This window comes from Bubalus kerabau, chromosome 3 (assembly GCF_029407905.1).
Source record: "Bubalus kerabau isolate K-KA32 ecotype Philippines breed swamp buffalo chromosome 3, PCC_UOA_SB_1v2, whole genome shotgun sequence".
In the NCBI taxonomy this organism is placed as follows: domain Eukaryota; kingdom Metazoa; phylum Chordata; class Mammalia; order Artiodactyla; family Bovidae; genus Bubalus; species Bubalus kerabau.
Window position 1 is genome coordinate 182,777,961 of NC_073626.1, and position 144,179 is coordinate 182,922,139.

General features: G+C 43.8%; 2 protein-coding genes, 1 long non-coding RNA gene, 1 other non-coding gene and 1 pseudogene across 23 annotated transcripts; 2 read left to right on the top strand and 3 right to left on the bottom strand.

The window, feature by feature from the left end:
• Window positions 1-327: 327 nt before the first annotated feature.
• LOC129648022 (U6 spliceosomal RNA) lies at window positions 328-436 on the bottom strand. The gene has a single exon (XR_008712628.1). It is a non-coding gene; the product is annotated as a U6 spliceosomal RNA (small nuclear RNA).
• Window positions 437-14,608: 14,172 nt separating this feature from the next.
• LOC129647933 (uncharacterized) lies at window positions 14,609-24,463 on the bottom strand. Of its 2 annotated transcripts, XR_008712581.1 has the most exons (4): window positions 23,982-24,463; window positions 21,116-21,199; window positions 18,657-18,829; window positions 14,609-14,883 (listed from the first exon to the last, which is right to left on the bottom strand). It is a non-coding gene; the product is annotated as an uncharacterized LOC129647933 (long non-coding RNA). The 2 variants fall into 2 exon arrangements; XR_008712580.1 differs by lacking the exon at window positions 21,116-21,199 and having other exon boundaries at window positions 24,260-24,463.
• A 14,131-nt stretch (window positions 24,464-38,594) lies between these two features.
• LOC129647932 (RNA transcription, translation and transport factor protein-like) lies at window positions 38,595-41,391 on the top strand (annotated as a pseudogene).
• Window positions 41,392-59,511: 18,120 nt separating this feature from the next.
• SRSF10 (serine and arginine rich splicing factor 10) lies at window positions 59,512-87,796 on the top strand. 19 transcript variants are annotated; one of them, XM_055574133.1, is made up of 7 exons: window positions 59,512-59,667; window positions 59,763-59,898; window positions 61,340-61,444; window positions 65,034-65,137; window positions 66,635-66,797; window positions 67,017-67,070; window positions 67,202-69,235. In XM_055574133.1, the coding sequence occupies exons 2-7, from the start codon at window positions 59,834-59,836 to the stop codon at window positions 67,497-67,499; spliced, it is 789 nt and encodes a 262-aa protein (XP_055430108.1). In that variant the 5' UTR covers window positions 59,512-59,667; window positions 59,763-59,833; the 3' UTR covers window positions 67,500-69,235. The 19 variants fall into 19 exon arrangements, with proteins under 19 accessions (XP_055430108.1, XP_055430110.1, XP_055430119.1 ...); XM_055574135.1 differs by lacking the exon at window positions 59,763-59,898 and adding an exon at window positions 70,540-71,851 and having other exon boundaries at window positions 59,513-59,667; window positions 67,202-67,303; XM_055574136.1 differs by lacking the exon at window positions 59,512-59,667 and adding an exon at window positions 70,540-71,851 and having other exon boundaries at window positions 59,674-59,898; window positions 67,202-67,303.
• On the bottom strand, window positions 74,032-78,121 carry PNRC2 (proline rich nuclear receptor coactivator 2). Its single transcript, XM_055574149.1, has 3 exons — window positions 77,927-78,121; window positions 76,978-77,183; window positions 74,032-76,097 (listed from the first exon to the last, which is right to left on the bottom strand). Exon 3 carries the CDS (start codon window positions 76,077-76,079, stop codon window positions 75,660-75,662), a length of 420 nt encoding a protein of 139 aa, XP_055430124.1. The 5' UTR covers window positions 76,080-76,097; window positions 76,978-77,183; window positions 77,927-78,121; the 3' UTR covers window positions 74,032-75,659.
• Window positions 87,797-144,179: the final 56,383 nt, after the last annotated feature.

The window sequence follows — 144,179 nt, forward strand, 5'->3', positions numbered from 1 at the left end:
ATCTTTCAAAGAGTTTTCAGAGATCCAAACTAAAAATCTAGAGCTATCTACATGGTGACTGATGAACTAAAATTCTAGTATTAAAAAAAAAAAGTTACTTTATGAACCGTGACTTTCCGAGTCACCGGTGTCTCAAGATACCTTTGTGGGGTTTTCTGTTTTGTTTAGTTTTGCTTTGCTTGTTCTGGGCTTGAAGAACAAATATTCATTTCCTGCAGAAATGGAGGCTGGGAAGATCAAGATGCCTGCAGATGAGAATCTGCTTCCTGATCCCTAGAGGTTTGTCTCCTGCTGTGTCCTTGCACAAGGGAAAGAGTGAGGGAGCTCAATGTTGTGGAACACTTCACAAATTTTCATCTCATCCTTGGGCAGGGGCCATGCTAATCTTCTCAGTATTGTTCCAATTTTAGTTCTATGTGTGCTGCTGAAGGAGCACTTGGATCCTAATCACTCAGTGGTTCTCTGATCAAATGGAAAACCACCACATTAATTCCGTTTGGACAAGTTGCCACTGTGACTTCATTTGATCCTGTTGCTTCTTGCTGGAGAGATTGTTCTCTATTCCTGTCTCCATAACTCAGAATCTTCTACCAGCAATATTGCCCTGACTGTAAAACACTAGTTTCTTTAAAATTAAAAAAAAAAAAAAGAGTGCAAGGCTATTGGTTGGTCCAGAATGAGTTTGTCTCCAAACATGTTTTGTTAAATACGTTGATTTCCTGAGCTGACCACTGACCACAGGAATATGACTCTGTCCCTGTTGTTAGTAGTTTTATCCTGCTTTTTCTGTCTCCCAATCCAGGGATGTCCTCAAAACTTTACTAGGTGAACCTTAAGTCAAAACACTCAACTTCTAGGGACTGCATCTATCTCAAAAAAAGTATATGCCATTCTAATTTATTTAAACCTCATTTTACAGTTAATCTTGGCTCAGAATAACAAAAACTAAAATAGAAAATTCAGCCAAACAAGTAATTCACATGAAATCATAAATGAGCAACCATCCACCCATGTACCCACCCACTCAATCAGCCCACAAATATTATTGAGCAAAATGCCCAGGTGCAGCATTAATTGCTTGGAATAGCTCTGTGAGCCAAACAGACAATCCCTGCCCTTAAGAATAGTAGTGAGGATGGAAAGGGGTGGACGGGGGGAGCGGCTGCTTGGCTGGTGCTGGTGTCTCTGACGGGGGTACAGTGAAGCTGCTTCTGCAGATGTAAAAAACACTGCAAAGTGGATTCAGCTCCTGCTGCAGGAAGGAACCGCCATTGCCGGGGTGAAGATCTGTAGCTACAGAGATGCTCACAGGAACAGGAAGCAAAGTGGAAGGAGCAAGTCCCTTCTTCCTCCTCCATCCCTGCAACCTCCAGCAGGCATTGTCTATGCAGAGTCCCTGGTGGCTCAGACAGTAAAGAATCTTCCTGCCATGTGGGAGACTTGGGTTCAATCCCTGGAGGAGGAAATGGCAACCCACTCCACTATTCTTGCCTGGAGAATCCCATGGACAGAGGGCCTGGTGGTCTACAGTCCATGGGGTTGCAAAGAGCTGGATGCGACTGAGTGACTAACACTATGCAGAGTCGACAGGGACCAGCTGGCCAAGCTGAAATGTAGTTTGCAAAGTCCCAGTCCCAGCATCCCAGAGAGTATAGGAAGGTGGGTTGGAGCTAAAATAGCTTGTAACTGGCACAATAATAAACAGATAAATTAGGTTAGAAGATGATAAGGGCCATAGGGGAAAGAGAAGAGCAAGGTAAAGAGGATTAGGAGAGTGTTACATATTACATAGGGCAATCAGGGTGGGCCTCATTAAGAAGAGCGACTTCCCTGGTGGCTCGGATGGTAAAAGTGTCTGCCTACAGTGTGGGAGACCCGGGTTCGATCCCTGAGTCGGGAAGATCCCCTGGAGAAGGAAATGGCAACCCACTCCAGTACTCTTGCCTGGGAAATCCCATGGATGGAGAAACCTGGTAGGCTACAGTCAATGAGGTCATAAAGAGTCGGACACAACTGAATGACTTCACTTTCTTTCTTTCTTTTCTCATTGAGAAGGTGATAGACATACCACTAAGCTAACAGTTGCCCTATCCAAGTGTCCAAGACAGTTACTGCACTGCCAGTAATTGTCCAGGACCAGGAAAACTCACTCCTTTGGGCTTTTCTTACCCAACTTTATATTTAAGAGACAGGACTGCTCTAATTTCTCATATTTCCATTCCCAATCTTGTGTAAACAGATACTTTAAACTGACTTTCAGGGACAAAGTCCTTTCCTAAAACTGAAAAGATACCTGATCTGAGGAATTTACCACAGGTGAAGTCACCTGGCTGGCTTCCCAGCTGGCAGTAGTGGTAAAGAACCACCTGCAATGCAGGAGATAGACTCGGGTTCAATCTCTGGGTCAGGAAGAGCCCCTGGAGGAGAGCATGGTAACCCACTCCAGTATTCTTGCCTGGAGAATCCCATGGACAGAGGAACCTACAGTTCATAGGGCTGCAAAGAGTCAGCCATGATTAAATCAACTTAGCACACAAGGACCTGCAGCAAATGAAATGCTCATATCTTGCTGGCAGGAATATAAAATGGTGCAACCTCTTTAGAAAACTGTTTAGCAGATTTTTCTAAAGCTAAATATACAGCTACCTTCTCATTCAGCAATGCCAATCCTATGTATATGCCCAAGAGAAATGGTTGCACAAAAAGACATGTGGAAGATGTTCTTGATAGCTTGCCTTGTAATAGCCAATGACTATTGCAGTAGATGACATTCAGAGTCACCAGCTGAATGGATACATGAACTGCAGCAGAGGCATACAGTGGGTTGCTACACAACAGCAACAACGAAACAGACATCGGTACACTTGTAACCAAGTGGGACCCTGTGGGACCTTCCCGGGACAGACCTCCCTACGCCCTCCACCTGCCTCTTGTTTGTAGAAAAACTTTAGCCTCTTAGGCCTTCCCCAAGTTCCAAAGAATTAATTTAATCAGAGAAATAAGAAAATGCAGAAGTGAAGGAAACAGTCAAGCAAGACAAAATAATAATAGCTTAGCCAGTAAACGGAGTCAAAGACCTTTCGTTCCTCCTCAAGGGCTATAGATAATATTCTGAGCCATATCTTTTGAGCTGTTTTGCAGATACTGAAACCCCCACCAGATGGAAGAAGTACATAGACCCCAAAACAGTTGGCACCAGAAGGTTGATGATGTTGACTCCCAATTACCTCACTACCAACCAATCAGAAGAATGTTCACGAGTTAATCACACACCTTACAATCTTCCTCCCTTATCCTATCTTTAAACACCTTCCTCTGAAAGTCATTGAGGAGTTGGAGCCTTTTGAGCACTCGCCGCCTGGACTCCTTGCTTGGTGCCCATGGATAACACTGCACTTACCTTCGCCACAGCCTGGTGTCAGTAGATCAGCTTTACTGAGACATGGGCGAGCGGCCTCAAGTTTGGTTCTGTCATGCACTCAACAACTTCCATGAATCGCAAAAACAGAAATGTTGAGCAAAAGGAGCCACACACAAGAGCACATACCATATGTGCGAGAACAGGCAATACTGATGATAACAGAAGTCAGACTGTGGTTACCTACAGCAAGGCCCAGGGAAGCTAGTTGGATACTGAAAGCATTCTCCACCTTGACCTGGGTAATATTCATGTGGATAGGTACATATGTGAGAATCCATCAAGCATTTAGGATTAGCATAGCTGTGAATTTTGTAACATGTGTGTTAGCCCTCAATAGAAAAAAAAAAAAAGAGAAGAAAGGAGGGAGGTGAGCATCTTTTCTTAGGACGTGCGGTAAGAATCAAGTAGTCTAAGGACTTACCAGGTGGTCCTGTGGCTAAGAATCCACCCTCCAAAGCAGCAGATCCCTGGACGGAGAACAGAGATCCCACATGCCGAGGGGCAACTAAGTCATCACTGCGCAGCTGCCGAGCCCATGCTCTGGAGCCCACATTCCACAACCAGAGAGAAGCTCACACACCTCAACTAAGACCCAGTACAGCCACAATTAAATCAATAAAATTTTAAAAAACAGAAATCAAAAAGTCTATAGTCAACTGCTGACTGTCCAAAGAGAAGTATGTGCTCAGATCTTTCAAATATGATACAGCTTCATCAATCAATAGAAACACCTTTAGAACCAATGAGAAACAAAAGCCGCCCTCTGAAGGTTATTCTAGTCAGCGCCACAAACTGGACACGTGCCTTTGAGGAACACTAAGGGAAAAAAAAACAAACTTTAAAATACTAAATAATCTTGTGCTGTTAGTTTCATGCCCGTGTTCCCTCTTGTATGACAGAGATATCTTAACTCTTCCTATGGACAAATTAAAGCAAGTCTTCATCAAAAAGACAGTTAGCCAAAGACATACATCAATCAAAAAAGGAAACAAGTAGTTCTGATATAAGGCTTACCCAACTAGAACTTGACCATTATTCTTTAGAATAATAAAGGAGAGTGTAGGAGTTTGGCTGGCACTCAGTGTTCGAGCATACAGTTCAAAAACTATGCTTCTCTGTCTCTACAACAAAATACAAATATCTGAAACCACCTAACCAAGAGGATGACAAAAACCAGTTCATTAACTGCAAGATTTTTTCAGATAGCTGGTCAGCTACACAAGCCCTACCCCCAAAGGACATCTCAGGAGATATAAGAAAACATTTGATTTGTAAAGAAACAATTTCCAACATCAAGGGCTACCTGGGTAAGCTGTAATAAAGCCATATCTTGTAATATTGTGCAGTACTTAAAAATCATGAAGTAATAATTCAGTTATATATATATATACATATATATAGAAAAGTGATTCAGTTATATATATATATACATATATCCACATTATTTTTCATATTCTTTTCCATTATGGTTTCACAGGATATTGAATATTTATGTTATACAGTAGGACCTTATTGTTTATCCATTCTATATATAATGGTTTGCATCTGCTAATCCCAAACTGGGCTTCCCTGATGGCTCAGACAGTAAAAAAATCTGCCTGCAATGCAGGAGACCCAGGTTCGATCCCTGGGTTGGGAAGGTCCCCTGGAGGAGGGCATGGCAACCCACTCCAGTATTCTTGCCTGGAGAATCCCATGGACAGAGGAGCCTGGTGGGCTACAATCCACAGGGTCACAAAGAGTCAGACACGACTGAACAATTAAGATATATAATCCCCAAACTCCCAATCCATCCCTCCTCTACTCCTTTAGGATGAATTATTTTTAAATCCACAGATGAATATATATAGAGAAACTTTTCCACTTAAATTTCAGCGTCTATAGATTCACAGAAATAAGAACAGAAAAAAGAATGTCAACCCTTCCTCCACCAACAGATGGCACCGGGTATAGTGAAAGGTCATTTCAGACCTGCCTCTGCACAATGCAGTCCTTTACTCAGCTGTGTTGATATCTTTGTGCCCAAGTAATTTTTCACGCATTATCAGCCCCATCATACCCAATAAGCATAAAGCCTGTGGTAATCTTGAAAGCGCTAGTAAGAGGCAAAATTACAAAAGTAACAAATGTAGAGATAACATTTAGTTTGCAAGAGGTGAGAAAATGAGGAACAGAAAGTTACAGGAGTGTCTGGAAGGAATTGCCAAGGTGGGACTGATATTAAAGAACAAAAAAATAAAGCATGCAATAGAGGAAAAGAGCTGTGTCTATGCCATCCAAACTAATCAGAAATGAGATGAAGCAGGACTTCCCTGGTGGTCCAGTGGCTAAGACCCTGCACTTCCAGTGCAGGGGGCTGGAGTCTGAGAGTTCACCTGCTGCAACTAAAGATCCTGTGTGCCTAAACTAAGACTCAGTGCAGCCAAATAAATGAATAAACATTTAAATATATTTTTTAGAAAAAAGAAAAGTGAGACTGATGAAATGGAACCAAGTTTTAATCTGTGGCTAAATAATCAGAATCAAATTAGCTATGGATCAGCTAATTTGTCGGAGGTAAGAAGTACAAAGTTAAAGTCCAAATTACATCAACCTTTAAGAACCCATAAGAAGGAAGGGGATGAGCCCAGGTCCAGGAGCACCCCCACCCCAGGTATCCCCAGGTGACCAAGAGGGCTGCCTCGTGCCCAAGCCACCCCCATGCAGCTCACACTGCTCACACTTTCCCCTCAAACCCTCAGAAAGAAGAAACCTCGAGAGGAAGCCGTCTCCCTAAACTGATTGCCCAGCCCTGGGGACTGGAGAAAGCGAGAAGAGTAACTCATGTTTCCACTTGCATTCTAACCCTAGTAGGGCTTTTGTATGGCCAACATCACCCCACATGAGACAGGAGGGAAGGGGGGCAGGGCATAACCTTTAAGAGAATGACAGCCGTTGAGGACTGGATGAAAACCGGTTAGAACCTACGAGGTCCAAGATGGCAGAAGATGTGACTTCCAGTAGACCTCGAGCCTCATTATATGCTCACTGTAATACATTAGCACAATCTGTGACACACCCACAGGCGCCAAGACAGGTTGACCATAAAAGGTCGAAATTAGGTGGTGGCCCAAATTCTGGAAATTCCCATCTCTTCTCCAAAAATAGTTGGAATAGTCCTCCCATGCGTCAGTCTGTGAAATAACCCAGCTCATAAAAACTAACAACGGCATATTTTGGGGTGCTACCACGTTCCAAGATGACTCTGTACCCTGGGGCCACCTTCCCTTCTGAGACGGCCTGCATTTTGTCTATGGAATGTGTTTCTAAATAAATTTGTTTTCACCTTACTGTGACTCGATCTTCAACTCTTACTTTCAAGAAGCCAAGAACTCTCGCTTAGCAGCCTATCGCGTGGACTTGCCCAAGACCTGGGACAAGACCATCATCTTGTGCCCTATTTTCCCTGCAACAGGTACCTACCCTGGGATGGTGAAGATTCGTTCTAAGACACCGGAGGGTAAGGAGAAGCAAAGGAGACATATAAACCAAACCAAGTAAGTCTGGATCAAACAGGTAGTTGTCCAAATATACATACAGGTCTAAAAAAAAAAAAGCAAAACCATTTTCCTCCAGACTCACTCCCCCCCCCCCCACCTCTGCCGGCTTCCTCCATCTGTCGCAGCCTGCAGGCACCCACCTCCCACACTCAGGTTCATGGCAGCCTCCGTCTGGGGTGGGGGGAGAGGTGCAGAGAGAATTCATGGTTAATTTGGTGGCCTCATGGTTATTTTCCATTGATTCTGGAGTCTGTTTCCTTCCGGCTTCCATAGTTTCTCCAGGTTTGATTTCAAGGAAGGGAGCTAGTAATCCAAGCTAGTTCATCTAGAACTTGAAGGCTCACTGTACCTTTAAAAAAAACTTTTTAAATTATTGTTGTAATATAATTTGGATGCAGAAAGTACATAGGTCTTAAGTGTGTATTTTGTTGAGTTTTGAAAAAAATATAAAATAAGAATACCTATATTTAAAAGAAGATGAAAGACATTTTTATCAACCCAGTGAGTTTCTTCATGAACATTCATGAGCCCTTGACAGTCAAGCCCTTTCAGAGGTGACTGCTATTCTGATTTTTACAATCATATATTAGTTTCTACCTGTTCTTGAGCTTCATGTCAATGGAATTATACAGTATCACCTTTCTGAATCTTGCTTCTTTCATGCAACCCTAAATATATTTTGAAATTAAGAAAAAAGTTTTTGGACTTCCCTGATGGCCCAGTGGTTAAGACTCCATGCTCCCAATGCAGGGAACCCAAGTTCAATTCCTGGTCAGAAAACTAGATCCCGCAGGCTGCAACTAAGAGTCTGCATGCCTCAACTAAAGATCTTGCTTGTCCCAACTAAGACCCTGTGCAACCAAATAAATTTTTTTTTAATTTCTTTCAAAATAATAAATTAAAAAATAAATTTAAAAAAATTTTTTTACATTTACTTTTGAAGATAGGTTGTGAGATGGCTAAACTCATCCACCTGAAGCCCTGTGTCAGGTAAGTACTGTTTCCTCTTGGGGTACCCCCACTTCAGATAGCATGTGCTCCCCACAACTTAATCTGAGAAAAATATCTGGAAAAACAGTGATTCCTCTTAACACAAAACTAGAGGAGGAAACATGATTAACTGCAAATACTATGGCAAATCCATGGGGTCATAAAGAGTCGGACACGTCTGAGTGGCTGAACTGAACTGAGCTGAACTATAGCAAATATGAAGCCTGTATATAAAAATTGAATATCACTCCAAATTCAGGTTTGAAATTACAACCCTTAGTCCCCAAAAGGCAGGCAGGGAGCCTTCTGGTCCTGGGTTCTCGGTTTTGTCCCCTATTTCCAACTCTCTTCCCCCTCCCCTCCATGGAATCACTGCTGACAAGTGCTCAGTCATGTCTGACTCTTTTGCAATCCCATGGTTTGTAGCCTGCCAGGCTCCTCTCTCTGTCCATGGAATACTCCAGACAAGGATACTGGATACAAGGATACAGGGCAATTTCCTACTACAGGGGATCTTCCCAGCTTAGGGATCAAACCCGCATCTCTTGTGTCTTGGCAGGTGGATTCTTTACCACGACGCCACCTGGGAAGACCCCTGCCCTCAATGCTGCTGCTGCTGCTAAGTCGCTTCAGTCATGTCCGACTCTGTGCGACCCCATAGACGGCAGCCCACCAGGCTCCGCCGTCCCTGGGATTCTCCAGGCAAGAACACTGGAGTGGGTTGCCATTTCCTTCTCCAATGCATGAAAGTGGAAAGTGAATGTGAAGTTGCTCAGTCATGTCCAACTCTTAGCAACCCCATGGACTGCAGCCTACCAGGCTCCTCTGCCCATGGGATTTTCCAGGCAAGAGTACTGGAGTGGGGTGCCATTGCCTGCCCTCAGTAGGGCTTCCTTAATTTTCCAAAAGTCTGACCTCACTCTGAGAGCCCATTCATTTAGCTACCACATACAAGAAGGGCCTTCCATGTTACTTCCCACTTACTAGAATTTTCTTTTCACTGTTTTTTCCCCTCTAAAGGCAATGGCACCCCACTCCAGTACTCTTGCCTGGAAAATCCCATGGGCGGAGGAGCCTGGTAGGCTGCAGTCCATGGGGTCGCTAAGAGTTGGACATGACTGAGCGACTTCACATTCACTTTCCACTTTCATGCATTGGAGAAGGAAATGGCAACCCACTCCAGTGTTCTTGCCTGGAGAATCCCAGGGACGGCGGAGCCTGGTGGGCTGCCGTCTATGGGGTCGCACAGAGTCGGACATGACTGAAGCGACTTAGCAGCAGCAGCAGCAAAGGAACTTTTACCCTCCTGCTGGGAAAAAGAGGGAAAAAAAATCCTTTCAGTCAAGAGGTCAATGACTGTGACCTCTAGAAATGGTCTCCAGTAAAGAGATTCATGCGTGAACAGGAATCTCCAAGAACTGCCACAATAACACAGGGGTTTGCTTCTGCTGTTTGTGTGCCCAAATGTGGCCCCATCAACAGAGAGAAAGACTCTGATCCAACACCGACACCAGTGCGGAAGCAGAATGTCAGCTGCCTCCTTTCTGGGGTTCCTGGCCCCCTCTTGCCTCTCTCCGAGGGCTTCCAAGAGGTTGAATCTCCCATGTTCTCTGCCCACATCCATCCACTCCAGACTGCACATCTTGTTGCCCCTTCTGGACCAAAGCCCCCGTGCGCAGCCTCCATTGTGTCCTCAGACACTGCCCAGACCACTGCCGTCCGAGGCAGCGGTCCATCGGTCATCGTCACACTGGCCTGGACACCAGCACACCTCTGACTCGCCCCTCGTCTGTCCGTCTGTCCGTAGCTTTGAGCTCCCCAGGCCGTTGCCAACTCCTTAGCAACTGTCAAAGATAAACAAAGCTAGATCTAAGTTAAAACGATGAAAGTGAAAGTGAAGTCGCTCAGTCCTGTCTGACTCTTTGCGACCCCATAGACTGTAGGCTACCAGGTTCCTCTGTCCATGGGATTTTCCAGGCAATAGTACTGGAGTGGATTGCCATTTTCTTCTCCATGAAGCCAGATTTAATTCAGTAACTACCAACATTAGGGATACTGCTGAGCTCTGTGATATTTGTGCAGAGGTCGGGCATTTTTATCTATTTATTTTTTGGCTGGGCTGGGTCTCAGTTGTGGCTTGTGGGATCTAGTTCCCGGACCTGGAATCAAACCTAGGCCCCCTGCATTGGGAGCACGGAGTCTTAGCCACTGGACCACACAGGAAGTCCCTGATCAGGGCATTTTAAACAGAGAATGGAGGGAGCATGGAGGGAAGAGACTGGGAGACGGAGGTCCCATCCTTTCTGGTGATAGCCTGATGACTCTCAGGTCCTTGGGAAAGACACCACTGAGTTGTAAGAATTACATATACATCTCAAAGGGATAGAGGGAAAATAAATTCTCTAGGAATAAATTTGTTTGTAAATGCTCTAAGAAAGGGAGATGAGAGACTTCGGTCAGGTATTGGCTAAAACAAACAGTAAATTCTTTTGATGGCCCTGAGCTTTGGCAGACAGGAACTCAAAAGAGGGCCCCAAGGCCTCACGGACACAGCCTTAAAGTGCTAGAAGCCAAGCTAGGCTGGGTCAAGTCTCCTAGTGCAGGGGTTTGGACGGAGTCATCAAGAGTCAAGAGTTCTTGCATCTCTTCTTCCCTTTCACCAGATTCCCACCCCCGAGCTACTGACGTTGCTATGGCTACTTGCCTGCCTGCCACCCCCTTCAAGTCTTGTCCACAGGCTGCCGACAGCACCACCCGCAGTGGCCACTTATGCATTTGAGTCTGCTGCCTGCTTATCAGCTGCTGGCAGGGGAAGGAGTTAACTTTCTCTTTACTTGAGTTTCTGGTCCTACAACTCGCTCAGCGGTGACACCCGGAGCATCCTCCTGCCCCAGTGTAACCGAGAGCCACCAGCAGCAGCTCCAACTACCACCTCCCCTGGGCAGAGAACCACTGCCCACACTCGACCAAGGCCCTGTCACTGAGCTTGGCACAGCCAGATTCCTGCTTCCCTGTTGTCGCCCCTCCCTGCCTCACAATTCCGCCTACAGTTTAGCTGAAGTGGATCCACTAATACCACCACCCTCTCCACTCCCACCCCCACAGCAAATATGACCAGGTAAGTACAACACCTTTTCCAGTCCTGTGGCCACTGCTGAGTTTTCCAAAGTTGCTGGCATGTTGAGTGCAGCACTTTCACAGCATCATCTTTCAGGATTTGAAATAGCTCAACTGGAATTCCATCACCTCCACTAGCTTTGTTCGTAGTGATGCTTTCTAAGGCCCACTTGACTTCACATTCCAGGATGTCTGGCTCTAGGTCAGTGATCACACCATCGTGATTATCTGGGCCGTGAAGAACTTTTTTGTACAGTTCTTCTGTGTATTCTTGCCACCTCTTCTTAATATCTTCTGCTTCTGTTAGGTCCATACCATTTCTGTCCTTTATCAAGCCCATCTTTGCATGAAATGTTCCCTTGGTATCTCTAATTTTCTTGAAGAGATCTCTAGTCTTTCCCATTCTGTTGTTTTCCTCTATTTCTATGCATTGATCGCTGAGGAAGGCTTTCTTATCTCTCCTTGCTATTCTTTGGAACTCTGCATTCAGATGGTTATATCTTTCCTTTTCTCCTCTGCTTTTCACTTCTCTTCTTTTCACAGCTATTTGTAAGGCCTCCCCAGACAGCCATTTTGCTCTTTTGCATTTCTTTTCCATGGGGATGGTCTTGATCCCTGTCTCCTGTACAATGTCACGAACCTCCGTCCATAGTTCATCAGGCACTCTGTCTATCAGATCTAGTCCCTTAAATCTATTTCTCACTTCCACTGTATAATCATAAGGGATTTGATTTAGGTCATACCTGAATGGTCTAGAGGTTTTCCCTACTTTCTTCAATTTAAGTCTGAATTTGGCAATAAGGAGTTCATGATCTGAGCCACATCATCTTCCAGTCTTGTTTTTGCATACTGTATAGAGCTTCTCCATCTTTGGCTGCAAAGAATATAATCAATCTGATTTCTGTGTTGACCATCTGGTGATGTACATTATGACCAACCTAGATAGCATATTCTAAAGCAGAGACATTACTTTCCCAACAAAGGTCCATCTGGTCAAGGCTATGGTTTTTCCAGTGGTCATGTATGGATGTGAGAGTTGGACTGTGAAGAAAGATGAGCGCTGAAGAATTGATGCTTTTGAAGATCAATTTGAAGATCAAAAGATGCTTTTGTGGTGTTGGAGAAGACTCTTGAGAGTCCCTTGGACTGCAAGGAGGTCCAACCAGTCCATCCTAAAGGAGATCAGTCCTGGGTGTTCATTGGAAGGACTAATGCTAAAGCTGAAACTCCAGTACTTTGGCCACCTGATGTGAAGAGTTGACTCACTGGAAAAGACTGATGCAGGGAGGGATTGGGGGCAGGAGGAGAAGGGGATGACAGAGGATGAGATGGCTGGATGGCATCACCGACTCTATGGACATGAGTTGAGTAGACTCCCAGAGTTGGTTGATGGACAGGGAGGCTTGGTGTGCTGTGGTTCATGGGGTCACAAAGAGTCGGACACGAGTGAGTGACTGAACTGAACTGAAGTTCAACGCCGCAGTGATGCCAAAGTTCACATTATTTTCCCTGGTGCTCCTGTGTGTGCTCAGTCACTTCAGTCGTGTCCAACTCTTTGCAACCCCATGGGCTGTAGCCCACCAGGCTCCTCTGTCTGGGTGAGGATCTTCCTCACCCAGCGGCAGGTTCTCTCACCACACTCTCACCACACCTGGGGACTTGCCTGGGGCCTCAGACTGTAAGGAAATGGCCCGCAATGCAGGAGTCCCAGGTTCAATCCCTGGCTGGGGAAGATCGCCTGGAGAAGGAAATGGCAACCCACTCCAGTATTCTTGCCTGGAGAATCCCAAGGACAGAGGAGCCTGGCGAGCTACAGCCCGTGGGGTCACAAAGAGTCAGACACGACTGAGTGACTAACAAAAAGCACCACCTGGGAAGCCCTGGTGCTGTTGTAGATTTTGTCCCTGAATCCTTCCGCTCATCAAGAAGCAGCTAGGGGGAGGCAGAATCGGATGTGCACTTGCGCCTTCTTTAGGACAGTGTGGAGCCCCGAAGCAGGACTACCGCTCCCAGAGCTAGAGTCTGTACTGAGGTAGGACCTTCCTGTCGTCCAGATCTTCTCCAGGGCGTGTCAGTACAAGCCTGAACTGCCTGCTAACTATGAATTAGAAGGTTTTCTGTCTCCTGACCCCCAAATGGGAGGTGTATGCCTCCAGGCTTGGGGCAGGAATGAGACTCTACTCATTTTCCGTCTTGATCAGTGCACTGTAAACTTCTGGGGATCTGAAGGCTTTGAAAAGTTGATGAAAGGTATGGTGTGTGTATGCATGCACCATTTAATAGAGAGACCTGTAATCACATTCTAAAAATCTAGATGCATGGTATAATTATCTTGGAATTTTTTTAAAAATACAGATGCCCAGGTATTCTTTTTTCTCCAAAGCTCCAGATGTGATTCTAATAAGCAGCCATATTTAAAAACAACTGGCCTATACGAAGATCTTCTATCTAGTTTGTTTCACTGTTTCCACTTCATATTCACTGCTCCCATTTCATTTAGCTTATGTTTTCCAATAACTTGCTTGACTAAGTATGAATAGAATGCTAGATTTTTTATTTATATTCACTCAAAACTTTTGATATAGTTCCATTTATTCTGGCATCCAATATTTTGCTAAAAGTCTAGAAAGCTGATTATTTTAGTGATTTCTAAAAAAAAAAAAATTGAATGAGGCTTGAAACTTCTAATCCAATTCTAAAAATATAAAGAAATGCTATGTCATAAAAAAGGAAATTAACATGTGATACAGTATTATTAACTAAAATACAGATTTTGTTCAAATTTCACAAAATTTTAAGCTAGTATCCAGTATTTGTTTTCATACCTTAGTCAAGATTCCACATTGTACTTATCTGCATTGAGCAGCTTCAGCAGCATGCAACAGATTCTGATAAATTCTCTTTTCATTTTTATTCTGTTGCAAATATTTTCTAATTTTTCTTCTTACGGCTTCTTAGATACACCCATCATTTAAAAGTGGACATTTAATTTCCAAATTCATGGGGTTTTTAAAGTATCCTTGATGCTAATTTCTCATTTAAATACTTTTCTGCAATCATCTTCTGTTTTTTCAGTCTTTTGACTTTATTGAGGCTTTATTGAGGCTTTCAATGGCTAGGTCAAAGATCTCTTGGTAAATGTCACATTGAACTTGAAAATAAGAGGGTTATTTTCAAATATCTTTTGAAATTGATTTCTAACATAATTCCACAGTGATAAGAGAACAAACTCTGTGGGATTTCAATGCTTTTAAACCATGAAATTTTTGCACATTGTTTTATGTCCCTGGACATGTTCCAGTGTCTCTCAGTTTATAGTCTATGGGAACTTGAACAGAATTTGTATCCTGTTATTGTGTTAGAATTGTATAAATATTAATTATTTTGAATTGGTTCATAGTGCTTTTCAGGTCTACTGTATCCTTCTACTTTTCTGTCTATTCATTATATTAATTTTTGAGAGCTTGATATTGAAACTCCAACTAAAAATCTCAATTCATCTACTTTAAAAAATAACTAATATACAGTGGAACTGTATGTAACTTTGTTCTGTATTTTCCAAGTTTCCTGTAAATGTATTATCATACTTTCAAAACTTTAAAAAGTGTTTTAAAGACTTCAAATCAAACTCACACATAATCACCCTAAAACACACACAGACACACACACATGCAACCTCTGAAGGCAAAGATGAATAATGAGCATTTTTCCTAAAATTATAGTACACATCACATAGCAAAACTTCCCCACAATCTTGACTCTGTAGGGGAAGAAACAATTTTCCTTTTTACATTTATGAGTTCTTGGCTGAGATGCCTGTAATAAAAGAAAAAGAAAGGATAAAAGAAAAATAAACAAAAGCTTATTAACATGTATGGGTCATGTATACATGGGAGATACCCAGGAAAAAGGAGCACCCCAAAGAGGTGGTTTTAAAATTCAGGATTAAATGCTATGTTAATAGGGAAAGAAGAAAGGGAATGTAGGCCTCTTAAGGTACATGATGTTCAGGAAAGGTGAATGGGCCCTTAGAAGACTACGTGGGAGATAAGATAGTCCCTGACAGTTGTCTGGGTATCTGTTAACATCCAGTCTCCTCTTCTGTGATAATGAAATTCCCAGGGAGGGGATTTATGACATTTGAGTTCCTTTTGGAGAATTTATCTTTAGGCAGATAGGGGAGTTCAGAGAAAGTCTGTCCACGCCTTTGTTGTTTTTCAAGGACTTCCCTGGTGGCTCAGATGGTAAAGCGTCTGCCTACAGTGCAGGAGACCTGGGTTCGATCCCTGGGTCAGGAAGATCCTCTGGAGAAGGAAATGGGAACCCACTCCAGTATCCTTGCCTAGAAAATCCCATGGACAGAGGAGCGTAGTAGGCTATAGTCCATGGGGTCACAAAGAGTCAGACACAACTGAACAACTTCACTTCACTTCACTTCACAGTTCAAAATAATGGATATACAAAAGCAGAATCCTTTGGAATGTCGTTGGTGTTGTTCAGTTCTCCAGTTGTATCCTGCTCTTTGTGACCCCATGGACTGCAGCATGCCAGTCCTCCCTGTCCCTCACCATCCTCTGGAGTTTGCCCAAGTTCATGTCTGTTGCATTGGTGATGCCGTACAGCCATCCCATCCTCTGACGCCCTCTTCTCCTTCTGCCCTCAGTCTTTCCCAGCATCAGGAACTTTTCCAATGAGTTGTCTGTTCACATCAGATGACTAAAAAACTGAAGTTCCAGCTTCAGCATCAGTCCTTCCAGTGAATATTCAGGGTTGAGTTACTTTGGGATTGACTGGTTTGATCTCCTTGCTGTCCAAGGGACTCTCAAGAGTCTTCTCTAGCACCACAGTTCGAAGGCATCAATTCTTTGGCGCTCCACCTTCTTTATGGTCCAGCTCTCACAACCTTAAGTGACCGCTGGGAAGACCATAGCCTTGACTAGACAACGCTTTGTCGGCAGAGTAACGTCTGAGCTTTTCAACACACAGTCTAGGCTTGTCATCACTTTCCTGCCAAGAGGCAATCGTCTTCCGATTTCATGGCTGCAGTCACCATCCGCAGTGATCTTAGAGCCAAAGAAGAGGAAATCCGTCACTACTTCCACCTTTTCCCCTTCTATTTACCATGCAGTAATGGGGCCAGATGCCATGATCTTGGTTTTTTTAATATTTAGTCTTAAGCCAGCTCTTTCACTTTCCTCCTGCACCCTCATCAAGAGGCTCTTTAGTTCCTCTTCGATTTCTGCCATTTGAGTGGAACTTTGGTGGCATAGCACGTCCTAAATGCCTATGGTCATGTTCAAGGGTGGCATATTCTATAGCCTTTCAGCTCTTTCCTCAAATTCTTCTCCCTTCAGCAGCTGCCACAGTTGCTCCTCCCTCTGTCTCTGGCTGTCTCTCTGTCTCTGACCGTCTCTCCTTCTCTCTCACATCTTCCCCTTCTTAGCTGCTGATCCCCTGCTAGTCTGACCCCTCCACTCGCCCCAGTCCAGCTATCTCCTTCTTATGAAGAGCAGTGACTCTGCCTAATACCCTCCTTTGATGATTGTTTACATCTAATCACTAAAATTCTTTTAATCTCAAAGACTGGATGAAAAACACAGACGTTGCCAAGTATTCAGGAGGATTAAACAAGAAAAGTATGTCTAGTGCCGCGACACAGCAGACACAACAAATACATGTTCTTCCTTTTGCCTTCCTTTCTCCTGGATAGTAGGGGACACTCAGAAGTGGAAAACAGGACAGAAAAGCAAGCTGCCCTAAGGAGAACCGTCAGTGACCAAACACCAGACTTTGTACTGAGATTTCGGGGGTCTATAATTGAGTCCCCTCCCCACTACACACACATCTTTCTAAAGCCCCCACAGTCCCCTTCACGCATTCACCCTACCGCCTTCAAACATTCCTCCTTGCGGCCACTTCACTACCTGACTCTTCCCCCACGTGTTCTTAGCTACCTACCAATAGGTATTCACGGAAATTTCCCTAAATAGGCAGACAAGTTACTCATTGATAGAGGCCCCTGCTCTCCCTTCTTGCTACCTTGAAATCCCTGCTCTGCCCTTCTCACAAGGTACTGGTAGTGTTACCAAAGCGACATGGGTCTGCTCATCCAAAGTCAGTCTACTGACATCAGGTCGCAGTAAAGGAAAGTAGAGCTTTCACTGCAAGACCTAAAGCAAGGAGAACAGGCAACTCAGGCTCGAAAGACCTGAACCTTCAGATGGTGCTCGGGAGAAGGGTTTTCAAGGCAACATTTGCAGTGACTGGCAGCTCATAGACTTTCTTCGGATTGGTCTGTAGTGACGTTACATGCTGGTGTTTCAGGAATCTTAATCATCAACCTTCTGGCTCCAACCAGTCTAGAGTCTACATGATTGTGGTCAGCATGTTGTCACTGTCCTCCAACTGGGTGAGGATCTTAGTTTCTGCAGAACAACTCAAAAATACGCATCAGGTTATTACGTATCCATATATCCCTTGAGGAAGAACTAGGCCTCTATCTGTTGAAGTGTTTCTTTTCTTTTCTTAACTTGGCTTCACAGGTCTCAGTTGCAGCACACGAGGTCTTTGATCTTCGCTGCAGCATGTGGGATCCTTAGTTGCAGCATGGCAGTTCTTTCAGTTGCGGCATGCGGGATCTAGTTCCCTGACCAGGGACGGCGCCTGGGCCCCCTGCATTGGAAGCGGAGAGTTCTAACCACTGGATCGGCAGGGAAGTCCTCAACTCTTGTTTCCTGACGGCTTTTCCTTTGTTTCTGCATTCCCTCACCTCCCTAGTTAGTAACTGCTCAAGTCTGTTCTCTGAAACTCAGGGAAGGCCTAGGAGATTAAGATCTTTTCCTACAATCAAGAAACAGGAAACACAGAGGGGCTTTTGTACTTGGGAGGGTCCCACAGGATTCTGTTCAGTTTCAATGCCCCCTTTTCTTTCAATTCAGTTCGGTTCAGTCATTCAGTAATGTCCAAGTCTTTGCAACCCCATGGACGGCAGCATGTCAGGCCTCCCTGTCCATCACCAACTCCTGGAGCTTGCTCAAACTCATGTCCATTGAGTCGGTGATGCCATCCAACCATCTCTTTGATACTCCTCAATCCTGAGGAACAGGACAACAAAAGGGTACAGCTTTGGCTAGAGAGGTTAACCATGAACTCAGCAGGGGAACTCTGTTTTAAGGGAGCTTGGTTTCAATAGTTCTAGTCCCTGGAGCAAAACCCAGTTGCGCCCAGTCAGTGCTGCTGGCCAACATGTTATGTGGCAGTTTCTGCTAACGCTCCACAGTATTTATCACATGACCCAGCCTTCCCACTCCTGGTATTATCCAAGGGAAATGAAAGTGTGTATTCACACAAAGATTTATACACAAAAGTACATAGCGACTGTATTTGTAATAACTAAAGATGAAAAACAACCCAGATGCCTAACAATAAGAGAATGGACAAGCTGTGATCACGTTACCGAGTCCAAGCTTGTACTACCCACTACACAACAGACCAATAAATTAAGAGATTAGGCATTGGGGCAAGGAAGAGCAGCTTCATTCAGAAAGCCAGCAGGCTGGGAACACTAGTGTCCCGAAGAACCAGCTTACCTGAAGTAGAACTGCGGTTTCTTTGATACTAAAAGGGGAAGGGGGGCGGTTACGGCAAACTTCTTGGTGCTGGAATCCTTTGTTCTTGTAGCTGTCCGCATAGGTCAGGTCACAATGTTCCCAGAAACCTTCCACCAAACAAATATTGTTCTCTGTTCTGCAACTTTTCATCTCTATACAAAGGGGAAAGTGTTATACCTTTAAAGTTCAGAACCTTGAGAATGGGCTATTCTGTACATTTCCTCTACTGAGGAATAGCATCCACTAACTGCAAATAGCATCCAATGACTCCTGCTGCTAGAATCAAGATTGCTGGGGAAAATATCGATAACCTCAGATATGCAGGTGACACCACCCTTACAGCAGAAAGCAAAGAAGAACAAAAGAGCCTCTGATGAAAGTGAAAAAGTTGGCTTAAAACTCAACACTCAGAAAACTAAGATCATGGCATCTGGTCCCATCACCTTATGGCAAATAGATGGGGAAACAGTGGAAACAGTGAGAGACTTGATTTTGGGGGTCTCCAAAAATCACTGCAAATGGTAACTGCAGCCATGAAATTAAAAGACACTTGCCCCTTAGAAGAAAAGCTATGACCAACCTAGACAGCATATTAAAAATTACAGACATTACTTTGCCAACAAAGGTCTGTCTAGTCAAAGCTATAGTGTTTCTAGTAGTTGTGGATGGATGTGAGAGTTGGACTACAAAGAAAGCTGAGCGCTGAAGAATTGATGCTTTTGAACTGTGGTGTTGGAGAAGACTCTTGAGAGTCCCTTGGACTGCAAGGAGATCCAACCAGTCCATCCTAACGGAGATCAGTCCTGAATATTCATTGGAAGGACTCATGCTGAAGCTGAAACTCCAATACTTTGGCCACCTAATGTGAAGAACTGACTCACTGGAAAAGACCCTGATGCTGGGAAAGATTGAAGGCAGGAGAAGAGGATGATGGAGAAGAGGATGACAGAGGATGAGATGGTTGGATGGCATCACCAACTTTATGGACATGAGTTTGAGTAAACTCCAGGAGTTGGTGATGGACAGGGAGGCCTGGTGCGCTGCAGCCCATGGGGTGGCAAAGAGTCAGACATGACTGAGCAACTGAACTGACCTGACCTGAACTCCTGTTGCAAAGCAACAGGAAGAAACTTTGTGGCGGGGGCGGGGGTGGGGATAAGTTTTATATCTTAAATTGTGGTAGTTGTTACACGAGTGTATGCATTGTCAAATCTCATGGAACCCTGCACTTAAAATGAGTTCATTATATTGGATGCTCTTTCCTCAGCAGAGTCTTTAAAAAACTGTTCTGTTTCTGCAGGACTCTCAGAGACAGGCTCTGATTATGACACCACAATTCAGTTCAGTTCAGTCGCTCAGTTGTGTCCAACTCTGCGACTCCATGGACTGAAGCACTCCAGGCCTCCCAGTCCATCACCAACTCCCAGAGTTTACTCAGACTCATGTCCAATGAGTCAGTGGTGCCATCCAATTGCCTCATCCTCTGTCATTCCCTTCTCCTCCCGTCTTCAATCTTTCCCAGCATCAGGGTCTTTTCTAGTGAGTCAGTTTTTTGCATCAGGTGGCCAAAGTATTGGAGTTTCAGCTTCAGCATGAGTCCTTCCAATGAATATTCAGGACTGATTTCCTTTAGGATAGACTGGTTGGATCTCCTTGCAGTCCAAGGGAAAAACCATCCCTGATCCCAAATCTAGGGTGCCCTGGAGAACGACCCCCCAGAAGTCGTTCTCACCGAGGGTTCGGTTTGTGTGAGTTGAAACGCTGAGCAAGTGAGGTTCCCTATTTCAGCTTCTGCTGCAGCTGAGAGCAGGCCTGAACTATTTCAGGCCCAAGGGCAACATCCTTGAGAGGTTCTATCTGGAAGGAGTAGGAGATCACCATGGCAACCTGTCCCAGGCCCAGCCCTGGCCGGGCTCCAAGGCACACAAATAAAGCCATTGGAATGTGGTTGCAGGGCAAAGGGCGGGTAGAGAGAAAGTTGCCAAGTTTCCGTGAAAACCAATAATGTGAGGCCTCAGTCCCTGGGAGCTGTCAGGGAAGCTCAGGGGGACCCACAGGGATCAGCCCAGGGAAATGGAATACTTTCACAGATGGACAGACAGACAGAGAAACACACACCCCCACACATACGCTGTGCTTAGAGGAGAGCAGCACTGCTTCCTGAAAAAGAGGCCTGATGAAATGAAAGCCTTGGCTTTAGAGCCTGACACACAGTCATTCCAGTGCCCAGACACTTCCCAGTAACCTCGGGCAAGTTTCTGAACTAGTTATCCCTTTGGCCTACTCTGTCTCCTCTTTACCCGGAGGCCATATTCTTCCTGAGACCTTTCCCCACAACTTGACATCAAACTGCAGTCTCTCTTGCCCCAAAACTCCTGCTCAGTTTTATTTTTCTTCAGGGTACTTAGCACCACTTGACGTATGTTATATATACTTACTTATTCATCTTGTTTGTTGCCTTGCTCATGTCAGTTCCACAAGGGCAGGACTTTTCGTCTGTCTGTCCATGCTCTTCCCAATGCCTGGCACATAGTAGATGTACAAGGAACATGAAAGAGCATGGACTTCTCTGTGTGTCAGTTTTCTCATCAGCAGAATGGGGATAATTCTACCCCCATGAGGCTAAAGGGAAAGTGAAGTCGCTCAGTCGTGTCCGACTCTTTATGACCCCAGGGACTACAGCCTACCAGGCTCCTCCATCTATGGGATTTTCCAAGCAAGGGTACTGGGGTGGGGTGCCATTGCCTTCTCCACCCATGAGACTAAAGGAAGGGTTAAAGGAGTGGGTGTAGGGCTGTCAATTAGGTACCCAGACCTTAGTGGGGGCACTAGGGCAACTCACAGAGTCTTTGGTGCGGCTTAATCATGAGCAGGCTCCTCGTTACCACACTTCTGCACTTTGGTCCACATTTAAGAGCCACTTTCCTGGGCTCTTACCTGGCCACCCTGACCCCTGAGTTCAAGAACTTACCTGTGTCCTTCTCCTGCAAAATCACTACATCTTAAAGACAGTGGAATCAGAGAGTTGATCCACAGAGGCATTTTTCTCTCTCCGAATACTTGTTAGGAGAGTGAGCAAATGAACTCATTCATTCATAGAAAAACAGGTCTTAAAAAAAACGTACAAATGATTTGCACAGGCAGGAAATGTTTAACCTATCAAAGGAGAGAACAGGTATTTCTTGCCTCTTAGAATGTGCGAGGTGACCTGTTAGGTACCTGAGATTCTTACACTGGTTCATCCTGTGTCAACCTCACAAGGAACGTATCCAAGAATAAAGAAACTGAAGTCAAGACCCTGGCCTGAGGCTGCAGAGCAGTAAGTGCGACAAAAGGTGAACCCAGAATCGACAAGCCCCCTCGCCTGTGTTCCTCCTGCTACCCCCACTCCGCCTCCTTTGAAAATTCACTGGGTAAAAAACCTCTTTGCCAAGCTAGGGACTTTGGATACACTCTGTAGGCAATTCTAAAAATAAGAAAAAGCGACTGACTATAAATATATGGGAACTACTAAGAGAAGCAGGAATTATTTCTGCCTGAGGTAAGTCAGAAAAGCTACCAAGTGGAGGTGGACTGTTTGCGGACTTGTATTTCTATTTCACTAACTCATATTTGCAGAGGTTATCACTAGCTTTTGGTTCCAACCCATCACAATGAACAACAATTTTCTGTTCATTTGAGTTTTCCATCTTGTCATATTTTCAGCAGGTCATTCCTTAGGGATCCTTTACTTTTATTTATAGCGATTTACATCATTTCGTTGCCAGAATTTAACAAGTTCTGGCAACAGCCACTTTCAGAGGAGCTGAAGCCTCCAACGCTACAAACCTTGAAGAAAGCGTGGAATTTGGAGACTGCTGGAAGCAACTCTCATATTCAGTGACTTCACAGAGGTAGCTTGAAATTAGCCAGGGTGAAAGCATTTACATGGCAGAAACTGACAAATGCTGCAAATTGAGGCTGTTTTTTGTTTCCCATTGAGAGCCGGTTGTTAAACATTACACCAACACACAACTGGCTCAGCTGTTGTGAAAGAGCAGAAAGAATCCTGATAGAAGTTAGAAAACCTGAGTTTTAGCCTGGTGACTTTACTAACTCACTTCAACCTCAGGCAAATCATCTCATCTCCCGGGGGCCTCAGTTTCCTTGTCTATTAAATGGAGGGAGATTAACTAGATTGAAAAATCAGGATTGTTAGGTCCCCAAGTTATTCCTCAAAAGGAAAACGGTTTGAAAGCAATCTTCAACATGAAAGAAAGAAAAAGGGAAGGAAGGTAGGAAGAAAGAAAAGAAAGCTATGCATGAACCTCTGGATAAGACCAAATAGGTTAACTCAAATAATAAATTTGTTTAGTGGTTAAAATCTTTCAAAACCTGAAACTCAGGGGAAAGATAATAAAAGCAGTCAGCCCTCTGTTCCCATCAGTCCAATGTATTGAACACCTGAAATGGGGCGGTCACTGCTGGTCACCAATGCCATCTTGCCAGGGAAGACACAGTCCCTGATCCAGGAGCGTGCAGACTAAGGAGGAAGATAGACAAGCAGGCAAGCATCAAAACAAACAGGATTTGTGTTCTGATAGAGAAGTGAAGGCAATGGCACCCCACTCCAGTACTCTTGCCTGGAAAATCCCATGGACAGAGGAGCCTGGTGGGCTGCAGTCCATGGGGTTGCTAAGAGTCGGACACGACTGAGCGACTTCACTTTCACTTTTCACTTTCATGCATTGGAGGAGGAAATGGCAACCCACTCCAGTGTTCTTGCCTGGAGAATCCCAGGGACGGCGGGGCCTGGTGGGCTGCCGTCTATAGGGTCGCACAGAGTTGGACATGACTGAAGCGACTTAGCAGTAGCAGCAGAGAAGTGAAAGTGAAAGTGAAGTCGCTCAGTCGTGTCTGACTCTTTGTGACCCCATGGACACCAGGCTCCTCTGTCCATGGGGTTTTCTAGGCAAGAGTACTGGAGTGGGTTGCCATTTCCTTCTCCGGGGAATCTTCCCAACCCAGGGATCAAACCCAGGTCTCCCACATTGTAGACAGACGCTTTACCATCTGAGCCACCAGGGAAGTCCTGATAGAGAAGAGCCAGGCTTTAAGAGAGCACCCAGCAGGGGCGATATCAGTGTTGGGAGAGTCGAGGATGGCTTTTTGGGAGAAAAGACATCTAATGGGATTTAAAGCTAGGGGTCAAACTGGGTAGGAACACTGGGGGGATTTCACAGGCATCAAAAGGAACCGAACAGCATGAGACCAGTGGCCGCTGGAAAGGCACACAGGGCCTTTTGTATCAGGTAAGGGAGTTACCTGAATTTTATCTTTAGACTACTGAGAAGCCACTGAAACATGTGTAAACAAGAGAGTAACTTGAGCTTTGGAAAGCTCATCCAGGCTGTTATCTGGGGCAGGAATGGAAAGGAAGCAACACTGGAAACTGGGGGACCAGTTCAGAGACTTGCAGCAAAATGGGAATCTGGTGACTTGGTAGACAGTGAATGCACCAGGGAATGTTTAAGTACCCTGAGGCTGTTGTAACAAAGTACCACAGATACGGTGGCTTGAATAACAGAAATATATTCTCTCACAGTTCTGAAGGCTAGAAGTCCAAAATCGCAGTGTCAGCAGAGCTGTGTTCCCTCTGAGACTCTGGATAGAATATCCCTTCCTTCATCGTAGCTTCTGGGGGGCCATCAGTCCTCATGCCTCTTGGCTTGCAGCTGCATCTCCCCAGTTTCCGCCTCTGTGTTCTCCCTGTGGGTCTCTGTCTCTTCACGTCATCTTCCTGCACCAGTTGTATTGGACTAAGGATCCACCCCGCTTCGGCATAATCTCATCTTAACTAATTACACCAGCAACCACCTTATTTCCAAGTAAGGTCCCATTCTGAGATGCTGGGGACTAGGAGTTTAAGAGATCTTTTAGGGGGGACACAGTTCAACTTATGGGGCTTCCCAGGTGGCACTAGTGCTAAAGAACCTGCCTGTCAGTGCAGGAGACATTAGAGACACGGGTTCGATCCCTGAGTCAGGAAGATCCCCTGGAGGAGGGCATGGCAACCCACTCCAGCATTCTTGCCTGGGGAATCCCATGGGCAGAGGAGCCTGGTGAGCTACAGTCCATAGGGTCACAAAGAGTCGGACACAACTGAAATGACTTAGCACGTACACACGCAATTCAACTTAAAACAGGAAAAGATTTAAACATTGAATCTGTTGCCATAACTCAGGCTCTGTTCTCTGAATAAAAACATGGAGACAGCATTTGGGGTAACATAGAAAAGAGTAGCTTTTCGTGGTTTGCCAGGCAAAGGGGGCCACAGCGGGCTAATGCCCTCAAGACTGTGTGACCCACCCTGTAGGGGATAGTGAGGAGTTCAAAGAGCAAGGCATGATCAACTTGTGGGCAATTCTGGGACTGGATGGCATCAAGATGAAGTTTCAAGCATCATCAACCTTCTGGTTTCAACCAGTCTAGAGTCTATCTTCTTGTGGTCAGCAGTTTTCACCTGGAGGGAGGTCTGCTTCCTGTAAAAACAACTTAGGAACATGTGTCAGACCTTTAACTCTTTCAGGGAGCTATGAGTTTGGTGATTCTTCTATGTGGCAGAATTACAGTCTAAACTGTTACCGGTTCCCCAATCCAACAGCTATTTTTTTCTCTACATCTTCATATTTACCAATTATTAACTCTTGAGTCAGCATTTTACTTCTAAGGATAAGGACACAGGGGCTTGCACAGGATTTCAAATCAGTAAGACTAATAAATTGTTAGGTATTGAGGGAGGAGCAAATAAAAGATAGAAGTCAAGGGTTGCATGTTGATTTCTCAGTAGACGGTGTCAAGGGAACCAAGAAGGGAACATAGGAAGGGGAGTGGATTTCAGGGAGAAGGTGAAGAGTTTCATTTTGGATGTGTATCAATTTAAGAATGTGTTCAGCTGCAAAAACAAAATAAAAAACAAAATCCAAGGCTCTTCGGTTTCCTTTTCCCGTATAACAAGCCCAGAGGTATGCAATTCAGAGCTGGTAAGTTGCACTCCATTGTCATTAGGAAGCCATGTTCCTTCTGTCTTTCCAGTTGCCAACCTTACAGTGGAGAGCTTTACCCTCTTCTCTGTGTGTCCTGGTCACCTACAGGTCAGCACAATTCCAGCACCATGACCACATTCCAGACAAGCAGAAGAAGAAGAAGGTGAAAACAGGAATAAATTCAGTCAGAAAAGCAAAAACATCCTGGAAATCCTAAGTTTGTGTGTCATCTGGCCACCTCTGCCTACAAAGGGGGCTGAAGAGGACAGTACTTTCAGCCCTAAACAAAATAGGATTCTGTTAAAAAAAAATAAAGAGAGTATATTTGGGGTAGAACACTAGCAGTTTCTACCACAGTCCAGCATTTTGGCTAGCCAACATTCAAACACATCCTTCTTCCCATAAATAAAAGGAATTTACCCCTCCCCAAGAAATAGAGCTGCAAAGTTCACGCTAGCCAGTGATTCCAATGCAAAATCCAAGATCTTTAGAGGTTTAGAGTCAAGATATTGCTTCTCTTGAGTAAGGATCCATAAGCTTAAACTTAAAGACAAATTTCTCTTCCCAACAGGAAAAGTGAGACATACAGGTATAGACAGATATAACTTAAATGATCACTTCTGCAAGTGACTGATTAATGGATTAATGGATTGATGACTTTTTTACACCCTCTTTGGGAAGAGGGAAGCATGGTAAACACCCACAGAGCCCCTGGTCCATGGAGCACATAAAATCCCACTGGTCAGGAGCAGTGAGCACCCACGGTCCTGGCAGTGGAGCTCCTTGACTAGCCCCTTAGGTAGCCCCTGTTCTGACCCCTGGGGGGATTCTCCTTGTTTGCTATTCCCTGCTAAAACCAGATGGCACTTGAACCCAGCCAGAGCTCAGATTGGGACAAGAACCCACCAGCCCGGACTTAGGAGGGGACTCAAACAACTAACTGTCTTTTAACTAAAACCATTCACCTGATATCTGGAGTTTCTGAAGTTCAGGTTCTTATGTCTAAGAGCCAGGAAGAGTTCAGTGAGAGACCAAATGGCAAGCAAGTTTAGTTCAATTTCGTCGCTCAGTCGTGTCCGACTCTTTGCAACCCCGCACTGCAGCACGCCAGGCCTCCCTGTCCATCACCAACTCCCAGAGCTTGCTCAAACTCATGTCCACTGAGTCAGTGATGCCATCCAACCATCTCATCCTCTCTTGTCCCCTTCTCCTCCCGCCTTCGATCTTTCCCAACATTAGGGTCTTTTCAAATGAGTCAGCTCTTCACATCAGGTGGCCAAATTATTGGAGTTTCAGCTTCAACATCAGTCCTTCCAATGAACACCCAGGACTGATTTCCTTTAGGATGGACTGGTTGGATCTCCTTGCAGTCCAAGGGACTCTCAAGAGTCTTCTCCAACACCACAGTTCAAAAGCATCAGTTCTTCTGCGCTCAGCTTTCTTTATAGTCTAACTCTCACATCCATACATGACTACTGGAAAAACCATAGCCTTGACTAGAGGGACCTTTGTTGACAAAGTAATGTCTCTGGTTTTTAAAGAATGAGCTTATTAGCACAGGATGCTTGTGAGAGATAGTCTCTGCCCCAAGACTGGAGGACTTTATTTTTATAAGCAAAAGAAAAGTGGGGAAGGGAAGAAGACCACCTCCTTCCTCATGTTGTGGATAGCTGTCAAGGCTTACATCACTAGTTCCTGCTTTAACACTGTGTAGTCTAATTGGGACTGTCATGGCACCAATTAAATCATATGTTTGTTAGCAGAAGTGTGGTGACATACTAAAATCTGGTAATCTGGAATCAAGATTGCTGGGAGAAATATCAATAACCTCAGATATGCAGATGACACCACCCGTATGGCAGAAAGTGAAGAAAAACTAAAGAGCCTCTTGATGAAAGTGAAAGAGGAGAGTGAAAAAGTTGGCTTAAAGCTCAACATTCAGAAAACGAGATCATGGCATCTGGTCCCATCAGTTCATGGCAAATGGATGGGGAAACAGTGGCAACTGGCTGACTTTATTTTTCTGGGCTCCAAAATCACCGCAGATGGTGATTGCAGCCAGGAAATTAAAAGATGCTTACTCCTTGGAAGGAAAGTTATGAACAACCTAGACAGCATATTAAAAAGCAGACCAACCAGTCCATCCTAAAGGAAATCAGTCCTGAGTGTTCATTGGAAGGACTGATGTTGAAGCTGAAACTCCAATACTTTGGCCACCTGATGCGAAGAGCTAACTCATTTGAAAAGACCCTGATGCTGGGAAAGATTGAGGGCAGGAGGAGAAGGGGACGAGAGAGGATGAGATGGTTGGATGGCATCACGGACTCAATGGACATGGGTTTGGGTGGACTCCGGGAGTTGGTGATGGACAGAGAGGCCTGTCGTGCTGCGGTTCATGGGGTCGCAGAGTCGGACATGACTGAGCGACTGAACTGAACTGAACTGAATTCATCTCAGGTTTCAGTATAATGTTCCCTTTCATTTAGCTTCTTTCCCCTTTCACCTCTAGTACTATCTTGGCTGCAAGCAGAGATGCTACTGTTCAAGGACCATTAACTCCCTGATTTCATGAAGCAACATTCAGACCCCATATCTATTTTCTTGTGTTTCAGCTATCAGGGTTTGTAGCTTGAGTGTGCTTGGCACCGGATGTGTCTGGTCTTCCTTCAAGGTAGCCTAGATTGTTGCTAGGTTACTGGATTCTTTTTTTGAGTAGTCATTAGCTTGTAACAGTCTCCTAAACTCCCTTAAAATTCCCTCTCTGCTTTAATCTCCTAGTGGAATTTTTTAATTAAAATAACTATTTATCCTACTCTCTTTCCATCACTATAGCTGCACCTGAGTCAGGCACTGGGAAGAATGCCCTTTCTGGAAGCTGTCAAGCTTCAGCAGACACTCCTGCTCACGTATATCCGGTCCCATCAGTACCTTAGGGGCTTCACAGGCTGTACTGAACAGCCTAGGAGGTTCTTTGATAATCGAAACTTTTAAGATTTTAGCAGGCTTCCTCTATTTGCTTCAGTTCTATGAATAACCCTTATCAAAAGATCTTGTCCAGCCAGCTCTTTTCCAGAGCTAAAAATTGGCAGAATATGTCAACTTCAAATATGCTACTTTGACATAAGGATTATTTTAAGATAAAGACATTTGAAAAACAGAAGGTACAAGGACATTCTGACCACCTCTGCCCACCTCCCCACAGCCTGCACTATTCTTCCTGAAAGCAGGAGACAAAACTCCCTAGTGCAAGATGCCAGGAGGAAAGAAACATTCTTACCATCAGAGATGGGAGTGGGAGCAGGAGAAATCTATACAAACAGACCTTGTTAAAATAACTCATTTTACCTTAGTCTCCCCATGTGTTTTAGTTACTTTTCCGCTGTTGCCTCTCTTTGTTCAACCAAGTATATAAGCACTTAGGCCTCTACTCTTTGGGTTGGGGGCAGGGGGCAGGTCGGTCTTCATTTTCAAAATCCATGTGCTGGGACTTCCCTGGTGGCCCAGCAGTTAGGACTCAGAGTTTCCAAAGCAGTGGGTGTGAGTTCGATCCCTGGTCAGGGAACAAAGATCCCACATGCCACCTGCCATGGCAAAAAAAAAAAAAAAAAAATCCACATGCTTTTCTCCTGTTAATCTGTTTTAGTGAATTTAATTCTCAGGCCCAGCCAAAGACCCAGAAAGAATAGAGATAAAATTCTGCCTCCCCTGAAGAATCTTTCAGTCTAAAGACCTGATTTTTTACCTCTGTATTCCACCAACCTACTTCTCACTTAATTTAAAGGTCTTTGTTTCAAGACAATCCAAAGGGGGGAGGTGGTAGAATAGAAGAACATTCACTCATCTCCAGTGAGAGCACCAAAATCACAACTAGCTGTTGACCAGCCATCAACAGGAGGACACTGGAACCCACCAAAAAAAGATACCCCACGTCCAAAGATATAGAAGAAGCTGCAGCAGAATGGCAGGAGGGGCACAATCACGATAAAATCAAATCCCATACCCTCTGGGTAGGTGACCCACGAACTGGAGAATAATAATACCAAAGAAGTTCTCCACTGTTATGAAAGTTCAGAACCTCACATGAGGCTTCCCAGCCTGGGGACCCAACAAAGGGACTGGGAGTCTCCAGCAGAACCTTAAGCCCAATGGGATTTGATTACAAGACGTCCACAGGACTGGGGGAAACAGAGATTCCAGTCTTGGAGGGTACAAACAAAACCTCGCACATACCAAGATTCAGGGAAAAGGAGTTGTGACTCCAAAGGAAACTGAACCAAAACCACCTGCTAGTGTTGAGAGTTTGCTGTGGAGGCATGGGTGGGCAGGGGCCCACCGCAGGGTTGGGGGGGCTGGTAGCAGATGTCTGGGAAGGTCCCCTATGGTGTAAACCCTCTTGGAGGTCACCATTAACCTGACCATAGAGCCCATAAACCCAAGGGCTGAGTCGCCTTAGGCCAAAAAACTACCAGGGAGGGAGCACAACCCCATCCATCAGCAGATAATTGGATTAAAGCTTTACTGAGCAAGGCCCTGTCCACCAGAGCTAGACTCAGTTTTTCCCACCACCACACCCTCCCATCAGGAGGCTTACATAAGCCTCTTAGCCTCCTTCATCAGAGAGCAGATAGAAGAAGAAAGAAGGACCACAGTCCCACAGTGACTAAAACAAAACCACTTTACAGCAAGTTAATCAGCATGAAAAAGCAGAAAAATATATCCCAGATGAGCAAGATAAAATCCCAGAAACACAACTAAATGAAGTGGAAATAGGCAAACTTCCCAAAAGAGAATTCAAAATAATGACAGTGAATATGATCCAGGATCTCAGAAAAAGAATAGAGGCAAAGATTGAGAAGATGCAAGAAATGTTTACCAAAGACCTACAAGAATTAAAGTTAGTGGAGATGATGGAATTCCAGTTGAGCTATTTCAAATCCTAAAAGATGATGCTATGAAAGTGCTGCACTCAATATGCCAGCAAATTTGGAAAACTCAGCAGTGGCCACAGGACTGGAAAAGGTCAGTTTTCATTTCAATCCCAAAGAAAGGCAATGCCAAAGAATGCTCAAACTACCGCACAATTGCACTCATCTCACATGCTTGCAAAGTAATGCTCAAAATTCTCCAAGCCAGGCTTCAACAGTATGTGAACCATGAACTTCCAGATATTCAAGCTGGTTTTAGAAAAGTCAGAAGAACCAGAGATCAAACTGCCAACATCCATTGTATCATCAAAAAAGCAAGAGAGTTCCAGAAAAATATCTATTTCTGTTTTATTGGCTACACCAAAGCCTTAGACTATGTGGATCAAAACAAACTGGAAAATTCTGAAAGAGATGGGAATACCAGACCATCTGACCTGCCTCCTGAGAAATCTGTATGCAGGTCAAGAAGCAACAGTTAGAACTGGACATGGAACAACAGACTGGTTCCAAATAGGAAAAGGAGTACGTCAAAACTGTATATTGTCACCCTGCTTATTTAACTTATATGCGGAGTACATCATGAGAAATGTTGGACTGGATAAAGCACAACCTGGAATCAGGATTTCTGGGAAAAATATCAATAACCTCAGATATGCAGATGATGCCACCCTTATGGCAGAAAGTGAAGAAGAACTAAAGAGCCTCTTGATGAAAGTGAAAGGGGAGAGTGAAAAAGTTCGCTTAAAACTCAGCATTCAGAAAACTAAGATCATGGCATCTGGTCCCATCACTTCATGGGAAATAGATGGGGAAACAGTGGAAACAGTGTCAGACTTTATTTTTTGGGGCTCCAAAATCACTACAGATGGTAATTGCAGCCATGAAATTAAAAGACGCTTACTCCTTCAAAGAAAAGTTATGACCAACCTAGATAGCATATTGAAAACCAGAGACATTACTTTGTCAACAAAGGCCTATCTAGTCAAGGCTATTGTGTTTCTAGTAGTCATGGATGGATGTGAGAGTTGGACTATAAAGAAAGCTGAGCGCCGAAGAATTGATGCTTTTGAACTGTGGTGTTGGAGAAGACTCTTGAGAGTCCCTTGGACTGCAAGGAGATCCAACCAGTCCATCCTAAAGGAATTAAGTCCTGAATATTCATTGGAAGGACTGATGCTGAAGCTGAACCTCCAATACTTTGGTCACCTGATGAAGAACTAACTCATTGGAAAAGACTCTGATGCTGGGAAAGATTGAAGGCGGGAGGAGAAGGGGACGACAGAGGATGAGATGGTTGGATGGCATCACCGACTCAATGGACATGAGTTTGAGCAAGCTCCAGGAGTTGGTGATGGACAGGGAAGCCTGGCGTTCTGCAGTCCATGGGGTTGCAAAGAGTCAGACACAACTGAGCAACTGAACTGAACTGAACAGGAACTGAAGAACAATCAAAGAGAGATGAATAATACACTAACGGGAATCCATAGCAGAATAACTGAGGCAGAAGCATGGGTAAATGACATGGAGGACAGAATGGTGGAAATCACTGCCTCAGAACAGAATATAGGATAAAGAATGAAAAGAAATGAAGACAACTGAAGAGAGACCTCTGGGACAACATTAAAAGCATGAACATTCACATTATAGGGGGAAAAGAGAGAGAAAAAGGACCTGAGAAAATATTTGAAGAGATAATAGTTGAAAACTTCCCTAACATGGGAAAGGGAATAGTCAGCCAAGTCCAACAAGCACAGAAAGTCCCAGGCAGGATAAACCCAAGGAGGAACACACCAAGACACATAGTAACCAAACTGACAAAAATTAAAGACAGAGATAAAATATTAAAAGCAACAAGGGAAAAACAGCAAAGGACGTATAAGGGACCTCCCATCAGGTTATCTGCTGATTTCTCAATAGAAACTCTACAAGCCAGAAGGGAATGGCATGACATATTTAAAGTGATGAAAGGGAAGAATCTGCAACCAAGAATACTCTACCCAGCAAGACTCTCCTGCAGATTTGGTGAAGAAATTAAAAGCTTTCCAGACAAGCAAAAGTTAAGAGAATTTAGCACTGCCAAACCAGCTTTACAACAAATGCTAAAGGAACTTCTCTGGGGAGAAAACAAGAGAAGGAAAAGCCCTACCTACAGAAAATAAACCCAAGACATTTAAGAAAATAGCAATAGGATCATACATATTAACAATTATCTTAAATGTAAATGGATTAAATACACCAACCAAAATGCATAGACTGGCTGAGCAGATGAAACCATGTGCGTGTAGGCACTTCCACTTAACCACATCCCTCTGCTTGACCCCCCAAACTGTATGTAATTATTTTATATTGTTAACCATGTTCTCATTATGGCTTGTCATTGTAATTATCTTTTATTTTTGTCTAGCTATTGATTGTGATAATTGACAAACATCTTTTGCTGTTGTGATTATTTAAATATTACTCACTTAATACCATTGGATCATGATTGGTCAACAGAAAAATTATAAATTCTATATCACCAAAACTACCTTTTAATAGAAAAACCTGTAATAATTTTTTAAAATCCAAACACATATCAGAATTATCTTAGAATTTTTTGAAAAATACAAATGCCCAGGTATTGCTTGGTTTTTTGTTGTTTTTTTTTTTCCTGCCAGAGGTCCAGATACATTTCTAATGAGCAGCCATGTTTAAAAATGACTGGACTATATGAGGATGTTTTACTTTTATCTCGTTTGTTTCACTTTTTCTATTTCATATTCAGTGCTCCCATTTCATTTGGTTTACGTTTTGCAATTCCTCCATCTCTTTTTCTTCTTGATGTTCTTTCTCAAGCCTTTATCATGCATAGTAGAAAAGCTTTTGTAAACATACATATAAATAATATGTATAATATATATTAGAAAATTTATGAATTTTTGCCTAACTAAAAAATTATGACATTTTGATTCTACTTGTTTGACTTAGTATGAATAGAATGCTAGATTTCTAATTTTAAAAAATAGATATACAACTAGCAAAAAAGATTTACTATAAGCACAGGTAACTACAGGGAATATCTTGTAATAACCTGTAATGGAAAATAATGTCAAAAATAACATATGTGTATATATAACTGAATCACATACACAAAAAAGAATTCTGCTTTTTGAAATTTAGTAGTGTGTAACTTTTTAGCAGTTTTTCTAAATGTGCTATGGCCCTATGGACATCTAATAACAATGTATGAGATACAACATTTTAAATATATTTGTGTAGGATATAATTAATATAAATTAATTAAATATAAATCTATTATATTTAAACTATTAATGACACCATTCAAGACACTCCTATTATTTTTTTCTGCACTTTGATAAAATACTCTCAGAAAAATGTTTATATGTCTCATATGATCATATATTTTCTTTTCCCTTATGTTTCTTCTGATTTTTGCTTTATGTATCTTTATTCTTTGTTGTTAAGGTGTCTAATGGTTTATTATGTCTAACTTCTTTGTTTCATTTAAAATAAATAAATTTAAAAGGAAAAAAAATAGATAAGGGAGGGCTGCAGTGGGCAAGGAAATGTCCAGTGCCCTGTTTGCTAATAGACTTGACTCCCTTGAACTGGCAGATGATTCTTATGACTTTGCCAAAGGGGCAGGAAATCACCAGTACAACAACATCAATATTCTAAATTTTTTCCACCACTTCCTCTAGCCCTGATTGGCATGACTATGACTCTGTCCCATTGTGTAGCAAAAAAACAGTTTGACTGAATGCCACCTCATAACAAAGCACACCAGCTTTCCAGCCCGAAGCGGATGGGGCCTCATTAACCACTATTCTCCTCCTCACAGTTAATTCCACAGATTAGGGCCTGTGACTTCCAGAAACCACCTTAAAATACTAAATTCTACAGGCATCAGCGTTCCTAATTGTAGGCAACAGAAGCTGATCCTGGCTGGTTACACAGAAAATAAGAGTATTAAAATTATCTCAATAGCCCACAGAGTCTATGGAACTGAAGAAACTGGCTCGAGATTAAGCTTCCAAGTAACTAAAACAAAAACCTGGCCTGATGAAGAAACTACTGCTTCTGCTCCTGTGGCCGCCACCAGGATGCACCAAGGCCACCATTGCAATTCAATCAGACTCTCCACTTGTCTCCAACCGCTGCTGCACCAGGAATGGGCTTCCCAGGTGGTGCAGTGGTAAGGAATCTGCCTGCCAATGCAGCTGATGCAAGAGATCCGGTCCAATCCCTGGGTCAGGAAAATCTCCTGAAGCAGGAAGTGGCAACCCCCTCTAGTATTCTTCCCTGGAAAATTCCATGGACAGAGGAGCCTGGCGGGCTACAGCCCATGGGGTGACAAGGAGCTGGACACAACTGAGCATGCACATGCACGCATACACGCTAGTAATGCTGTCACTTGGGAATCAAGAGCTCCACTCGACTTGCAACTGCCATATCCCTGAAAGCCTCTGCCACTGCCCGGGAAATGGTTTCCACTCCAAGCCTCCTTCCTCAAACTGCTCCTTCTGAATCAGCGTTTCATAGGGCAAGTCCTCTTGGTGGAGAATAGCTCACAGGTGAGGCTTCCCAGGTGGTGGCAGTGGTAAGAACCCACCTGCCGATGCGGCAGATACAAGAGAATTGCGTGTTCTTGGCTGGAGAATCCCATGGACAGAGGAACCTGTCACAAGAGAGTTGGACAGGACTCAGCACGCTCACCCATGTGCTCACCTCCAGTATCTCAGGACGTGTCCTCAATTTGGAGACAGGGTCTTTGCAGAGGTGATTGAGCTAAAATGAGATCATGAGAATTGGCCCTAATCCAACATGACTGGGAAATTTGAACGCACAGATTGCCATGGAAAGATAAAGGCAGCAAGCCAACAGACATCAGAAATGACCAGCAAAATGCTAGAAGCTAGGAGAGAGGGATGGAACAGATTCTTTGTTCCCTTACAGACCTCAGAAGGAACCAACACCACCACACCTTGATCTTGGACTTCTAGTCTCCAGAGCTGTGAGACCATAAATTTCTGTTGCTTAAGCCACCCAGTCTGCAGTGTTTTCTTACAGAAGCCTTAGGAAACCAACACAGATGATAAATTAAGCCAGGGAATTAGGTAAACTTGCCTAGGAAGGATGTGTTGGTACAAAGGGAAGTGATCTCAGAGAGACAGGAGTGAGCAGTCCGAAGACAGACCTTAGTTCCCTGCCCAGGAATTCACCCTGGGTAGCCTGGGTGAAACTAAGATCATGGCATCTGATCCCATCACTCCATGGCAAATAGAAGTGGGGAAAGTGGAAGCAGTGACAGATTTTATTTTCTTGGACTCCAAAATCACTGCAGATGGTGAAATTAAAAGACCCTTGCTCCTTGGAAGGAAAGCTATGACAAACCTAGACAGCATATTCAAAAGCAGAGGCATCACTCTGCCAACAAATATCAGTATAACAAAAGCTATGGTTTTTCCAGTAGTCATGTATGGATGTGAGAGATGGACCATAAAGAAGGCTGAGAGACAAAGAATTGATGCTTTCAAATTGTGGTGCTGAGAGTCCCTTGGAGAGTCCCAAGGAGATCAAACCAGTCAATCCTAAAGGAAATTAACACTGAATATTCATTGGAAGGACTGATGCTGAAACTGAAGCTCCAATACTTTGGCTACCTGCTGTGAAGAGCCAACTCATTAGAAAAGACCCTAATGCTGGGAAAGATTGAAGGCAAAAGGAGAAGGGAGCAGCCGAGGATACGATGGATAAATAGCATCACCAACTCAATGGGCATGACTTGGAGCAAATTCAGGGAGATAGAGGAGGACAGAGGAGACTGGTATACTACAATTACTTTGCCAACAAAGGTTCGTCTAGTCAAGGCTATGGTTTTTCCTGTGGTCATGTATGGATGTGAGAGTTGGACTGTGAAGAAGGCTGAGCGCCAAAGAATTGATGCTTTTGAACTGTGGTGTTGGAGAAGACTCTTGAGAGTCCCTTGGACTGCAAGGAGATCCAACCAGTCCATTCTGAAGGAGATCAACCCTGGGATTTCTTTGAAAGGAATGATGCTAAAGCTGAAACTCCAGTACTTTGGCCACCTCATGCGAAGAGTTGACTCACTGGAAATGACTCTGATGTTGGGACAGATTGGGGATAAGAGGAGAAGGGGACGACAGAGGATGAGATGGCTGGATGGCATCACTGACTCGATGGACGTGAGTCTGAGTGAACTCTGGGAGTTGGTGATGGACAGGGAGGCCTGGCGTGCTGCAATTCATGGGGTCGCAAAGAGTCGGACACGACTGAGTGACTGATCTGATCTGATCTGATGGGGTTGCAAAGAGTCTGATACGACTTAGAGACTGAGCAACAACAGCCTGGATGAAAAACAGGGAAACCTAACTGCTAGACCACCAAGGGTTAGAGGTCAGAACTAAAGTGGCCCTGGCTCTTGCCACCCTCCCACCCCATCTGAAAGCAAGAATGTTTTAAGAAGGCACCAACTGTAACAACAGGTGCAAAGTTCATTATCAGAGACACAGCACAAGTGGGAGAGCACACAAGGAAACAAATTGTTTAAGACTGAAGCAAGGCAGAGATCCACACCCAGAGAGAAATGCTGTGAGCATGGTTCCTAAGGAGGAGGAGCACAGTGCAGAGGTGAGGTAAGTCGCTTATGCAGGGCGGTCCTTCCAGGTCTTGGTTTCCCTTTAGTCAATTACTTCTTTTTTCACATCTGACCCATCCTAGGACCCTCCCCAACACGTGTGGTGCAGAGTTTTACCAAGATGGATCCCACCACACAGGCCTGTGGGGTGGTGCCCCCTCCTAATGACCCCCAGGAAGCCTTCCTGAGCATGTGCAGACAGGAAAGTTTTCCTTGACCTCAGGAGCGGGCACTGTATCTTTGCCATTAGCTTTGTCCTTGGTGCATCTGGGGAATTAACAAATACGACCTGTCCAGCCCGGAGGTCCATCCACCTCCTACCCGCCTCAGGGAAGAAGAAGAAGGGTGAATACTTGGGGTTATATTAAGGAAGGAGGCACTTTTTCTCCATGAGAGAAAGAAGGCAAAACCAGATGCAGGTGAGATGAGGATTCCTGGGCAGTGACCTTTCAGGAAGCAGGACTATTCTCAGGAATAACCTGAAGAGAGGAAGGAAGAGAGAGCAGGAAGGGAAGATGGCCATGATAGCAAGGTACCACGAAGGGCACCCTGACTTGGGCTGTCCGCCTGCCCAGGAAGCTCTCCCACCTCAGAGTCACTCCAGTCATGGGGCAAGGTTGCTGGGCTGCTGGGCTATTTGTACTCCCAAACCCATCAGTCAGAGGTTAAGAGCCGCCCTTGGTGGGTGGAGGTGGGGAGGGCGGAAATTCCTGGCCACCTGCGCTTCTCCATGCAGAGAGAGGGACTCAGGCAGCCCAAGGGCAAAGCTCAGACCAGGGTCAGAGGGGCTGGCTGTGGGCAGTGAAGGCACATGGCAGGGGTGGGGGGGGGGAGCTGGTGTGCCCCCAGACAATGAAAGGAATCCAAGATGACATGGGCAGAGCTCCAGCAGCCTCTGCAATACATCTGTGGGTTGGCAGGCATCTCTTAATGTCTGTGAACAGGAAAGCGAGTAGAAAGGGAGACAGCGGAGAGGCCAGGATCTTGGCAGTTTTAACCAGTTTGAAGAACGGGTGTCGTGGGAGCAACTGGGTAAAAATAAAGAAAGAAAGAAAGAATTGTGAAGGATGAGAGGGTTTTGTGATGATGCAAGGTCCAGGGTATGCCCGTGGCAGTGGGTACTTAGGTGGAACAGAAGTAAGGTCACGGGAGTTGCGAAGCCAAAGAGCCACCAGGCTGCTCTCACCATGTTGCTCGTGACTGCATCACCCAGTCCTCCTCCCCTCTCCCCTCCTGGCCGAAGCCTGGGGGGCCAGGACCACTGCAACTCTGCCAGCTACAGTGCAAAGATGAAATAGAATTAGAAACCATGGTTTGGCTTGAAGACCAGAAAATCAGATACCAGCAGATAAGACTGAAGACAGAAAGACTTTATGAAACATTCACAGCAGTGACTCGATAAGTTCTTCGAAAGATATCTCACAGACAGGAACTGTATTTTCCAGATTCAAGATCTCCAGGTAACAATTGCCTGGCTTCTTGGTTCAGCTATGAGACTTGATTATGCAGATAATGCTGAAAACTATAAGGACTTGGGACCTGATAATGCAAAACATCTAGAAAGAAAGAAAGTGAAGTCACTCAGTCGCATCTGACTCTTTGCGACCTCATGGACTGTAGCCTACCAGGCTCCTCTGTCCATGGGATTCTCCAGGCAAGAATACTGGAGTGGGTTGCCACTGCCTTCTCCAGTGAATCTTCCCGACCGAGGGATCGAACCCAGGTCTCCGGCATTGCAGGCAGACGCTTTACCCTCTGAGCCACCAGGGAAACCCAAACATGTAGACAGTGCAACTAAAACTGCAGAGCCCTGGATGAGTTTGGATGTGAATAACCCTGCTTGGAAGGCTGGGGTAAAGGCTTGCTACCCTTCTTTGGATTCAGTGTCATGGTGACTACCTGGTAATGATTGAAGTTCAGGTGATAGTTAAGGCAGTTCTCACTGTGGTCCAGGAGCTCCTGACACAGGATGTACTTGCTGGGGCAAACCAAACAGAAGGAGGCTTGCCTGATGCTTCAGACGAGCATATTCTTGGTTTTGACACAGGAAATGCAGTTCTCTGTGAAGCTGCTCAAGTTCTGCTGCAAATAGAAGAACTCGAAGAGCTGCCGACAAAAATGAAGGCAGCCAGAGTGGCTGTTCAGGTAATTCTTGCTGACCCAAGACAGACCCTGAAACCAGAGGATTGTGGGGAATACCAGGTTCAACTGGTCACATATTTGGAAAGAATCATTCTTAACAGACTTATATGATGGATATAAGAGGAACTCAGAACATTCTAGAAGAAGTCAGTCTTGTCCTAAATTTGTTGGGCTTTAGAAGACAGTGTCACCCAGGTACACTGACCGGTGAAAGTTCTGTTTAGCCCCCAGGACTCTATCAGCAGTTGAACACAGCAGAGGGAGTGGACATGATTCAGGTCTCCAGGAATGTGTCAGCGATGGCCTGTGCCGATTTGCTTCTAACAGAATCAGCCAGCACTACAGGGTAAGCCTGCAAGTTCCTGGACAAAATCGGTTTACTCAGCTCTGTAACTCCAGAACCTAACAGATGCCCACCATGCATACCAGAAAGAAGCTCTCTAAACCCTTGTTGATTGAGGGCAGGAGGAGAACGGAACAGCAGAGGATGAGATGGTTGGAGGGCATCACCGACTCAATGGATGTGAGTTTGGGTAAACTCTGGGAGCTGGTGATGGACAGGGAGGCCTGGCATGCTGCAGTTCATGAGGTCCCAACATGACTGAGCAACTGAACTGAACTGAAACCCTTGTTGATTGAATGATTACTGGTTTATACTATTTGTGATGGGATTTAGCATGGCCATCTAGTAACAGGAAGTATTATCAAGACATTGAAGTTCAAGATTACATTTGAGTAAAGATTGAATTAGTGACTCCCCCACAAAATCCTTGAAATAGAGTAAAATGGAGGCTACTTTTTTGTGTGCATTAAAAAAACCTAACAGAAGACTTTCTATCTTAATCATCTTTAGGTGTACAGTTTAGTCATGTTAAGTATGTTCACGGAGAAGGAAATGGCAACCCACTCCAGTGTTCTTGCCTGGAGAATCCCATGGACAGAGAAGCCTGGTAGGCTGCAGTCCATGGGGTCGAACAGAGTCGGACACGACTGAATCGACTTGGCAGCAGCATAGAGAAAATGGAGAAGGCAATGGCAACCCACTCCAGTACTCTTGCCTGGAAAATCCCATGGATGGAGGAGCCTGGTAGGCTGCAGTCCATGGGGTCGCTAAGAGTCAGACAGGACTGAGCGACTTCACTTTCACTTTTCACTTTCATGCATTGGAGAAGGAAATGGCAACCCACTCCAGTGTTCCTGCCTGGAGAATCCCAGGGATGGCGGAGCCTGGTGGGCTGCCGTCTATGGGGTCGCACAGAGTTGGACACGACTGAAGCAACTTAGCAGCAGCAGCAGCAGCAAGTATGTTCACATTGCTGTGAAACAGATTTCCAGAACTTTTTCAGCTTGTAAATCTGAAACCCTATATTCATTTAACAAAGCTCTCACCTTTTGCCCTGCTCACCAGCCCCTGGTACCCCATGAAGCTACTTCACATACGTGAAATCATACAGTATTTATCTTTTTTGTGATTGGTTTATTTCATTTAGCATAACATCCTCAACTTTCACCCATGTTGTAGCATGTGACAAGATTTCTTTTTAAAGCTAAATAATATTTCATTGTATGTATATACTATATTTTCTTTATCCTTTATTTCTTCCTGCTATATCGTACTCATCTGTTGACAGACATTTGGGGTGCTTTACCTCTTGGCAATTGTGAATAATGCTGCTATAAATATGGTTGTATGCATGTATTTCTTTGAGACTGGGCTTGCAATTATCTAAGATATACACACTCAGTTCCATTTTTAATTTTTTGAGGATCTTCCATACTGTTTTCCATAGTGGCTGCACCATTGCACAATCTTGACAACAGTACCCAAGGGTTCCTATTTCACCATATCCTCACCAAACTGTCTTATTTTCTGGGTTGTAGTAGCCTTTCTAATAAACGTGAGGTGATATGTCATTGTGGTTTTGATTTGCATTTCTCTGCAACAATTATAGGATTCCCTGTTTTCATTTGGGTGATCATATTTCCAAGCCTTCTATTCTCAAAATCTAACTGATTAATCAATAATCACATAATTTCTATTCAACAATGACTAATCCAACTTATATCAAAACAAATAATAAATATCCATAATTATAAAGGACAAACCTGGTGATTAGTGATGTTGAGTATCTTTTCATGTGCTTGCTGGCCACTTGAATGTCACCTTCAGTGAAATGTTTAGTGAAGTTTTTTGTCTATTTATTATCAGAGTATTTAGGGGCTTTTGTTTGTTTTAAGAATTCTTTATTTATTCTAGATATTAATCCTTTATCAGACATATGATTTTTAAATAATTTCTCCCATTCCATAGGTTGCTTTTTCTCTCTGTTCACGGTATTCTTTGATGCACAAAATTTTTAAGTTTGAGGTGATCAAAATATAGACAAAATTTTAACCACAATGAAGTAGCTAAGAGATTGTGAACCTAATATACCTAATGTTGGCAAGAAAATCTTGCTTATATGATTAGGAAGGTATTCAAGGTAAACTGAAATTTTCACTAAGATGTCTCTCTGTTTGGAGTGTTGGCTTTGCAACTGACCCTGCAGTTACTCTAAACTATATTCCTCAAAGAGCTCTGTGCAACCCTGGACCTGCTTAACAAAATAACACAATAAAGCTGATGTTATAAGACATGGTTCAGTAAGACCAAACAAAAAAAGAAAAACAAAAAATAAAACATGGTATAGAAATTATCACTAAGGAAATGTTTTGAGCTGTATAGTGTCCTAGAAACCAAGTAAATAAAGTATGCTGCTGCTGCTAAGTCGCTTCAGTCGTGTCTGACCCTGTGCGACCCCATAGATGGCAGCCCACCAGGCTCCCCCACCCCTGGGATTCTCCAGGCAAGAAGACTGGAGTGGGTTGCCATTTCCTTCTCCAATGCATGAAAGTGAAAAGTGAAAGTGAAGTTGCTCAGTTGTGTCTGACTCTTAGCGACCCCATGGACTGCAGCCTACCAGGCTCCTCCATCCATGGGATTTTCCAGGCAAGAGGACTGGAGTGGGGTGCCATTGCCTTCTCCAATTAAAGTATACTAGGTGCTATATGTTGTTCAGTCTCTCAGTCATGTCCAACTCTTTGCAACCCCATGGACTGCAGCATACCAGGTCTCCTTATCCATCACCATCTCCCGGAGCTTGCTCAAACTCATGTCCATTGAGTCAGTGACGCCATCCAACCATCTTGTCCTCTGTCATCCCCTTCTCTTCCTGCCTTCAATCTTTCCCAGAATCAGGGTGTCTTCTAATGAATCGGTTCTTCACATCAGGTGGCCAAAGTATTGGAGTTTCAGCTTCAGCATCAGTTCTTCTGATGAATATTCAGGACTGATTTCCTTTAGAATGGACTGGTTGGATCTCGTTGCAGTCCAAGGGACTCTCGAGAGTCTTCTCCAACACCACAGTTCAAAAGCATCAATTTGTTGCCTCTCAGCCTTCTTTATGGCCCAACGCTCACATCCATTACATGATTAATGGAAAAAACAAAGCTTTGACTAGAGGGACTTTGTTGGCAAAGTAATGTCTCTGCTTTTTAATATGCTGTCTAGATTGGTCATAGCTTTTCTTGCAATGAGCAAGAAACTTTTAATTTCATGGCTGCAGTCACCATCTGCAGTGATTTTGGAGCCCAAGAAAATAAAGTCTGCTTCCACTTTTTCCCCTTCCATTTGCCATGAAGTGAAGGGACCATATGCCATGATCTTAGTTTTCTGAATATTGAGTTTTAAGCCAGCTTTTTCAATCTCCTCTTTCACCTTCAGGAGGCTCTTTAGTTCCTCTTTGCTTTCTGCCATAAAGGTGGTGTCATCTGCGTATCTGAGGTTATTGATATTTCCCTCGGCAATCTTGATTCCAGCTTGTGCTTCATTCAGCCTGGCATTTCACATGATGTACTCTGCATTGAAGTTAAATAAGCAAGGTGACAATACAGGGTGTCATTACAGCCTTCACATACTGCTTTCCCAATTTTGAACCAGTCTGTTGTTTCATGTCCATTTCTAACTGTTGCTTCCTGACCTGCATAACGTTTCTCTGCATATAGGTTTCTCCATACAGGAGGCAGGTAAGGTGGTCTGGTATTGCCATCTCTTTAAGAATTTTCCAGTTTGTTGTGATCCACACAGTCAAAGGTTTTAGCACAGTCAATGAAACAGAAGTAAATGTTTTTCTGGAATTCTCTTACTTTTTCTATGATCCGACGGATGTTGGCAATATGATCTCTGGATCCTCTGCCTTTTCTACATCCAGCTTGAACATCAGGAAGTTCTTGGTTCCAGATCTAATGAAAGGAAAGAAAACCAGTTTTAAGCATTTCAAACAGAAGTAATTAATAAAGGAAATGGCTACAAGAGTACTAGAAGAGATGGAGGGGCAGAAGAGGAAAAGGGTGATTTCTCAAAGATTATTAACTTCACCACTCTGGGCTACAGGAGCAAAAGTGTTACCTAAAACCCAGGGACACAGTATCCCTAAGGCGCCTGTTGGCTGTTGGAGCCCAGTGGTCTGAGCAGGAGTCCGGGAGCCTGCACGTTCGGGCTGTTGCTTTCTTGTCCGCAGCCACCACCTGATTCACTGCTGCCGCTGTCGCCACCACCAACACTGTCTCCTCAGCTGTTCTGCTCTCGCTGACGCCACAAGAAACCAGGGTCAGGACGGTAGTCAGTTCTCTCTTCCTTTCATCTTGCAGTGCCTTACGCTGACAAAACCTAAACAGAAACCAGCTAGCTTGCGAATCTGGAAAATATAATTTCTCTCTCACTGATATATAGCAGACCACAGAAGGGCAGATAAGGACGGAAAGCAATAGGCAAATGACCAGCACAGGCTACCCTCTTGGTCACTGAGCATCCCTTCTCATTCTTCTACCTCTATTCAGGCAAAAGACTCAATACTTACCAGTGCTGCCTACATCTCAGAAACCTTTCACATGTGCTGTGTGCTCAGTCGTGTCTGATTCTTTGTGACTCCAAGGACTGTAGCCCAGCAGGCTCCTCTGCCCGTGGGATTTCCCAGGCAAGAATAGTGGAGTGGGTTGTCATGCCCTCCTCCAGGGGATCTTCCCGAAACAGTGATCGAAACTGTGTCTCCTGTGTCCTCTGCACTGCAGGCAGAATCTTTACCCACCAGGCCGGCCTTTCATAGGTCTCCATTATCTTCAGGGTAAAGTTATTTTGGGGGGCTCCAAAATCACTGCAGATGGTGACTGCAGCCATGAAATTAAAAGATGCTTGCTCCTTGGAAGAAAAACATATTAAAAAGCAGAGACATTACTTTGCCAACAAAGGTCCACCTAATCAAGGCTATGGTTTTTCCAGTGGTCATGTATGGATATGAGAGTTGGACTATAAAGAAAGCTGAGCAGTGAAGAATTTATGCTTTTGAACTGTGGTGTTGGAGAAGACTCTTGAGAGTCCCTTGGACTGCAAGGAGATCCAACCAGTCCATCCTAAAGGAAAGCAGTCCTGAATGTTCATTGGAAGGACTGATGCTGAAGTTGAAACTCCAATACTTTGGCCACCTGATGCAAAGAACTGACTCATTGGAAAAGACCCTAATGCTGTGAAAGACTGAAGGCGGGAGGAGAAGGGGATGACAGAAGATGAGATGGTTGGATGGCATCACCGACTCAATGGACATGAGTTTGAGTAAACTCTGGGAGTTGGTGATGGACAGGGAGGCCTGTCGTGCTGCATCCATGCGGTCTCAAAGAGTCGGGCTCGACTGAGCAACTGAACTGAACTGAAAGCTAAAGCCCCATAGTTTGGAGGTTAACAACCTACCAAGCTAGACCAAGCTTCCTTTCCCAACTTCTCACTATCCCAGTTAGATGGATCCATATTTCATTTCCCAAACACATCTTGTGTGTTTCTTCCTCTAAGCCTTTGAGCTTGTCACTTCCCCCACCCAGAACACATTCCCCATCTCACCTTTTCTACCTCCTTGGCTTCAAGCCTACCCAGTGTTCTCAGCGTAGCTCAGGTTCAATTCCCGCACACAGTCCCCTCCCCAAGGTGCCAGTCCTCAGGACTTTTTCTGCCCTCTGAATTCCTCATGTCAATCCCACTGATAGCGACCAATTAGCCTTGCTGGCACCCCTATGGCACCTAGTGGCATATTGTTTCCAGCCTATCCACTTACCAACTGATTTCTGGCAGTGGAGGATAGAGAAAATGAATTGGCAATGCATAGCCAGCTATTAATTTGAAGCCCAAGCATTTACTGCCTGCCTAATATCAGCTTTCCTGCAGCCTCCCGTAGGCCCCACTAGGCTCTGCCTGTTTGATTCTGAATTGTAATTTGCAGCAGTTTGTCAGCTCTCCACAGCAAACTTCAAAGGAGTTCAGCTGGCCTTCAGAGATACTGTTCTCAGATTACGACCAAGCTAGCAACCTGATTGAGGGTATTACTAAACCACACAGCTTGCCAGCTAGTATCAAGTCAAAGCAGAAGCAAACAAAATGTTTTTGAGGGTGTTGCTCAACAGGAATTGTGAGAAAACTTGCAAAGACTCAGAACTGAACAAATTTCTGCATAGCCATCCTTAGTCTGCTCCTGACAAAGATTAAAAGGAGCTATAAACCCTCCTTCTCTATGGAAGTTTAAGATCAGCTCTTACCAACAAAAAAAAATTCTTCATCAACAGGAAGGGCAATCAGCAAAGAACCAAAGACAAGATTCTTGTCCCAGTTCTGCCTGGGATGAGGCATGTCTCTTTCTCTCTCTGGATTTCAGTTTCCTTATCTGAAAAATGAGGAATTTGAACTAGATAATCCCCAAAGGCCCTTGCAATCATAAAATCAGAAGACATCTTTAATTGCTTTCTGGTCTCCTTTTATAAAATATCCAATTAATTCATTGAATTAATAGGTTATTAATTACCTATTATACTGAGAGCTACCACACATGATGGTTCAGTTTGTACATTGAACAAATCCAGAGGCCATCATCTACATTATAGTCTATGTAAACTATATCCCTGTGTTGAGTGATATACTGAACATCCAAACACAGCAGCCTTGACTATGGCCTTCAATTTTGTAAATATTTAAGTTTTCACCTTTTATTTTCCATTTTGTTTTTTGTTGTTGTTGTTTTGTTTTCAAATGTAGGGTATACTTTTTTTCTTTTTTTGACTGCACTGCGCAGCATGTGGGATCTCAGTTCCCCAACCAGGTATTGAACCCATGTCCCCTGCAGTGGAAGCACAGAGTCTTAACCACCGAACCACCAGGGAAGTCCCTCATCTTTTATTTTTTTAATACCCATTGTTTCTTGACCTTGGGTCCCTCCCAGCAGAAATAAAACTACATTAATATCTGGTACTGAACTAAGTACTCTTTTTTTTTCTTTTTTAATGTCTATTTATTTATTTAGTTGTGTTGGGTCTTAGTTTCAGCATGTGGGATCTAGTTCCCTGGCCACAGATCAAACCCAGACCCCCTGCATTGGGAACATAGAGCCCCAAGCCACTGGACCACTAGAAAAGTCCCAGTACTCTCTTATTGATTAACTTTTAATCATGGATAAGAAATGAAACTATTAACACTAATATACCATTTATTGATCACCTATGTGCAAGACACTTTACATTATTACTACATCTAATCTTTATGAAATCCTATCAGGAATAAAAGTTTCATTTTTATCTTTGGATGAGAAAGTTGAGGTTCAGGGGAACTAAGTAAACTACCCCAAGGGTTCCTAACCAGAGCTAGACAGTGACTGAGATAAGGATTCAAAGCCACCTCTGACTCCAAAGTTCACTCCATCTTCCATGACACTTACTCTTGGGTTGGCCAAAAAGTTCGTTTGGGTTTTTCTATAAAATGTTATATAAGCTCCATAATCTCCCAACAAGCTGATGCTCTTGTGATATCAGTGAACAAGGACAAGTAATTAGGACGTTCAGTTAACCAGAAACAGCAGTAATATTGCATAATCAGCCTGGAAAGAAGTCAACATTCCCATTTCCATGCTGATGGTGTCACTAACTGGAAACGGGCTTACCTCTCGGTGGGCCTGTGTTGCTCGTCTGTCAGATAGCGGTAATATCTTGGGACCTTTTTAGTATAGTTAAGTACTAGCAATTCCTACGGCAATGAGCACTTAATTATTTGCATTCTCCGAGTTTTTGTTAGGCTTTTTGGCTCCAACTAAACTCTTGCGCCACTCTTGTGATCACTTCAGACACCAAGGAGAGTTCTTTCGTGGTTCTTGTTTCTCTGTGGCTCCCACAGGGCGTTCCTGTACTTCTTCTCCCTCACCCTCGAGATCTCAGGTCTGAGAGCTTATTCCATATAGATCTGTAGGCTTTGAGACATGTGCTTATTATCAGCAGCCCTGTCCTTCCCTCTCATGTCCCCAGCTCTTTCTGGATTTCCCAGTGAACCGTCCATTGCATTGCTAAAGTGGGCTGATGTCAGAGATGCAGTCAAGCTTGGGGTGAAGTGGAAGGATGGATGCTATCTGCCTCCTTCATAGACCCTGTCTTTCAGCTCAGTATCTCTCGATAGAATTAGAGGATGTCCTATTGAGCGGCCATAGAAGTTTCAGATCCAGACCAGGTGTTCCTTCTCAATATGAAAAATCATTCATTATGACTATGATTATGAGGGTAGGAGAAAATAGAGATCTAAATACAATTAAAACATGTGAATTATTTCCCATATACAGCTAATGTTTTCTTCTCCATACCACTTGGATACAAGACATGATGTTTTATTTGTCTGTGTATGTGCTTAGTCACTCAGTCATGTTCGACTCTGCGACCCCAGGGACCGTAGCCCACCAGGCTCCTCTGTCCATGGGGATTCTCCAGGCAAGACTATTGGAGTGGGTAGCATGCCCTCCTTCGGGGGATCTTTCCAGCCTGGGGATCGAACGCAGGTCTCCCGCATTGCAGGTGGATTCTGTATCTGGCTCTGAATTCTTGTCTATGTGGATGGAAAAAAATATAACCTTCATGATATGTAGAGGCCCACCTCCTTCCCCTTTGCCCAGAATTGTATTTGCATATTGGGGCACTTAGGTAATCCCAAAAATTGGGGGCAAAAGTACTCTGATTCTCAGTCTGTTGAGGTTGACACTAAAAGGCTCATTACCCAAAATTTTGTGGCCCATTGAAAGATAACAGTTCAGGGCCTTCCCTGGTGGTCCAGTGGCTAAGACTCCACACTCCCAATGCAGATGGCCCTGGTTTGATCCCTGATCAGGGTATTAGATCCCACACGTTGCAACTAAGAGTTCATGTGCCACAGCTAAAGATTCTGCATGCGGCGGGTAAGACCTGGCACAGTCCAATAAGTAAATAAATAAAAACAAAAATAAATATTTAAAAAGAGATGACAGTTCATAGCCCAGCCCTGAGGACCTCAGTCACTTCCAAGACTCCCATGATGCTGAGGGGTTAAACCCCAGGTTCCAGGCATCACTTCCAACAGAGGAGCCACTCCTTTTGGAACGCTGTGTGGTGGCTGGGCACTGGTCCGTGCCACTCTTGTGACCACCACTGCCACCAGGGAGAGTTCTCTGTGGTCCCTGCTCCTGTGTGGTTCCAGCCTGCTGTCTCACCCTGGAAAAGGGCCGTGTGATTGGTGAAGCTTAGGTCACAGGTCCGCACCTTCACTGCAAGGGAGACTGGGAAAGCGAGTATCTATACTGTGAGACAGGCTCTGCCTCTAACCCAGACATGGAAAACAGGGGATTTCCCAAACAGGGCATGAGCAAGAACAAAAGACAATGTCTGCCCTGCTTTAACCTGTGGGTCTTGGTGAAATCCCTTGAATTCTCTCTTTTTTTTCCCTTTCGGTCACATTGTATGGCCTGCGGGGTCTTAATTTCCTGCTCAGGATGGAATCTGCGCCCGCTGCAGTGGAAGTGTGGAGTTTTAAAGCACTAGACCGCCAGGGAAGTTCCTCCCCCGCCCCACCTTGTCTCCTCTTAGCTTCCTCAACTGAAAAAAGAGATAATGATACTGACTTCACAGAGTGAAAGACCAGGAAGCAAAAGCAGACCTGGATAACCCAGCCTCCCTGCCTCGGTGGTGTGGCAGGATGGGGCAAAGAAGGACGAAGGGAGAGGAGGAGATGGAGAGGAGGGATGAGATGTAAAGCACAGGCCTGGAGGTGATTATGGTCTGATCTTCAAGGCCAGGACTTGAGCTGAAATGCCCTCTAAAAGTGGGAATCATCCAGAAGTCATTCCTCTCCAACAGTTATCACAAAGCCCAGAGGATTCTAGAGTCAGACTGCAAGAAAGGAAAAAGAGAACGGGAAAGGTGCTTTAAAATAGGACACTGGGTGCACAGGAGAGGGAGGGAAGTCAAAACACAGGCAGTGCTGAAACAGAGGTCATCTTGCCCTAAATCAGAATGGGGTAACCGCGGCAACTTCTCACCCAGGGCTCCTAGTCACCTGATCCTCCCACATGCCTGTGGGCTGCCTGTTAACCAAGTCAGAGTTACAGCACAGCAGCCATGAAGCTAAACAATTAAACCTCTGCATTTTTGCTTTTCATGCCTAAGGTCTCTACAAGTGAAAAAAATCTAATGCGATTTTTTTTCCTCATAGCTATGTGTCTCCTCTCATGTTCCAGACAGGAAAATAAATAACAATGGATTATGAAATATGGTTCCAGAAAGAATGTTGAGGTTTTTTTTTCTGGTATTTTTCATCTCTACAATAGTTTGAGCTCAAAAATAATAAGAAAAACACTGTGACTGTATAAATTAAAGATATATACATATTTTTAAAACATCCTGCACAATTCTATAGTTACTATATATTTTATGCCCTATATATAGAGAGAGAGAGATTGAGAGAGAGAGAGAGGCAGAGGTGCTTCCCTGGTGGCTCAGACGGTAAAGTGTCTGACTACAATGTGGGAGACCCGAGTTCGATCCCTGGGTTGGGAAGATCCTCTGGAGAAGGAAATGGCAACCCACTCCAGTACTCTTGCCTGGAAAATCCCACGGGCAGAGGAGCTTGGTAGGCTACAGTCCATGGGGTCGCAAAGAGTCAGACACGACTGAGCGACTTCACTTCTTTCACTTCTATATATACAGAGAAAGAGACAGAGAAAGAGAGAAGTCGTGTCTGACTCTTTGCAACCCCATGGACTGTAGCCTGTCAGGCTCCTCTGTCCATGGGATTCTCCGTGCAAGAATACTGGAATGGATAGCCATTCCCTTCTCCTAGGGATCTTCCTGACCCAGGGATCAAACTAGGGTCTCCCGCATTGCAGACAGATTCCTTACCGGACGAGTCACCAGTAAAGCCCAATGTATATACATAAAAATAATTAAATTGTACATTTTAAATTTTATTAAAAATTGTTGAATTGTACATTTACTATGGGGGTATTTTATGGTATGTAAATTGTACCTCAATGAAGCTATCTTTAAAAACTAACCTACACAAGGTTTGAAGACACATTTCAAAGTAGCAGAATATATTTGCCATGAAAATAACTAGAATAGTGGTGTCCTTACTACATAAAGAACTCGCCAAACTTCTGAGAAAAATGTTTACACACGAATGGAAAAAAATGGGCTAGAGAATAAATAGAAATGGTCAATAAACATGGGGAAAATGTTCATCTTCACTAGAAATCAAATATATATAAGTTTAAAGAAGTAAAAAGCTTAATCTAGAAAAATCTAGAAAATTACAACTTCTTTTTTAAAATAATGTTCAGAATTGGTGACAGTGGCTGACTCAGGCTGAGAAAACCCCTAGATCTGCCAAATATCACCTCCCCTCCAAACCAAGAGTGAATTAAGCCCCTTTGTTTCAGTATCACCCTAAACTTCCATCTCTCATCCCTTATTGTTACTGGTTACTAACATACTGTGTCACCCAGTTAAATTTCAATCCCCTGAGAACTGTGGCTTATTCTTCAGTGTACTCCCAGTTTTAGCACAGAGTATCAATTCTGCACATGTTTCGTATTGAATGAATAAGAAGAGGGTAATCGGTACAGCTTTCCAAAGGGCATTTTGATCATGTCTGTCAAGTCCTTAAAGTTTTTCTTATTTTTTGACTCAGTGATTCAAAACAAATTAAGAATTTGTCCTAGCCAAAATGTACAAAGATATTCATCTCAGGGTTAGTTTTCATAATGAAAATTTGGAAACCATGCAGATGTCCCAACATTCAGCAATACATTAAATTTTTTTCCTATTTTTATGACCTCTTTTTATTGTGGTAAAATGTACGTAACATACTATTTACCATTTTAACCGTTTTACAGTGTGCCATTCAGGGACACTTAATACATTCACAATGTTGTTCTTGTGCAGTCATCGCTCGACCTCTTTCCTTTTTGTGTTCCTCTTTCCAACACATTTTCTTCACCCCAAAAGAGAACCTCATACCCATTGAGCAGGCCTTCCCCAGCAGCCCCTGGTGACCACAATCTCCTTTCTGTCCCTGTAGAGTTACCTATTTAGATATTTCATATTAATGGAATCATGTGGTCTTTTATGTCCGGCTTGTTTCACTTAGTATGATGTTTTCAAGATTCATCCGTGTGGTAGTAATTCATTCCTTTTTATGGCTGAATAATATTCAGCAGTATGAATAATATCATATTTTATTTACCCAGCAATCAGTTAATGAATATCTGGGTTGTTCCACCTTTATCTATTGTGAATAGTGTTGCTGTAAACATTCATGTCCAAATTTTTCTTTGAACACTGTTTCCAATTCTTTGGGGTATCTACACCCAGAGTAGAATTGCTGGGCATTTTTATGTTTATATCCTATATAATTCTACATTAAGTTTCTTGAGGAAGGGTTGAATTGTTTTCCACAGTGGCTGCACCATTTTACACTCTCACCAGCAATGCACAAAGGTTCCATAGATTCACATTTTATTACATGCTTTTGCGATGTGAGACTGTCCCGGCATGAATAAAATAGACAAGTCCATGCTTTTAAGAAACAGACATTCAGCAGAGGGAGTTGGGTAATACACAAATAAATATTAATCTTTTGATTTTTTTCAACCATTTAAAAACATAAGACTCATTCTTAATATGAAACTGAAACTGTTAGTTGCTCATTCATGTCTGACTCTTTACGACCCCATGAACTGTAGCCTGCCAGGCTCCTCTGTCCTTGGGATTTCCCAGGCAAGAATACTGGCGTGGGTTGCCATTTCCTTCTCTAGGGGATCTTCCCAACCCAAGGATCAAACCCAAGTCTCCCACGTTGTAGGCAGATTTTTTACCATTGGAGCCACCAGGGTATGAGGATCATACAAAAACAAGCTACTAGCCAGACTTGGCCCAAGGGCTGTTGTTTTCAACCCCTGGCATACATTTCCACTTGTCAAGACTGACCTAGCTGCTGCCAACCTGCCAGAAACAAAGATCAATGCTTAGCCCTGGGTACGATGTCTCACAACTAGCTGATCAACCCGTTTGGCAGTAAGAGGAAGGGTTACTGTGAGACCACTGACATTGGGAGGAATGCATGTGGAACCCAGGTGACCTAGTCGGGTCTCTCTTGATGTCCCCTGACAACTGTACTGTGAGTGGACAAGTCTGCAACCCTGACCTGAGGAGGACATGGTGACGGAGGGGCTCAGACCACCACCAGGCAAGCCATCAAGATTGGAAGAAGTGACTTGAATGTGAAGACAGAAGAGGAGGGAGAGGAAAAATGCCAGATGTGGCCCAAGACCAACTGCAGCTATGGGATCCCAAGAGCCTCCCTCTTCCAAGTTTTCCCCTTAGTAAGAGAGTCATGGGACCCATGAAGGAGATGCTTCCCAATAATATAAGAAAAAGGGAATCTGCATGGATCGAGGCGTGGACTTTAGCCACCACGGATGTGAAACCATGCAGGACCCTATGGGGCCTTCCTGGGACAGACCCCTCCCCATATCCTTTGCTGTAGGTAGCCCTCTTTGAAGGACCAGATAATAGTATCTCAAACATATTTCCTGAGTTTTTCAGATGCTAAAAGCCTCCACCAAATGGAAAAAATTAACCATTTGATGATCATGAGCATGTAGCCCCAGACCTTCTGGCACCTAAAGATTGATCACCATCAACCAATGAGAGACATGCATACGAGGTGATCACACACCCTGGGACCCTCATCCCTCACCTGACCTTTAAACAGGATTCATCGAAACTCTTCAGGGAGTTCAGGATCTGGCGGCATGAGCCACCTGTTCTCCTTGCATGGCCTCGCAATAAACCTTTCTCTGCTTAAAACTCCAATGTTTCAGTTTATTTGACCTCACTATGCATCTGACATGTGATCTTGGAACTTGCATTCGGTAACAGAAATGTGCTGCCTAGGTCTCCCTTTTAGAGTGACCCTCCTGCCTCCCCCCACCCAATGTGTAGTTAGCTAACAGCCTCAGCCACAGTGCCTTCAGGATCCAATCCAAGAGCAGAAGACCAATGTCCCGGTTCAATTAAGCAGGTGAAGTTCTCTCTTACCCAAGCTGTTTCAGACCTTCTATTCAGGCCTTCCATTGATTGGATGAAGCCCACCCACATTAGGGAAGGCAACCTCCTTTACTCAGTCTACCTGATCAAATGTTAATCTCGTCCCAAAATAGACACACAGACACACACAACATAATGTTTGACCAAGTATCTGGCGCCGCAAAACTTGGTCACGTAGACTACGTTTGTCTACTCGTGTGTTGTACTTCAGATTGTCTCTGACTCAGGCTCACTGACAGTCAAAAAACATGTAGATACTTTAAGCTTTTTTAACTTGGCCTATTGTTACTCTGGGATTGGATAGTAGTTGACCGGTATCTTGGACAATATAAAACTAATCTGATTAAAATTAAAACAAGCCAATTATGAACCCTGTAAAACTAACCTGAAACTCAATTTTATAAATATTGTGTACCTCACCAGCTTAAGAACTCCTTGAAAACATGGGAACTATCTTAAATTATCTTTTATCCCCTTAGCTTTATATATTGTCAGGAAGCCTCATAGTGTCTCAAAGTTTCAATCTTTTTATCTGTAGAATGGGGATTAAATGATCAAATTAGATAATGCAGATAAAATGATAAACAGTATATGGCATGTAGTTAGTTCTTGTCCAGTGTTCACTTTTATTGTCATCATCACCATTTCTACATAAATCAATTATGCTACAACTATGTAACAAAATGTGTTCTTTTAATGTATCCACAACATCTTTACATTCCCTCTTATTCCTTACAAACAGAACTGAGTGTGGGGGGGTAGGCGATGATTCAAGGAGGATATGCCTTTTGAACTTTGTCCTACTCTTTCTTTTTTCTTGGGATGTAGACATGATGCCGGAAGCTCCAGCAGCTATTTTGTAACTATGAGGCAATTTGAGTATAGAAGCCAGCACTGGGGATAGTGGAAAAGAAAGGAGGAGCCTGGATAACCTGAAGCTGCCATACCACTCCTGGACTCCCTATTCCTGACTTCTCAACATACAAAAAGCAAATAAGTGAAACTCTAATTTGTTTAGACCATACTGTATACGTGTTTCTTCATCTATAAAATGGAGAGAATAATAGTAACTTAGTGTATAGGTTTGGTGTGAGGATTAAATAGTTAATATACATGACTTAAAATAATTGAAAACTATGAGCAGAATGACCTCTAAAAGTTGTAACAATCTGCTACTTCCTTCTCTTTTGTGAGAAAAATGTCTGGCATTTAAGTGCTCAATAATGTGTAAGCTATCATGAGCAACACTATTATTATTTCAAGTTTTTGTTACAGGTAATTTAATGCAGTTCATAATTAATACTGCAATGATTAAAAACTCTATTAAAACTATCTAATGGTCAGAGAAGATATTCTTCATAAAATGTTGAGTGAGGGAAAAAACACATTGTTAAACTGTATATATAGTATGACCCCAACTTAAACCATTATAGAAATGCTCAGAAATTTGGAAAAGTTTTAGAATTAGTTCTGAGTGATATGATCACAGGTGATGTTTGTTGTCTTTAAAGTTTCTCTATTTCCAAAATGTTAACAATAAACACAGAACATTTATAACTGGGAAGGATGTTATTCTGAGACACTAAAAGGAGGCTAAGATATGACAAGTGATTTTTATCTTAAGCAGATTCAAAGTAGCAATCCATGTGCTAGCACAAATCATCTAAGGAATAAGATAAATAAGTTGCATTAGTGGTGAATTCACTCACACAGCAGAGCTGTGGGAGCTGGACTTCAAAAGAAGGGCCTGTACATAGATAAATTGATCCTATGTTTGTGAGTGTCCTAAAGTTTCTGACCCACAGGTAAGGAATGTCTACAAGGGAACACCGAGTCCTTAGTGTGGGGAACTTGGCTTGCTGCCTACTCATTAGAGTGAGAGGGAAACACCAGGCATGACTTATTAAACACATTTAAAGAGCATGCTTCTAACTGATTGTTTGTTCATGGAGACGGGCAGTACCGAGCACCATGCAGGGCAATTGTCTGAATTAACCAACTGTAGCAATAAACTTAAGCTTGATATACTGACTCAAGATTTTGGTTTTGTTTATGGAGACAGGCTCATAACATCATTCCAAGGCTCTAATAAAAACACAGAATTGATCCCCGAGTCTCCTTCCAACAAGCAGCACAGCCATCTTAGGTGTGATATCTGTACCCTCACCCACAGGAGACAGTTGTTTCAGCACCAAGGAAGTTCATAGGTATGTATTTTACACTTGGATTTTATTTGTGCAATTCTAAGAACAGAACGCAAGGAGCGTGGTTTTCTGATGCAAATCCCGATGAAACATAATTTCTTCAAGAAGTGAAGCAGTGCCAGCAGATGGTTTTCAGAGGTTAACATTTGGCTTTCAAAAAAATTACCAACTCTGGCATTGTGCTCGCAAAGAAATACGGTGCTCTTCACCACACCTGGAAGCACTTTCGGGAGGAAGTGTTGCGCTTCCAAAGTTCTCGGACGTCGCTCCTCCCCCACCTGCCTCCGGCACTCCCACCACCACCTGCGGCAGATTGCTAGTTTGGTAAAGTGCCCAGCTCAAGCCCCAGCTGAAAGGGGCTTACTTTTTCTACTTTTCCCAATACCATCTCTTCAAGACTCTGGGATTCTAATGCACAAAAGGTAAAGGGGCACTGGCATGCGAGGCAGAAAGTGATGCTAGTCAGTAAATATTTGCTCCTATTATTTCTCAAGGCATTAGGAGCAACAATAGTAATTGCTAACATTCAGGGCAGGCTTCAGTGGCCATGGCACCTGGGCAATTGAACGGGAGCCCACACTCGGAACCACCTTGCCCTTGGCTTAGAGGGCTGCCATTGTCATGTTAATTTTTGAACATTTTCAATTTTCCCTGAGTCCCACAAATTATGTAGCCATCCCATTAACATTTATAGAGCCCTCACTACGCATCAGACTCTGTTCTAAACATTTATCCACATGTGTTAATGTCCTCATTGTTGTTTAGTGGCTAAGTTGTGTCCCACTCTCTGCAACCTTGTGGATGGTAACCCGCCAGGCTCCTCTGTCCATGGGATTTCCCAGGCAAGAATATTGGAGTGGGTTGCCATGTCCTTCTCCAGGGAATCTTCCCGACCCAGGGATGGAAACTTGGCAAGTGGATTTTTTTTTTGTTTTAAATCCCTGAGCCACCAGGAAAGTCCAATTCCCTCATTATTGAAGGTAATTTACTGGAGTCTGTTTTCTAGCCACTAAAAAGTGCTTAGCTTTGGAGGTGGGGAGTGGGAAGACACTTGTTCAGCAACTCTTTGTTTTTTAAAAGGGCTTTTCTTCTTTTAACTCACATTACTATCTCTTTTATAACACAGATCTGCCATTATTTGTTGACTAGCTTGTCTTTTTGGAGAAGGCAATGGCAACCCACTCCAGTACTCTTGCCTGGAAAATCCCATGGATGGAGGAGCCTGGTAGGCTGCAGTCCATGGGGTCGCTGGGAGTCGGACACGACTGAGAGACTTCACTCTCACTTTTCACTTTCCTGCATTGGAGAAGGAAATGGCAACCCACCCCAGTGTTCTTGCCTGGAGAATCCCAGGGACGGGGAGCCTCGTGGGCTGACATCTATGGGGTCACACAGAGTCGGACATGACTGAAGTGACTTTGCAGCAGCAGCAGCTTGTTTTTTATGGAAACATAAGCTCCCTGATTTTTACCACTAAATTTACAGTATCTAATACAATGTCTGACACATAATACATAATAATTACATGTTTCAGTAAAGTAAGTGTCCAAAGCTTTTTAGAAAACATAAAAGTAGCAAAACAATGTTTCTGAAACAGAGACCAACAGACGTATCACCATTCATGTCAAATCAATTGCTATGGATGCTGATGCTGACTGATGTAAAAATGGGTTTTTTTGCCTTTTGTAAAATAAAAGCTCATTCAATTAAATAGTTCTCGAGTCACTGCTATCTGCTTGGCAATGTGCTACATGCCAGAAGCATTCTAATAGATGGCCCCTCATCTCTAAAAGTTGAGTGTATCAGGGCAAGGAATGATTCTCAAAGTGTGGTCTGGGAAGTGTCCCCAGAATCCTTTCCAAGGAGTTTCCAAGGTCAAAACTATACTAAACATCATTTGCCTTTTTCCTCTCTGTGGCCCACATGCTCAGTGGCCTCCAACTATTTGCAACCCCAGGGACTGTAGCCTGTCAGATTCCTCTGTCTATGGGAGTTTTCCAGGCAAGAACAGGGCAGTGGGCTGCCATTTGCTTCTTCAGGGGATCTTCCATACCCAAGGATCAAACCCTCATCTCTTGCATCACCTGCACTGGCAGGCAGATTCTTTACTGCTGGTCCACCTAGGAATACATACGTTGGTAGCAAGTAGATGTGAAAGTCGCTCAGTTGTGTCCAACTCTTTGTGATCCCATGGACTGTAGCCCGCCAGCCTCCTCTCTATGGGATTCTTCAGGCAAGAATACTGGAGTGGGCTGCCATTCCCTTCTCCAGGGGATCTTCCCAACCCAGGGATGGAACCCAGGTCTCCCGTATTGCAGGCGCATTCTTTACCATTTGAGCCACCAGGGAAGCCCTTTCATGTCCAGTCTCTCACAATTGCAGTTCCCCAGAGGCTACAAGATATGTGATGAAGGATGGTGGGATATGTGCTCGTGTGTTGTGTCAAAACTTTCTCCATTTTAAGTTCTAAGTTCAGTAAATATTAATAGCTATAACCCACATGTCTTCCCTGAGAGTTCAGTTGGGAAAGAATCTGCCTGCAATGCAGGAGACCCCGGTTCCATTTCCTGCGACGGGAAGATCCGCCAGAGAAGGGATAGGCTACCCACTCCAATATTCTTGGGCTTCCCTTTGTGGCTCAGCTGGTAAAGAATCCACCTGCAATTCGGAAGACCTGGGTTCCATCCCTGGGTTGGGAAGATCCCCTGGAGAAGGGAAAGGCTACCCACTCCAGTATTTTGGCCTGGAAAATTCAGGGTCGCAAAGAGTCAGACACGACTGAGCGACTTTCACTTTCACAACCCACATAAACAAACCTCTTTGAAGTCTTCCCATAATCTGTTAAAGAGTGTGAAGTTCTGAGACCAAAAAGTTGCAGAAACACTGCAATACAGGAACAAAGCACACTCAGGAAGCTGTTAGCAACAGAGACGGTGTAGATGACAATGGCGACTAAGATGTGAGGCTTGCCTCCCATTTTGGTAGGAACAGCCTTTCATGGGGAGGAAACCGCGTGGATAAGAGGAGGGAAAACGACCAAGAATGGTGGTGGCTAGGGGCCACCTGGGCAAAGGCGCTCAGGGAGTGAGCCGGCCAAAAGCACTGGAGAGGCAGGCCGATCTCTCTGCAAGGACACACACCTCCTTTCCTCTCACACTAATACCAGAGAGGCCGTAAGTTCTTCTCTTGCAGGTCAGCGATCTAATGAAAGCCAGGAGGACATAACGTGGACCAGACAGGAAAAAAAGGCCTGTCTCTCCGAATTATAACATTTAAAACTCTGTCCAATTTGTAACGACTGTACAGTACGGCGCACAAGTTCAAACATCTGCTTCCTGACTTACGGGGGGGAGGGGTGAAGGAGAGGGGAAAGCGACGCAAGGCAGGAAAAGGCGGGAAAATAAAGCCTTAAAGAAAGAAAGAGCGGGCTGCGGGCAAAGGGGGAGGTAGCTCAAGAAACCAATGAATGAGACCGAGGCTGCGGCACGTACTCCGGCCGCCCGTGTGCGCAGGCGCACGCCTAGAGATCTCGCGGGAAAGAACCGTTGCAGGTCCCGGCGTGGAGCCCAGGTAGGAGGGGAGGGGGTGGGGGGGCGGGAGTGAAGTCTCGCGAGAAGAGGCGGTCGCTGTAGCGGAGCCCTCTGGCTGTGTGTGTGTCTGTGGAGGATCCGGCGCCGAAGCTGCGGACGGTTTGCTGAGCCCGTTAGTGTCCCTGCGGAGACTCAACGCCGGCGTCATGTCCCGGTACCTGCGCCCCCCCAACACGTCTCTCTTCGTGAGGAACGTGGCCGACGATACCAGGTATGTACAGGGGAGGCCGCAGGCGGTCGGGGAAGACCGGTGCGGCGACGCATGGGGCCTGGGTCGGGGGGAGGGGAAGGGGTGAAGATGGCGGGTACCGCGCGGGCTTTCGGGCCCGAACTAGGCCGCGCCGCCGGCTCAACCGCCGCGTGGGAGCGAGGGCGGCGGCCGCTGATCCTCCCAGGCGGTCGCGGGAGCGCGGCCCGCGTGGCGCGGGTTTCGGCCCCCTCCCCCTCCGCAGATCGAGGGGAGCCTTCCTCCCCGCTGTCTCTCTCCGGTTCCAGTCTCGGTCTCCGCCGATCATCAGCTCCCCATTGATTTGAAGTTAACGTTCTTTGGGGTGCACGCCCCCTCGCCCCCACAAGTTGTTTTTGTTTGTTTTTTTTTTTTAGTTAAAATTGCTTTGCAGTAGAATAACGGGATCGGGGCGGGGGGGAGTGTGGCGTAGCGTTTGCCACCCTTTTTGCTGTGTTATATTTGTCCCTCTTCTATTTTTTTCTTTTGGTGTTGGAGATGTTTGGAGAAAAGGGATGTTGATTAGAGATAAAAAAAAAAATTCTCCCAGTGAGACGGTACGAAATAGTCCTTCCCCTTTTCCGGGAAATGCCGATCACCCTTTGAAAACGGAGGTTTAGGAAGCTTCTACCATTAGGGCGTTGATAGCTAAATTGGATTAATCTGGACCGTCCCTTTGTTCTCGCCAATTCCCTTAATTGCTTGGAGTTGCAGTCAGAATTTTTTGGAAGAGATGTTACCAGATTTACGGTTTCACAAGTAACCTCTCTACACACACACACACCATTTTGGTAGCCTTGTGTGATTTTTCTGTCTTAACTTTTAAGTAGGGAAAGTAAGCAATAGTAATTTACTCTAGCTTCTAGGAAATTTTCCCCTTTGTGTCATATTGACATTTATTGAGAAATTTTATATATTTGTCTTTTAATCTTCAAACCATATTTACCTGTTACTAAGTGTGTAACCCTGTCGCTAAAATTGGGGGCTAAAAAAAGTGCTTGATATTTTTCAGAATACTGGAGTTGCTTTAATACTTTTTTTTTTAATTAACAATACTTGTATACAATTTAATGTTAACTATACTTTTTATGAAAAGTTAATGAAGGCTGTGGATAAAAGCAGTGAAGATTAAGTTGTAATCAGGTTTCCTTAAATGTCTTGTTTTCCTGTTGATGTAAAACACTAGTAGGTTTTATTACCAGCTCCTTTATTACGTTCCAAAATCATGGATTCTGGCTGTCCTTTCTCAAAAAGATACATGTTGTATATTTTTATAGTTGGCTCTCCCTGTTTGTTTCAGGTCACCCAGGAACATAGCACAGTCCCTTTCATTATTTAAAATAGTACAGAAAGAAACCTATTTCTTACAAAGAAACTATTAAAAGAGTGAACATAAAAATTTGGCGTCTTTTTATGATGTTTTTAGGTCTGAAGATTTACGTCGGGAATTTGGTCGTTATGGTCCTATAGTTGATGTGTATGTTCCACTTGATTTCTACACTCGCCGTCCAAGAGGATTTGCATATGTTCAATATCCTTTCTTCAGATGGCTGATTAGTGAGGGGTGTTGAAGTTTGAAATTCAAGTTTTTGTAAGAGGTAACATCTAAAAAGTAGTTTTTTTGGTGTGTTTTTTTTTTTTTTTTTTTTTTTGGTCCTCTAATGTTTTGTCTTCAATTTTTTTCTAAATTAATTCTGACTCACATTGTTCTTACTATTTCTTAAAGTTAATCCAAAAAGAGTAAATATTTAAATTCCCATTCATGCTGCTGAAACTCAAATCAATTATAATATGTGATTTAAATTTGAATACACTCTACCACCTCCAATGTAACTCAAATTAAAGGTTAATATGTTCTTGTGCTTAGCAATTAAAGTTTGGTATTCTTGTTTGTTAATTTGAATCACTTGATCAAAAACAAATTGTATAATAACAATGAGGTAAGCTTCTTTAATATTGTCCCCTAATTTGCTGTCCTCTGTTGTTACCTCAGAGAATGTAAAGCTGTACAGTTAATGGCGACCCCAAAGAGAAAGCATGAAAGAACCTTTAGAGTAGAGTTCAACACTTAAGGCAAGTAGACAAGCCAAAGACCTCTTAAGGATCAGGCTTGAAGAGAAGGGAGAGTTTGGGAAAAGAAAATATAAAGAAAAGCTGGAAGAAGGACAAGCCTAATGGGAGACAAAGCCTCGCTTTATCTACAAAAGGGGGAAAAGGTTGTTTTTCAAAGTTAAAGATAAAGCCATCTGTCATATTTGGCCAAGCATCTCATGACAAGTCCTTCTGACAAGCACTTAAAGAGTTAAAGGTCAAGATGAAGTTGAATGATGGCCAAGATTAAAGGAGTCATACCTGATGTATCCTACAGAATAACTATTTTCCTTGTTTTTTGTTTTTTTTCTGTTTTTTTTTTTTTTTTTTTTTCTTTTTTTCCCTAATGTTTCATAAGCAGTTAATTTTCAAAATTTTTCCGGTTTGGTTTAGGGACAAAACCTGTAACTTGATTTTTGTGGGCTTTTGATGTTGTGATGTGGTCTTGTATAAATGCACTCTCTCTTAGCTTGTCAAGTTAAAGTGTACCGGGATATAATATTGTTAAGCTTAAATTCAGCATATTTCTGTTTTGGACCAGGTGGTCAGGTGCCATAGGGTGGCAGGCAGAGCTCTTGGAGTGGCATGAGGTTCTGGAGTCAAACTAACTCCACAGAGGCATGCTTAAAGGGGACACAGGTGCATGCACTGGGGATTACTTAGAAACTGCTCTGGTGGTCTTAGAAGGTCATGTCCACTAGGGATACTATCTGTTTATAGATTTTTAAAGGGAATGCTAGTGGCACACACATTCTTCTAATATCTAAAGCTTAGTTCTGTGAGACCTGGTGGCCCTGAATGCTTTAGCACATATGATCAGTTGTCCCAGAATGGCTGCAGAAAGCCTTATCCTTGCTATAAGCACTAATCAGGATCTATGGGAAATTGTTCCCTGGCCCCGAGTCTCAGGTGACATTATTTCCTTCTGTGAGATCATCTTGTGACAGCAAAAGTTTGGGCTGTGTACTTAAATTCTTACTGCTTACATTCAGTGATTCTCTGGAAACTTAGCAGAGTTTTAGAGTGACTTAGGGAAAATGCCCAGAGCTGCGACTCCTACAAGGCCTCTGCTCAAGGACAGTTGTGAGAACTGGTTGCAAAGCTCTGTTACAGACAGGATAAGAGGTATATCTGGCTTGTTTTTGTTTGTTTGTTTGTTTGTTTTAAGTAGCAGTGTATTCTGGCTTAGAGTGTTTAGCTGATTTTACCTGGTTTGGGGGTGGCCTGGGAACCAGGATCAGCAGTTTGACTCAGGAGTATGTGATACTTGAGCCAGAGGAGTAGTTACTCAAAGGAACCTCAAGGCAAATTATAGCTTTTTATATATATATAAAATCTTTCTATGGTCTTAAAATAGTTAAAAATGGGTATCAGGATTTTGCAAAGACCTTGAGTATAAATTTCTCCATAACTAGCATCAGAATATTTGACTTTGCTGTTGTTCTCTTTTTTATCTGACCCCATTCCCAGCTAACCATCTCTTAACTGGTAAGGTAGAGCCTTACCGTGGTTCATCCAACCCAGGGTTCTGTTTTTGAGGGTAGCCTCTGATGGTGATTGGCTCTCATTAATAACTTTTATGCTTCATGGTCTAAATCCTTTATTTTGTCTCAAAGTAGTATACCATTAAATGGACTTGTTCTTTTCAATTACTTTAGAGCCCAACTGCATTAACCTGGAGGAGTATTTGGTTATAGTATTCCAGGCTGTAAACTTCCCATCAACCTTTGTCTTTTCATGATGAAAGCCTCATGATTTAAGACTTGAGAAAATCTCTCCTTCACTACACATAATAGCCTCAGGAAAAGAGAACTGGGACCCTGCTGTGGTCCTTAAGTCCTTTCAGAACAAAAATTAGCAAATATAGTGAGACAGACCTTTTAGTCTCTGGAGTAAGAATATTAGTATCAGTCTTGAAGGGACTGTATCACTTTGGGATGTTTTTAATCAGCACTTAAGATCTGCACTGCTCTTAAATTTAAGAAATAGAAATGGACAAGTTAGAACAGTGAATTTTAGTACAGAATGAAAATCCACACGCAGACCTAGCCTAGGTCCACTTGAGAAGCTTTCCTGTTAAACACTGCTCTCAATATGTGCTTGGCTTCTATTAGAATGGTGGTTTTAGGAAAGGAACTAAATTTGGCTAGAAGAATTTTGTAAAGCTTACATTGACTGGGGAGAACAAGGCAACTTGGCCTCTCAGATCAAAAGCTGGGTACCAGCAGTTCCTGCTTTGGGCTTATAAGTATTATCTTGAAATTCTTAAATTGAAAACCAGTCCCAAACCCATTTCCTCATGGGGAGCTTTATGTTTAGTGTCATGGTTAGGGCTTTCTAGTCCAGGAATCTTTAGAAATGGTCTGTAATTTCTTGACAGCATACTTTTATAGTCTGTGCATGGATGTAATGTGCTTCTGGTATAGTGATGTCTTTAGTATTGCTTGATTCTGTCTTGATAACTGCAAGTGGCTAGCATATCAGTCTTCTCAGTGTGGTATATGGTAAGACAGCTACATGAAATAATCGGTTATAGATATGTCTGAAAAAATAGCAAGATTAATTTGAGGTTAATGCTTTTCATTTCTTGTATATTCCGCTTGCTTACACAAGAACTATTGGCATTTTTTTTTTCATTTGAAACAAAAATATGAAAAACAGTTTTGGTTTTATTTTAAGAAATTTTTGTTTTGGCATACAACATAAAATTGGCATTTGTTTTTCTATTTTGTCTTTTTCCGTAAAATTCTTAAAACAGGAAAATCCTGATGGGATTACTTGGTAGTTCAGCTATAACAGACTTTATATCAATTTTAACTTTATAATATGTATTCATTCACATGTGTTTTCAAACTTAGCACAAGTGCTTTAATACGATGAAGTGTTTATAGCTGAATCAACCAACTAGTTAGTGGGGTCTTGATTTTCTAGAATAATGTTGAGAGATTGCGAATTGTTCCAGACTTACCAACTGAACTCATTCATTATCAAAGTTTGCGAAACTTCCCAAGCCCCTTAACATTTAGCACATTTGAGGATGTTCGTGATGCTGAAGATGCTTTACATAATTTGGACAGAAAGTGGATTTGTGGACGCCAAATTGAAATACAGTTTGCACAGGGGGATCGAAAGAGTAAGTATCAGGACTCTTATGTCTAATACATGTAAAACACATCATACTTAGACACTGTTTTGGGAATGCTTCTTGGAAATATTTGTGCAATATGTCTTATCTGTTCAAAACCGAAAACGATAGTTTGGGGGAATTCTTGAATACTTTGCAGAATTTCAAGGTAGACATAAGGATTTAGAATGCATTGATCAGAATCCCTGAAGTATGTTTGGACTCTAAGAAAGTGGATCATTATTATCAGTTAGGGCATGTTTAATATACTGATTGTGTAATCGAAAGGAATAAAATTTGTAAAGTTCTGGTTCTTTTGAGCCATTTCCCTTCATCATGGTATACTGAGTAATTATGTAGGTAGCTGTAGAAGTTGACAGACTGGAAAAGAGTATCTAGATTAAACCTAGAATAGATGCTGTTATTAGTACTTGATTTTTGTTAATGCAGGCATACACCAGGTGTTGGCTGCATGCCAGTAAGGCAGAAGTACAGGCTTTGCAGTCAGATGTACCTGGGTTTAAATTCTGTCTTAACCTTTACGTTATCTTAAGCAAGATAGTAAAAAGTAGAGATTAAAATAGTTACTGAAGAGAGGATCACTTAGGTAGATACAAGCTATTGGTAATTCTCTAGTTCTTGGGTTGGATGATAGGTTCCTGGGTAGTCACTGTATTATTTATACCTTCATACACACATACGTAAAGTATACGTAAATCTGCTTCATAGGATCAAATGAGGCTACTGAACGGATTGAGGCCTGTCCAAGGATATGGGTATGTCTAAGGCATTCAGCTTCCCTCATAGCTCAGTTGGTAAAGAATCTGCCTGCAGTGCAGGAGACGCAGGTTCGATTCCTGGGTCAGGAAGATCCCCTGGAGAAGGAAATGGCAACCCACTCCAGTTTTCTTGCCTGGAGAATCCCATGGACAGAGGAGCCTGGCGGGCCACAGTCCATGGGGTCACAAGAGTCAGACACAACTTAGTGACTAAACCACCACCAAGGCATTCAGCAAGTGTTAGTTTTCTTTGTCGTGGTTTCTCAAAACTATGTAATTAAATGTATGTTGTTGCATTTTGACACTACATATTGTTCATAGGCCACCGTTAAGTATTTTGTCATTGTTAATTGTGTTCCAGATGAATGGAAACTATGGTGAGATTGCTCCAAATTAGCATGTGGTTCAAAAGTCATTTGTGTTTTAATTTGGAATTTTAAAAATATTTTCCTAATGTTGAAGTAGTTGGCTTATTTTGGACAACAAACTAGATGTGAGAGGTCTTTGGGGGGAAAAAAAATTGAGATATTTGAGAGTATCATTTTTAACATAAAACCATCTCCTAATAGCCTTGCTTGAAAATAAATACTTTTTCCAAGATATTCACAGTTAGCCTTGACAAAGATTTGGGGGCAAAAGGGAAAGTGATACAGGAAATTATCCTATAATTTGAAGGCTTAAATACTACATTTTTAATGTTTGTAAATATTTCCCTTCTGTTTCATAGCTCCAAATCAGATGAAAGCCAAGGAAGGGAGGAATGTGTATAGTTCTTCACGCTATGATGATTATGACAGATACAGACGTTCTAGAAGCCGAAGTTATGACAGAAGAAGATCAAGAAGTCGGTCCTTTGATTACAACTATAGAAGATCTTATAGTCCTAGAAAGTAAGTGATGTGTACCACAGTGATCTGTTAGAAAACCTTTGTTAGTCTTTAATTTTTTTAATCTTTTTGTATACTTTTTAATTATGTATATTGTATGCTTCATTGAGACTTAAAATATTTTTACTACTTTATTTTTAAAAGTTTTATGGTTCACTTTTTTAATTAGAAACTTATAAATAGACATGTGTCACTGTTTGCTTTTTCTGATGTACTTTTTAGCAGTAGACCGACTGGAAGACCACGGCGTAGCAGAAGCCATTCCGACAATGATAGGTAAATAACTTTGCTTTGAAAAAGACTTGATACATTTTTCAATTTCAGAGTGAACTTTTGCTCTAAAAACAAATTTGATTAATATAGAATCTAATTTTTACTCTAATTGTATTTCTCCTCTGTTTTGAAAGATTCAAACACCGAAATCGATCTTTTTCAAGATCTAAATCCAATTCAAGATCACGGTCCAAGTCCCAGCCCAAGAAAGAAATGAAGGCTAAATCACGTTCTAGGTCTGCATCTCACACCAAAACTAGAGGCACCTCTAAAACAGATTCCAAAACACATTATAAGTCTGGCTCAAGATATGAAAAGGAATCAAGGAAAAAAGAACCACCTAGATCCAAATCTCAGTCAAGATCACAGTCTAGGTCTAGGTCAAAATCTAGGTCAAGGTCTTGGACTAGTCCTAAGTCCAGTGGCCACTGATAGTATAAACCATGATATTTTTAGGCATGTATCATTCATTTACTCATAGTTTGGTTTACTTAAATTATCAGGAATACAATGTTGCAATGATGCTTAAAAAACACTTGTCAGTTTTCCCTGTACCAGGCAATGGTTATAATTAAAATGATATGCTGTTGAGAAGCCACTCTTAAGAGTCCAGTTTGTTTAATGTTATGGGCAGCTACCAATTCGTGGTGTCTCTGTATATTTTTGTAAAGATTCTCATTTTTTATGCTTGAAGTATTGGTGAAAAGATGTTGGTTGACCATAATTTGCAACATTGTCTTATTAAAAATAAACTTTCATATCCATATTTGGTAGAACTGTTAACCTAGAAATGTAGCTTGCTAATAAGATAGAATGATAAAAAGTGAAGTTGTAGCCACAGTAAACACTGACTGACCAGACACATTTAGGTTCAGGGTGGACCTTTTTGTCTTGTCCAGATGTCTAGGCCCGTGATGATAATTTATGGCACAGTGTGGAATAGTTCTTTTGTTAACCCCCACTGTCTTGGAAAATGACAAGTGGGTTAAGTAGCATTTTCAGGCAGACTGTTTGAAACAAGGAGCCTTCACTTTCCTGGTTTCTATGAAGATTTGGAACCATACAAACGTCGGAAAAACTCACCTTAAAATTTGGGCAGGTTGATGATGGCAGAAATAATTTTAAGGGGAAAAGAAAGCTCTTATGTAGTTACTTTAAGGAGCGTTGTTGACCATAATATTGCATAGTTTTCTTACTGCTGTTAAAAGCAAGTAAAGTGTTTCAAAGGAGGATTTGTTTGTGAGTGTGCATAGTGTAAGAGGACTGAATTTTGATGCTTAAAGCACTTGGTGTGTGCATTTGTATCAAAATGTGCCCATCTCTTTATGAAGGAAGCTTGTTCTTCACACCTCAGTTTAACGTGAGGCAAGTTAAAAAACAACACTCCCATTCTAAGTGATTTCTCTGGTGCCATGAGATTTAAAATAACTTTGGAAAAAATTAATTTCAAGAAAGTCACATCTCTTTGAGTTTATGATTGATTATCAGTATAGTACCTGATAAAAATAAGAGAATAATACCCTACTCTTTATAAAAATTTCTAACATCTCTCTGTGATATCATGTGGGGGCAATAAAAAGTGACTTGATATGTCCAGTCTCATTTCAGAGTAAAAGCTAGCATCTTTAAAATTTTAGATTGCTTGCTTACAGGCATAAGTAAGAAGTGTTGTGGGGAAACTATCCCTTTTAGAGGATTACTTTTTTCAGTTTTGGTTTTAGAGATCTAGGCCTTGCCTGTAAAGAACAAAAGGTGGTTTTTAAATACTGTTTGTGGAATGTGTTTCAAGGATTGATTCTAGAACCTTTGTATATTTGATAGTATTTCTAACTCATTTCTTTACTGTTTGCAGTTAATGTTCATGTTCTGCTATGCAATCATTTATATGCACGTTTCTTTAATTTTTTTAGATTTTCCTGGATGTATAGTTTAAACAAAAAGTCTATTTAAAACTGTAGCAGTAGTTCGCAGTTCTAGCAAAGAGGAAAGTTGTGGGGTTAAACTTTGTATTTTCTTTCTTATAGAAGCTTCTAAAAAGGTATTTTTATATGTTCTTTTTAACAAATATTGTGTACAACCTTTAAAACATCAATGTTTGGATCAAAACAAGACCCAGCTTATTTTCTGCTTGCTGTAAATTAAGCAAACATGCTATAATAAAAACAAAATGAAGGAAATAATGATTAACTGGAATTATTATAGTTTTGAATGAGATTCTAAAATAACAGTGGAAACAGTTCTTTGTAGATTTAGGAGTATTTTAAATCAGTGTTGCACTAGGCACAACTTTTACTTTGGAAATGATAGAACTTGCCAGAAAGGTACATCTTTTACATAGTACTTAACTGTAATTTCAAAAGTTGTTTCATGATTGCATATTAAACCCCTTGGGTTAAATAACTTAGGTTACTTGTATTAAGATATGCATTAAAATGAAATTTGAGTCAGATTTTTAAGTTTATATTTTCATTATTAGATGGACCAATAATTCTACTCGTCCCCATCCTGAACAAGATGGATTGGGCCTTATGTTTATGGCATGATTTAATATATTTTTGCGTTCAGTGTTGGTGAGCACTTAATGTTAAGTGATAATCACTGTGGGGAACTGGTTTAGGTGTTTTGTGGTCTGAGTTCTAGCTTTATAATGAGAACAAGTATAGCTGATATTTATTATGATGTGCCAGACACTGTTCTAAAGTTTTATGTATTAATTCATTTACTTATCATGAACCCTGTAAGAAAGATACTTTTATTTTCTCCATGTCACAGATGATAAACTGAGGCACAAAGGAAAAGCTATAAAAGGCAGATCCAGGATTTGAGCTCAGGCCTGATCCTTAGATGATTTTTTTTTTTTTAGTGGACTATAAATAGAGTAGATTGAGGAAATAACCCATTGAAATTGTTCTCAGTCCATATAGAATTAGAAGGCCTGATGTGTCACTTATTTTTAGACTTTCTTGAGAACTTTATGTTATTTCTAAATAAGTGACATGTTTAACATGGCTTCAAAGGGACTATTTTATAGTTGAACCCATGATAGGGATCCTGCTGATACTTGAGGATCCTTACAGAGGGCTTTAATGTTGGGTTACATAGGTGCATAATTACTGAGTATGTACTGTGTGTCTGGCACAACCCAGCATTGGAGTAGAACATATCAAGACTCAAGTGAGAGCTGACAGTTCACCTCTCTTTTTACTTAAGATCTCTCTGCATTTTTTTTTTTTTTTTTGAAGCCAAGTAAACAAGAAGAATAATGACAGATAATGCTTAAGAAAGGAAAGGTGCTACATAGAGTGTGAGCTCTTAAGTTACAACCCAGGAAAAAGACCTGGGAACTATTATACTATTCTCTTGAAAATTTGGCCCTGTAAGCTGCTACATCCAGTTCAACTAACAAAATCCTGTATACCACAGAGAAGAATAAAGAAAAACCAAACTGACAAACATCCTTCTTTTATTTAAGACCAAACTGCAGCTGGAATACCCAGTACAGTTCTGCTTACTACACTTCAAGAAAGATCTGAGAAAGCGGAAAAAGAACCAAAGAAGGGCAGTTCAAGCGACCAAAGGGTGGGTGGAAGGTGCTGCAGTATGAATACTGTACGAATATTTTGACTCTGGTCTGAAAAGATAAAAGAATGTTATGGAAACTACATGGAATATTTGAAGTCCCTTCAAGTTTGAAAGTAAGCATTTTAGGACAAATAAAAGGAAATTCAACTTTGTACTTGTGGAAACTAATCCCTAAATCTGAATAGGTTTATACTGATTCGTGGGTAACAGGTCCATGTTAAATTATTGGAAACCAGGATGTCTGAATATCAAGGAAGACAGCCATAGTCTCTTACAGTGCCTCTATTGGTCTGTCTCAAAGTGAATTGGGTGAGAAAAGGTATGGTCCAATATAAACTTGGTTATCTCTTAAAAAAGTCAGTTCTATTTTTGCTATTGGGAAATCTTGCCTTTGTTTATTATTCCAGTGCCAGTGTTTTCTGCTAATGCTTTGCTTTGTTGGCATCTGAGTTTCCTTGTATGCCATATGTGGTTTACATCTTCCTTAAACACGCTCCCTCGTAAATTCCAATTATGATACTTGACATCCAGCTAAGAGGGTCCATCTCTTCTCACCTCTTTCCTAGTCAGTATATACAGCAAACATTTACTGAGCCCTTAGTATGCCCCAAAAATTGTACTGGGTAATTGGGGAGAAAAACAGATAAAACTCACTTATTCAGTAAATGTCTACTGAGCACAATCTAGTGAATCATAACAGTGTGGCCTCATTGTCTTGTTTGAGGTGTATTATAACAATATTTTACACCATTTATATCCTATGTAATTATAAAATCCAATATACTATCAAAGAAGCAATTTTGTGGTTATTTGCCATTTAAAAGTATCCAGTATTTGTTTGCATCCCATTAATACAAATAATGAAAAAATGATTTGTTTTAATCTGTAATAAACTGATTTATTGTGCAGTGACTGTAATATACTAGAGTTATATTTAATTGTTAACTCTGCCTCCTCAACCACATTAGGCAACAATCCCCAAAATAAGTATTTAACTTTGCATCAGCTGTAAAGGAGACTCTGGGTGCTATAATTAAGATTATTTTGAGGCAGACAGAGAGCTGTTAATTCCCAACTGATTTAGTATGTTCTGTAATTGAGAAAATGTTCACCAAATTATACTTTTTAGTGATTTACATGTACATTTTATAGGGGACATGTTCTGTGTATAGTGAATAAATAACTTTTGTAGTATCACAAAATGTTTTGGATTCCTTAGTTCCTCATTAGGATGTGCAGTTTACCTATACATCGATTTCATCACTTGCATATTATATTTTTGTCTTATTTCTGCTGCATTTAAAACTTTTTATCTAAAGTTATTCACCTAAAAATACAAGTGTTTAAGCCTTTATAAAGATTTTGAAAATATAGCAGAATACATCTAAAGGAGATGTGAAATGGAGGTATTTTTACCCCTGCTTCATTTTTTAATATTTCAAACTTGCACAAGCCCACACAGCAAGTAAGTGGCAGATACTAGTTAAGTGTCCATGGTTTTTCATTTGGTTCATCTTTTTAAATCAAATGGGTAAATTTAATAACTTAATTAATACAATGGAATCTAGAATTCACTTGCAAGATTTAATAGATGTATGAACATAATTGAATTTGAAAGTTTTTTGGAACTTTCTTGCATGAAGAGGTTAAATGTAACCCAGGATCAGCTGTTGACAGCAGCTGTCACTCACCTTCCAATCGAGCTTTCCAGATTTCAATCACGTTGTGTTGCATTTTGAACATTCTTAAGATCCTGAGATATTTTGAAGTGGGGAGGCTGTGAACTTGAACAGCACAGTGGTAGCTCAGGAGTAAGAGAGTTCAACTAAGAGGTCTGTCAAAGCTTTTTACACCTGGAGTCCCAGGTGTAACTGTCCTCATTGATAAATGAAGTCAGCAACCTCTTCACAACCACTGTTACCTATCTGTAAAACATGGCTAGCTGCTGTGGAAAAGGCTCCTTTTGGGTTTTCCCTTTGTCCCTCCTTTAGCAGTGTTGGTGATGTTCATTGTGTTGTTCCTCTGTATTCCTAACAGTTGTTTCACCCTTATGTTAAAGGTGGGATTCTTTTAATATTTGGCCTAAAAAGCAAGGTGTGTACGTTGATTGATAATTGACAGAGTAGTTTGTAAAGAAGTAAAAGGCCTTTTTGTGTCTAGTTTTTTGTAGAGCACATCTCTGAATGCTAGATAATGAAATAAAACTGGTCAAGGACATCCAAAAAATCTTGAATTTTTTTTTTTTTTTTAGGTTTAGCTCTGCCTTACAGATTTGTGACTGGGTAGGCTTTCCTCATTTGTGTAAGAAGCTGGAGATGTACTTTATCCCACTTATTTTACAAAGTAATTGCCTATGAGAATAGTTAAAGAAACTCTAGAAAACTTACCCAAAACCCTTTGGTTTTTTCCATCTTGTGCTTGCTTCTGGGATGAAGAGAACTTAAGTGTAAAGATAGGTTATAGACTGAAGATCCTATCGAACTGTATATGCTGCCATCAGAAAGATGACAAATTTAAATTATAACACTGACAAGGCTCATGCTTTTGCTGACCACAGCCCTACAAGATAGATGAGTGCTAAACTTTTTGGTTCTTAGAACAATTTGGGAAATTGATGTCAACATACTTGTAGGCGAACCATAACTCTGTATCTAAGGTATAAGTTACCCTTAGCTATTAAAATTTTTGTAGTGAAGAACATTTTTTACCACTTGAGTCAATTCCAAGCCAAAAAATCTAGAATATATATTTATATGTATACATCAAACCTAACTTAATGCCTGGGATAAGGACCGTTCAGTCCAGTGGATTCCAGCACAGCGCAAAGGGCACTTGGCAGTTGTCGGCATTATTGCTCACAGAAGTTACACTGGGACACAGGAGAAAGGTGACCACTCAGATGAGTTTGCGTGCGAAAAGACAGCCTGGCCCTGGCATCACAGCCTGCTTAGTGTGGAACTTAAAACTACTTTAAGCTGTCCTGTCTTTTGGAATGCGTTAGAAAGCCAGTTATAGTTCTTTTTTCCCCAAGGTCCTCTTGTGAAAACTATATGTTAACAAATAGGTAACACAAATGTTCCTGTCAATTTGAGTAATTCTATTTTTTTTTTTCTATAAACCTAAGCCATCTTAGGCAATTAAACCTGCTTTACTGAGTAAAATAAATTCAAGAGCTTTATGTAAGTTCCTGAAATATTCTATGGCCTTTTCCTGTTAGCCCTGCTGTAAAGAGGAAGTCAGTTCCCTTTTTAATGTATAGCTGCTAATCCAAGTCTTTGTCAGCAAATGGGTTGCTTCTTAAAAACCAATGGTTCTATTGTATTTCAGTGGGGTTAATTATGCAAATAGTCATAACAGCTTCTATACAATAAAAACAAGCCAGTGGGGAAGAAACAATTTTATTTTTTAATTTCATGCTTCGAATTCATGTATGTACATTAAGTACTATATAAAACTTGTTTTTAGGATAGCATCATTTGACTTGGACAGTACTATCTCACCTCAATTTATTTGGAGAAACAATTGAGCCATTCTGCTTAAAAGTATAAAAAAGCTGCCAAATTAGAAAATAGACCCCCCCCCCCATACACACATTTTACTTTTACTACTGGGATGGCTGTTGTAATTAGCATGTTTAAAGTAAGCAAAACATGTTATCAAGGTATTATGCAAGAAATTATATCTTTTGCAATAAGTTGGTCCCCTGGGTTGCACCTGTTGACAAGAAAAAAAAAATACACTGACGTTCTACCCTATACTCAGGTTACACAAGCTGTCGAAGGCCAAAAGGAATCTTTAAGGTTGGAGGTTAATCTTTGGGTTTAAGGAAAAAAAATAACCCCATACTGCATTTCACATCTCAAAAATAGCAAGTGTTTTAGCAGCTTAAAACCTTTTCAGTTATATAAAACTTCTTACACTAGGATTTACTTTGAAATATAGTTTACAGCAAGATCAGTTATAACATACATACACTGGCACTTCAGCACAAGGGCAAAATTTAAAAACAGGTTGGTTTGTGGGGGTTTTTTTTTTGACCTTTAAAATTAGGCCATAGTATTAAGAGTCCATGTCTTAAATTCAGCAAATTTGTACTAAAATATTCTATTTTTGTAGGATAAATGCCAACAAAACTTTACATATGCTACAATTTTATTACATATATTTACATGGCTCTTTCCTAGGTATGCAGAACTTTCACATTATACAGCTCCCAACTTTAAAAAACCTTTGCAGGAATGATTTAAAGCCGTATCACTGTCAGAATAGCTTGTGCAGTGCCATCATACAAAAATGTATTTTGAAAGCTACTCTGAACACCAAATACTGTTTCTATAAAAAATGGTTTTGGTGCATTTGTTGGCAGACACCTATCCACTGCATATAACAGGGCCAATGGGGTATACTTGTTTCATTCTAAATAGCCCCTAGTGCCCTTCACACATTCACCACCATACAGTTCATTAAAATACTATTCTCTAAAAAAAAAAAAAAAAATTCACATTTTCTTTAGGCAGTGCATCAGGTTGTTGTCATACTACTGGTTTAGGTGTACTGATTTAGGTGTCTCTAGGACAATAACATCTCAAAGATTCAAATAGTTTTCAACCCCTGTATGTCTTTAACTGGATGCTTATGATCAGATTTACCATCTTAACAAGTCAATCTGCTGACCCATGGAATGATAATCTTCAGTATTTTCCCCCAACAAGCAATATAAAAAGTTGATTCCTTTACCATTCCCCAAATCTAAACTTGAATGGTTTCACTTATATGGTCACTCAATAGAGAATACTAGTGAAGAGATCAAATACAATTATCCATAATTCAGTTATTTTAAACTGTACTGATTCTACCATCACAGTGCACATAAAACAATTAAGATGAAATCTAATTATATTTTCTACATTAATCAGTTTTACAGATTAATTCCCTAGTGAATTTGGTCTGGAACAATTGCCAGTTATCCTTAAATATGACTAAGTTTAAATGTTAGTACTTTATCTCATTTTATACCTGTACTTTAAGTAAGGTTTTAAGTTGAAATGTCATCATTTCTTTATCAGAAGGATTAAAGGAAACAGGAACCCAGTGGCTTGGTGGTTTAGGAAGAACACTTGGTGATGGCGGCTCACTAAATTTGGCCCCGGCATAGTTCTGATTAGTTTGAGACTTAAAAAGTAAGGTGGGACTTGATAAGCTAGAGTTCCAGTTTTGATTGTTTGGAAAATTTTTGTTCTTCCCCCCATTTTGCATGGCCTGCCATGCAGCTGATGATGAATTGTAAGTATGTCCTCTTTCCTTTTTCTTGTGAACAATCTTCATTTGGGAATTCTGATCCTTGGTCTTCTGTCTACTAAGCTGTTGTTGGTTCTTACTAACATTTCTAGTTTGAGGGGCTGGAATGTTATACCTCTCTCCACCACCCATCTTCAGCTTCTTTGTCACCTGTGAGTGGAAACAAAATACTGAGTGAAATTCCACAAAGTAGTACATAACTTCAGTGGCCCCAATTTGCAACTCCAAATATCTTGAAGACTCATGTGCTCAGCTTCTTTAGCTTCACTATACTGTTCACACTTAATTACATGTACAGCCTTTATTACCTTCCTAAGAAACAAATGAGTTTACCAACAAATCTAAATAATACTGCATTAAAAACAATTTGTTTAGGATGTGCCCGTGTGCATGCTCAGTCACATCCAACCTTTTGCAGTCCCATGGGCTGTAGCCCGCCAGGCTCGTCTGTCCATGGAATTCTCCAGCAAAGAACACTGGAGTGGGTTTCCGTTTCCTCCACCAGGCGATCTTCCCGACCCAGGGATCTAACCCGGGTCTCGTGCATTGGCAGGTGGATTCTTTATCATGGAGTCCACCTGGGAAGCTCTAGAAGGAGTGAGTGAGTGAAGTCGCTCAGTCGTGTCCGACTCTTTGCGACCCCATGGACTGTAGCCTAGACCAGGTTCCTCCGTCCATGGGATTTTCCAGGCAAGAAAACTGGAGTGGGTTGCCACTTCCTTCTCCAGGAGATCTTCCCGACCCAGGGACTGAACCCAGGTCTCCTGCATTGTAGGCAGACGCTTTACCGTCTGAGCCACCAGGGAAGATCCTGGTTTGGAGAAGGGGACGACAGAGGATGAGATGGCTGGATGGCATCACTGACTCGATGGACGTGAGTCTCAGTGAACTCCGGGAGCTGGTGAGGGACAGGGAGGCCTGGCGTGCTGCGATTCATGGGGTCGCAAAGAGTCGGACACGACTGAGCGACTGATCTTACCTGATCTGATCATAAAATGTCTGCCCCATTACAACCGTGAGTTTTTGATACCTTTCAGTCTGCTTTTCCGATTGCAGGATTTCCACTACCTGTCCTCTTCCTTGCTGCCACGCCCAGGATAATAGATGTTGCTTTCTGATAGATCCTTTCCTTTGTCTCAATACAGAAGTTTTCATGGGCCGATCTGCTGAGTTCAGCCTAGGAGCTGAGGCCAACATCTGAGTCTCCTCAGCACACAAGTTTGAGAGAAGTCTTAGCTAGAAAAGCAAGGATTTCTTCATTATTTCAATTAAAAAACAAAGTGATCGTTTATATTTACTCCAGAAAAAACTTAAATGGCTACTTACTGAACAATGTCTCACATGGATTTAGTGACCAAAATGTTGTCAAACCATGGAAACGTTAGCCTCTACAGTCATGCCAAGAAATGGGCTTAAAATGTTTCCTAAAGAGACAGTGTTTTTAAAGTCCCACTAGAATTTCCCAATCTTTAGACACATCACGTATCTGTTTTAGCAGAGCCTCCTCTCCCAACATGTTTACGTCACGCAGCGCTTCCTTTGGTTATGAACTCTTGACTCCTCCCCGTTTTAAAATAAGTTTCACAAGCCATAACAAGCAGTCAGTTTCCCATCTTAAATATATAAAAACAATCACCATTATAAACATTAAACATTTGCGATTCCACGCGATAGTCCAAGAAACCAAGTTACCAAGCAAGAAGCTCTTATCGAAAGGGTGAGAGGCCCCTCCAGACTGTTTTAACGCCCTAAAGAAATTAGTTTCCAGACCCTGAGTCATTCCCAAAGCGAGCCCGGAAAGTTCGGGTCTTCCGCAAGGGGGTTGGGCTTCCAAGTCGCTCAGCGTTCCTCGAGCCCGGCCCGGGAACCCGCTCCTCCGGACCGCCCGCGCCCCCCAGCCTCGGATCTCGCCTCCTTCCCCCAACAATAGGGAGCGCCGCCGCCAACATGGCCGCACCCGTCGCGCCGCCGCCACTCACCGACTTCAAGCCCGGGACTACGGCGGCGGCGGCTTCTGCTCGGCTTCGAAGCCCCCCTCCCCTTCCAGGGAGAGACGAGGCACGGAACGGGCGAAGCCCACGAGCACCGACGAGCTAGTTGCTGGCCACCCCAACGTCTCAACCGACCTCCTCCTCTTGTCTCTACCGACAAAATGGAGGCAGCGGCGAGCGCTGAAGCGGGGCCGGGAGGCGCGGCGGCCAATCAAAACACGCTTTCGCGCGACCCGGCCAATGATACGCGGGCCACCGCCTGTTGCTGGGGCCCGACGGGGCCGAGGGAGGGGAGTTGGCTGCGGCCGAAGGTTTGAAATCCTCCCTGAGAGGAGCATGTCGGGAATAACCGCCGCGGTCCCGGTAGCCGGCCCTCTGCAGGGCCCCGGGTGACACTGTCCTCTCCCGGGAGGCGCCCGCCCGGCCAGGCTCAGCACCCAAGGACGCAGTCAGCGCCAACCCGTCACGGCGACTCCGAGCCCTGCGCGCGTCCGGCGCCGGGGAAGGGACGTGAGCGGCTCACCCGGATCGCGGCTTATACCGGGGCTGCCCGGTTCGCGGATCCCGCGGCCCTTGGCACCCGATGGTTCCCCGCCGTGGGGCGTCACTGAAGGCGGCTTTGAGTTCCCGAGTTAAGTTCACCTAGCCGTGTAACCAGTCTCTTACGATGCAAGATACTCCACCAAGTTGCTTCCCGAGGCCGACCCTTGGCCACTTAGTCCTGACATTTCGACCGTGTACCTCTGGTCAAGGAAATTACTTTGCAGCTCCCCCAGCTTGTGGTTCCCTCCCGTCCTCCCTGCCCGCAGCCTCGAAATTCTTGAGAAGTTGCCTCCTCTGTGAAGAGGTTTCCGACACTTGTGCGGATCAAGTTAATCAGTTCTTCTTTTGTCCTGAACTTGAGTCACACCGTACTGTAGCTACTTGTCGACCCAGTCACTCACGCACACACTCGTTTGAGCCCAGAGCACATGCTAAGTGCATGAGAAAAGTTTGAGAGAATGGGGCTCTCTCATTTCCCCCTTTCGGCTCCGTTTGTAAGTGAAAGGGGGAAGAAAAGAGTTCAGTTGACTGTGCCACCAAGGTGCCAGGAAGAGAAAAGGGGCAACTTCTTTGGAGTAAATGGATAAGCAACCCAAAGCTGGCGTTCTAAAGGAGAACACCAGTTTCTACAAACATACATTTTTGTTACAAGATTTATGTGTACTTTGTTTAAGTCCCACATGATTCGTTTTTTAATCTTGAGTTTTTCTGCTACCATCATCCCCCACCCCAATGTTCTTCTACCCATGGACCTTAAGTTTCTTAAGAAAACCATTTTAAAAGAGGAGTTTGTTAATCAAATTAATTTGGTGAAATGTGTAGAGTAGAAGAGATATTTCTGAGCATGGGACTTTCAGCTGCTAAGCATTATAGTCAAATAAGATGTACATAACAAGGAACTACTACCTCACTGAAAGTGTAATCTGTTTCCTAAAAATGTAAGAAACTGACTTAGACATGCAGCTAGATTACAGCTAAGCGGTATTTAATGGATTCAAGACTTCGACTTTTTAAAAGACCATTGCAATATATTTTTTAATATAGTGGTTTAGGCTTCCCTGGGGGTTCAGTTAGTAAAGAATCCACCTGCAATGCGGGAGACCTGGGTTCAATCCCTGGGTTGGGAAGGACCGCTGGAGAAGGAACAGGCTACCCACTCCAGGATTCTGGCCTGGAGAATTCCATGGACTGTATAGTCCATGGGGTCCCGAATAGTAGGACAGGACTGAGCGACTTTCACTTTTTGTAAAATGAACAGTCTTGTTTTAGTCTGAACACTTTCTTTTTCTAATTCTTTTTTAATTATCATCATCCAAATTATCTTTTAAATTCATCCCTGCTACAATCCTACTTCTCCCTCCATTCTGCCCTCATGGATCTGATTGTGTTACTTTAAAAAAAAAAAAAACCTGTATTGGCCCCAAGTTGTATTACAAAATTGAATCAGCCTCCAGACCTTATCTGTATAAACACACCTGTAATGTATTTGAGAGACTTTATTTTTGGGGGTTCCAAAGTCCTGCAGATGGTGACTGCAGCCCTGAAATTTAAAAGAAGCTTGCTGCTTAGAAGAAAAGCTATGACCAACCTAGATAGCATATTAAAAAGCAGAGACATTACCTTGCCAACAAAGGTCCATCTAGTCAAAGCTGTGGTTTTTCCAGTAGTTATGTATGAATGTGAGAGTTCGACTATAAAGAAAGCTGAGTGCCGAAGACCTGATGCTTTGGAACTATGGTGTTGGAGAAGACTCTTGGGAGTCCCTTGGACTGCAAGGAGATCAAACCAGTCAATCCTAAAAGAAATCAGTCCTGAATATTCACTGGAAGGACTGATGCTGAAGCTGAAACTCCAATACTTTGGCCACCTGATTCGAAGAACTGACTCAATGGAAAAGACTCTGATGCTGGGAAAGATTGAAGGCAGGAAGAGAGGGGATGACAGAGGATCAGATGGTTGGATGGCATCACTGACTTGATGGACATGAGTTTAAGCAAGCTCCGGGAGTTGGTGATGGACAGGGAAGCCTAGCATACTGCAGTCAATGGGGTCACAAAGAGTTGGACGTGACTGAGCAACTGAACTCTACTGAAGGTATCTGATGCTTGTGTACACACACATGAGGTACTGGATACTTATTCTGCCTCCCTCTGCCCTGTGCTAAGTTGTTTTGTTGACAAAACATTAATGTAGAGTAGGTGATATTTTTATCTCCACTGTACAGATAAAGAATCTGAGGCTTAGAACAGTTTAAAGCTGAAAGCCACAAACTAAGGCTTCAGAGCCCACTCCATGTTCCCTGAAGTATCTGTCTCTGACTCACCTCTGTCTCCTCCCCAGGGCCCTCCAAAGAGCACTGTTAAAGCCTACACCATGTCCCAGGCTCCCAGGAGTCTCACAATACAGCTCCAGCCTCATCCTTCATTAATAATTTACCAAGTACTCACAACAGCCCAGAACTGGAAGCAGGAGTTGAAAACACATTCTCTTTAGGACATCCAATATTGTTGTAATTCAGTCGCTCAGTTGTGTCCAACTCTTTGTGACCCCATGAACTGCAGCCCATGCAGGACCCCAGCCTCCCCATGGACAGGTTTCCCTATCCTTTACTATCTCCGGGAGTTTTCTCAAATTCAAGTCCATTCAGTCCATGATACTATCTAACGACCTTGTCCTCTGTCGTCCTCTTCTCTTTTTGCCTTCAATCTTTCCCAGCATCAGGGTCTTTTCCACTGAGTCAGTTCTTCACATCAGGTGACCAAAGTATTGGAGTTTCAGCTCCAGCATCAGTCCTTCCAATGAATATTCAGGACTGATTTCCTTTAGGATGGACTGGTTGGATCTCCTTGCTGTCCAAGGGACTCGCAAGAGTCTTCTCCAACGCCACAGTTCAAAAGCATCAATTCTTCAGCACTCAGCTTTCTTTATGGTCCAACTCGCACACCCATACATGAAAAAACCATAGCTTTGACTAGACAGACCTTTGTCAGCAATGTGATGTCTCCACTTTTTAATATGCTGTCTAGGTTTGTCAGAGCTTTTCTACCAGGGAGCAAGTGTCTTTTAACTTCATGGCAGTCACCATCCACAGTGATTTTGGAACCAAAGAAAATAAAATCTATCAATCACTGTTTCCACTTTTTCCCCATCTATTTGCCATGAAGTGATGGGACTGGATGCCATGATCTTAGTTTTTTGAATGTTGAGTTTTAAGCCAGTTATTTCACTCCCCTCTTTCACCCTCATCAAGAGTCTCTTTAGTTCCTCTTCACCTTCTGTCATTAGAGTTGTGTCATCTGCAAATCTAAGGTTGTTGATATTGCTCCTGACAGTCTTGAGTTCAGCTTGGGATTCCTCCAACCTGGCATTTCACATGATATACTCTACATATAAATTAAATAAGCAGGTGACAATATACAGTCTTGACGTACTCCTTTCCCAATTTTGAACCAGTCCATTGTTCCAAATAAGGTTCTAACTTTGCTTCTTTACTTGCATACAGGTTTCTCAGGAGGCAGGTAAGGTGGTCTGGTATTCCCATCTCTTTAAGAATTTTCCACAGTTTCTTATGATCCACACAGTCAGAGGTTTTAGATTAGTCAATGAAGCAGGAGTAGAAGTTTTTCTGGAATTCTCTTGCTTTTTCTGTGATCCAACAAATGTTGGCACTTTGATCTCTGGTTCCTCTGTCTTTTCTAAACCCAGCTTGTACATCTGGAAGTTCACATACTACTGAAGCCTAGCTTGAAGGATTTGGAGCGTAACCTTGCTAGCTTGTGAAATGAGCACAACTGTATGGTGATCTGAACATTCTTTGGCATTGCCCTGCTTTGTGGTTGGAATGAAAACTGACCTTTTTTATCCTGTGGCCTCTGCTGAGTTTTACAAATTTGCTGACATATTGACTGCAGCACTTTAACAGCATCATCTTTTAGGATCTTAAATAGCTCAGCTGGAATTCTATTACCTCCACTAGGTTTGTTTGTAGTAGTGCTTCCTAAGGCCCACTTGACTTCATGCTCTAGGATGTCTGGCCCTAGGTGAGTGACCACACCACCATGGTTATCCGGGTCATTAAGACTTTTTTTGGTATAGTTTTTCTGTGTATTCTTGCTACCTCTTCTTAATCTCTTCTGTTTCTGTTAGGTCTTTACCATTTCTGTCCTTTAATGTGCCCGTCCTTGTGTGAAATATCCCCTTGATATCTCCAGTTTTCTTGAAGAGACTTCTAATCTTTCCCATTCTGTTATTTTCCTCTGTTTCTTTGCATTGTTCACTTAAGACGGCTTTCTTATCTCTCCTTGCTGTTCTCTGGATCTCTGTGTTCAGTTGGGTATATCTTTCCCTTTCTCCCTTGCCTTTCTCTTCTCTTCATTTCTCAACTATTGGAAAAGCCTCCTCAGACAACCACTTTGGCTTCTTGCATTTCTTTTTCTTTGGGACGATTTTGGTCACTGTCTCCTGTACAGTGTCACAAACCCCTGTCCATAGTTCTCCAGGCACTCTGTCTACTAGATCTAATCCCTTGAATCTATTTGTCCTTCCACTGTACAGTCATAAGGGGTTTGATTCAGGTCATACCTGAGTGGCCTACTGGTTTTCCCAACTTTCTTCAGTTTGAGTCTGAATTTTGGAATAAGGAACTCATGATCTGAGGCACAGTCAGCTCCCGGTCTTGTTTTTGCTGACTGTATAGAGACTCTCCATCTTGGGCTGCATAGAATATAATCAATCTGGTTTCAGTATTGACCATCTGGTGATGTCCATGTGTAGAGTTGTCTCTTGTGTTGTTGGAAGAGGGTGTTTACTGTGACCAGTGTGTTCTCTTGACAGAACTCTGTTAACCTTTAACTTGCTTCATTTTGTACTCCAAAGCCAAACTTGCCTGTTATTCCAGGTGTCTCTTGACTTCACACTTTTGCATTCCAATCCCCTGTAATGAAAAGGACATCTTTTTTGGGTGTTAGTTCTAGAAGATCTTGTAGGTCTTCATAGAACTGGTGGTCACTTTTAGCTTCTTTGGCATTAGTGGTTGGAGCATAGACTTGGATTACTGTGATATTGAATGGTTTGCCTCGGAAATGAACCAAGATCATTCTGTTGTTTTTCAGATTACACCGAATTACTACATTTTGAATTTTTTGTTGACTCTGAATGCTACTCCATTTCTTCTAAGGGATTCTTGCCCACAGTAGTAGATATAATGGTCATCTGAATCAAATTCATCCTGTCCTGTCCATTTTAGTTCACTGATGCCTAAGATACTGATGTTCACTCTTGTCATCTCCTGCTTCACCGTGTCCAATTTACATTGATTCATAGACCTAACATTTCAGGTTTCTATGAAGTATTGTTCATTACAGGATTGGACTTTGCTTTCACCACCAGACACATCCACAACTAAGCGTCATTTCTGCTTTGGCCCAGCCTCTGCATGTCCTAGGCTAGGCTCTAAAGTCAGTTCCACCAACACTATCTAATTAATGGTTCGCAGTTCAAACAGGAAATTGTTGATATCAACAAATAGCTCTCAGGATGTAGATGAGTTACCAATGCTGGGCACCAAATGCATAATAAATACGTGAGTGCTTCATACCATGCATTTGTTTAACAAAGATTTAGCTGGTGGCTTCTTTGAGACAGGCACTCCATCAAGCCCTGGGAATACAGCAGTGAATGGAGGCCCCATTCAAGCACTAAACAACTCAAAACCTTTTCCTTTTACTACATATCAGAGAGGGAAGTTGGTGTCTGGGACATTTGTTTTCTCAGTTCTTCCCCTGAGAATCAAGGACAGGTAGTGCCAATTATATATAAACACAAAAATTAACCTGCTAACATTGGAAAGGAATGCAGATTATGGACATTGTGCTCAGACCCTGTAGAATGGGAGGAAAATGAGAGGATTTCCACATTCACTGACATTCTTTCCCCCCGGGAATCTGTTTTGAATTAGTATCTGTAGGAGCTAAAGTCAACAAAACCTACCTAATCTATAAGTAGAAGTGAGGCAAAAAAGCATTTCTTTCTTTCTTTTTTAAAAATTATTTATTTTTTGGCTGCACTGCATGGCATGTGGGATCTCAGTTCTCCAAACAGGGTTCAAACCCGTGTCCCCTGCATCCCTGCAAGGCATCGTAACCGCTGGACCACCAAGGAAGTCCCCAAAAAGGCATTTCTGAAAGTCCAGCTTTGAAGGACTGGTGAGTGGCAGACTGATGCTTATTGTTCAATATTTAGACCCCACAAAGGTCAGGGCTGGTGAGACAAAACACACGTGTTTGCCAAACATTGGGAACAAGTCTCCCGTTGAACTGCCTGGCTTTCAGGCTGGATCCCTTACACCCCTGTATGTCAAACAAGCTGGTTTGGTTCTTTTTCTTCTTCAAGCTCATCTATGAATTTGGGGCACAGCTTTGAATGCTTGCAGCTCTGTCAGCTGATGGTTTATTTCATTTAGGGGAAGCAAGTTTCCTGGGACCTGCCAAGAGGAAAGTGAACCTCCTGCCTGATGTTATGTATCTTGGCGGGTCTTATCTTGTTGCCAAACTGGTATCAAAACACACACCCCTCCCCACACAGTGGTTTTGTTTCCTGGGGAAACAGCTGCTGTGGACTTCCCAGTTGCTCACGTGTTCCAGAGCAATTGCAAATCAGTCCTCAGCCGTTAGAGCGATTTTGGTTTAATTACTAAATGGGGCACAGGAAGTCACTGCAAAACTCCCACACTTGCTGTGATTCTGACCCAAAGGGTCTCAATTTCCAGGACCTTTCAAGGCTTCAGATGCCAGGACCCCCAGTCCAGGATCAGAATCTTTAAGGATGGGTGCTGGGGTATTCCAGATCCAGCTGAGGGCTGGCAGAATACACCATTCCCAAGTATGCCACTTGGCCACAATGATTATTTTGAGCTAAAGACACTTGAAAAACAATAGGTACAAGAAGGATGCTCTGACCCACCTTGCCTTTTCTTCCTGAAAACAGAAAATTCCCTTGTGAAAGATATCCCTTTGATATTAGGAGGAAAGAAACAGTCTTATCATCAGCGATGGGGGATCAAGGCCAAGAGAATTCTTACAAACAGAACTTGTTAGAAGTAACTCCAAAATGAAGCAGAACCCTGAGGCCACACCCCCTTCCCCAAGTACAAGTCAGTTCAGTTCAGTTGCTTAGTCATGTCTGACTCTTTGTGACCCCCATGGACTGCAGCACGCCAGGCCTCCCTGTCCATCACCAACTCCCGGAGTTTACTCAGACTCATGTCCACTGAGTCGGTGATGCCACCCAACCGTCTCATCCTCTGTTATCTCCTTCTTCTCCCACCTTCAATCTTTCCCAGCATCAGGAAAATCAGTTCCTGATGAGTCAGTTCTTTGCATCAGGTGGCCAAAGTATTGGAGCTTCAGCTTCAGCATCAGTCCTTCCAGTGAATATTTAGGACTGATTTCCTTTAGGATGGACTGGTTGGATCTCCTTGCTGTCTAAGGGACTCTCAAGAGTCTTCTCCAACACCACAGTTCAAAAGCATCAATTCTTTGGAGCTCAGCTTTCTTTATGGTCCAACTCTCACGTCCATACATGACTCCTGGAAAAACCATAGCTTTGACTAGACAGTCCTTTGTCGGCAACATGATATCTCTGCTTTTTAATATGCTGTCTAGGTTGGTCATACCTTTTCTTGCAAGGAGCAAACATCTTTTAATTTCATGGCTGCAGTCACCACCCACGTGGTTTTGGAGCCCAAGAAAATAAAGTCTCTCACTATTTCCATCATTTCCCCATCTATTTGCCATAAAGTGATGGGACCAGATGCCATGATCTTAGTTTTTTGAATGTTGAGTTTTAAGCCAGTTTTTTCACGCTCCTCTTTCACTTTCATCAAGCTCCTCAGTTCCTCTCACTTTCTGCCATAAGGGTGGTGTCATCTGCATATCTGAGGTTATTGATATTTCACCTGGCAATCTTGATTCCAGCTTGTGCTTCATCCAGCCTGGCATTTTACATGATGTACTCTGCATAGAAGTTACATAAGCAGGATGATAATATACAGCCTTGATGTACTCTTTTCCCAATTTGGAACCAGTCCATTGTTCCATTTCTGGTTCTAACTGTTGCTTCTTGGCCTGCATATAGATTTCTCAGAAGGCAGGTAGAGTGGTCTGGTATTCCCATCTCTTTCAGAATTTTCCACAGTTTGTTGTGATCCACATAGTCAAAGGCTTTGGCCTAGTCAATAAAGCAGAAGTAGATGTTTTTCTGGAACTCTCTTGCTTTTTTGATGATTCAACGGATATTGGCAATTTGATCTCTGGTTCCTCTGCCTTTTCTAAATCCAGCTTGAACATTTGGAATTTCTCGGTTAAGGAAATTGTTGAAGCCTGGCGTGGCAAATTTTGAGCATTACTTTGCTAGCATGTGAGGTGCGTGCAATTGGACAGTAGTTTGAACATTCAAATACAAAGGCCCCTTCATATCTCCTGCCTCTTGTTTAGAGAAAAGTTAAAATCTCCCAGGCCTCCCTGAATCACAAAAGAGCAGGCTCAAGTTAATTATTAGGACAATGGAGTCACAGATTCAGTGTCTGATGCACATTCCTGGGTTGTTTTACAGACACTCTAAGAACTGCCACAACGTAGGGAAAAAGCTAACTGATGACCAGATTGCAACCATGACATAAGCTGCTCCATCTTGAGCAGTACTGAGTCTATGGCTCACATATTTCCCAGAATTGGCTGTAAGAGAATGGGATTAGCATTATTGCTCATAATAATCTATGTATTTGTTGGCATCAGAATAATTGTAGCTTGTTCTGCCCACATGTGTAAATAGGTGAGTACAACTGTCAGGAAAGAGATTCTACATACCCATGTAGATATTTTCCACTCTAAAGATATGGTGCTCTATATCAGCACGAAGAAGCTACAGAAGATGAACTTTCACCCATGATGCCGTAGAAATGGAATGATGTTCAGACAAGTAGGGATTTCTAAGCAGCTTTTGGCAGAAAAAAAAATCCCTTTGCAGGAAAGAGCTCTCTGAAAGAGGCACGCACCCCTTTATCTTGACACTAATCTTAAACAAGGCACCCCCATGCTGTACTCATCTTCAGCTCTAGCACTCCTTTCACATCTTTTGATCACACAATATAACTTGTTGGTTCTTTCCATAGATCGATGAAGTAGAAATGAAGAAATCAACAGATGATCAAATCTCTTCCGTAGCTTCACCTTCAGCAATCTTTCAAATAAACTGTGTGAACAAGATAACATTTAAATAAAGATCATGAGTCCTCAAGGACTTACTTTACTTAAAATTCATTTTGCCTTTGGCTTTTTTTCTAATTGAGACAAAATTTAAGTGAAGATCACGAGGAGTCAACAAGCTGGCACACAAGCCTGCACAGTGGGGGTGGTGGCAACTCTGACCCTCTTCTCAGTGATGAATGGAGATCGCGTCCCTGTTCCCTTTAAAAGTTATCATGGCTGAGCAGAAACTTCAGAGATGGTTTTGGAAGACACTGAGTCCATCTGTCCAGATTTCTGGCATTCTGATTAAAGGCAGCTTTTGTATCAACACTGATAGAGTATGTATTGATTTTATAAGCAGCAAGGAATGGGACCCAATTCAATAACGACTCATCTTCCTTTGTGCGTGCATGGTCAGACCTGTCTGACTCTTTGTGACTGTATGGACTGTAGCCTGTCAGGGTCCTCTGTCCATGGAATTTTCCAGGCAAATACTGGAGTGGGTTGCCATTTCCTCCTCCAGGGGATCTTCCCAACCCAGGGATTGAACCCGAGTCTCCTATGTCTCCTGCATTGCAGGTGGATTCTTTCCTGCTGAGCCATCAGGGAAGCCCCCATCTTCCTTTAGGCTCCCCAGATATTTTAGTTATTTTTCCACAATTACCTCTCTTTGTTCACTCTAATAAAGAAGTATGTAGGGAACTTCTCTGGTGGTCCACTGGTTAAGAATCCTCCTTGAAATGAAACCTCTGGTCCAGGAGGTTCCCAAATGCCAAAGGGCAACTAAGCCCATGTGCCACAACTTCTGAGCCCCTGCTTTAGAGCCCAGGGACTGTAGCTACTGAAACCTGTGTGCCTAGATTCTGTCCTCTGCAACAAGAGAAACCACTGCAATGAGAAATCGGCTAGAGAGTAGCCCCTGCCCCCAGAAAGTAGAGAAAGCCCAAACACAGCAACAAAGACCCAGCACAACCAGAAATAAAATAAAAATAAATTTTTAAAAATGAAAAGCATTTAGGCTTTGCCACTTCTTAGGGTCTTCATTTCCTTATGTAGGCTCCTATGTCACACAAAACTTTTATTAAATAGACTTGAATGTGTCTATCTTGCTAGTTTGCTTTATGTCAGTTTCATTCTTAGGTCCAGCTGAAGATCTTACCAAGATGAAGATAAAGTTTTGCCCACCATACACTTGATTGCAGTGTCTCACTCTGGTTGACAATTTCTGCTCTCGGTTTTCCTAAGGGCAGCCCCTCTACATGGGGATGCATGTGTGAAGGAGACCCCCTTTGTCCTCCATAATCCTCAAAGGTGGTGATTATACCAAACAACCGGAAAAAGTGAGAAACTAGCTCCTGAATACCCAGAGGAACATAGGTTAGCTTCATGAAGTGTGTATCTCACAAGTGGACTCCAGGTCTATCAGCAAGCTCCCTGCTAGTCCATTAAGCCAAGCTGTCCATCCCTTTGCCCACTGCAGGGAGAACTCCCAGTCCTTCAGGCCAGAAGCTGTGTGAACAGTAAGATGGGCAGCAACATTCAGAACAACCATAACAGCCTCCGACTGGCAAGTGGATTGATAATAAGAGGAAATCTGGGAGACCAATACTCAATGAAAAAAAATAGTAATGGGCTATGAGAGCCATCTACTTATATATAAGACCATGACAATACCTGTCCCCCAACAAGTCACGCCTAGGGCATGAGGAAGAGGCATATAATCCTCAGCTCAGAAGTCATGGGAGGCTCGGGACTTCCCTGGCGGCCCAGTGCTAAGAGGCTAAGATTCTCTCAGCACAGGGGGCCCAGGTTTGACCCCTGGTCCAGCAACTGGATCCCGCATGCCACAACTAAAATATCCTGCCTGCTGCAGTGAAGATGGAAGATCTGCATGCCACAACTGAGACCTGGTACAGCCAAATAAATAAATGGTGCCAAAAAAGAAGTCATGGAAGGCTCTAAAGAATCAGAAGAGAGATGAAGCAAGCCCTTTGAGCTCCCACGAGTTTGCTCAACTTGACGGTCTCTGAATTCCTGCAGACACCTTGCCTCATTGTATTCTACTTTCTATTGCTTTGTACTATAGCACCTGGCACTTTTCAGTTCAGTTCAGTCGCTCAGTCGTGTCCAACTCTTTGCGACCCCATGGACTGCAGCACACCAGGCCTCCCTGTCCATCACAAACTCCCGGAGTCCACCCAAACCCATGTCCATCGAGTCAGTGATGCCATCCAACCATCTCATCCTCTGTCGTCCCCTTCTCCTCTTGCCTACAATCTTTCCCAGCATCAGGGTCTTTTCCAATGAGTCAGCTCTTCACATCAGGTGGCCAAAGTATTGGACTTTCAGCTTCAACATCAGTCCTTCCAATGAACACGCAGGACTGATCTCCTTTAGGATGGACTGGTTGGATCTCCTTGCAGTCCAAGGGACTCTCAAGAGTCTTCTCCAACACCACAGTTCAAAAGTATCAATTCTTCGGTGCTCAGCTTTCTTTATAGTCCAACTGGCACTTTTTAACACATCCCAAATCTACATTATCAGAGTGCTTTCACAGCATTGCTTTAATATTGGCATTAGTTCTGTGGGAAAGATGTTATTACTCTCTATTTGTACTATTAAATAGAGTAAAGAATTTGTAGTGTTCTTCTACAAATGAGGAAATTGAGGCTTAGAGAGACTGATTCAAATCTGCAAAAAGATCTCCTTAAACATTTTTATTGGCATTTGTCTTGCTACATAAGGGTAATGTGTGTTAACTGTAGAGAAGGCAGATAAACAAAGAAACACAACAAAACATATTACCTCCCAGAGATAAGCACAGAGATAAGGTTTTCTGAGGACATCCTTCCAGCCTTTTTCCCTATACTGAGAAGCAATATGAGCGCAGACTCCACAGCCTGTCCAGAGTCAAATCTCAGAACTGTGACTTACTGGCATATGGCCGTGGCAGGCTCTTTAACCCCCTCTGTGCTTTAGTTTCCTTGTCCATAAAATGGTGATAATAGTAGTGCCTGAGAGTCAGTGTAAGGAATTAAATAAGGCAACACCTTTGAAGTACTTGGACCAATGCCTGACACATAGAAAGACCCTAGTTATTGAGCTTTTTTCCCTCTTGTTATAAAAATGGTAATAGATGGTATACATTCTTTTGTTACCTGTTTCTTTCCACTTCTTAGACTCAGTGTATCTTGGATGTGTTTCTGTGCGTGTATACACAGCTATTTATGGCTGTTACCAGTGCGCTGTGCTGTGACCCTCTGTCACTAACTTCACCAACCTCCCTACTGTTGTTTGCAATCTTTACTATTACATGCTGAGCTGAATATCCTTATGGATAAAACTTCACTTCCTTAAATACATTTCCTTTAAATAAATTCCTAGAGGTGAAATTACTAAAGTAAATATATAGGTCAGACTTTTAATGCATGCCCCCACCATCAAGGTAGGGCTTCCCTTGTAGCTCCGTCGGTAAAGAGTCTGCCTGCAATGCAGGAGACCTGGGTTCGATTCCTGGGTCAAGAAGATCCCCTGGAGAAGGAAACAGCAACCCACTCCAGGATTCTCGCCTGGAGAATCCCTGGACAGAGGAGCCTGGCAGGCCACAGTCCATGGGGTCGCAAAGAGTCAGACATGACTTAAGGTGCCGGCGGCTGCTGCTGCTAATTCACTTCAGTCGTGTCCGACTCTGTGTGACCCCACAGACGTCAGCCCACCAGGCTCCCCGGCCCCTGGGATTCTCCAGGCAAGAACACTGGAGTGGGTTGCCATTTTCTTCTCCAATGCAGGAAACTGAAAAGTGAAAGTGAAGTCGCTCAGTCGTGTCTCTTAGCGACCCCACGGACTGCGGCCTACCAGGCTCCTCCATCCATGGGATTCTCCAGGCAAGAGTACTGGAGTGGGATGCCATTGCCTTCTCCGACTTAACGGCTAAACCACCACAAACATCAAGGTAAAAGTGAAGTCTCCAGCTTTGAGGACACTCTTCTCCCTCCTTGTTATTCATGGCTGCTTCTCTGACCCTGGATCTGTAAGCGGAGTTAGTGAATTTACACAGAAAGGAAATAGCCTAGAAAATTTGAAAAGGTTTTTAAAGATGACATGTTTTATGTGGCCCTTGTAAGGAATATGCCTATGGGACAGTTCTTTCTTCAGGGGACCGTGGTGGTAATAGGCGCTACCTACTCATCACAGTTGATGGCCTCCCTGGTCATCGATTTGGCAGCTAATAAGCAACAAACATCTGGAATTTTCCACTGACTCAGGCAGGCTGATGTTTGTTCTGTAGCTGATTGCATAGGCTTGGGAAGAGACTGTGAGTCAATCTTCCATGGCCCAAGAGCTTGTGTTTGCCACAGCACAAAAACAGGTGGTGACATAGCTTTAGTAAATGATTAAACGCTTTGGCCTAGTTGACACCATGGTGTGACTACGCAGGCACCAAGCAGCCTCCTTTAAATGCACGGTTTCTAATGCATGGACGTGTGAAATATCTTGCCCAAGGATAGTCTGATTTCTTGACTCTAGTTCACCATTGCTGAATTTTTATACCATCTCCTTGCCTTTAATGGATAGATCTTTATTTTATCTTGTTATAACCAATACCTTGTGCAATTCAAGGCTATGCTCTTTTGCATATTCCAAATGAACCCCCTATTAGATAATAAGGAATGAGTACTGAGCACTTTACAATAAGCAAGACAGTGTACCAAGCAATTTACATGCATTATCTTATTTAATTCTCAACACACTCCTCCAAAAAAAAACAAAACAAAACAAAAAAAAACAACAAAAAACACTCCTCCTAAGGTATGTAATATTATTATCTCCACTTAACAGATGAGAAAATTGAAGTTCAGAGAGGCAGGTTGAGTGATATTCTCAGAGTCATACACAGAGAACTCATACCTGGGTTAAGCAGATACCAAAACCTCTGATTTTACTCTCTCTGCTACACTGGCATAGTCTGCAGGGTTTGTATTCCTAGGAAATAGAATACAGCTTGCTCTGGAATGCGAGGTCGCTACCCTTCTGAGTCCAAGCTATCTTCAGCCCAGTAAATTTGTACATATATCCTTAATGCCAATTAGAAAGGAAGCAAAGAAAAGCTAGACTATAAATATGTGGGGTTATTTTCAAAGGGATCCTGCTCACAAAGGTGGTTCCTGCAGTGAAAGTATACTGCTAAGAGACAGAAGCTGAGAGAACTTCTGCAGCTGCCAGCTTAAGGAGGAGCATGACCAATGCAAAGAAATCACAATCAGGCAAACTCAAGAAGAGGAGTTCCTGAAGAACTCCCAAAAGTGCCCATGAGAAAAAGAGGCAGCTTTCGATGTCCATCTAGCTAGGAAAACATGAAGCCATCTGAAAAGAGCTCTATCTAGTACAGAAGGAACTTTCCTGTTCTCCTTTGCCTTTCCTCCTCTGTGACTGAAATCTCAGTGGTGTCAAAAGCTATATAGTTAGCAAGCTGCAGAAGAAGAATAAGGAAGAAAGGAACATCAACTCTCAACCAAGTTCAAAGTTCTGATTATTACCTGGACAGGCCAACTTTAATTACTGGGTTAAAATGGGTTTAAAATTTAAAGTAATCAAAGATTTCTATTACCCACCCATCCACCCCCAAAATGATGATAATGTAAAAGAACTATTGGTGTAGCACAGACAACATCAGACATTTGACTAATCAAAACTAGACAGCTCTCGCCTGAAGAATCCCATGGACAGAGGAGCCTGGTGGGCTGTAGTCCATGGGGTCACTAAGAGTCAGAGACGACTGAGCGACTTCACTTTCTCTTTTCACTTTCATGCATTGGAGAAAGAAATGGAAACCCACTCCAGTGTTATTGCCTGGAGAATCCCAGGGACGGGGGAGGCTGGTAGGCTGCCATCTATGGGGTCGCACAGAGTCGGACACGACTGAAGTGACTTAGCAGCAGCAGCAGAAGCAGGACCATTGGGAGCATACTGGATAAATGTCATCCCTGCCTAGGAGTAATCAAAAAGGTCACCTGCCCATAAAAATGGGTGTGTCACTCATTGACTGAAAAAGACAATCAACTTGCACAGATTTAAAAGAATAAGTTTATGTACATAATAACAGACCATCAAATGTATGAAGCAAAAATTGATAGAACTGAGGGAGAAATAGAGATTTCTACAATGATGGTTGGAGACTTCAATATGCCATTCTCATTAAAAAATAGAATAATCAGGTAGAAGACAAGTTAAAAAAAAAATAGAGAGGACTTGTCTAACAACACAATAAATGAACCAGATCTAACAGACATATAGAGGACACTCTACCTAACAACAACAACATATGCATTCTTCTCAAGTGTCATGGGGCATTTTCCAGTGTAGACCATATTTTATGTCTCAAATTAAGTCTCAATATATTAAAAAATATGGATATCATTTAAAGTATCTTCTCTGACCACAAAGGTCCGTCTAGTCAAAGCTATGGATTTTCCAATAGTCATGTATGGATGTGAGAGCCAGACTATAAAGAAAGCTGAGTGCCGAGGAAATGATGCTTTTGAATTGTGGTGTTGGAGAAGACTCTTGAGAGTCCCTTGGACTGCAAGGAGATCCAACCAGTCCATCTGAAAGGAAATCAGTCCTGAATATTCATTGGCAGGACTGATGCTGAAACTGAAACTCCAATACTTTGGCCGCCTGATGTGAAGAACTGACTCATTTGAAAAGATCCTGATGCTGGGAAAGATTGAAAGCAAGAGGAGAAGGGGATGACAGAGGATGAGATGGTTGGATGACATCACCGACTCAATGGACATGAGTTTGAGTAAGCTCCAGGATTTGTTGATGGACAGGGAGGCCTGGTGTGCTGCAGTCCATGGGATCACAGAGTTAGACATGACCGAGGGGCTGAACTGAATGAACTGAACTCTGACTACAACAGGATGAAGTCAGAAGTCAGTAACAGAAGGAAAACTGGAAAAGTCACAGAGTTGTGGAAATTAAACAAGACACTCTTAAACAATGGATGGATCAAATATATCATAAGAGAAATTAGGAAGCACTTACAACCAAATGAAATTGAGAGCACAACATACCAAAACTTTTGCAACCCAGAAGAAACAAGGCTAAGGAAGAAATGGGTATGTATAAACACAATAAAAAACAAGAAAGATCTCAAATGAACAATCTAGCTTTCCAGCTTAAAGGACTAGAAAAGAAAAGCAAACTAAGCACAAAGGTAGCAGAAGAAAGGAAATAATGAAGATTTGAACAGAGATAAGTAAAATAGAGAATAGAAAATCAACAAAACTAAAAGTTAGTTCTTTGAAAAAAAAATGCAACAAAATTGACAAATTAGCTTTATTGACTAAGAAAAAAGAGAGGACTCAATTTACTCAGAATCTAGAGTGAAAGTAGAAACATTACTACCAATTCTACACACACACACACACACACACACACATGATTATAAGAGAGTACTATGAACAACTGTACTCCAACAAATGGGAAAATCTAGATGAAAGGTAAGCATTTCTAGAAACACATAACCTACCAAGACTAAGTCATAAAGTAATAAAAAGTCTTTTTTGACCTATAACTAGCAAGGAGATTAAATCAGTTAACAAAATCTTCTGACAAAGGAAAAGCTTTGACCTAATGGATTCACTGGTGAATTCTACCAACATTTGTGCTGTGCTTAGTCACTCAGTCATGTCCGACTCTTTGCAACCCTATGCACTGTAGCCTGCCAGGCTCCTCTGTCCATGGGGATTCTCCAGGCAAAAATACTGGAGTGGGTTGCCATGCCCTCCTCCAGGGGATCTTCCCAACCCAGGGATCAAACCCAGGTCTCCCACATTGCAGGTGGATTCTTTACCATCTGAGCCACCAGGGAAGCCAAAATTTGAGAAGAACTAATACCAATCCTTCTCAAAATTGTCCCAAAAATTAAAGAGGAGGGAACACTTCCTAACTCATTTTATAATACCCTGATACCAAGGCCATATAAGACACTACAAGAAAAGAAAACCACACACCAATATCTCTTATCAACATTAATACAAAAACCCTTAACAAAATACTATCAAACTGCATTCAACAGCATAGTAAAATGTATCATAGTAATACACCATGATCAAGTGGAATTTATTCCTGAAATGCAAGGATGGTTTAATATAGAAAATTTATCAATTTTTTCCTGAAGTTGATCAGCACTGAAACAGAATGAAGGAAAAAAATCACATGATCATCTCAACTGATTCAGAAGAAGAATTTGACAACATAAAACATTCAGTAGACTAGGAATAGAAAGAAACTATTTCAACATAATAAAAGTCATATATGAAAAACCCACAGCAAACATCATAATCAATGGTGAAAGACTGAAAGATTTTCCTCTAAGAGCAGGAAGAAGGCAAGGATGCTTGCTTTTGCCATTTCTATTAGACATAGACCTGGAGTCCTAAACAGAGCAATTTAAGCAAGAAAAAGAAGTAAAATTATCTCTGTTTGCAGATATGACTTTTTATGTATCACATCAGATCAGTTGCTCAGTCGTGTCCGACTCTTTGAGACCCCATGAATCACAGCACTCCAGGCCTCCCTGTCCATCACCAACTCCCAGAGTTCACTCAGACTCACGTCCATCGAGTCAGTGATGCCATCCAGCCATCTCATCCTCTGTCGTCCCCTTCTCCTCCTGCCCCCAATCCCTCCCAGCATCAGAGTCTTTTCCAATGAGTCAACTCTTCGCATCAGGTGGCCCAAGTACTGGAGTTTCAGCTTTAGCATCATCCCTTCCAAAGAAATCCCAGGGCTGATCTCCTTCAGAATGGACTGGTTGGATCTCCTTGCAGTCCAAGGGACTCTCAAGAGTCTTCTCCAACACCACAGTTCAAAAGCATCAATTCTTCGGCGCTCAGCCTTCTTCACAGTCCAACTCTCACATCCATACATGACCACAGGAAAAACCATAGCCTTGACTAGACGAACCTTTTTTGGCAAAGTAATGTCTCTGCTTTTGAATATGCTATCTAGGTTAGTCATAACTTTCCTTCCAAGGAGTAAGCGTCTTTTAATTTCATGGCTGCAGTCACCATCTGCAGTGATTTTGGAGCCCAGAAAAATCAAGTCTGACACTGTTTCCACTGTTTCCCCATCTATTTCCCATGAAGTGGTGGGACCGGATGCCATGATCTTCGTTTTCTGAATGTTGAGCTTTAAGCCAACTTTTTCACTCTCCACTTTCACTTTCATCAAGAGGCTTTTGAGTTCCTCTTCACTTTCTGCCATAAGGGTGGTGTCATCTGCCTAAAATTCCACCAAAATCCATTAGAAACAACAAAAAAAAAAATTTGACAAAGTAGCAGAATAAAAAGTCAGGGCCTCAAAATCAGTTGCATTTCTATATACTAACAATGTAAAATCTGAAAAGGAAATTAAGAAAACAACACAATTTATAACAGTATCAAAAAGAATAAAATAGTAATTAATTTAACCAAGGAGGTGAAAGTCTTAATCAAGGAAAAAATAAAAACATTTTTCTAATGTTAGTAGAAACTAAAGAAGACGTAAACAAGTAGAAAGACACCAATGTTCATGGATTGAAAGACTTAATATTGTTCAGATGTCAACACTGCATAGTGATCTATACATTTAATGAAATCCCTATCAATATGCAATGACATTTTGTCAGACAGGAAAATCTGTCCTAAAATTCATATGCAATCTCGAGGTACCCTGAATAGCCAAAACAATCTTGAAAACAGAAGAACAAAATGGAATGTCTCAAACTTTCTGATTTCAACACTTACTACAAAGCTATAGGAATCAAAAAAAAGTGGGAAACTGGCATAACCATAGACATAGAGATCAATGGAATGGAATAGAGACCCTAGAAATAAACCCTCACATATATGGTCACATGATTTCCAACAAGGGTGCCAAGACCATTCAATGGGAGAAAGTATAGTCTTTTCAACAAATGTGCTAGGGAAACTGAATATCCACATTCAGAAGAGTGAAGTTGGACTCTTGTTTTATACCATATACAAAAAGTAACCACAAATGGACCAGAGACCTAAACATTAGAGCTAAAACTCTGAAGAAAACATGGAACAAGATTTAGATTGGCCAACGTAGTGTTGGATTATGACACCAAAGGCACAGACGAAAGAAGAAAAAAGAAGCAAATTGGATTTCATGAAAAACTTTTGCTCATCAAAGTGAAAATGAAGTTGCTCAGTCATTTCCGACTCTTTGTGACCCCATGGATTGTAGCCTACCTGGTTTCTCTGTCCATGGGATTTTCCAGGTAAGAGTACAGGAGTGGGTTGCCATTTCCTTCTCCAGGGGATCTTCCCGACCCAGGGATCAAACCCAGGTGTCCCACATTGTAGGCAGACACTTTTACCATCTGAGCCACCAGGGAAGTCTTGCGCATCAAAAGACACTATCAACAGAGTGAAAAGGCAACCTAGCAAATGGGAGAAAATATTTGTACATAATATAATATCTCATAAGGGATTAATATCCAGAACATATAAAGAACTCCTATAAAAACAACAGCAACAAAATGAGCCAATCCAAAAATTGGCAAAGAACATGAATAGATTTTCTCCAAAGAAGATATACAGATGACCAGTAAGTATATCTAAAGATAGTCCACATCACTAATCATTAGGGAAGTGCAAAGCTGAACCACAGTGAGATGCCACTTCGCAATCATTAGGATGACTATTATAAAAATAAAAAAGCAAAAAATAGCAAATGTTGGTGAGGATTTAGACACATTGCAACCCTTGTGCATTGCTTTTGTTTTTCAGTTGCTCAGTCATGTCCGATTCTTTGCAACCTCATGGACTGCAGCACCCCAGGCTTCCCTGCCCTTCACCATCTCCCAGAGCTTGCTCAAACTCATTGAGTCGGTGATGCCATCCAACCGTCTCATCCTCTGTCGTCCCCTCCTCCTCCTGCCTTCAATCTTTCCCAGCATCAGAGTCTTTTCCAATGAATTGGCTCCTCACATCAGGTGGCCAAATTACTGGAGTTTCAGCTTCAGCATCAGTCCTTCCAATGTATATTCAGGATTGATTTCCTTTAGGATGGTCTGGTTGGATCTCCTTGCAGTCCAAGGGTCTCTCAAGAGTCTTCTCCAACACCACAGTTCAAAAGCATCAGTTCTGCACTGTAAACTGGAATGGCCACTGTGGAAAACAGTATGCTGGCTCCTGAAATAATTAAAAAATATAATTACCATAATTATCATATGGTTCATCACTTCCACTTCTGGGTACATATCCAAAAAAATTTAAAGTGGAGGCCTCAGATATTTGTTAAGTTCATGTTCCCATCAACATTATTCACAATAACTAAAACATGGAAGCAACTCACATGTCTATTGATGAGTGAATGGATAAGCAATCACTTTCATGTATTGGAGAAGGAAATGGCAACCCACTCCAGTGTTCTTGCCTGGAGAATCCTAGGGACGGGGGAGCCTGGTGGGCTGCTGTCTATGGGGTCACACAGAGTCGGACATGACTGAAGTGACTTAGCAGCAGCAGCAGCATATACATAAAATATAATACTATTTTATTTTAAAAGGACAAGAACTTTTAACAGTTGCCACAGGATGGGTGGAACTTGAAGATATTATGCTAAGTGAAATAAGCTAATCACCAAAAGATAATGCTGTATGATTCCACTTATATGAATGGAAGTTCCTTGAGTAGTCAAACTCATACAGATGGAAAATATAATGGGGCTTACCATGGGTGCCGGGAGCCGGCATATTGCATATTGAGTGCAGCACTTTCCACAGCATCATCTTTCAGGATCTGGAATAGCTCAACTGAAATTCTATCACTGCCAGGAGCCAGTGTGAGGAGCTCCACCCATGACAAAGGTCACGAGGAAGGAGGCTCAGCATATGCAAAGGCGGGATCGAGCCTCAGGAGTCCCCCTGGAAATTCTCGAGCATCTACCCCCAAAACCAGAGTCTGCCTACTTTCTGCTTTGTGCTTTCACCTACACCTCTGACTTTACGGGGGGCTGTCCCCCACTACCTCTCTCTGAAAAAAGAGTTAGCTTACAGCTCCAGTTAATAAAGTTCCTGGGTGTGATAGTGTTTCAACCTACCAACTCCTTTGGAAGTCCTCTAGCCTGCCTGAATAGGTTTTTCAGGCCACATGTGATTGCTCAGAGCCTCCCAACTGTGAGAGGCAGGAGATGTTCTAAACTGTCTAAACACAGATTCCTTTGAGTAGTTAAAAGATTGATTAGAAATTGTAATTGGTGAAGGGTTTTTCACTTATTGGGCCAATGTTTGTTGCTAAGTCTCCATACTCCTTACCTACTGTGTCCTTGGCAGTGTATTGATTGATATAATGGGTGTATAGAAATGTAAGTAGTAGCCTCAATGTTTGTAACCTTGGACCCTTGAGTTAATTCTTTTCTTGATTGAGCCCACCTCACCTTTGCCCTATAGGAATGCAGCTTTGTCCAATGCTTTTTTGGAGGCTGGTGCCTGACTTTGGAATAATCACCTTTAGAGAAAAATAAGTTTCTTAAAATGTTAACAGGCCTCCTGGCCAGAAGATGATGTAAATCACCTGAACTTTTGCATATGATAAGTTTGAAAGCCTGGCTTCGATTAGGACCAGGAACTGCTGTCCTTGCATGACTCCACCCCTTCCCCCATTATCCTCTATGCACAACTTAAGGTATAAAAACTACTTTGGAAAATAAAGTGCGGGCCTTGTTCACCGAAACTTGGTCTCCCCATGTCGCTCTCTCTCTCTCTCACTCTGGCTGAGTCTCCATCTGAAGTGCGGAACCCGCCATGCTTACTAATTATGCCTGGGCTTCTAAGATCCGACCGGGGAGGCCTCAGTGTCTCCTCTCCTTCGGGAGAATGGAAGGATGCCTGCGGCCTACGTAAGTGGTGCAAACTTCTTGTCTTGAAGTTTTATTGGTCTCCCGCGTAAACCAAGCTACTCAGCCTCTTTTCTTCACTGAATTTTCCTACCGAGCTATCCTTATTTCAGCCGCTTTTCTCCACTGAATTTCCTCACTGAGCTATCTTCATCCTATTACTCTTTATAACTTTGATAAATATTTAAATAAATAGGTCGCCTATGCCGTCTCTCCTTCAAATACCCTGGATCAGCCGGGGCTGGACCCCGGCACATGGGCTGGAAAGAGGGAGAAGGGGGAGTTATTATTTAATAAGTATAGAGTTTCACATGATATTGTAAATCAACTACATTTCAATAAAAACAAATAAACAACAACAACAAAAAAAACCCATGAATATAGAGTTTCAGTTTTGCAAGATGAAAAAGTTTGGGAGATGGGTGATGCTGATGGTTACCCAACAATATGAATATACACCTAAAAATTGTTAAATTAGTAAATTTTATGTTACATTAATTTACCACAGTAAGAAGCAGAGGAGGGGGAGGGGGAGGGGAATACGGGGAGGGGGCAGGATAAGAGAAATAAAAATACTTCTTTATACCATGGAGCTTATTTTTCAACATACCTCATTACTGAGGGCTTCCCAGGTGGCGCGGTGGTAAAGAATCTGCCTGCCAATGTGGGAGACACAGGTTCGACCCCCAGGTTGGGAAGAGCCCCTGGAGAGGGAAATGGCAACCCACTCCAGTATTCTTGCCTGGAAATTTCATGCGCAGAGGATCCTGGTGGGCTACAGTCCATGGGGTTGCATAGAATTGGGCACAACTGAGCAACTGATCATCCAAGATGATATTGAGACCCATTGTTGCAGCAAAAATAAAGATGAGATTTTTCTTACATAAAAATGAGACTTTTCTGATAAGGAAAAAAAAGGAACAAGGAACAGGCTGGGGAAACAACATAAACAGGCCTGAAAGAGTTAAAAAATCTTGGTTATTCTTGGTTAATACGAACAAACACTTGTAGCTGAACAAACACTTGTAGCCGGACTTGGCCTTCACCAAGCTAATTACTCTCTGACTCCATATGAATCACATTCTGCTCCTGGTATTCTCCCCCTGCACGCCCTAGTAGCATTCTTTGTTTCAGATGGGACTTTAGACAAGACTAACCCCAGTCACCAAGTTACCTGATGCCAACTGTGGCCATTTTGAAATTTTGCAAAAGAAAAAATAAGGCAAGACCTTCATTAGGATATAAAACCTCTCCCTAGTCCCCAGGAAGTGAGCCCCAGTTCTTGAGCCAGTAGCCTACTATGTTCCCTCTTTGTCTGGCAAAGAATAAAGCTGCTTTTTCTTGTTTCTCCAAAGCTCTGTCTCCATATATCTTTTTTGGCCTTAATGCACAGACAGCCAGGATTTTGGCATCACTGTCCCTGATACATGTGAGGGTGTGGGGCAAGGGTGCAAATGGAGACCCATATATCATTTGTTTAAATATTTAAACGGGACAAACTAAAAAATATTTAAATAAAAGATATCCTAGCTTCCTACCTTGTCAAATTTATATTCACAACAACAAAATCTACCACAAAACTTCATTATCATTTGGATGCAGTTGCTTTTTGTTTCAAGATCATGCAGCAAGATATCTGGAAAGCATTTTCCTGGAGCCAAAACATTGTTAACCATAAGAGTGGATGTTGGGGCTTGTGTTGAGCTTGCACTGGGCTTCCCTAGTAAAGCGTCTGCCTGCAATGTGGGAGACCTGGGTTCGATCCCTGAGTTGGGAAGATCCCCTGGAGAAGGAAATGGCAACCCATTCCAGTACTCTTGCCTGGAAAATCCCATGGACAGAGGAGCCTGGCAGGCTACAATCCATGGGGTTGCAAAGAGTCGGACACAACTGAGAGACTTCACTTTCTTTCACTTTGGGCACCAGAAGTGCCCTCATGTTCTTGGCATACAAAACAACCCATGTGGCCAAACAGTCCTTCAACTCCCATGACTGGCAAAACTAGGTTTATTTAGATATTCCTTTTTTCATTCCTGTGCTCATTCATTTGGAAATAGAATGATAATCGCTCGTTCACATATTTCATTCTTAACAATGTTTTCTGCAATTTAGAGATTTCGTCTTGGTCTCTTATTCCATCAACAAGAGGCTCAGGCTCTTCCCAAGATAGCAATAAGGAGTCAGCTGGTCATTTCCAGGCTGGAAGTCGGGAAGGATTCGCTTCCAGACTTCCTCAGCTGGCTGTCCACGGGCCTACTTCCTGGCTATTGGCTGAAAAATTAATCTTCTTGTCACAGGGGCTTCTTTGAAGGACAGCACACAGTATGGCAACAGTTTCCCTCAGGGGGATTTCCCTCGGGGGGAGTTAGAGCAGGAGAGCAAGCAGGATGGAAGTCACAGTCTTTTTGCAACTTAACCTCAGAAGTAAAATCCCATCACTACTTTTGCACTATGGTGAAATACACCTAACACAAAATTTACCATGAACCCCTGTTAGCTGCACAGTTCAGTGGCATTAAAGGCTTCCACACTGTTGTGAAACCATCACCTCTACTCATCTGCAGAACTTTTCATCTTCCTGAACTGACACTCGGTCCTCCTTAAACAATAAGTCCCCATTTTCCCCTCCCCCTAGCCCCTGATAACCACCATCCTGTTTTCCGTTTCTATGATTTTGGCTCCTCTAGGCACCTCATTTAAGTGGAATCATACAGTATTTTCTCTCTGTGTCCAGCTTATTTCATTTAGCAGAACATCATCATGGTTTATCCATGCTGTAATATGTATTAGAATTTCCATTCCTTTTAAGACTGAAAATAAGATTCCACCGGTAAGGACATACCACATTTTGTTTATTCGTTCATCTGTAGATGGACGTTTGGGTTATTTTTATCTTTTGGCCATGGTGAATAACGCTGCTATGAGCACGGGTGTGGCAAATACCTGTTCACGTCCCTGCTTTCAACTCTTCTGTTATGTACCCAAAAGTGGAAAACCATGTGGCAATTATATTTTTCATTTTTTCAGGGACTACTATTCTGTTTTCCACAGCAGCTGTATCATTTTACACTTCCATCAGCACGATACAAAGAGTTGGACACGACTGAGCAATCAGCACTACAGAAGTGTGCCGATTTCTCCACTCCTTGGCCAACACTTATTTTCCAGGACTTTTGTTTTTGTTTGTATACTAGCCATTCTAATGGTTGTGACACAGTATCTCATTGTGGTTTTGGTCTGCATTTTCCTAATAATTTGTGATGCAGACCATCTTTTTTCATATACTTATTGGCCATGTGTATATCTCTCTAGAGAAATATCTCTTCAAGTACTTTGTCCATTTTTGAATTGGGTCATTTTGTTGCTGTTGATTTTTAGGAGTTCTTCATATACTCTGGATATTAATCCCTTATAAGGTACATGATATGTTAATATTTTCTCCCATTAAATAAGTTACCTTTTCACTCTGTTATGAGTATCTTTTGGAAACCATTAGTTGGCACTTGCAGGGGTGGGAGGGGTTTGTTTCTGAGAAACTCTAGTCCTTTATGGCTTGGCACCGAGGGAATTCAGCAAGAGGCAAAGTGATAGATAAGAAGATGGTTTATTAGAGTAGAAAGCTTATGAGGCTTACAGGCAGGTGAACGAAAGGGTGCCACACTGAGAACTTCCTGGGCTACAGTTTTCAAATCAAAGGAAAGGTGGCAGGGGGAGACCACTTTGTTCCTCATTTTGGAGTAGATACAATGCTTCCACCGCCAGCTACTCCTCCAGGTTGGCAGAGGAGTTTTCTAGTCCCTGCATGGTCAAGTCAGGACTGTCATGATACTATGGAAATATTATTTCAGGTCTCAGTACAATGGGGGTCTTTACTTTGAAATGTCACCTTTCAGGGTTTCCCTGGTAGGTCCAGTTGAGAATCCACCTGCCAATTCGGGGGACACGGGTTTGATCCCTGGTCTGGGAAGATCCCACATGCCTCGGAGCTACTAAGCCGTGTGCCGCAAATACTGAAGCCCACGCACCTAGAGCCCACGCTCCTCAAGAGAAGCCACTGCGATGACAAGCCCACACACCGCGGTGAAGAGCCGCCCCCACTCACGGCGGCCAGAGAAAGCCCAGGTGCATCACGGAAGGCCCAGCACAGACAAATATAAAATAAATAATGAGTGTCGCCTTTCCATTAATCATTGGTTTTCATGTGTGCAGAGCGCATGTCCCGGGAATCATTAACTTACTGACTCCCTGGGCAGGATGTGGGCCTCATGCCACCTCTGCTTCATGGTTTGAGGCCCTGTCTCAGGCTTCTTCTGCGGGGTTTTGTTGCTAAGCAAGCCTGCTTGGTTTTGCAGTTAAGCAAATCTGTTTTCTTAAGTGATCATTAACTCACAAGGGTCTCCCATGCTTTTTCTAATTACCTTCTTTGTCTCTTTACTTTGTCCCTGTCACTTTGAGGTCCACCTGCTTTTAGTTTTCATAAAGTCCAAATTGCTTAGTTTTTCTTTTGTTATCTGTGTCACAATCCAACATATTTTTGCGAAATCTAATGTGGTGGAGCTCTTATTTCATGTTTCCTTAAAAGTTTTCCCTCTTTTGTGTAGGTCTTTGATGTATTTTGGGGTTATTTTTTGAATGTGGCATAAAATGAGAGTCCAAATTCACTCTTTTACATGTGAGTATTCAGTTTTCCTTGCACATGTTTTGAAAAGACTGACTTCTCCCCCACTGAATGCCTTGGTACCCTTGTTGAAGATCATGTGACTGTATATTTGAGGGTTTATTTCTAGACTCTCTGTTCTACTCCAGTATTCTGTATGTCCATGTTTATGCCCTTTTCCCATTGTTTTGGTTACTGTAGCTTCATAGTAAGTATTGAAATCAGAAAATAAGACATCCAACTTTGTTTTTGTGTTTTCAAGATTGTTATGACTATTTAGGGTCCCTAATATCTCATTACTCCTGCTATATTCTGTTTGTTGGAAACTGTTAATACTCACTGAGTCCAGTCTACCATCATGAGAGGGAAATCACACAAAGGATATAAATAGTTATCCCTCAGTCTCTGGAGGCGATAGGAACCAGGATCCCATTCAGATACTAAAACCTGTGAATGCTCAACTGCTTTGTATAAAATGGTGTGGTAGTTGCTTATAACCTAGGTACACCCTCCTGTACACTTTAAATCATCTTTAGATTATTTATAACACCTCAGTTTAGTTCAGTTCAGTTGCTCAGTGGTGTCTGACTCTTTGCGACCCCATGAATCACAGCACACTAGGCCTCCCTGTCCATCACCAACTCCTGGAGTTCACTCAGACTCACGTCCATCAAGTCAGTGATGCCATCCAGCCATCTCATCCTCTGTCGTCCCCTTCTCCTCCTGCCCCCAATCCCTCCCAGCATCAGAGTCTTTTCCAATGAGTCAACTCTTCACATGAGGTGGCCAAAGTACTGGAGTTTCAGCTTAGCATCAGTCCTTCCAATGAACACCCAGGACTGATCTCCTTTAGGATGGACTGGTTGGATCTCCTTGCAGTCCAAGGGACTCTCAAGAGTCTTCTCCAACACCACAGTTCAAAAGCATCAATTCTTCGGCGTTCAGCTTTCTTCACAGTCCAACTCTCACATCCATACATGACCACTGGAAAAACCATAGCCTTGACTAGACCTTTTTTGGCAAAGTAGTGTCTCTGCTTTTGAATATGCTATCTAGGTTTGTCTAGATACTTCCTTCCAAGGAGTAAGCGTCTTTTAATTTCATGGCTGCAGTCACCATCTGCAGTGATTAAAATCCCTTACAATTAAAGAGTAGAAGTGACAGATCAATTCAAGGGATTAGATCTGATAGACAGAGTGCCTGAAGAACTATGGGCAGAGGTTCATGACATTATACAGAAGGCTATGATAAAAACCATCCCCAAGAAAAAGAAATGCAGGAAGGCAAAATGTTTTTCTGAGGAAGTCTTACAAATAGCTGAGAAAAGAAGAAAAGCAAAAGGCAAAGGAGAAAAGGAAAGATGTATCCATCTGAATGCAGAGTTCAAAAAATAGCAAGGAGATATAAGAAAGCCTCCCTCAGTGATCAGTGCAAAGAAATAGAGGAAAACAATAGATTGGGAAAGACTAGAGATCTCTTCAAGAAAATTAGAGATACCCAGGGAATGTTTCATGCAAAGATGGGCACAATAAAGGACAGAAATGGTGTCGATCTAAAAGAAGCAGAAGATATTAAGAAGAGGTGGCAAGAATATACAGAAGAACTGTACAAAAAAGATCTTAATGACCCAGATAACCACAATAGTGTGATCACTCACCTAGAGCCAGACACCCTTGAGTGTGATATCAAGTGGACCTTAGGAAGCATCAACAAATAAAGCTAGTGGACGTGATGGAATTCCAACTGAGCTATTTCAAATCCTAAAAGATGATGCTGTGAAAGTGTTGCAAATTTGGAAAACTCAGCAGTGACCACAGGACTGGAAAAGGTCCGTTTTCATTCCAATCCCAAAGAAGAGCGGTGCCAAAGAATGTTCAAAGTACTAAACAATTGTACTCATTTCACGACTGAGCAACTGAACTGAACTGAGAGTCAAACCTGGCCTGTTCCATCCCAAAACTGTTGTTTTTAGCCATTGTACCTTTTATGCCCACTTGGCTGTTTCAACAGCTCAGATGAATGTGAAAAGTTAGTGGTTATAATTTAGAGCTTATATTTACCACTGGCTAAAGTCTTAGATGACTGTTCATGAGTAGGAGAATGAGCTCTTTCAGTTGCACTTAGCTCTAGTCAAATGAATCCTATTTTGGGTCAGTGTCAACTTGTTAGGGAAGTTTGCTACTCACTGTGGAAATGGACTGACAAAGCCACTAACACAAACATGTTGAAGGATTTCCCTTCTTGCTCCACTGGGGATGGTTTAGATTTTTCAGGCTTCTATAAGAAGAACCTCAGACTGAGGGAAGCTTGTGGACGTGCGTGATCTCGGGTGGCTTGGGTTCCCAACCAGAGATGGAGGCTGGGTCGTGGCAGTGGAAGCACCAGATCCTAGCCCTTAGACCAGTGGTCAGTGACAAGGGCCCTGGCCCTTTGGCTTTGCAGAGAACTTCCACAGAGATGGAAAGTAGTGAAGCAAGTAAAGTATTTATCAGGAGGAAAAAGAGTACAGTATGTGTGGATAGACACACGGCCAGGCTTGGGAGAGAGTCCCTGAGTTGCTGAGTCATGCCCTAATAGCAATTTGAATTACTTTGATGTGGCATTTCTTCCAGGTTTCCTTTGGCCAATCATTATGATTTGCCTGGTTCACAGTCCACATTTGGTGCATCTCAGGATCCTTTCCTGTGTACATACATATCTCTTAGCCAAGATGGATTCTATCACAAAGGCCTATGGGTAGAACATCCTTCGACATGACTCCTCTTTGACTTCCAAGGAGCCTTTTCTGCAAACGTTTGGTTGGGGGGTCTCTAGCCTTTGGAATGAGAAATACGTGGTCTGTGCAGGGTTCAGCCTCCTCCCTTAATTGCCCTGTTATTCTTGTCTTGGAGTTTCTGTCAATAGAGAATGAATCTCCAATTGCTTTGCCCTGGGGGGGTCCATCTGCCTCCTGCCTCAAACCTAAATTCCCCGGCAGCTGCCTCATAATATCAAATCTCTCTCGATCTTCCCCAGAGTTTCTGGGTCAGGTCACACACTAGATAACTTTGAAAAGACAGATTTCCACAGAACCTCTGGGCCTGAGAGGGTTCTGCTTTCAAATAACTGCCCCCCACTCCCACCTCCCCCCAGTCAGATTTCTGCTACTTGTGAATGGAAGACCCTCTTCCTTCCCTGAGAAATGTGTCCCTAAGACTCTCTGCTTCTCTTTATTCCCCTTGTTTTGAGACCACATCTGCAAACTCTCAGAAAGAAAAGGATAAGTGGAGTTTTAAAGCCTAGAATAGAAAGTGTGATTTCGAAGTGTTTCAGGAACACTGAGGTTTTTTTTTTATAAATGTGTTTTGAAAGGTGTTCTTGTTTTCATTACATTTTAATGAGCAAATATCATTACCTGAGTGCCTCAGCTTATACAAGGTACCCACACCCTCTGTGTTTATTCCTGAGCTCCAGTTCAGTTTTTAGAACTGGACTGAATGTTGGGTGGGTGCAGAGATGAATAAGACATGGTTCTTGCCTTTAGGGAGTTTTGACAGCAGGAGTCAGAAACGAGAGCAACTGTGTACACTATATAATGCAGAACATGGAGAAGCGCTCCGAGGGAGCTACAGCTATAAAAAGGTTTCCACACCTTTGCACACAGCACAGCACACATTTGCAGAAGCCCTTTCACTTACTTCCACAAGGGCTCTGTGAGTTCCACCGCACCCCACTGGGTCAGCACAACGTTCAGAGCACAGGCTCTGGAGCTCCATGGCCTGGTTTTGAATCTCAGCCCTGTTACTCAGGCCACGCACAAAGCTGGGCAGGTCGCTGAATGTCTTTGAGTCAGGTATCCTTGGTAAAATGGAGATGGTTATCTCTATCTCACTGAGGGGTATGAGGGTTAAGGGCAGTGGTGTGTTTAAAGGGCTCAGAGGGGGACTTCTCTGGCAGCCCAGTGGTTAAGACTTAGCCCTTCCAATGTAAGGTCCATGGGTTTGATACCTGGTCGGGGTATGCTGTGAGGCGTGACCAAATATTAATAATAATAATAATAAAATAAAGGGCTCGGAGCCCAAATATTAATAATAATAATAAAATAAAGGGCTCAGAGCCCAGGAGGTACAGAATACTTAATAATATTTGCAGTTTTCTTAATAATATTAGCAGTTACAGCATTTCCGTTCTATAAGGAAGGAACTAAGGTTTAGCTGACTTGGGCAAACTGACTTACCCCAAATCACTCAGCTACTGGTCGTGGGACAGGGCTTGAACCCAAACGTTGTGACTCCAAGCCCAGTGCTCTTCCTGTTGTTCAGCAGCCCGAAAGTTATGGGAATTTAGAACCTGACTTAGGGTCTGGGAAAAGGAGTTGGGGAACGGGGCTGGTGGTCCACTTTCCCTGCTAGAACACAAAGGCATTCACTCACTCAGGCAGTCATCCACTCACCAAACATTTGCTGAGCGACTACTGTGTGCCGAGCACAGCCGATCCCTATTCACCTAATCTGCGTGTCAACCCTTTAACATGAAAGTGAACGTTACTCACTCGTGTCCGACTCTTTGCAACCCCATGCACTATACAGTCCATGGAATTCTCCAGGCCAGAATACTGGAGTGGGTAGCCTTTCCCTTCTCCAGGAGACCTTCCCAGCCCAGGGATTGAACCCAGGTCTCCTGCATTGCAGGCGGATTCTTTACCGGCTGAGCCACTAGGGAACCCTTCAAAGCCAATTATCCCATTTAACAAGTGAGATAACTAAGACTCAGAATGGTGCAGTGATTTGCCCGGGGTCACACAAATGAACAGAGAAGTAGAGATTTGAACCATTAACTGCCCATCCCAGAGCCTGTGCCCATTGCTTACACCAGGCTCCATTCCCAGCTTCAACACAACCTGGTCACCTCTAGGGCCTTTCCATCTGATCTGCATCTAGGTGAGCCTCCTTGCCCTCCACTCCCCAGGATAGGTCAGCGGCTGGGGAAAGGAAAATGGGAGACACTGGGGCCAGTGGGAAGATACTCCGAGTCCTGGGCCAGCCAGAGGTTCTGACTGCACAGCACTTGATTGGGATTCCTGCCTTTATTGCCTCACCTGTTCACGCACAGCAAATAGGGTTTATTTTGGCCAACTCCGGTCGACAGTGGCAGCCTGGAGTGCTGCACTCTAGAGGATTGTGAGCGGCATCGGGCTCAGCAGAGTAAGAACCTGGATCGTGCCTCTTTTCTTATGGGAGGATACGAGGATGTAAGCAGCCTGAGGCCAAAGGTTTTGTTTTGTTCACTGCTGTAACGCCAGCATCTGGAACGGGGCCCAGTAGGAATTAGGATCTTGATAAACATTCACTGAGGGCCTTCCCTGGCAGTCCAGTGGTTCAGACTTTGCGTCCCAGTGCCGTGTGTGAGTTCCACCCCTGGTTGGGCAGCTAAGATTCCACAAATGCCTTATGGTCAAAAACACAAAACAGAAACAGTATTCTAACACATTCAATAAAGGCTTTAAAAATGATCTACACCAGGGCTTCCCATGGTAGCTCCATGGTAAAGAATCTGCCTACTAATGCAGGAGACATGGATTCAATCCCTGATCTGGGAGGATCTCACATGCAGCTAAGCCCCTGAGCCACAACTACTGAACCCAGGAGCCACAACTCCTACTGAAGCCCACGAGCCCTAGAGCCCATGGTCCACAACAAGAGAAGTGGCTGCCATGAGAAGCCTGTACAGCGCAACTGGAGAGTAGCCCCGACTCACCACAACTAGAGAAAAAGTCACCCCGCAACAAAGACCCAGCACAGCCAAACACCATTCCAGGCACACAGGAGGTTGTTGTTGTTGTTCAGTCACCAGGTCACGTCCGACTCTTTGTGACCCCGTGGACTGCAACACACCAAGCTCCCCTCCCTCACCACCTCCCAAGGTGTGTCCAAGTTCATGTTCATTGAATCAGTGATGCCATCCAACTGTCTCATCCTCTGTCATCTCCTTCTCCTCCTGCCCTCAATCTTTCCCAGCATCAGTCTTTTCCAGTGAGTCAGCTCTTTGAATCAGGTGGCCAAAGTATTGGAGCTTCAGCTTCAGCATCAGTTCAGTTCAGTTTAGTCGTTCAGTCATGTCCGACTCTTTGCAACCCCATGGACTGCAGCACACCAGGCCTCTCTGTTTCTCACCAACTCCCGGAATTTACTCAAACTCATGTCCATTGAGTCAGTGATGCCATCCAACCATCTCATCCTCTGTCGTCCCCTTCTCAGCATCAGTTCTTCTAAAGAGTATTCAGTGTTGATTTCCTTTTTGATTAACTGTTTTGATCTCCTTGCTGTCCAAGAGACTCTCAAGCGTCTTCTCCAGCACCACAGCTCAAAAGCATCGATTCTTCTGTGCTCTGCCTTCTTTATTGTCCAGTTCTTACATCCGTACTTGACTACTGGAAAGACCATAGCCTTGACTATACGGACCTTTGTTGGAAAAGTGATGTCTTTGCTTTTTAACACACTGTCTAGTTTTATAGAAGGGACCAAAATAGACATAGATCCTTGCCTTGTGGAGTTTACATTTTAGGGAAGAGAAACAGACAAATGAAAAACTAAGTCAAATACTCAATGGATGTCAGATGATGAGTGCTTTGAAGAAACAGATCAAAGCAAGGAGAAAGGAAATCCTGAAATAAAGAGATTTGCCTCCTGGCCTATAAGAGCCCTTGAAGATTTGAATCCAGGGCACAAAGGATGGTAGACCTGATCTGAGCCAAATCATAGAGTGCCTTCTCCCTCCTTCCTAGAGAAGACTATGCTATATTTTCACACACAATGTCATATGGATATATGATCCTTATTGCTAAGTGTTGTGAGATTTTCTCACAAATGAGAATGTATTTATTGAAAAGTTTAGTTCTGTGCCTTGACTCCTTCTAGGTCTAACCAAATCCCTTCTCCTACAGATCTTCCCTGCTAGGTCACAGGTCCCACTTCTCAATCTGTTTTTATTTTTTTCTTAGATGGTTATATCTGTCAGTTCAGTTAAGTTCAGTTGCTCAGTTGTGTCTGACTCTTTGCGACCCCACGGACTGCAACACGCCAGGCTTCCCTGTCCATCATCAACTCCCAGAGCTTACTCAAACTCACGTCCTTCGAGTCGGTAATTTCATCCATCTCATCCTCTGTTGTCCCTTTCTCCTCCTGCCTTCAATCTTTCCCAGCATCAGGGTCTTTTCAAATGAGTCAGTTCTTCACATCAGGGGGCCAAAGCATTGGTGCTTCAGCTTCAGCGTCAGCATCTGCCCGTTAGCTGGTAGGTATTTATTTGTCTGCTTATGTGTCTAGAACTGTGTGCAGTGAGGCTTCAATACTTGAAGGTTGTTTTTATTTTCTTTTCATTTATTCAATGAGCGCTTGCTAAGGACCTACAGAGAGTCAGAGCTGGGGGGTACACCCCATCCTCTAATGTTATAGGGGAAGCACCTAAGGCTCCGACTTGTTCTAGGTCACACAGCCAGGATGAGGCAGAACTAGAACTTGAACCCGATCCAGTCTTGCCTCCACTGTTGCTTCTTCAACCATCCAGGTGTTCCCCACAAACTTTTGCTTGTGGACTGTTTTCCGTATTTTCTCATGGGTCCTGAAAGCTACTGGAAAATTATTTATGACACGTGTTAGAGATGGTAAGAGACTTTATTTGTGGTGGGGAGTGAGTATCATGGTAAGTGTAGGGACCACTGCAATGGATTGGTTGGTGTTTTTTTGGCTGCATTAGGTCTTCATTGCTGTGTGTGGGTTTTCTCTAGTTGCAGTGGTTGAGGCTACTCTTTAGTTGCCGTGTGTGGGCTTCTTATTGTGGTGCTTTTTCCTGTTGTGGAGCCCGGAGTCCAGGCACTAGAGCTCGGCTTCAGTAGTTGTGGTGCACGGGCTCAGTTGCCCCAAGGCATGTGGAATCTTCTTGGAACAGGGATAGAACCAGTGTCTGCAGCATTGACAAGCAGATTCTTAACCACTGAACTGCCAGGGAAGTCTTTGCAATGGGTTTTGGCTGCAGGAGAGAGACTGGATGCAACTCTGAATACCGTATGGGTGATAGGGCCCACGTGGGGTCTCATTGATAAGACAGCTCGTTATGTCAACCTCAAAAACAAAGACTAAATCACAGTGATCTGTGAGACTGACCAAATTGCCCAAATGGCATCCTGTTATCTCTCAAAGCTGCGAGACCACCAGACTCTAGACCTCCGGCTACGTGACCATCCCTTCAGAGAATTTTTCATTGGTGGGGTATAAGAAGGACTCCGTCAGAAAGGGAGAATGCTGGCTCTCCTTAAGAGCCAGTTACCCTCTGTTTTCCCTCTAGTAAATTTCCTTTTCTTACCTGACAGTCCGGCTTGCTCCCTTTTTCTCTGCACTCACCTTACAATGAGCAAGAGGGGATTTATCACCAAGGGGTAGGGTGGGTGTGAGTGGATGGAGAATTACTAAGAGGAAACATCAGGAGTAAGGGGGATGGGGGTTCCGGCTAACTGATCCAACGGTGACCAATTATCACCTGGGGGTGGTGGAGGATGAGAAATCCAATTAGATATGGAGGGAGATGGGACACAGAGGATGAGGGATTCTAACTAAACCAACCTAGCAGGATTCTTTCTAGAACCGGACAGCAGAGATGAACATGAAAATCCAAAAGCTGAAGCCTAATTGAAAAGCCCTGGGAGCCTGAGCAGAGTTTGGTCAAGGGGAGAATCTTCATTGCTACTCAGTTTCCAATTTAAAACCATGAAGTGAAGTGTGTGTGTGTGTGTGCGCGCGTGTGTTAGTCGCTCAGTCTTGTCCAACTGTTTGAAACCCAATGGACAGTAGCCCACCAGGCTCCTCTGTCCGTGGAATTCTCCAGGTATTCTGGAGAATTGAAGAATACTGGAGTGGGTAGCCATTTCCTTTTCCAGAGGATCTCCCGACCCAGGGATCAAACCTGAATCTCCTGCATTGCAGGTGGATTCTTGACCATCTGAGCCACCAGAGAATCCCAAAACCGTGAAATAGTCTAGTCAACTTTCTTTTCTTCAAAGGTTCAAGGTAAATGTATCGACAGCTTCTTGAGTCAACCCTGAGTCAGAAGTGTCCAGCCAGTCAGACCCTTCGGCATCTGCCCAGAGTGGAAAATGTCTTTGCTGATCCTAAGGTTGCTTCATCACCAAGCCCAGCCAGTCAGGCGGCAGGAAGCGCTTCCCTCTGACCCACTTCCCTGGACCCCTGCACAGAGGTCCCAGGTACCGGGTACGCCTCCTGTTTGTTCAAGGAGGGGTTCTTTCTGCTCCTCCCCTGCCTTTGGGCTCATTCTGTCTTCAGCCTTAACTCTCCTCGCCCATCCTCCACTTCTCTGAATGGGGAAGTGAAAAGCGGGTTCTCTCCCCTCCCCCCTTCTGCAGGATATTACCCTCACCCCACACCCTCCAGGCTGCCTTCTCACGTCCCCTGTTCCTCGTGTCTTGCTGATCCTTCCATGTCAGCACCTGGACCCCGAATGAGTCTTCTGCCTTTTTGACTCCTCCACAGACCCCAGCACAGTTCTAGACATTTAAGCATAACTACTAGCTAATTGCCAGATAAAAATATAACCTTTTATGAAAAAAACAAAAGCAGGTTGAGAAGCGGGACTCCTGGCCTAGCAGGGAAGATCTCCAGGGGAAAGGATTTGGTTAGAGCTGGAAGAAGGTGGTGGTGCTCTGCTCAGCCGTGTCTGACTCTTGTGACCCCATGGACTGTAGCCCATCAGGCTCCTCTGTCCATGGGATTTCCCAGCAAAAACACTGGAGCTGGTTGCCATTTCCTTCACCAGGTGATCTTCCTGACCAAGGGATCAAACCCATGTCTCTTGTGTCTCCTGCATTGGCAGACAGGTTCTTTGCCCCCGGGCCATCTGGGAAGGAGTCCAGACTAAACAGAAAAGCAGAGGGAGAGGGCATTGCAGGCTGCTGTGGCAGCATAACCAAAGATGTGGAAGCTTTGATGTGCAGGCAGGTCAGAAGTCCAGACCTGGATAGGAGGTCCTCTCACAAGGGTTGTTTTTTGTTGTTGTTGTTTTAAGTTTCATTGGAATATAATTGCTTTACAATGTTGTGTTACTTTCTACTGCACAGCAAATGAATCAGCTATACACACACACACACACACACACACACACACATATCCTCTCTTTTTTGGATTTCCTTCCTATTGAGGTCCCCACAGAGCCCTGAGTAGATCCTCTGAGCTATGCAGTCAGTTCTCGTTAGTTATCTGTTATATGCATAGTGTCAATACTGTGTATATGTCGATCCCAATCTCCCAGTTCAGCCTGCCTCCCTTTCCCCGCTTGTTGTCCATACATTTGTTCTTTACATCTCTGTCTCTATTTCTTTTTTTGCAAATAAGATCACCTACACCATTTTTCTAGATCCCAAGTGTGAATATATGACATTTGTTTTTCTCTTTCTGACTTACTTCACTTGGTATGACAGTCTCTAGGTCCATCCACATCTACAAATGACCCAATTCTGTTCCTTTTTATGACTGAGTAACATTCCATTGTATACCACATTTTCTTTATCCGCTCCTCTGTTGAGAGGCGTTTAAGTGCTTCCGTATTCTGGCGATTGTACCTGGTGCTGCAGTGAGCACGGGTGCGTGTGTCTTTTTGAATTATGGTTTTCTCTAGGTATATGCCCAGTGGTGGGGTTGCTGGGTCATGTGGTGGTTCTGTTGTCAGTTTTTAAGGAACTTCCACACTGTTCTCCACAGTGGCTGTATCAATTTGCATTCCCACCAACAGTACAAGAGGTTTCCCCTTCCTCCACACCCTCTCCAGCATTTATTGTCTAAGAAGGGTTTGCAGATTTCAGTTTGTGACCCATTCGTGGATGATTAAAAAGTATGTTTTTGGCTACAAATAGCATTTTAAATGGAGAAGGCAATGGCACCCCACTCCAGTACTCTTGCCTGGAAAATCCCATGGACGCAGGAGCCTGGTGGGCTGCAGCCCATGGGGTCGCTAAGAGTTGGACACGACTGAGCGACTTTACTTTCACTTTTCACTTTCATGCATTGGAGAAGGAAATGGCAACCCACTCCAGTGTTCTTGCCTGGAGAATCCCAGGGATGGGGGAGCCTGGTGGGCTGCCCTCTATGGGGTCGCACAGAGTTGGACACGACTGAAGCAACTTAGCAGCAGCAGCATTTTAAAAGTAAAACAGAGTAGATTCAAAGAGAATAAAGGAGATTATTACTGTTACATGAAATTGATATTGTAATTTTATATACACCATGTAAATATTATTATTTTTTGGATAGTTGGTTATTTAAATAATTAAATTACTGTTTAAGTACAGTTTTTCTCTTTTACTAATGCTTGCTACAAAAGCTAATGGAAAACTTGGAATATCTCAAAGACAAATATCAAGTCTCAAATTATCCAATAAATGAAGTAATGATGTTTTGACCAGCAAACTCAATCATGGGAAGGAAATATTAGGGATGGTGGTCACTTGGATCTGTGTATCACAAATTCAGAGAGGAGCACACTCTGCACATTCAACAGCCTCACCTGATCTTGGCTTAGCCTCAGCTCCACACAGTTCATAATTCACACACTTTTCACCAGAGCAGGGCTCCTGGAAACAAAAGTCCTGAAGAGATGTCTGCCTCTGATTAGATCAGTTTAAGATGATCTTGTATCATTCACTTTTATTTCCCTTGAAAAGACCCACAGAACTAAAGCATGCTGGGGAGCGGGAGGAAGGTCAGCTGGGTCAATATGGTATTGTGTCCTGAATGCTAATCTTGGTTTGTTTTTAATTAATTTTCATCGCCCGTTGTTGTTGCTCAGCAGCCAAGTTGTGTCTGACTCTGCGACCCCACGGGCTGAAACATGGCAGGCTTCTCTGTCCTTCACTATCTCCTGGAGTTTGCTCACATTCATGTCCATTGAGTTGGTGATGCCATCCAACCATCTCACCCTCCACTGCCCTCTTCTCTTTTTGCCTTCAATCTTTCCCAGCATCAGGGTCTTTTCAAATGAGTCAGCTCTTCCCATCACGTGGCCAAAGTATTGGAGCTTTAGCTTCAGCATCAGTCCTTCCAATGAATATTCAGGGTTGGTTTCTTTTAGGATTCACTGGTTTGATCTCCTTGCTGTCTAAGGGACTCTTAAGAGTCTTTTCCAGCACCACAATATGAAAGCATCAATTCTTCAGCACTCAGCCTTCTTAATGGTCCAACTCTCACATCAGTACATGACTACTGGGAAAAACCACAGCTTTGAGTATACGGATCTTTGTTGGCAGTGATGTCTTAGCTTTTTAATATGCTGTCTAGGTTTGTCACAGTTTTCCTTCCAAGGACCAAGCATCTTTTAATTTCAAGGCTGCAGTCACTGTCTGCAGTGATTTTGGAGCCCAAGAAAATTAAATCTGCTTCCATTTTTTCCCCTTCTATTTGCCATGAAGTGAAGGGACCATAAGCCATGATCTTAGTTTTCTGAATGTTGAGTTTTAAGCCAGCTTTTTTACTCCCCTCTTTCACCCTTATCAAGAGGCTCTTTAGTTCCTCTTTGCTTTCTGCCATTAGAATGGTATCATCTGCATATCTGAAGTTGTTGATATTTCTCCCAGCAATCTTGATTCCAGCTTGTGATTCATCCAACCTGGCATTTCACATGAAATAGAAGTTAAATAAGCAGGATGACAATGTACAGTCTTGTAGTACTTCTTTCCCAATTTTGAACCAGTTGGTTAATTCATGTAAGGTTCTAACCATTGCTTCTTGACCAGAATACAGGTTTCTCAGGAGGCAGGTAAGGGGGTCTGGTATTCCCATCTCTAAGAATTTTTCACGGTTTCTTATGATCCATACAGTCAAAGGCTTTAGCTTCATCAATGAAGCAGAAGTAGATGTTTTCTGGAATTCTCTTGCTTTCTCTATGATCCAACAAATGTTGGCAATTGAGGAATCTCTGGTTCCTCTGTCTTTTCTAAACCCAACTTGACATCTGGAAGTTCTCAGTTCATGTACTGTTGAAGCCTAGCTTGAAGGATTTTGACCATAACATTACTAGCATGTGAAATGAGCACAATTGTTCAGTAGTTTGAACATTCTTTGGCACTGCCCTTCTTTGGGATTGGAATGAAAACTGACCTTTTCCAGTACTGTGGTCATTGCTGAGTTTTCCAAATTTGCTAGCATATTGAGTGCAGCACTTTAACAGCATCATCTTTTAGCATTAAATAGCTCAGTTGGAATTCCATCACTTTCACTAGCGTTGTTTGTAGTAATGATTCCTAAGGCCCACTTGACTTCACACTCCAGGGTGTCTGGCTGTAGGTGAGTGACCACACTATTATGGTTATCCCAGTCATTAAGACCTCTTTTGTATAGTTCTGTGTATCCTTGCCACCTCTTCTTAATCTCTTCTGCTTCTATTAAATCCTTAATATTTCTGTCCTTTATTGTGCCCATCCTTACATAAAATGTTCCCTTGATGCCCTCAATTTTCTTGAAGAGATCTCTAGTCTTTCCCATTCTGTTGTTTTCCTCTACTTCTTTACATTGTTCATTTAAGAAGACTTTTATTTTTAAAATCTCTTCTTACTATTCTCTGGAACTCTGCTTTAGTTCTTTATATCTTTCCCTTTCTCCCTTGCTTTTGTCTTCTCTCCACCCTTTTTTAGATTTCTTTTCCCATATAGGTCATTGGAGAGTATTGAGTAGAGTTCCCTGTGCTAAACAGTATGTCCTTATTAGCCATCTATTTTATATATAGCAATGTATATATGTTGATTCCAATCTCCCAATGTATCCTTCCACCCTGTCCCCACCTCCCATAAGCATAAGTTTCTTTTTTACATCTGTGACTCTATTTCCGTTTTATAAATAGATTCATTTATAACCCTTTTTTTAGATCCCACATACAAATGATATCATATGACATTTGTTTTTCTCTGTCTTACTTCACTCAGTATGACAGTCTTTAGGACCATCCATGTTGCTGCAAATAACATTATTTCATTCTTTTTTATGGCTGAATGTAAATGTTATAAGTGTACTGGGTCATAATGTAAACTGAATTTTTCATGGATTACAGTAAAAAAAAAAAAAAGTTAGCTCTTTACCAAAGCAGCCTGCTCATTTCACAGATGAGGGAACCGAGGCTGCAACCCCAGGGACCAGACACAGATCTCCCGACTCTTGTTGCTTCTTCTCCACAAACCATCCCACACCTGCACTAAGGCAGCGGGTGGAACTCGGCTCTCAAACACTATGGCTCTCATTCTTTTCACCAGCCTGGGCACACTTCTTACTTATTCATTCAACACATACTTGAGGACTGGGCGTTCATGCCAGGTACTGGGATAGTGTGAAGTTTATAATAGGAATGTAGGATTTACTACCCGACGCTGGTTTCTCTTGAGTTAAGTTTTACATTTTCTGTTCCAGTTGGGGAAATTGGAGAACAATGATTCTTGTTAAACAGTGAGGAAGATTTAGCTCAGGAATATTGTGAGAGGAATGTTTCAGCAGAGGAGAGAGATGGGACTCACCTTCAAATACACTAAGTTCCCTACTTACGAACAAGGTCCATTCTGAGAGTATGTTCATAAGTCCAATTTGTTTGTAAGTCCAACAGTTAGCCTAGGTACCCAACTAACGCAAGCAGCTATATAGTGCTGTACAGTAATAGGTTTATAATACTTAGCACACAAATACTGCATACATTAAAAAACACACAAAAATAAGGAAAACATTTTTAATCTTACAATACCTTGAAAGATTGAAGCTGAAGGTCCAATACTTTGGCCACCTGATGCGAAGAGCTGCCCTGATGCTGGGAAAGATTGAAGGCAGGAGGAGAAGGGGACGACAGAGGATGAGATGGTTGGATGGCATCACCGACTCAATGGACATGAGTTTGAGTAAACTCTGGGAGTTGGTGATGGACTGGGAGGCCTGGCGTGCAACTAAGCAACTCAACTGAACTGATACCTTGAAAAGTTCAGTAGTACAGTACCACAGCTGGTATACAGGGACTGGCATTGAGTGGACAGGGAAGAAAAGTTACTGACTGGATAAGGGACAGGAGGTAGGAGATGGTAGAGATGAAGGATTGTTAGCAATAGGAGACCGAGGGCAAGGTGCGATTTCACTCACACCTGACGTTGACGGCACCGGTTCTGGTTCCTTGCTGGAAACAGATGTGTGTTTGTATCTTTGAAAGTTCACATGTGCTCGCTTCGTTCACAGCTTGAAGGTTCATACATAGGGGATTCACTGTACAGCAAAGGCAGCTGGGGATTTAAAGCCAAGGAGCAGGGAGGGGGTGCCAGTGGATGGAAAGTTACTAGGAAAAGTCTTTGAGGGCAGGGGGATTCTTGCTAAACTGATCTAATGGGATTCTTGCCAAAGGCCAGCCAAGGACTAAGACATCACAGTTGGGCAATGAGGAATTTGATTGGATATCAATGATGGGGATGATTTAGCCTGCTTGTTTGCTAGGACTGGGCTGGGCAGGCCTAAGGCAGGCTAGGGGCCAACATCAAGGCCAAGTTGAAAAGGGGACTCAGAGGAGACCATCTACAGTTTTGTCGGGGAGAGAGTCTTAGTGACAGCATCTGTATCTGCCTTATTTCTCTTGTGTTTGCACTTGTTCCTGATATATATATATATGGCTTTCGATTTTTTGCATACCGTTGATAGGTGGTATGAGCACAAGGGGAGGGCTTCCCTGGTGGCTCAGACAGTAAATCATCTGCCTACACTGCAGGAGACCCGTGTTCCATCCTTGTGCCGGAAAGATCCCCTGAAGAAGGGCATGGCAACCCACTCCTGTATTTTTGCCTGGAGAATTCCATAGACAGAGGAGTCTGGTGGGCTACAGTCTAAGAGGTCGCAAAGAGTCAGACACAACTGAGCGACTAACACACACACACACTAGTGTGAGCGAAAACTGAAGTTCAGGGAAATTCAGTAACTTGATCAAGGTCATACAGCTGTTCAGTGGCAGAATCAGGAATAGGTCCATCTGCTTCCAAGTCCAGAAGCAGTGGACTGCTTAACCACTGTGCTGCCCCTTGCTTCTCACCGCCAGAACCCAGCTGGAACATGAAAACCCAGTCGTCTGCTATTGAAGACGCCAGCCACACACAGGCCCTGGTGGGGGGCCCGGGTGTCATTTGCCTTTGTTTGCACTGCTGTCTGAGCCCAGTGGTGAGAGACTAACCGAGACTATTATTAAACTCTTTCTGGTTCCCGAGCCTGGCCGGCTCACATCTGCCCTCAGGCCCTGTCGACATTGTTATTTATAGAGCCGATTGTTTCTGCTAGAGCTGGGCTGAGAGCCGGTGGAAATACCCGTGTGCTTCACCTGGGCACCGGAGCTCAAAGTCTGGCCCCAAACTCAGGTTCTATTGACCAACCCTCTAATTCATCTCTTCAGCCGTCCTCTATCTCTGTCCCCAAGGCCCCCCAGAGGCACACTGAGCCCCTAACACCTCTGGCCTGGATCTGCAGTGGGTGAGAGAACACAAAAAAGCTAGCAAAACGGACTTCCCTGGTGGTCCGTGCTCCCAGTGGTGGGGGGGGGGCCTGAGGTTCGAACCCTGGTCGGAGAACTAGATCCCACATGCCTCGCAGCTAAAGATCCTGCATGCTTCAGCTCAGACCCAGCGCAGCCAAATAAATAAATAAACATAAATATTAAAAAAAAAAAAAGGAAAGGCTCCCTGGCTCCCTGCAGTGGGACCAGAAGGGGGCATTTTTGTCTTCTCCCTTATATATATTTTAAATTCCCAAAATGTCTGTGATGATCATTATTACTCTATTAGGGAGGACTTTGGGTGAGTTGACTGTCTTGAGCAGCCCCTGGCAGTCTATGGCTCACCATTACTGCGCTCTCCTCCCAGGTAACTGATTGATTGACATATTGAATTTCTTTTATCCCCTTTCCTCCCACGCCTCCTTCTGCACCGGACCCTGCCACCACCCCACCCATGACTACAGGTAACCTCTCTTACGTACCTCTTTATTTGTATTTATTTATGGCTGTGATGGGTCTTCGTTGCTGCGCTTAGGCTTTCTCTAGTTGTGGTGAGGAGGGGCTACTCATGTGATGGGAGAGTTTCCCCTTGCGGTGTCTTCCCCTGTTGTGGAGCATGGGTTCTAGAGTGCACAGGTCAATAGTTGTGGTGCTGATACATTGCCCATTGGCATGTGGAATATTCCAGAACCAGGGATGCAACCCATGTCCCCTGCATTGGCAGGCGGATTCTCAACCACTGGACCTGGGAAGTCCTCTAGGGTACCTCTTTGGTCACCAAGTACCCTTGACTTTAAATGTATCCTTGTAAATATGTTGTTGTTGTGTGTGTAGGTGTTTCTTCATTTACAAAAATAGTAGGCATGCCACACATCTTATTCGGCTTCTCTCTTTTTTAAACTTTCACACAGGTGAAGCTTGTCTGTGACGTCTGTTCACTTTCATAATCAGAAAAAAAAAAAAGGCCCAATAAATAGCCATGGTGGGATCTGATGGATTTCAGGGATAACTGTGACTGGATGTGGAGTCACGTGCCCCCTTCTTTTGAAATACAAATCCCTCGGCAAAAGGAAGAACAGTTACCCTCGGCGAGGGGATGTGCGTGTATTCATCGATGAGAAGTTACCAGCTATCCTCACTGGGGCGGGCCAGAGAGGGAGAGGCTGGGACAACACGGAAATGCCAGAACCAGAAGGGTCCTCGGGCAGAAGTTGTCAACTGGAGGCGCACAGGATAGATCCCGCCAAAGACATGTTGTTTGTTTAAACATGTTTGATTTTAAAAAATCTAAGAATTTCAGATTTGAGGGATCTCTTGAAAAATCATCTGGTTTGGCCACCCAGCTGAACTCACTCCTTCAAGGAACAATCAGCAGGATTTCCATGGTGGTCCAGGGGTTAAGAGTCCGCTTGGCAATGCAGGGGACACAGGTTCGATTCCTAGTCCAGGAACCAAGGTCCCACCTGCCTCGGGACAACTAAGCCCATGAGCCACAACTACTGAAACCTGCATGCCTAGAGCCTGTGCTCTACAACAAGAGAAGCCACTGCAGTGAGGAGCCCGGGCCCCGTACAAGAGAGTAGCCCTCGCTCACCGCAACTAGACAAAGGCAGCATACAGCAAGAAGACCCAGCGCAGCCAAAAGACAAAACCGCCAAAAAAAAAAAACAACCCAGCAGAGCCGAGAGCTATAGCCTCCTTTCCCCATGGCAAGGGCTCTCCAGCTGGCCACAGGCCTCCACTCTCTGACCTTACACCCAGTTCTCTGCCTGCCCCCATTGTGTTTTCACTACTTGCCTTGCATCCCATCAAATTCTTAAAGGGGCCATGACCCCCCCAAAGCTTAAGAACTATATTCCAAAGATGCAGACCAGCACTGCCCCTCTTACACCAGTAAAGCCTCACTAGTGGATCACGACACTTCTTCCTCCTGAGCTTAGATTCAGAATCCTTCTCAACATTATGCTCTAGGCAGCAATTACCAAAACACCCTCAAGGTAAAATCTATTTGCCATTCCTGGAAACCCAACCATCTCATCCTCCAGAGGTGGAGACTTAAGGTCCAGAGACAGGAAGTAATTTCCCCAAGGTCTGCACAGCTTGAGGACAACGTTGCCTAAGGCGCCACCCCACCCCACCCCCACCCCTGCACAAAGTCAATCCTAAAGGAGATCAGTCCTGGGTGTTCATTGGAAGGACTGATGCTGAAGCTGAAACTCCAGTACTTTGGCCACCTGATGTGAAGAACTGACTCCTTGGAAAAGACCCTGATCCTGGGAAAGATTGAAGGCGGGAGGAGAAGGGGACGACAGAGGATGAAATGGTTGGATGACATCACCGACTCAATGGACATGAGTTTGAACAAGCTTCAGGAGTTGGTGATGGACAGGGAGGCCTGCTGTGCTGCAGTCCATGGGGTCGCAAAGAGTCGGACTGAGCAACTGAACTGACTGACTTCTTCATCCATTCATCTGTCAATGAACATTTATCTTGCTTCCATATCTTGGCTATTGTAAATAGTGCTGTTATGAACATAGAGGGTGCATGTATCTCTTTTCATTAGAGTTTTGTCTGGATATATGCCCAGGAGTGGGATTACTGGATCATACGGTCACTCTAAGTTTTCTGAGGAACCTCCGTATTATTTTCCATAGTGGTTGTACCAATTTGCATTCCCACCAAGAGTGTAGGAAGGTTCCCTTTTCCTTATCCTCTCCAACATTTGTCATTTGTAGACTTTTAAATGATGGCCATTTTGACTGGTGTGAGATGGTACCTCATTGTAGTTTTAATTTGCATTTCCCTAATAATTAACGATGATAAGTACCATTTCATGTGCCTATGGGCTATCTGTACAGTGTGTCTGTACTTTAATAAGCTCTCCTGGAGATGCTGATGAAGATAAATTTTGAGAAACGTTGACTGGAACCAAGTTCCTCATTCCTGGTTGAAGAAACTGAGACCAGAAAAAGTGCTTTGACCAAGCAACATAGATTTGCCCCAAACCAGAATCTAAATCCAGGTGTAGTCCAATTCCAGAGCCTGCATTCAAACCACCCCACTATGTCAGAGAGTTTTACTTACTTTCAGCTTATACTTGCTTATTAAGTGAGCTTATTAAGTGAGCTTATTAAGTGTACAAGAATGTCTGTCTCACAGCAGGCTTGCCAACATTGATATCAAAGTTTTGCCCAGTTTAATTAAGTGAGCCACTGTGTCTTAAGCATGCCCTATGCAACCACCTGGGCTTCACAGGTGGCGCTAGTGGTAAAGAATCTGCCTGCCAATGAAGGAAGAGATGCAGGTTTGATCCCTGGGTTGGGAAGATCCCCTGGAGGTGGGCATGGTGACTCACTCCAGTATTCTTGCCTGGAGAATCCCATGGACAGAGGGACATGGCAGGCTACAGTCCATTGGGTCACAGAGAGTCGGACTTGACTGAAGCAACTTAGCACTAAAAGGGTACTGATAGTAAAAATTTGTAAAGGTACATTAATCCGTTTCCATTAATAAATGAAGATAATTGTATGTCAGGATTTTCACGGAGAAGGCAATGGCACCCCACTCCAGTACTCTTGCCTGGAAAATCCCATGGATGGAGGAGCCTGGTAGGCTGCAGTCCATGGGGTTGCTAAGAGTCAGACACGACTGAGCGACTTCACTTTCACTTTTCACTTTCATGCATTGGAGAAGGAAATGGCAACCCACTCCAGTGTTCTTGCCTGGAGAATCCCAGGGACGGGGGAGCCTGGTGGGCTGCTGTCTATGGGGTCGCACAGAGTCGGACACGACTGAAGCGACTTAGCAGCAGCAGCAGCAGCAGCAGGATTTTCAAAGCAGAAAGAAGCAATGTTTGGAGATAGCATGTTATCCCACAGGCTTACCAGCGCATCTTGTCTTCATTTCCCAGGTTAACTCAGGTGTCCTGTATATTGGGAACTGAGTCATCTAAAGGGGGCAGGTGGCCTAGACATTACCAAGGCTGCTTCCCTGACCTGGTAGGAAAGACACCACCCAGGGAGGGTGCTGCGCTGTAAGTCACCTCAGTCGTGTCCAACCCTTTGCAATTCCATGGACTGTAGCTCACCAGGCTCGTCTATCCATGGGATTCTCCAGGCAAGAATACTGGAGGGAAGGTTCCTCTTTCAATCAGGCCCCAAACATGGCAGTGCTCTGGACCTGGCTATGGGCAGATGCAACCAGTAGATGGCAGCGTCTCACAGAACAAGGGCTGATGAAGCCGGCTGTTCACTAGGAACATTAAACCAACTCTTGGAACCTCCCTGGCAGGTGCACTTTGCCCTCCCTGAGGAAAAGAGAATGGACTTCCTGTGTGGGCCCTCCCAGCCCTGCCCATGGTACCCAGAGGACTCAGAGATCCTGGACTGACTGAGCAGGAAGGGCCCTTACCCATGACACTATTCAGTGGTGCCCAAGGTGTGGACAAGGACCAACATCCCAAGCATCCCCTGGGACCAAACTCCCCTGGGAGTTTGTCAGGAATTCAGATTCTCAGCCTTCACCCCAGGATACATAGTCAGACACTTGGGGTGGGGGGGGCCAGCAGTCTGTTTTAACAAGCCCTTTAGGTGACTCTGAAACTTGTACAAGCACCTATCTTTTTTCTTTTTTCTTTTAGAATATAGTTGATTAACAATGTTGTGTTAGTTTCAGGTATATAGCAAAGTGATTCTGTTACACACATACATATATCTATTCTTTTTCAAATTTTCCCATTTAGGTTATAACAGAGTATTCAGCACAGTAATGAAGAAAAAGAAACAATTTAGAGAAGAGCTCTAAAAATCTGCACAGAAGTCCCCTTGAGTATTTTACCAAGTCCTCAGCCAACATGTGTGTTTTAAAACTAGCACTACCATATGATCCAGCAATCCCACTCCTGGGCATATATGCAGAGAAAATCATGATTCAAAAGGATACATGCACTCCAGTGTTCATAGCAGCATTATTTACAATAGCCAAGACATGGAAGCCACCCAAATGTCCATTGACAGAATGATGGATAGAGAAGATGTGGAATATACATACAAGAGAATATTATTCAGCCATTAAAAAGAATGAAATAATGCCACTTGAAGCAACATGGACGGACCTGGGGGTTATCACCCCAAGTGAAGAAAGTCCGACAGAGAGGGACAGACACCTTATGATATCACTTACATGTGGAATCTAGAAAAAATGGCACCTCTCATTTTAGAAGTGGGGAAATGGAGGCCAGGCAAAGGAAGTAACTTGTTACACAGCCAGGTAGCGGCAGGACCCGGATTCCCAGCGTTGTTTCCACCTTAGCCTCAAAACTAGCTCCCTCCTTTTCTTCATTCACTATTCATTTCTCATAGACCTTCCTTCAGCGTGCCTTTCCACTCTCTGGGCTGCAATGGGGAGCCAGGCTTCAGGGGAGAGGGCAACCTCCCCCTTCTTCTTGATGGGATCTCCTCAAAGCCAGGGGTCCAGGAGTCAGTGTCTCCTGTCAGTGACAGCATCTCCTGGATCTTTCCTAGCTCATCCCTGGTGTTCCCCAACTCCTATGCAGACAGAAGTCTGATGTAGGCTGCAGGTGGCCCCCACGCCCCAACTATATCCTGTCTCTTTTTCCCTCTTTCTTAATACCCCAGTGTCTCTTCTCATCCTTACTGTCAATTACTTGCTCCTAGGAGTGCCCCCCCCACACACACACAAGGGATAAGTTATCAAATGAAAGGCCTTCCAGAGTGGGGTTTGCTTGGAAGGGACCTGGGCTGGGTCTAGAGCCATTTCTCAACTTCAGTGCTATTGACATGTTGAGTATGGATGTGAGAGTTGGACTATAAAGAAATCTGAGTGCCGAAAAATTGATGCTTTTGAACTGTGGTGTTGGAGAAGACTCTTGAGAGTCCCTTGGACTGCAAGGAGATCCAACCAGTCCATTCTGAAGGAGATCAGTCCTGAGAGTTCATTGGAAGGACTGATGTTGAAGCTGAAACTCCAGTACATTGGCCACCTGATGCAAAGAGCTGACTCATTTGAAAAAACCCTGATGCTGGGGAAGATTGAGGACAGGAGGAGAAGGGGACGACAGAGGATGAGATGGTTGGAAGGCATCACCGACTCAATGGACATGAGTTTGAGTAAACTCCAGGAGTTGGTGATGGACAGGGAGGCCTGGCGTGCTGCGGTTCATGGGGTCACAAAGAGTCGGACACGACTGAGTGACTGAACTGAACTGAGCTGGATAAACCGTGTCCCAAGCATGGTAGGCTGTGTGTGGCATTCTTGGCCTCCACCCACTAGGTGTCAGTAGGATCCCTGCCAAGTGTGACATCTTCAGATATTGCCAGATGTCCCCTCTGGGCAGAGTTGCCGGATAAAAGTATAGAACGGCCAGTCACATTTCGATTTCAGAAAAGAAACAATAATCTTTCAGCATGTGCAGGTCCCAAATATCACCATCCTATAATTTTACTCGCTGAATCTATTAACTCCACCTCAGGGGCAAATCTCCCTTCTTGAGAATTACTGGCCAAATCTAACCCTTCGGGCCTGGATTGTGAGGGGCAGTAGGTGAAAAGATCTAATGAGATCATCAAAGGCCATTACCCCAGAAAGGCAAGAACTTTATCATACTCATCTGTGTATCCCTAGGGAGAAGTAGACTCTCATTAAATATTCTATCTGAGATAGCAGGTATGAGGAACGTTTGAACTCTATCAGGTTCAGGACTGGGCGTTGGGTACACACTCCCTGCCCTCAGGGAGCCCATGGTCCAGCAGGCATAAACTGAAAATGGTGTTTGATTTGACCCACTTAGCACTTTCAGATTTGACTTTGTGTTCAACATTCTAAAAATGGAAGCCACTACGTAAAAGTCACGATTTTTAGTGTCTCTTAAAAGATGTGGTACATCTTCCAAATGCTTGGAACATCTGGCAATTAGATTTGCACTCCCAGGTGGCAAGTCTTGCCTGGAGCTGAGAGATGGGTCCCCGTTTTCCCCACCGTCCCCACCACAGTCCCTCTCGCCCCGTTCCAGCACCCTGCACTCATTTATATCGGTTATCTGCCTGGTGCCTGAAGGCAGTTGGATTTCAAAGCTCTGGTCTGATGGGGAAGAAGTATTAGCATAGAATGTCCTGTTAGGTGATCTGTGTAAGGCTGGTACTTGATCCCCATTTTACAGATGAAGAAACTAAGGTTTAGGGAGGTTAAGTGAATTGCTTGAGATCATGACAGCAAGGCTGGATTGGAACCCAAATCCCAGGACCCCTGGGCCTATGCCCTGGCCAGAGATCCCCCTGAGAAGCAATTCAACTGCAAGGGCAAGAACACCGTGGCACCGGGAACCCAGAGGGGAAGTGGTGACAGGCACGGAAGACCAGAGCTCCCCACACTCACTCATCTGTGAGAAACCAGATGAGCGAGGAAGCTGGTTTGAGGAGAGCAGCCCCAGGAGCTCTGCCTGGGACACAGGGCCGGACCTGAGACGCGATCACCAGCACTCAAGGTCCAGCAAGATCAGGGTGCTCAACCACCAGACAACTGTGAGTAGATTTTGTTGTTGTTTTATTTAGGGCTTCTTCCTCATTCTAGAAAACCTGTGTTCTCACCGTACCCCTTCCCTCCAGGGTGGTAAGAAGCTGGGCGGACCTGCCTGGGGCCAGGGCATTGATGTTTCTGAGGACTCCTGCAGTTTTTCAGGACTAGCCCCTGGAAGGCTCATGGCCTGTGTGGTCCTCACCCTCTCAGCTAGGACAAGAATCAGCTCTCAGCTCTGTGTCCACCAGGGTCAGGATGCACAGTGGCGCTTGCAGCCTCAGAGAGCCTTGCTATGTGCCAGGGACCGCTCTACGGACCTTCCGTGGTTTAATTCTGTTTAATCCTCACAACGGTCTACTGCAGGTGCTGTTGCCATTCCCCACTTTACAGACGGGCTCAGTGACTCACCCGAAGTCACATGGGCATTAAATAAGAGTGCTGGGCTTGAACGTAGGCATCCTGTCTCCCCGCACACTTCAGCCACTAGGCTCTCCTGCCTTACAAGGCGCAGGCTTAAATAGGAGATCATGGGCCAGGGGAAAAAAAAAAACCCAAAAGACTAGGGCCAGAAGAGATCTTGGAAATCATCTGGTGAGTCCTGGCCTCCATTGTACAGATGGGGAAACTGACAGAGAGACCCAGCTTGCCCGGGGGGCATCTCAGGAGTGTAGTGTGGTCTGGTCCACTCTAGACCCAGGAGGCCAGAGATCCACTTCGCTGGAGGTTCCACTCAGCAAACAGTAGGGTTGACAAGTGTACCCCGGAGTCAGTGCCTGAGTATGAACCCCAGCGCTGCCTCTACTAACCCTGCTGCTGCTGCTGCTAGGTCGCTTCAGTCGTGCGGCCTCAGACAAATCATGCCACTTCTCCCCCACTCAGCTTCCTTTTCTGAGAAATTCAGACCCGAGACCATCACTCCCAGGCTGGTGGGAGGGTTGATGAGGTGATGCCAGCACTGCCGTGGGCACGTGTGCTGGGCTCAGGGACTGGCTGAGGTGAAGATTCTGACCTTCACCCCATCCACCCTGGCCCTGGACTAGAGATGAGGACGAGTCAGGCTGTGGGGCTGCTTTCCCCTAGAATGGGTAGCATGTAGACACCTTCAGGGCATGAAGACCAGGACTGAGGTGGAGGAGGGGCTGCGGAGGAACTGGGGGAGACCCCGGGAGGTGGCACCCCGACAACACTGGCCCCAGGTCTGTAACTACCTTCTGGCTTGCCTAGAGATGGTCCCTGACCTGCCCCGAGCCCAAGCATCCGTTTCTATCGGTGACACACGTCCTTTACCCTTTGGTGGGTTAAGGTCAGATTAAGGTGGGAAAGGGGCTTCCCTGGTGGCTCAGATGGTAAACAATCTGCCCTCAGTGCAGAAGACCCAGGTTCGACCCCTGGGTCAGGAAGATCCCCTGAGGAAGGGAATGGCAACCCACTCCAGCCTTCTTGCCTAGAAAGTTCCATGGACAGAGGAGTCAGACGTGACTGAGCACAGCACACACACAAAGTGGAAAATGACAGCCCGGTTCAGCTGAGCGAAGCCCTCGGGGCCAGTCTTTTCTCTTCCCTCCTCATCTTGTTGCGTTTCTTCACCTTTCTCCCTGATCTCAGATGTGCATAAAATGTTCTTTTATACATTCTTATTAAAGCACATTCAATAGGACTACATGCCCCCATCCTAATGAGCAAGTCAGAAAGTGGATCTCAGTGTGAACTGAGCTATCCCCTCCCCTACTCCTCACTCTTAGGGTCACTTACAGAGCACAGTGAGAGAAGCCACCTGGGCTCCTCCTATGATACATGCCCCCTTGTCCAAAGGGGTTTGATCCCCTGAAGTCCAGCCCTCCTCCCTTCCCCTGTATGCCTGGAGCCCAGATTCTCTGCCAAGGCTGGAGTGCCTTGTGTCTTGGGTTCACTCTCCAGGGTATGCCACCCGGCAACTTCCCCCAGAGGTCCTGCCATCTCCCCAAGGCATTTCCAGGCCCCCAGCACTCACAGGACTCGTGACCTCGGGTGCTTTCCCTCCGTGGGGCCATCGCCTTTCTCCCTGGCCTTCGATTACAGGTGCAGGCTCCTCTCTCTCCACCCATGGGACACCAGCTTAACCTTCTCACTGAGCTTAGGGTTTTTTTTAACAAAGGACAGGAAGAAGGGCTGTCTTCAAACAGCTTCTGCTTTCTGCCCCTGCCCCTGCAAAAAGTCCCTGAGCTGGGAGACACCAAGGGCACTCTTTGAAGGGAGACAGGCTGCCTTACCTTATAGAGAAGGAAAACCAAGCCTCAAGAGCAATGGGGAGTCACTCAGGGTCACATGGCCAAGGAGAAGAAGAGCCAGGGTCCAGTCCTGCGCTGTGGGCTCCAAAGCTTGTGCTGTCGATCACTGAACCTTGTGGAGGACCCAAGTCTCCCCAATTAGTCAGACGACCTTGGCTGAGTCACATCTCCTTTGCAAACCTCAATCTCTTCAACTCTAAAAATGAAGCTATGGTAGGATTACCTACCCATCTCAAAGGAGTGCTTGCGTGTTTTCTGAAGTCACCTGATGCGAAGACCCAACTCCTTGGAAAAGACCCTGATGCTGGGAAAGATTGAGGGCAGGAGAAGAAGGGGATGACAGAGGATGAGATGGTTGGATGGCATCACCGACTCAACAGACATGAGTTTGAGTAAACTCCAGGAGTTGGTGAAGGACAGGGAAGCCTGGTGTGCCGCAGTCCATGGGGTCACAAAGAGTCAGACAGGACTGACCGACTGAACAACAGCAACATTTACTGAGCATTCTAGTACAACATGCTGGAGCTCTGCTAGACCTGCAGTCTTACCTTTTTCAATTCTCACAGCAGCCTGTGGGGGAAATGCTATTGCTACCCACATTTGAGAGGTGAGAAACTGAAATTCACCCAGGCATAAAGCCTTGCCCAAGTTCACACGGCTGGTCACGTGGCAAAGCAAAGCCCTAAATCCAGGTCTATCTGAATCCAGAACTGTGGTACATTGTGGCGAGAATCAGACAGGAGAACAGATGTGGAAAGTGCCTCCTAAGCACTAAGGTGCAAGGCGAGCCTCAGGGTCAGCCGTCCTCCAGCAGAAAAAGACAAGGCCTTTATTCCGTTTTCCCATCATATTCTGGAGAGGTAGTGTCTGCAGGCTGTCCTGCCCCGCCGCCCCCCCTCCACCGCCCTCAGGCAGCGAAGACCCCCAAAGGAAAGAAAATGGCAGATGAGGGCAGATAGATGGGGTAGGTCAGGCGGGGAGGAGCCTCCCCAGCGTCATCACACCCAGCATGGGAGAGAAAGCTGTGAGTATTACATTCAAGTGGGTGACCGCATGGGTAGGTTGGGCATCCTGTGGGTTTTCCTGCTTCTCTTCTCCTCCCCCACCTGCTGACGCCCCCAGAGAGGAGGCCCCGGATCCGCTCACCCAGCGAGTCAGAGGCAGCCTCTCCCACCAAAGTCCCCCCGCCTTTCTCTCCTGGGGGGTTGGGGCCACCCCAAAGTTCCTCTTTGAGAATCACAGCTGCGTTCAGTGTTACCTCTGTCAGAACGCAATGAGTCCATCCTTTATGGGTCACCAGGGATCTGTCTGGATCCTGGGGAATCTGACGAAGCCAAAAGCAGGGACTGGGGCTCTGTGGACTGTCTCTGAGTCGTTGTATAACACCCACTGTGCAGGTGAGGCTGCCAAGGCTCAGACGCAGCAGGTAAATGGCAGAGACAAGAGTCAAGCCCAGGTCTGTCTTTCCACTGTTTTCCACCAGCTCATCCCAACAAGGAAGAAGCTATTCCAGAAGGTTCACATTATTAGAACCTTTCCATTAAAAAAAAATTAGTGAATAATTGTTTTGCCATTTAAAAGACATTTTTCTCAGTGTGAGAACTTCTTAAGGTGAATGGAAGAATTGGGAATTCCAGTGGTTAGGACTCAGCACTGTCACTGCCAGGGACCTGGGTTTGATCCCTGGTTGGGGAACTAAGATCGCACAAGCCACATGGCACAGCCAAAAAAAATATTTTTTAATAAAATAAATGGAAGAATCAAAAGCAATAGTTAGTGGTGATCAAACAAATGATACTCTCATGACTTCCAACCAGGCGGTTCATCTTTTGACCACTGGCGTGGCTTTGGCTAATACATGGTTTTACACTGATCTTCATCTTATGTTGTTTAATTTATACCTCTAATGAACCAATGATTAAAGAAAGGAATCAGGGACTTCCCTGGTGGTCCAGTGCTGAAGTGCAGGGGACCTGAGGTTCGATCCCTGGTCGGTAAGCCAGCTTGCCACAGCTGGAGGGTCAGTGCACCTCAACAAAGATCCTGTGTACTGCAACTAAGACCCAATGCAGCCAAATAAATAAATACATTAAAAAAAAAAAAAAAAGAAAGGAAGCAAAGGGAACTCTGAGGCTGAATAAACAAGGAAGTAGAAGAAGGAAGATAATGACCTCACAGATTTGCCTCCAGATTTATCATTTGTATTTATCTGGTCAAATTCCTTACATGGCTTACCAGGAAAATTCTGTTACGAAATGTCAAAGATGGTTAAAAAGAAAAAATAACATGTACTTTTTATTTTCCTGTGTTGCACAGAAAAGTGATCTATACCTGCAAGGCATATGCAGAGAGGTGCTTATACATAGGGATCTGAGAGCTATTTTATCTTACCATACAACAAGCATAACATTCTTTTTAAAAGCTACAATTCAGCTTTTTAAGCAATCAGATGCAAGAACGCAAAACCTCAACTCACATAAATGATCCCTCGAGGCTTTTGGGATCTCAGTTCTCGGACTAGGGATTGAACTGGGGCCCCTGGCAGTAAGAGTGCCAAGTCATAACCACTGGACCACCAAGGAATTCCCCATGTCAGACTATTTTAATGTCCATTTGGTCCCTCCATAAAACATCATTTTAAAATTTGTTCAGCCACCATGCATTTTCTTCGGTCATGAATTTAAAGTAAATCAAGCACATGTGTCACTGTAAACCGTGGAGAAGTAAACTTTGTTTTTACATATTAGGCATATAAGTTTTATAAATAAATGTTAAGGAAATTTTGGAAATAAGACACATTACAAATAGTACATTTGACTTAAAACACTTCCTTTTTCATGGACCATAGAAAATTATGACACAGTCCATATAATTCTCATTGGGGTTTGTAAAATTATATATTACTGTGAAATAGTTCCTGAGTCAGAAAAGCTGAAAGATGGTGTAATCCAATCACCTCATTCTATTTTATTTCTCTCTTTAAAATTTTGGATATGATCCTTAAGTAACCTGGCAGAGAAAATGCACACAAGAACAATAAACATTAATAGCTAATACTGAACTTCCCTGGTGGTCCAGTGGTTAGAAATCTGCCTGCCAGTGCAGGGGACATGGGTTCGATCCCTGGTCTGAGAAGATGCCACAGGCCGCAGGACAACTAAGCCCGTGCACCACAACCACTGAGCCTGCACGCTGGAGCCTGTGCTCCGCGACAAGAGAAGCCACCGCAACAAGAGGCCTTCCCACTGAAACTAGAGAAAGTCCGAATGCAGCAACGAAGGCCCAGCACAGCCAAAACAAAAGCTACCGTTCACGAGGATTTCTTAAGCGCCAGCCAGGCAACTTGCTATACATTTTGTATGTATACCACCACCCCACTCAGTCTTCACCAGCAGCCCTGGGGGAGATAATTTCATTATCCCCATCTTACAAACAAGGACGCTGAGGCTCAGGATGGTGAGGTAATTTGCCCAGGAGACCACAGATTTCACAAAAGGCAGAATCAGAACTCACATCTGTGATTCAGGGCTGTCTCTTAAACCTCTATCTGAAGTGAAGTGAAGTCGCTGAGTCGTGTCCAACTCTTTGCGACCCCACGGACTGTAGCCCACCAGGCTCCTCCGTCCATGGGATTCTCCAGGCAAGAATACTGGAGTGTGTTGCCATTTCCTTCTCCAGGGGAATCTTCCCGACCCAGGGATCGAACCCAGGTCTCCTGCATTGCAGGCAGATGCTTTAACCTCTGAGCCACTAGGGAAGCTTCTGAGTGGATTCTTACCTGCTTATCACCTCTCTTCACAGAAGCAGGAGATAGAAATCCAGGTTACCACTCAAGTTACTGAAGGAATCAGTCTTGTTGGATCGCTCCCAGATCCCAGGCCAGAAATGCTAACGTGCTTTCCTCTTCATGGCCACAGAGGCCAGAAGCCAGACAGATTCCCCAAAGCACATGAACACACTGTATCATAAAGGGCTATCTTGGAGCGCCCGTAAGGGTTAACTCCCAGATCGCTGGCCTCTCCTCATCTCTCCGTGGCTTTGAGTACCCACATGGAGTTTAATTTATCACTAGCCCCTGTCCAGCCGCCCTGGTGACCCTCTACCCACTCTGTCACCACTCACAGATCTTGGTGGCCTGAAGTCCTACAGACAACAGAGCTGCTTTGCTGGTGCCAGTTCCCTTAATTATACGATGGAAGTCGTACCGGTTCCCTCACTGGCTTGTCCTGTAGAATGTATGCATAAAGTGTAAGTGTGTAGCTTGGGGTCTGGCCCACAGTATACAGTAAGCACTCACTCAGTGTTACTTTCTATCTTTGTCACGATCACTGGTATGTTTCAAGGGCTGAGCCTCCAGGGCTGTCCGCATCATCGCCCCACCACTGCTGCCTCTGATCCAGGACCAGCCTGCCCTCCCGGGCTGCTGCAACCCTAGAAACAATCAGAATCAAGATTAGGGAGGGACCCCACCCTTTGGGATCTGAGCAAGCCAAGAAGAGGCAGAACAGCCTGCAAAGAAACCACAGGGGGATTCAGAATACTTACCACACGTGGTTAACCTTTTCCCACTCTCTGCTGTGCAGAGAAGCCACTGTAAAAAGCCCTCAGCTTATTTTAATGGCCTTTCTGCACCCCGGGGTTACAATGGCTTGTTTGTCCTACAGAGAATACTTCACAGGTGGAAGGGGTAACCACCCTCTTCCAGGTGTAATTAGCAGTTTTAACAATGCTCCCAAACCCATCCACTCCCCTCACCAGGCTTCCCAGTGACTCCTGACCAAGCTTTCACCAGCAGCAAGTACCCCCAAGGGTAAGGGGAGCCATAGACTCTTAGCAGGCATTTACACTGTAATGATTGGTGGTGGTGGTTTAGTCTCTAGGTCGTGTCTGACTCTTTGCGACCCCATGGACTATAGCCCACCAGGCTCCTCTGTCCGTGGGATTCTCCAGGCAAGAATACTGGAGTGGGTTGCCATTCCTTTCTCCAGGGGATCTTCCCAACCCAGGGACTGGGTTCGATTGAACCTGAGTCTCCTGCAGTGCAGGCGGATTCTTTACCACCCGAGCCACCAGGGAAGCCCTAATGATTGAATTCCTAAACTTTTCTGTAGCGGGTTTTCTTGGAAAGAGAACGATAGAACTTTAGTTCCTACTATAAAGATGAGGATAGAGACTTTCCTGGTGGTCCAGTGGTTAAGAATCTGCCTGTCATTGCAGGGGAAACGGGTTCAATCCCTGGTCAGGGAAGATTCCACATGCCTTGGAGCAACGAAGCCTGTGCGCCACAACTGTTGAGCCTATGCACAACCAGAGAGAGCCTGTGTACTGCGATGAAGACCCAACGCAGCCAAAAATAAATGAATATGAAGATAAAAAGCACAGAATCAAAGTGATGCCCTGAATCACAGACGTGCTCCCTGTAGGCCAGAACTAAGACACGTTTCAGACAGCCTGCCAAGGTGCCCTTCTTGAGTCTCTGAACCCTGGGATCTGCTAAAGCAGGAAACAGGGAAGGCTATGTACTTACAGTATTTGAAGAACCGGCCCCCTCCCCTCCAAGGATGGAGGTCCCCAGGAGAAAGGTACAAGACCCCACTGAGCAGGAGGTATGAGGCTGATGGACCTGGACCTGGGTTCCAGGTGGGCTCTGCTCTCTGTATGACCTCAGGCAAGTCACTTCATCTCCGTGTGCTTCTGTCTCCTTGTCTGTGAATGAGAGACAGGAGAACAGAACCACCCTGCCCACCTTATGGTGCGGAGTGACCGAGTTTACACGCAAAGCCCAGTGCTCGGTCCACCGCCGTTAAGGTACAGTCCCTCCACCCTGTGATTCCACTCTGCCAGGTACGTGCCAGGCAGGCAGGTCAGGCTCTGAAAGCTTTTACCTAAGTCTTTTTGCCACAGATCCTTAGCGAGGCACTTTTGAAATGTTAAGCCAGCCATGCCCTTCTTGCTGATATATCTGCCATTTTTTCCCCCTTAAAAGGATCGGTTGTATCTATGCAGGAAATTTTTTTTTTTTTTTAGCTTTTTCCTTATTGATTTATTTTTGGCTGTGCTGGGTCTTCATTGCTGTGCTCAGCTTCATTTCTCTAGTTGTGTGTGGGCTTCTCTTTGCAGTGGCTTCCTTTGTTGCATGGCGGAGCAAGGGCTCTAGGCACATAGGCTCAGTAGTAGCGGCTCACAGACTTCATTGCTGACAACTTAAAAATGATATTTAATCGACCTGTTACATGTGAAGGAGATAATGTGTTTTTCATGCCAATAATTTTGGGGGGGGCCTATCTACCCCCCATGTGGGATCCTCCTGCATGTGGGATCCTTCCGGACCAGGGATGGAACCCACGTCCCCTGCATTGGAAGGTGGTTTCTTAGCCACTGGATCCCCAGGGAAGTCCCTGCTCTGAGCATCTTGAAGAAGGGAACCCTCCTTGGGGATTTTCACAAGTGTGAGAGAACTCCTTCAACCAATTCATCTGACAGATGCTCCTTGAGCAGCTTCCATGAGCCAGGGAGTTCTAGGCCCCCAAGCAAACTAGACGATGAGCCCCAGCCCTCTTGGAGCTGACTTTTGAGTGCCCTGGCCCTAACGGTTGGTGTGAGAGGCCTTGGTTAGAGGAAGCAGTCCAAGGAGGGAAGGTAGAAAAGGACACCAGGGAAGAGACTGTTACCCGGAGTGTGAGAAAGACCTCCGCCCCTTCCAGACAAGCCGGCCTGGTCTTCATGGACAGGTTCCGGCGCCAAGTGGAACATAGCATCCTGGCTTTGAGTTTTGACTCTGCCACTTACAAGCTGTCTGACCTTGGGCAAATTCCTCCAGCTGAACCTCAGTTTCCTGATCTCTGCTGCTGCTGCTGCTAAGTCTCTTCAGTTGTGTCCGACTCTGTGTGACCCCAGAGACGGCAGCCCACCAGGCTCCGCCGTCCCTGGGATTCTCCAGGCAAGAACACTGGAGTGGGTTGCCATTTCCTTCCCCAATGCATGAAAGTGAAAAGTGAAAGTGAAGTCACTCAGTCGTGTCTGACTCTTAGCAACCCCATGGACTGCAACCCACCAGGTTCCTCCCTCCATGGGATTTTCCAGGCAAGAGTACTGGAGTGGGGTGCCATTACCTTCTCCTGATCTCTAAGACAGTGAAAATAAGAACCTATCCGAAGAGGAGTTGGCAGGATAAAGGAGAGAGGGCATGCAGGTAAAAGCCTCCACATAGTGCCTGCCACAAAGGAAGCTCCAGGGGACAGCAACAAACCCCCTTTCCTCATACACTTTAACCACAATGATATATCACAACAGACTGAATGCAGAAGCAGAGATGAGAGTCCAGCTGCTAGATAGCAAAGAGATCTGCCCCCCAAAATTATTGGCATTAAAACCACATTATCTCTTTCACACAGAACAGGTCGATTAAATATCATTTTTAAGTTGTCAGCTTTAGTTTCTAACCAGTCACTGTTTGAAAGACCTGTATCAAGGAAAGCCCTTGAGGATCTGGGCAACTTTCAAGATGGTAAAGGGGTGTTGAGCCCACAGAGTTTGAGAACTGTTGCTCGAGTCTTTCTCACTTGAGCTCTTTTGCAACCTGACAGATCCCCTCACCCACTCCCCGCCTCCACCCTGCCCTGCCCCAGCGCACAAGGTTAATTGCACAACTCACAAGTTGAAAGGACCAAACGAGAAGGCTTTTGAGATCTTACCTGGTGCAGATGGACATTCTGAAAAGGGGACTGTTTTGCCTGAAGTTGCTACACAACAGTTCTACTCAAAATCTGGACTGGAATGCAGACTCCTGTCTCATTAGCCCAGAGCTCTCCCCATAATTGCAGGCTGATGGTGCTGGCTGCTGCTGCTTCTTTTTTAAAAAAATATTTATTTGGCTGTGCAGGGTCTTCGTTGTGGCATACAAGATCTTCGATCTTCATTGCAGCGTGGAGTCTTGGCCACTGGGCCACCAGGGAAGTCTCTATGCTGACTTCTCTGCCCCAGCCTGGTTAATAACCCACCAGGCTCCCGGACACATTCTCAGCTTCCTGTTCACTCAGTTCCAAAAATTCTGAATGGAAATAGGATCTTCTCCCTCTGTTCTCTTAACATCGTCCCGCCTCTCGTTCCTGTCTCCCAGGAACCACCTCTCTGTACCCATACAGCCCAAGGGCATAGCAGACAAGGCACTGTCGTTCACATTCATTGCCAACTAACAAAGAACTTGAGAAAGAGAGGAGAAAGTTACAATATGTATACACCTTACAGGTATATGTAAAGCCTGCCATCGGTGGCAGGCAAACTCTGGGCCAGGCATTGTACTAAGCATGATGTTTCCCAGCTAGTTCTCTTGCTTCACTGTCACCGAAGAAATATATTCTATATGTTATTCCCATTTTACAGATGAGGAAACTGAGGGAAAGAAGTAAACGAAATAAGTGACTTTATCTGAGGGTGCAAAGCTAATAGTCGGCTGAGTCAGGGCTGGATCTCAACCTGTCTGGCAGATCTGTTGGGGTGAAGAGATGAGACCGGGACTTCACCAGGCTGATGGGGACAGGACTAAAATCTAGGCCAGAGAATGCTAGCAATGGAGGCATGACTGAGTGAAACTGGTCAGAAGAGGAAAAAGACAAAAAGAAAAGAGATGTGATTTGCCCCTGGGATTAAAGACAAAAGACTGCCAGTGTCTGGTGTCACCTGGGCAGAGTCATGCATCAGATCCTGTCCCTTTATCAACTTGACTTTGTCAGAACACGAAGGCTCAAGTCCTGGCTTGGCCTGCCACTTGCTGTAAACCGGGGGCAAAGGCCTTGCCCTTTCTGAACCCGTTTGCTCAAGGAATGCCACCTGCCTCATATAATGGCTATGAGCCCTCCCCTGCTTTGCAAACTGTCAAATAAAATACACTCTGAATATGGGCCTGATGGGTCCATTCTCTGAAAGGGAAGTTGCTGGAGTGTAAGGTAGTTGAAGGCGGGAGGAGAAGGGGACGACAGAGAATGAGACGGTTGGATGGCATCACCGACTCAATGGACATGAGTTTGAGCAAGCTCCGGGAGTTGGTGATGGACAGGGAGGCCTGGCGTGCCGCAGTCCATAGGGTCGCAAAGAGTCGGACATGACTGAGCAACTGAACTGAACTGAAGGTAGATGAAAAGAAGATATCGAAAAGACTCAACAAAATTGTCCCGTGGGTAGATTTCAGATTAATTTACTGAGTAATGGTTTGGAAGCTGTAAAGAATGTAAACAATAAGATAGGACCCTGGGTCTTCAGAGGAATGAATAAAAGCACAGATTTCTGAACCCCCAGCCAGCCTCTTAGCATCCCTGGACCCCAATTTCTTTATCTATAAAATTCAGAAAATAAGATCAGGTTTAAATGAGATATCAAAGAGAGGGCGGTAGTACAATACAAAGGCCCATCACTACTGTCCTTCGGTCTTCTTTTCATACGGCAGTTCAGGGGCCACACAGAGTTAGTGACTTCTCCGTAGAACTAACCAGTCCCAGAGCCAGCTTCGGTAGCTCAGATGGTAACGAAAATGCCTGCAGTGCAGGAGACCTGAGTTCAATTCCTGGGTCAGGAAGATCCCCTGGAGAAGGACAAGGCAATCCAGTCCAGTATTCTTGTCTGGAGAATTCCATGGACAGAGGAGCCTGGTGGGCTACAGTCCATGGGGCTGCCAAGAGTCGGACACAACTGAGCAACTAACACTTTTACTTTCAGTGCCAGGTTCAAACCCTGAGTATCTGCTTCCTAACTTGGAATCCTTTTCTTTCTACTACATCATACTCACACTCTACCTTTCAGTTAGGCAGCCAAGCTATTGCTTGTTTTAAATAATTATCTCATGTGACGTCAAGCATGCAGATATTACAGGGGAAATATTTTTGCAACTCAGCAATAAACTTGTGAACAGTTTTTAAAAAAGAATGCAGGTATTAATTTCCCCAGTTATAGATGAAGAAACTGAGGCTCAGAGAGTCTGAGTAACTTGCCCTAAGGTCACACAGCCCATCAGTGGCAGAGCTGGGATTTGAATCCTACAATGATTCATTCCAAAGTCTTGACATTTAACCTTCACTACAGTGGAAAGAGGCCTCAGGCTTCAGGTAGCTCATTTCCTCCTGGGAGAGAGGCTGGAGATGATGCAGATGGATGAGGAAGGAAGATCCAGGGAGAATGAGTGTCCAGACAGCAGGAAGTAACTCCACGGACCCCTGGGTGGGGATGATGAATGGGGTGTAGGTAGCAGACTCGGGAGAGAATCCTTCAGCCCCAAAAGGGAGACTCATGGGGACTAGGTTTCTTCCACAAGCAATAGGCATTTAGAAAGGAATTATCGAGGAGACCTCAATAACTTTTGCCCCAATTCTGTAAATTGCAAATTCTTTCCTAAAAGGACTGGAGGTGGCCTGTGTTATGAATTAGGGCAGTGGGAATAGAAGCAAAGCACTAGAAACCCCTAAAAGGGCCAAGAAGTAAGTGAGGAACCAATCTTGAATGACCCAGCACTGCTGGCCGGCATTGCATTCAACTCGGAGCTTCCTGGCCACTGAGGGGAAAGGAAAGATGAGAATCTGAAGAAACCCGCTTTTTCTTCCTAATAGACGTTCATTCATTCATTCAATAAGTTGATTTTAAGATACATAAGAGCCTACTTTTTACCAGGGCCCTGTGCTCAAGGGCTGGAAATCCAGGAGGAATATACTGGAGAAATCAGCTTGGAAAATAACCCCTTTGCAGCTCTTTGTATCTCTCCTCTTAAAAAAAAAAAAATATATATATATATATACATATATATATATTTATATTTATATATTTGCTTTTGGCTGCACTGGGTCTTCATTGCTCTGACGGGCTTTCTCTATTCGCGGCATGTGGGGGCTACTCTCTAATTCCAGCGCAGGGGTTGCTCCTCGCGGCGGCTTCTCTTGCTGCAGAGCGCAGGCTCAAGCGGGCACAGGCTTTAGTAGCTGCAGCACTCAGGCCTCGGTAGTTGTGGCTTAGTTGTCCCAGGCCATGTGGAATCTTCCTGGACCAGGGATTGAACCCAGGTCCCCCTGCATTGGCAGGCAGATTTTTAACCACTGGCCCCTAGAGGAGTCCTAGGGCAGTTTCTATACTCTGCCTCCCATCAACAACCTTCTCCTCTGATTCATATCATTGGAGAAATTGTAAGTTCCTTCCTCCACATGCCTTCCCACCTCCACGGCCAAATCCATTTTAGGAATGACTATCCTGGTGGTCTGTTTATAAGGTTAAAGAGCCTGGACAGTTACCAACCTTCTAGTTAACTTTCTGCTTTTGACCTGCTGCTTGTGGTTCCTGCCTCTTTCTGGAAGTCTGGATCTGCGGGCCAGAAGCACTGTGGTGAGAAGCTGACAGTGAGGCTTAGGGCACAGGAAGACTGGGAGCAATGGGCAATATCTGCTGTGGCTTTGGAACGTGGAGCGGTGGCTTGGGGGCCATCGAACTGCCTTGCTTATGTGGGCTGAATTCCAGCTCCATAGGGCAGCTTTGCTTAGCTCAGGCCCTTCATGAGAAGATCTCCACCAAGAATCTACTGCAAACTCTTTTTGGTGTAAGGGGGAACAGAATACAAAGATGCTGCCCCTCCCTGACCCAGATTCTATTCTCAAAATTAGAAACTCACAGTCCAGGAAGCAATACAAGGAATAGGCACAAATAATGGAAGATGGGCAGTGATCCCTGCAGCAGGACTCAGTAAGTTTCATCCATGTGGACTGGTAAGAAGAAACCAGAGAATGCTTCCTGGAGGAGGTGACTTTTGATATAGGGCCTGAAAAAATAAATAAGATTTGGGCAAAGGAATATAGCCTACAGTCCAAAACTCCAGAAAAACTTGTTGCAATTGCAACCAAGTGCTACCAAGCACAGAGGGAAGCTAGGAGAAGGAAGGGGTCAGGAAGGCCCCATGACACTCTTCCTATGGTTGTGTATAGTGCCAAGAGCCCAGGCAGCTGGGAAGCAAGTAGAGAGCCTGACTCTGATCTATTAGTAATGGATCATTTATGCAGCTCAAACAAGGTTGGTTTTGGTTTTTTTTTTAAAAAAAAGTGTCCCCTAAGGATGAATGAAAAACTTTCTTTTCTCTTTTAAATTTTATTTATTTATTTATTTTTGGCTGCACTTCATTGCTGCTCGTGGGCTTTCTCTAGTTGCAGCGAGCAGGGGCTACTCTTTGTCTCAGGGCTCAGGGTTCTCATTGTGGTGACTTCTCTTGTTGTGGAGCATGGGCTCTAGAGCGTGGGCTCAGTAGTTGTGGCTCATGGGCTTAGCTGCCCCACAACATGTGGGATCTTCCTGGACTGGGGATTGAACCCATGTCCCCTGCATTGGCAGGCAGATTCTTAGCCACTGAACCATCAGGGAAATCCTGAAGAACTTTCTAGATGCCTAAGTTCTCAGACAAAAGTTGAACAAGCCCAGAATCCTGTAAGAATTCTATAAACTAACTCTGTTATTTCCTGCCTTTCATTAGACACATACTGTAAGCCACCGTACATTTAGTAAATTTCTATTACTTGATTGCACGATGGTAT

What these genes read in the sequence shown, in the direction of transcription:
- PNRC2 (XM_055574149.1), bottom strand. Translation starts at nt 76,079, where the DNA reads ATGGGTGGTGGAGAGAGGTATAACATTCCAGCCCCTCAAACTAGAAAT.
- SRSF10 (XM_055574130.1), top strand. Translation starts at nt 59,564, where the DNA reads ATGAGACCGAGGCTGCGGCACGTACTCCGGCCGCCCGTGTGCGCAGGC. An exon ending in GGTCCCGGCGTGGAGCCCAG is followed by an intron (nt 59,668 to 61,339) that starts GTAGGAGGGGAG and finishes TGATGTTTTTAG; the next exon opens with GTCTGAAGATTTACGTCGGG. An exon ending in TGCACAGGGGGATCGAAAGA is followed by an intron (nt 65,138 to 66,634) that starts GTAAGTATCAGG and finishes TCTGTTTCATAG; the next exon opens with CTCCAAATCAGATGAAAGCC.